The 144179-nt window shown below is 37.2% G+C and overlaps 8 protein-coding genes and 1 long non-coding RNA gene across 17 annotated transcripts in view; 2 read left to right on the top strand and 7 right to left on the bottom strand.

Annotated features, from left to right (window-relative positions):
- LOC137731304 (casein kinase 1-like protein 10) overlaps positions 1–4547 on the bottom strand; it is a 5932-nt gene extending 1385 nt beyond the window's left edge. Inside the window, exons 1-10 of one of the 3 annotated variants that reach the window (XM_068470401.1) lie at positions 4409–4546; positions 4221–4261; positions 3301–3370; positions 3048–3196; positions 2870–2965; positions 2027–2097; positions 1161–1222; positions 855–918; positions 671–755; positions 1–45 (exon numbers count right to left, since the gene is read on the bottom strand). The exon at positions 1–45 is cut by the window's left edge and continues 82 nt beyond it. In XM_068470401.1, the coding sequence (XP_068326502.1) occupies positions 1–45; positions 671–755; positions 855–918; positions 1161–1222; positions 2027–2097; positions 2870–2965; positions 3048–3196; positions 3301–3370; positions 4221–4261; positions 4409–4484 (759 nt within the window). In that variant the 5' untranslated portion in view covers positions 4485–4546. Of the gene's footprint in view, positions 46–670; positions 919–1160; positions 1223–2026; positions 2098–2869; positions 2966–3047; positions 3197–3300; positions 3371–4220; positions 4262–4408 lie in introns of all 3 variants that reach the window. The other 2 variants (XM_068470400.1, XM_068470399.1) reach the window with 2 other exon arrangements.
- An 11024-nt stretch (positions 4548–15571) lies between these two features.
- LOC137731250 (uncharacterized) lies at positions 15572–22208 on the bottom strand. Its single transcript, XM_068470350.1, has 14 exons — positions 21989–22208; positions 20038–20416; positions 19706–19880; positions 19071–19154; positions 18745–18986; positions 18406–18625; positions 17956–18035; positions 17788–17872; positions 17163–17294; positions 16953–17066; positions 16792–16839; positions 16590–16674; positions 16451–16504; positions 15572–15984 (listed from the first exon to the last, which is right to left on the bottom strand). The coding sequence occupies exons 2-14, from the start codon at positions 20256–20258 to the stop codon at positions 15887–15889; spliced, it is 1638 nt and encodes a 545-aa protein (XP_068326451.1). The 5' UTR covers positions 20259–20416; positions 21989–22208; the 3' UTR covers positions 15572–15886.
- A 27933-nt stretch (positions 22209–50141) lies between these two features.
- Positions 50142–52254, top strand: LOC137731459 (rust resistance kinase Lr10-like). Its single transcript, XM_068470567.1, has 2 exons — positions 50142–50651; positions 50749–52254. Exons 1-2 carry the CDS (start codon positions 50573–50575, stop codon positions 52020–52022), a joined length of 1353 nt encoding a protein of 450 aa, XP_068326668.1. The 5' UTR covers positions 50142–50572; the 3' UTR covers positions 52023–52254.
- Positions 52255–62151: 9897 nt separating this feature from the next.
- Positions 62152–63141, bottom strand: LOC137732572 (protein LIGHT-DEPENDENT SHORT HYPOCOTYLS 4-like). Its single transcript, XM_068471888.1, has one exon. The coding sequence runs from the start codon at positions 62764–62766 to the stop codon at positions 62152–62154; it is 615 nt and encodes a 204-aa protein (XP_068327989.1). The 5' UTR covers positions 62767–63141.
- A 12670-nt stretch (positions 63142–75811) lies between these two features.
- On the bottom strand, positions 75812–79497 carry LOC137732081 (uncharacterized). 5 transcript variants are annotated; one of them, XR_011068306.1, is made up of 8 exons: positions 79344–79497; positions 78853–78885; positions 78452–78543; positions 77648–77804; positions 77196–77273; positions 76891–77052; positions 76556–76802; positions 75812–76245 (listed from the first exon to the last, which is right to left on the bottom strand). It is a non-coding gene; the product is annotated as an uncharacterized lncRNA (long non-coding RNA). The 5 variants fall into 5 exon arrangements; XR_011068303.1 differs by having other exon boundaries at positions 76556–76628; positions 76710–76802; positions 76891–77804; XR_011068304.1 differs by having other exon boundaries at positions 77196–77804.
- Positions 79498–102440: 22943 nt separating this feature from the next.
- Positions 102441–104927, top strand: LOC137730509 (uncharacterized). Its single transcript, XM_068469499.1, has 5 exons — positions 102441–102715; positions 103436–103648; positions 103739–103957; positions 104089–104182; positions 104273–104927. Exons 2-4 carry the CDS (start codon positions 103568–103570, stop codon positions 104140–104142), a joined length of 354 nt encoding a protein of 117 aa, XP_068325600.1. The 5' UTR covers positions 102441–102715; positions 103436–103567; the 3' UTR covers positions 104143–104182; positions 104273–104927.
- Positions 104928–106839: 1912 nt separating this feature from the next.
- On the bottom strand, positions 106840–112540 carry LOC137731814 (putative E3 ubiquitin-protein ligase XBAT35). 2 transcript variants are annotated; one of them, XM_068471041.1, is made up of 10 exons: positions 112139–112539; positions 111852–111963; positions 111164–111244; positions 110937–111025; positions 110709–110800; positions 110346–110427; positions 108503–108605; positions 108258–108332; positions 107918–108003; positions 106840–107784 (listed from the first exon to the last, which is right to left on the bottom strand). In XM_068471041.1, exons 1-10 carry the CDS (start codon positions 112238–112240, stop codon positions 107083–107085), a joined length of 1524 nt encoding a protein of 507 aa, XP_068327142.1. In that variant the 5' UTR covers positions 112241–112539; the 3' UTR covers positions 106840–107082. The 2 variants fall into 2 exon arrangements, with proteins under 2 accessions (XP_068327142.1, XP_068327143.1); XM_068471042.1 differs by lacking the exon at positions 108258–108332 and having other exon boundaries at positions 112139–112540.
- Positions 112541–119740: 7200 nt separating this feature from the next.
- LOC137732372 (PH, RCC1 and FYVE domains-containing protein 1-like) lies at positions 119741–125876 on the bottom strand. Of its 2 annotated transcripts, none has more exons than XM_068471683.1 (10): positions 125867–125876; positions 125737–125789; positions 124934–125020; positions 124702–124791; positions 124482–124568; positions 124288–124396; positions 121662–123706; positions 121394–121540; positions 120749–121206; positions 119741–120137 (listed from the first exon to the last, which is right to left on the bottom strand). In XM_068471683.1, the coding sequence occupies exons 1-10, from the start codon at positions 125874–125876 to the stop codon at positions 119966–119968; spliced, it is 3258 nt and encodes a 1085-aa protein (XP_068327784.1). In that variant the 3' UTR covers positions 119741–119965. The 2 variants fall into 2 exon arrangements, with proteins under 2 accessions (XP_068327784.1, XP_068327783.1); XM_068471682.1 differs by having other exon boundaries at positions 121662–123713; positions 124292–124396.
- A 966-nt stretch (positions 125877–126842) lies between these two features.
- Positions 126843–130801, bottom strand: LOC137731676 (uncharacterized). Its single transcript, XM_068470858.1, has 7 exons — positions 130448–130801; positions 130259–130342; positions 129952–130112; positions 129006–129123; positions 128483–128618; positions 127761–127939; positions 126843–127160 (listed from the first exon to the last, which is right to left on the bottom strand). Exons 1-7 carry the CDS (start codon positions 130763–130765, stop codon positions 126924–126926), a joined length of 1233 nt encoding a protein of 410 aa, XP_068326959.1. The 5' UTR covers positions 130766–130801; the 3' UTR covers positions 126843–126923.
- Between the last annotated feature and the right edge of the window lie 13378 nt (positions 130802–144179).

Raw genomic sequence — 144179 nt, 5'->3', positions numbered from 1 at the left:
ATGGAAGTATGACGTGAATTCTGAAGGATATGATTTGCAGAGCACCTGTAGAGAAAAATATCAGTAATTCAAATACATTCGTTAAACAGTGTCAGAAACAGTAATTGGAAAAATAGAACAAGATCACAGAAAACCATGATTTCATAAACAGTGACTGCACTGTTACAACTAAACACCATAACACATAAACGAGTGGAGTGGAAAAGGAAGATAAAGATTGAAAATCTCATTTTAGGTGGATGGAAAGTCACGAGATCCCACCATCTTAATGGTTCCCCCAAATTCGAAGTGTCAAAGGATACAAAGGCATTGACTTCTACAAGATGTAGACTTGTAGTTTTACTGTTTTACCCTCGTTAAGCATATTTTGGTTTGACTGCTCATTAAGGTTTAGGTTTCGTAAAGAAATTATAAAAACAGACTTCATACAGTTGTGATCTTTCCATCCCTTCTACTTAGAATGCCAAGCAAGGGAAAGAGATGTCTGCCTTTCCTCTTTTGATGTATACCAAACATGATGGGGAACGCCTCTCAAGCCACTCCATTTACTATGCTTCCTACCTTATCTATTACTCCTAGTTTTCTTCGACCAAATATGGTACAAAATGCCATTAGAGAATATACTGTCTTGTTAGTTGTTAAACACTGCACATAAAGCAAGTGTTGATACCTCAATTGGAGTTAGCATCTTCTTCTCACTGATCTTGTCATATTTTTGCTTTTTTGTACCTGCTTTCAAGCCCTGCCAGGGAAGGCTGAAACAGTAATCATACAACCAAGTTAAATATGTGAAGTTCAAGAAACAAATAAACACAGGATACTGGTGATTTAAGCTTCTCGGACAAGAATGCAACCTCCCCCTCAGAAAATACATGAGCACATAACCAAGAGATTCTAGATCATCCCTTCTGCTTTGCTCTGCAAATAAAATTAATATTACAATTAAATATTTGTAAAATTAATATTAAAATTATTAGGGGTGTGCTATCCACACACCCCCTTTTACTTCTCACACATCCCTTTTTGATTTATGTCCCTTGATCTTCTTCAATTTATCCGATCCGACGGCCGAAAATTAGAAAGATGTGTGAGAAGTAAAAAAAGGTGTGTGAATATCACACCCCTAAAATTAATATTCCAATAACTTTAAGTTGACTAACCAACACCAAGGTGAGTGTTAACACTAGCATAGCGGGCAGTTCCTGTCAGATTCTTGTTTTCCCTGTCAGAAATGCCACAATGAGAACTTTTTCTAGAATAGAAAACGAAAAGTAAAGCAGAATAAAAAGGGATAATATTTATATTCTGATAATCATAGGAGGTTACTTAAAAATTCTATCCACAATGATTTGATCAAATCCAAGAAAACACACAAAAGATAAGTTAATACATAAGAACATTAAATTGCCCATTGTTGAAAAACCCAAGTAAGAATTTAAGGATTGTTATATAATCGTAAGCCATTTTTCTGTTCAGTAAAATTATAGATACGGTCCTTACAAGGACATAACAATTTGGATGTAAGAACATGATAAAAGAATTATCCGATTATGACTATTTTTGTCTCTAAATAATTCAAAAATTCCAGCAGACACCCCACATGATGCAACCAAAGACGAAGAATGTCCATGTCAGTTAAATATCAATAAAATTTCAGGAGCAAAAAAATAAAATCATAACATGCAAGTCTCAGTAAAAATTTAGCATCCATCAATTGTGGAACAATTAAACATGTGAATTGGAAACCGTGTGCAGCTGTCACAAATGGGATATGACCTTCAAACCCGTCTCTAAGCATCTCTGAGTCATATGTACGAGATGCCAGAAACTGATTTCCTTTGTTGGTCTTGGGGAAACCCAAACTGTGTTGTTCAGCATTTTAAACACTAGACACAAGTGTAGCTTTTTACAAAATACAATAAATGGGGAGGGGAAATTTGAACTTCCTCCTCTTTAGACAAGATGTAGTAGAAACTAGGGATGCACGACAAACTAAAATACTGCAAATATTTCTTATATCTGATACCTGTATGGTATGTGCTTGTGCGTTTGAAGATCTCTATACTTTTTTGCAAGGCCATAATCAATGATATATACCTGTGGCACAAAAAATCCCAGAAAACAATTGTTCAGTACCTGTTCTGAAGACAAAGTGAGTAGTTGATTTAGTGCTGCGCTCACTTTCATTTGAGCTAGGCAAGATGATTAATCTAGATGAAAGCAATAATAAGATTCGGGTGTTCCAGTTCTTAAGTTTGAGCCATCATGAAAAACACTACACTAAACATATAAATGTAAAAAGGGCAGATACTTTGTAAAGGATAGCCAATGGATAAATACATGATATTTGTGACTCTGTAAGTAAATAGTATCCCCCATAATAATCAAAAGTAGTGTTAAGGAAAAAAGAAAAGCCTCATCAAAGATACTCCCATGACAAAGGAAAACACAAAGGCCAATTCTCCACCACAGAACAATAGATGGGAGGTAATAGTCCTAATTAGATGTCTGGCAACAATTTTAAAAATCAAGTAAAGTTAGGGGTTCTATATCGCTTTTGTGGTATATATTCAAGGGTGAATAGTAGCATCAGAACTTGCAAATTTATGCATTCATGCAATAATCACCATGAGCAATACCCATGACTCTCTTACAAGGTCTACTTTTGCCTTATTAGGTATTCGGACTTTTTCCCCATGAAATTCAGTCTCAAGCATCCAAAATCTCAATGGAAGTGACAAAAAGAATCTTAAGTGGAAGGGAATGATTCACAATGCATTCATATTCATACGAAAAAAAATTCCAAAATATCCATTAAAACACTAAGGATGACCACTACAGACAGAAGCACCCTAAAGACTACAAGTACCTGATTAGCTTTGCGTCCCAGGCCCATTAAAAAGTTGTCAGGCTTTATATCACGGTGAAGAAATCCCCGTGAGTGCATGTACTCAACTCTGTTTATCTACAGAAGATAAAGTAGAAGCATAAACATGGCAGCCGTGTTAACAACATAAACCCTCATTCGAAATAATTTGATAACTTACTAATTGATCTGCAAGCATCAAAACTGTCTTCAAAGAGAACTTCCGATTGCAATAGTTGAAGAGGTCTTCAAGGCTGGGACCAAGCAGGTCGATAACCATGACATTGTATTCACCCTCAACACCGAACCATTTAAGATGGGGTACACCAGCTAAGTAGATATAAATACAAAAGTTAAGTTGGCTTTAAAAGTGAACATTCACATGAATGCACAACAAAAGAAAAGAAAAAAAGAAACAAAATAGAGTAACCCACTTCCTCCTTGAAGAAGCATGTACAACTTTGACTCATAATGAAGCTGGGGGTGTTTTGTCTTCACTGATTCCTGAGAGAACAAAAATAAAAAAAAAGTGTTTAGATGTAAGTACTCTTGTGCTACGTGAATTTTAACTACTATCAAGAACCATCAAAACACATCTGAATCATAATAAAGAATACACGATAACAATAGAGCACCCACTCCTTCAATTTTGCATTATGCTTCAAAATTTAATTACCATGGAACAATGTTTTCAAGCCAATCACTTAATGAAGCCCAATTGGATTCTTAACCTCAAGTAATACCACACATCTCAGTAAACTAAAAGAAATTCATAAAAGCACTACAACTAGCTCCGTCTATCTTTCCACTATCTCGAACATCTGTCAACTCTGTTCACCAGCATGAATATCCTTCAGTTTTAAAATACCCAATCCCATGCTAAACTACGATCACAAATTAGGACGTGCTATAACAAACCACTCAGAATAAGGTACTACAAGTAGATGTCAATGCAGAGATTGATAATGAAAAAATTCTAACAAGAACTAGGTACTACATTTCTAGAACTTAAAGTAGCACAAAACGAATACATTTGCTCTTACATGCATATTAACTCACACAAAATGGCGGTGAGCAAAATGCTAATCCAAGTATATGAGCATGCTTACTGTATTCAGATTCTTAAAAACCCAACCAACTCCATATGATCTAACAGTCCTATACCAACTTTCTTTTATGATCAATGACTTTTAGTATATTCACAACCCCATACCAAAGTCAAATTTAACCAATTACATTATCAAAAACTGATCATGTCATTTAATGTGTAAAAGCTCAATACCATTGACGAAAACAATCAAACTTCCCACAACTTTTCATTTAAAACTAAGAACAATGAACGTCCAAGACATACCAGCTTGACAGCTACCTCCTCTCCAGTTTGTACATTAATACCTGAAACAAAGCAAAACCAAACCAATATATTCTCAAACCCGAAAAACAAAGCCAACATTTCAAAAAAGTGAAACAATCAAGCAATGCCACTAAAACAACAATATTTATTCCCCGAACAATCGAAAATTGGTGACACAAATTGCATACCCAAATAAAGCTCTCCGAACGATCCACTACCGATCTTTCGTCCTAGCTTAAACTTCCCACCAATTACATGCTCCATGATCTGAACAATCCCAATCAAATACTATACAAGAAAAGGCCCAAACCACCACACCCCCACTTCACCCCCCCCCCCAATTTACAACCCAGTCCAACACTAAACTACGAACCAAATCTGCTCCGAAAGCCCATCGGCGATCGGACTCAAACTTCTCCTATTCCACTCAACACTCAATTCCTCGCATGCAATCGCAGATCCATCAAATTCCAGCTCCAACAGAACCCCCAAAAGTCCTTCTTCTATATCCAGAAATTCCGAAAAGAATGCTTGAACCTACAGTCCGAAATACACAAGATTGATATGAGACTTGAATATCCAAAAGAAACCCACTAATCAGTGGAGCCAAAAACTGGATTTTTGGGCATTTTTTCCCGGGAGAAGAATTGCAGCAAGAATGTGAAGAAAGGGTTTCTTCGGCGGATAATTATATTCAATTTCTCAGATGAAATGGGAAAACATTTCAGCGTGGAAAAAGAATGGAGCCTGTGAAGGAATCAATCGCCTGCGATTATTGACGGAGGGAAAAGGGAAAAATATGAATTTTTGGAAGAAAGGAGGGATCTTTGGATCTGGGTTGAGGATAAGGGGTTTTGGGTTTTCTGGGAAAGTTATGACTTTCTCGGGAAAATTTGGACGGTGTGAGAAAAGGGGGAATATTTCGAATTATAGAGAGGGGAAAGGGGAAGGAAGACAAAAGAATAGGAAGGAAAATGGATGAGAAAGTGGATGATTGTAAGAATACACATGATATTTTTTTTTTTTTTTTTTTTTTTTGTTTTTTTGTTTTTTTAAATACATATGATATTATTGAAACTTACATTTAACTTACAACTGCGGTTCCCTACTAAACAAAAAAATGTGAGAATTTCGAGTTCGATGTTTCAAATTTGTGAGTCTGCTTGACTGTGGTCATGAGCAAAGTGAAATTCCTCATACCTTTTTTAGACCCGAAAATAATGGATATTCATAACTTACCACCAATTGTCCTACATTTTGAAAAAAAAAGAAAAAAAAAAAAACTTATATTTAACTTTATTATTTACTCTATATAAATATTTTTTTTTTGTTGGATTGTTTTTAATAAGTGGGAAATAAACAAAATAGAAAATGTTAGTTTGGGGGTTGATTGTCTAACTAGATAGCTCTCCGAGTCCGAAGCATCAAATTTCACTTAAACAAGAAGTCCCAAGTGCGTCGGAACTTGTACGAAATCACTATTTTCTAATAGTAATAACACATGCATGTGTAACACGTGTTTATTTAATTTCTCCTTGATAACTTTTTTTTGGGTAAAATTCTCCTTGATAACTTGTTACCAGCAAATACACCTGTTGCAGATGAGTTTTTATCGGGAATGAGTTGTGATTTTATACACATTGTCATAGTGACATGAAATTCATTGCTTTCTTACATGTAAAATGAGCAAAAATGATAGGTGTAACGCCTGTGCACATTCTTTTTTCTCCTAATAATTAATGAGTAGCACTTTATGGCAAATTGTTAAAGCATATACTTGTTACAGGTAAGTTTTTCTCGCAATTAATTTATGATCGTACACGTTATTGCATGATATGACATATTTAATATTTTTTCTTTTGGAATTTTGAGAGTACCGTTGTTAATCCTAAAAACACTTCCAAATAATAGTTGACATTTCTTAATTCTTATAAAGCTTCGCTCACTCTTTGCTCCTAAATAATATCATAATATCGTTTGTTAAAAAAAATTAAAATCATTCAATCCTCCCTACACTTTGTACTTAATTAGAGAAGAGTAATTTGTAACCCTTACAATTACAGATTCAACCCTATTCACGCCTAAGCATTTTCTAACATTAGAAATAACGCTTTACTATTTCTGCAAATACATTACAAGAATTTGAATCATATTATTGTCTTCGTCAATAATTGAACCTAAGACCTCTCACTTACAAGTAAAGAAAAATATCACTAGATCATAGTATTAAGTGGATAGGAGGATTGATTGATTGATTCATCAAGAATTACATGCAATTTGAATTTAGTAATCAAAATTTCTTGATTTGGCATGATTAAGTATTTGCCGTAGATTTGGGAACCAATCATATCGGGACACTTACAAATCAATCACAACGGCAAGGGGTTGTCCCTTTGTCTCGCTTTACTTTGATTGCTTTTGCCTAACTTGTTGAAAAGTAGACAACTTTGTTAACAAACGTGCTAATTGCTTAAAAAATAAATCATTACATGTAATAAATTAGAAAGTGAAATCAATATTTACTTGAAAATTTCAGGTTAGCGACTAATGTGCATCTCACTCACTCACTCACATAATTGAATTCAAGGGTGGCTTCCAAATTCCAATCAATATTAGACCATTAGTGTCGGGATAATGTTATTCAAACGCCTATTTTTACTTCTTATTAATTTTTTGAAATTGATCTTTTTCAATTCATTATCCGGCGGCCGAAAACTAAAAAAATAAAAATAAAAAAAACGTGTGAGAAATAAAAATGGACATGTGAGTAGCGCCACCCTTGGCATAGAAACAGATAAATAGTTGGTGACATAAAAATAAAAAAACGTCTGAGAAATAAAAATGGACATGTGAGTAGCGCCACCTTTTGCATAGAAACAGATAAATAGTTGGTGACTGATTTGGCCTAAACAATTGTTTATTCAAGGGATTTGGGAACTCTGGAATTTTAGTTTTGTGGATCAATGGGAGATGGTAGGCATTACCTAAAAGCCACAACTACTCAGTGTGAATATTTCAAAGACAAGGACAGTACTCCAGTAATAAAAAATTAAAGAAAAAACAGAAATAAAAACTTTCACTACCAAGTCAGCCTCATCCATAGATTATTTGTTGAATTTTGGTTCGACCCAATTAGGGATGGGCAACGGTTATGGTGGATGGGTAACTATGGTCATTTACCCATAACTATTTAAGCATATACCCTCATAATTGTTTACCCGTTGGGTAATTGCATAAACGGTTATACCCATACTTATAACTATTTATAAACAATTAACCATACCCATTTAACCATAACCGCATACCCATTTATCCTTCTTGCTCATTTACCCTTTTTTACCCATCTACACGTTTTTTACCCCATTTAAAGGTATATTTAACATGCATTTCCGTATTTCAATCTTTTAAGTCCCCATACCAGTCTAATTGATAGCACTGTGAAAACTTAACATAGAAGTTATGGAGTATTAGAGAAAGAAATGTTTTAGAGAGAGAAGTCGAAGAAAGAGATCAATTGTATTACTTAACTGAATGAATTAGTTTCAAAGGGATAGCTCAACAGTTATATATAGTTTGTAGGAAACTTAATGATTAAACAACCTCCTAATTAAGTAGACTCACAAGATCATGACACTTGTACAATTGAGATCATGCCACCTGTCTATATGACTTAATACTCCCCTCCCCCCTTTCCCAAACTCAATTGGGAAACCCCAGTTTAGGATTGGAACAATGTTGTAAAAAGGAAGGACCATGAAGTTCCTTGGTCAATACATCATCAACATGATCATGTGTCGAGATGTAGGCAACCTGCAAGTCACCTATTTGTACTCTTTCACGGACAAAGTGAAAGTTTGTATCCAAATGCTCGATCCTGGTATAGAATACTGGATTGAAGCATAAAGCCAAAGTGGATATATTATCGCAATGGAGCACTATAGAAGAAGGAATTAGCACTTGTAAGTCTTTCAAGATAAACCGAATCCAAGCAACATCTGCTGCAGTATTAGCCAAAGCTTTGTACTCAGCTTCAGTAGAACTAAGAGAAACGCTACATTGCTTCTTAGAATGCCATGATACTAGATTAGATCCCAAGAAAACAACATAGCTAGTAGTGGACCTTCGAGTATTAATGTCTGATGCCACACTCAATTGTACCTTGGAGATATCTCATTATTCTCTTTACATGAGGAAAATGTGCATTAGTAGGACATGCCATGAACTGGCAAGCATAGTTGACAACAAACGCGATATCAGGCCTGGTGAATGTAAGGTACTACAATGCACCAACCAAGCTACAAAATTGTGTTGGATCAAATATAGGTTCTCCTTCATTTTTAAGAAGTTGAGTGCGAGGCTTACAAGGTGTTGGACAAGATTTGCATGATTCCATGGAAGCTTTATTGATAAGATCCTTCAAATACTTAGACTATGAAAAAACAAGTCCCCATTTGGTTTATAGGTAATTTGAAGTGCCAAGAAGTAAGCAAGCAATCTCATATCTTTCATATCAAAGACAGTGCCTAAATTATCAATAACCTGTTAAACCAAATCAGAATTTGAATCGGTGATGATTATAGTATCAACATAGAGTAACAGAAAACATCATGATCTTGTGTCTTCACAAATAAACTAGTATTTGATTCAGACATTACAAATCCCAAGTTAGGCAAATAAGTGGTAAACTTAAAGTTCCATGCTCGAGGAGCTTGTTTAAGTCCATAAAGTGACTTAACAGGCTTACAAACATAATAGGGATTACTGGAATCTTGAAAGCCCTGAGGTTGTTTCATAAACACTTCCTCTAGTAAATCACCATGTAGAAATACGTTTTTAACATCCAACTGCCTAAGTGACCACTTGTGTGCTGCAACAAAAGCAAGAACAACTCAAACTGTGCTACGTCTTACAAGACTGAAATTGTCATCATAGTCTAAACCGTGCTCTCGACTATAACCTTTAAGCAACCAAACGTGCCTTATATCGAGAAATCTTACCATTTTGATCCTTCATAATTTTGTAAACCATTTGCTACCTATAATGTTTCTATTAGTGGGTGAAGTTACCAACTCCCAAGTGCCTTGCTTTTGAAGGGTAGCAAATTCTTCACTCATAGCATCCTTCCAATGAGAATGTTGAATAGCTTGTTTAAAAATAAAAATAAAAATTGCTTAGAAGAATCAACAATAGTAAGCACATCAGTGTATCCCTTAAAAACAACATCATCATATAGTGGAGAATCACCAGCAATATGAGTAGATGCAGAAGCAACAAATGAACTATAATCTTTTCAAGAAATCACACCAGACTTAAGTTTAGTTTGCATGGGATGCACATAAGTAACAAGCTGTTAATGATGATCACCATAGATAGGAAAGGCATTAGAAGAGTCAAGGTTTAGAATTACCTCATGTTGGTTTGGATAGTGGACAAGCAACAAAGAATCTGAAGAAGTGGAGAGAAAAGGAGTTTGTTGCTGTGGGGTTTGTATTGAAGCACCAATTTCATAATCTGCACAACCTGAATGTCGTGAAGATAACTCATTAGAAGCAGGATTCTGTGATGACATTAACCCACTTGATAATTGTATGTCTGAAACTTATGTATTCAAATATGTACTATTCCCACTTATTGATGAAGTACTGGTATTAGTATGAGATAGAGCCCCAGAAGTAGATGAGTAAGGCAACACATAGGGGGCGTTTGTTGCACCGGACTATCTCGGACTAGATTAGCTTCAGGGACTAAGCTGGACTGGTTTAGACTAGACTAAGCTGGACTAACTTAGTGAAGCGTTTGGTGCAATGTTAGATTAATAAGTAGGATAATGAAAATAATACTGTAGTTTATTGTCGAAATTAATTTATTATTAATTTCTTCACATAATCTCTCTCTCAGCTTCCCTTCTCGATCTCGAGTCCACCAGCAAGCTGCTCCACTTCCCTCATTAACTTCACAATTTCACCATCTCTCTACTCATCACCCTCTCAATCTCAAACTTTATCTCACATTATTTGCTTCATCTGGGTCAGAACAAAAACACCACAAACACTCTTCTCCAACTCTAACCCAACATTTTCCTTGCTCTACTCACTCAACTCGCTCATAAGCAGCTCAATCTCCACGGCGGAATCGACTCAGCTCGGACTCCAAATATGCCTTGCCCTGCACCAGCGACTCCACCTGTTGCTGGCGGTCCTTGGTTTCCTTGAGCAGTAGAGAATTCAGCGACTTGAGGTTCTGGAGCTTCTCGGATAGATCGTCCATGGCAGTGGTGGCGGCAGGAAATATGAGATTGGGGATTTTTTGCGGGTGATGGTTGGTGGTGGGAAATATGAGATGGGGGATTTTTTGTGGTTGATGTTGGTGGTGGGAAATATAAGATTTGAGATTTTAGAGGATGATGACCATGGCGAAGCGAAGCAGCTTGCTAGGGATAGTCTGTAGATCTTAATTAAATCCCATCGAAATCCACAATTAAGAAGCTCAGAACTCACAGAGGGGCTCGCAGGGAAGAGGAAAAAGCCGGTATTAGCAAGTCCCATGGCTTGGGGAGGGCCTCGCAAAGAACCTTTAAGGAGGCCTCTAGTCCACACGAGTCCCCTTTAGTCCCACTTAACTTAGTCCCAGCACCTATCAAACATGGGACTGTAGTCTAGTCCAGTCTAGTCCTATTTAATGAGGCCAAACAAACGCACCCATAAGGTACAATCACTGGACGTCTCTCAGATGAATAAGATGACTCATGTGAAGATGATGTCTTGGAAATAATATGAAAAGGAAACATTGTTTCATCATGGATAACATGTCTACAAATGAATATCCTTTTCTTAAACTGATGATAACATATTACACTTTTATACCCCAAAAATACACACTGATCAGTTCTTGGTTCTAATTTATTTGAGGTATAAGGTCTAAGGTAATGATAGACAACAGTACCAAAGACTTTCATAGAGCTCTACTCTGGATGAACACCAAATTTTTTTAAAAATGGAGACTGCATGCCTAAGGTTTTGCAAGGCATCATATTTATTAGAAAAATAGCATGAAACCAAAAGTTATGAGGTAATTATGCTGCTGAAAGCAAGGTTATTATGGTTTCTATAATATGTCTGTGTTTCCTCTCAGCAATTGCTGATGGGTATATGGACAAGAAACCAAGTGAATAATCTCATTTAAGTCTAAAACTTCTTAAACATCAAAGTCTTGTATTCAACACCACCATCAGACTGAAAATATTTCACATTGGCTTGAAAATGGTTCTTAATAAAGGCATAAAATTGTTCAAACACAGAGAACACTTGAGACTTATAAGTCAATGGAAATATCCAAATAAACTTTGAGAAATCGTCAATGAAACTCACATAGTATATATCCTTCGACAAATACAACTGGTGATGGTCCCCAAACATCACTACTTATCCTTTCAAAGGGTTTTACTGATACATGTGTACTGGAAGTAAACAATTGCCTAGACATTTTCCCACTTAGACAATAGTTACGCACATGTTTATTCACATCTGATGTATATGAAACTTTGGAATGAGACAACATAATATGTAGAATTTCATTACTAAGGTGTCCTAGTCTTTGATGCCATAGAGAAGCTTTCATAACCTTCCCCATAAAAGCTTTAGGTGAATACTCAAGCAGCTTATTGTAGTTGAAAAACAGTGACTTTGGAATGTGATACAAACCCCCCCCCCCCCTTTTTTTTTACTCTTTCCTTTCATTAGAATGGTCTTTGTTGCCTTGTCCTGTACCTAGAAACCAAACTCATCAAGGATAGCAATTATTATCTCTACAAAGTGTATAGACAGATAATAAACTAGCAGCTAGATGTGGCACATGTAAAACAGTGAGAAGATGTAGATGTTTAGATGAAGTTTTAATAGAGGTTGAACTAGTATTTTTCACTAGAAGACACTTTCCATTTCCCACTATAATCTTTTGATCTCCCTCAAATGGTGTAATCATACTTAAGTCAGCCATATCTCAAGTCATGTGGTGGGTTGTCCCAACATCCATTATCCAAGCTTGGTTTGTATTGAAATTAGAAGAAAAGCTGGCAATCATAGCAATGAGAGATAAAGGTAGATTTGCACCTTGAAAAGCATAGTTGTATCTGTGGTAGCAATTCAATGCAGTGTGGCCTTTTTTACCATAGATTTGACACTCTGGAATATTAGAAGTAGTTGCAGATGGTTGCTCATTCCTGTAATAATAGTTTGGGGTTGTATAACCTATTTTACTACAAATCTGGCATTTTAGTATAATGGTAGATTTTTGCCCTTAATTCCCACTCTAATTAGTCCAAGATTAACCTCATTTGAAGTGAAAGTTTCTAGAAGAACCTAAAAAACCTTCGCTGTTTCTGTTTCCTCCATTAAACCTTGGTCTAGAATTGTACCTAGGACCATTGAAACTATCATTAAAACCTCCATAATTCTTGTTAGAATTGGACTGATTTCCATCATTGCCTTTATTAGTATTGTTCCCTCCATTGTAGCCATTGTTTTGATTGAAATTGTTGCCATTAGACCTCTGAAATTGACCTATAAATCCAGTACCACCATTGAACTGCACACCAGTTTGATTGGAAGACTCCTCATGATAAAACTGTCCATTTACTCCAGTAGTCGAAGTCTCTCCTTGGTAAAATTGTCTATTGCCCCTTGCATTGGAAGATTCTCCTTGACAATACATGCCAGACATTAGAAATAGAGTAGAACTCTGAGAGTCTTCAACAGTCTTCTCAGGACTGAGCAACTATGCATGAAATTCCTTTATAGTGATAGGAGATTCTCTTGCTACAATCACTGTGTGAATCATGTTATATTCAGTAGGTAGACCAGCTAGTTCAGTAACAATGAGATCATTATTGGAGACAGTTTCTCCTGCAGCAAGTAATTGATCCTTCAAATGTTTGAGCTTAAGAAGATACTTCTCAATAATGTCCGCCCCCTTCTTGATTGTATGCAATTCGATCTTCAGATGATTGATCCTAGCACGAGAGACAGTTGCATATCAATCACATAAATTTGTCCAAGCTTCACGAGCTGTCTTACTCCCAACAATATACTCAATAACTTCATTTCCCAAAGTAGCACTGAAGAGACTAATCAAAGCTTTATCAGTTTTGATCCACGCACGATAAGCAGCAGCAATTTCCTTTGTAATCCTATGCTCCAAAGATAACACATACTTAGGAGGGCACGCGTTCGTACCATCAAAGTAGTCAAATAAATCATATCCTTCTAACACATATCAGAATTGAAATGACCATTTGCCAAAATTATCATCTTGTAAACAAATAGTAAGCATGCCAAGTAAACCCTCAATCTTTAGTGGTGTAGGCGCCATATCAACCAACACAATCAACCAAGTTCACAAATATAAAGCTTCATGCTCACAAAAAAACCTTCAAACAGCTTTGTGCTAACAAATTCATTTAATTGTTAAACAGAAATTACAGAGCTTCGTGCCCTATAATTGTCAATTTTAGGATTTTCACATATTGTAATAAGCTTCGTGCTCAAACTTCATCAATTAACCATAAATCAACATGAGTAAAGCTTCGTGCTCAGAATTATAACACATCAACATGCTCAATCACACTTCAACAAGAACACAACTTTGTGCCAAAACAACTATCACAATTCTTGAATGGAAAGTTTCAACTTCGTGCCTCAATGTTTTAACAAAACTCATATTTATAACCAAATCAAACAGATTACGATCAGGATGTCGAACAAACCAGAACCTGATTCTTCTTGAAGTAAAAGAAAGCAGTAAATCGCCATGATGATAGAAAAATACCAAATCTAGCACCATGGCTCCAGGATTGAGAAAAACCTGAGTTCACGATACCATGATAACAACATTGTGAAAGCTTAACAGAGAAGCTATGAAGTTTTAGAGAGAGAAGTCAAAGAAAGATATCAATTGTATTACTTAACTGAATGAATTAGTTACAAAAGGATACCTCAACATCTATATATAGTTTGTAGGAAACTTAATGATTAAGTAACCTCCTAACTAACTAGACTCATAAGATTACGACACTTGTACAGTTGAGATCATGCCACCTGTCTGTATGACTTAATACTGATAATTGATTTGTTTACTAGATCAATGAACGATATTTTTAATAAATTTGCTAAGAATTGAGGAGAAATATCAACACAAGGGCATAAATGCTTCGTAATTTGCAGCAATCTTAAATACCACCATGTCTTTATGTCCTACAATTTGCTTAGGTTCGTCACTGCATTTTTAATACATTCCCCCGAGCTTTCATTTGTAATTTGTACTACTATATAAAGCCACCAACCCCATTTGGGGTCACAGGCTTCACCAAAAATAATGGGATAAAAATGCCCATCAAACGAAAAAGTTCAAAAGCAACCCAAAATAATACATGGATATTTTCGTCATGTAAACAATGTTTTTTATAATTAATTTTTTCGTGCAGTTTTTTTATTTTTTTTATTTTTATAATTAAACCTTACAATGAGCTAGCAATATAAAGCCACCAGCCCCATTTGGGATCACGGGCTTCACCAAAAATAATGGGACAAAAATGCTCCCCAAAGTAGCCCAAAATAATGCATCAAATAATGAAAGTATATTTTTGTCATATAAACAGTGTTTTTATAATTCTTTTTTTTTTTTGTGCATTTTTTTATTTTATTTTTATAATTAGGGCTCATAATTAGCTAGCAATAATGTGATTCAATCAGTTGTTTATTAAACATCATTTTATTTATTTTTAAACACGTTCAAAACATCGTAAAAGACATATCGCCGGTTATAAAAAACCGCGCATAATAATGTGATTCAATTAGTTGTCAAATGATTGTTTTTTTTTTTTTTTTTTTTTTGAACAAATGATATTATCTACATTAAGGGGGAGAGGATGAGCTTAGCCTCACAATGAGCTAGCAATAATGTGATTAAAAAAATGTGCAGTCATGTGTAGCACGCCGTGATTCAAAAAATGTCTTTTGCACGCGCATAATACCCATGACCATTCATTTAAAATTCACGGGTAAACAGATAGACCGTAAAATGATGAATTCTCTCTTTCGAATCATTAAATCCCATAAAGCCCATAACCATTTATTTTTTAAAACGGTTACCTATAACCATAACTATAAGTTTTAAATGGATAAGTAACTGGTTACCTATACCCGTGAGTATTTTGCCCATCCCTACTTCCCACAACACCGCTGTCACCTACGCAATCAAACATAAACCAGATCGTCGAATCAAATGAAAAACAAAAAGAAATCGGAACGAAATTGAACGGAGACGGAACAAAACCGAAACGAAAGCTCAGGCTTGTCAACCATCAATGGCGCTTCCAAATTACTCATTCTTTATATCACATTGGTATGATAATCACTACCCATGAACAAATATGTCACAAATTGTACACGGATTTTTGAATCTTAACAAAAGGGAGTAAGAGTAAAGAATACACAACCATTTCAAAGAATATATACTTTGCAGAAAATATTTAAAAAAAAAACGATTTGTTTCTGAGGCCTTTGCCCCCGATCAACAGATCTACGGATAAATTAATCACCGAAAAACACTATTTGGTTGGATCTCTACAGCCACTGAAAGTTATGCGACAAACTAGCATACTTCACCGCGAGTCACTCTGTTTGTTTCTCGGGGACTTCTAGTTGGGGAGGGAGGAGTTTCATAAAGCTTCCTTGAACAGGTTGATTGGCCGCCGTCGCAGACTCATTGTCTGTCAAGAAACCAAATCAATGTTCATTATGTTTGGGAGATTATAAAAGAGAAAATCAATGGAGAAGCTGATGTTTCAGACAATAAGAAACAGAAATCATATATAACAAGTGAAATAACAAAAAAAGAAAGAATCCAGAAAAGGGGGTCGTCTCATTATTTTCATCAATTACAAAGTAAGGCTTGGGGGCTTGCAAATTATTAAATATCTAAAATGCTAAGACTTTTGAACAACTCTTTCATGTGTATTATGCGTGCAAAAACACCTTGGCAGTATTTTGGATAATGGACTTGAAACCGAGAATGTGAATAAACTCGCATGTGAATTTGACTCTGGTTTATTTCAAACTTCCTGTCGGATTAACTTGAAGCACCAGACACGACAAGGCTCACTGGCTACTAACCACTGCCAAATGACGGATGTTATTTCATTTGAACAAGAAAATGAACTTATTAGAAGATCTTACCAAAAAGAGACTTGATGGAAGGCCGCTTAGGTTTTGTGCTCTTCTTCAATTCAGCTGAAAATATTAACGCATACAATTAAGAAAAGTTGTTTTAAGGAGTGCATATATAATAAGCTATATAAAGGATGAAAGACAATACCAATCCCAGGCAATTGGTTATCGTTTACAATTTCAAAGTTCTTGTATGTGTAACCCACGAAGTTGACATCTTTAGAAGACAGCATCTACATCAAAAGTCAAAATTCTCAAGCAGCTGAAGTTTAATGTGAGCCATCGACATAAATCTTACAAGAGTGGAGCTCTAGCTTCAAAATGCACACAACTGAAACTATAGTACCAACCTTTCTCCATGGACCAGCTCTCGTTGAACTTTCAATCTGGTTGTCTCCCTACCATCGGAAAATAAGGATAAAGGGATAAAAAGGATAAGGAAAAATATGCCCAAGAATGGCTAATAACGCTATGGATACATACACAAACATACACGAAACTAAATATCTACCTCCTCAAACTTCTCAAAATTTTGGGTATCCAACTCATCATTGACCTCGGGAATAAATGCAGCCTTCATTTGGATCAATTTGTCCCATTCAACGCCTTTAAACCAAGAGTGAGCCTGAAAATAACAGTTCCAACTAGTTCATTCTAGCAATTTCCAGTCCAATTGTAGCAGTAGATTAGAGAATCTAGAATAGAACACACCACACGACACCTTTATTTCATCAGCCCCTTTAGTTCCAAGCCTCTGATCAACATTACATAACAGTTTACTAATGAGATTTTTCGCCTCCAGAGACAGTTTAGCTTCTTCAGGAAATTTCAGATGCGTTCTCCAGTTAACTATCTGGATAAATCAGAAAAGAGGTACTTTACAACCATAGATGCCAATACGAACAAAAATAAGCAGAATAAGTAGCAGCAAGACAGCAATTATGAGATAAATTGAAGGCCAGAAAAGAGCAGACATTTAAAATAGATAAAAGCAATTGCCATTAATAAAAACGGGGAAACATAGGGATGAAGAGATTCTACAAGGATCAGAAGACAACCAACGAAGACAGTTTCAAGTAGGACTGTAATGCGCCAATTGACCATAACTACCAATCTCTCTAAAATGGAGGACATCATAACCAACATGGGAGAAACCTTTCATCCTTGCTACCCTAGTTATATTATACATTGAAGGTACCCTATCATTGTGTGACGTAATTTTTGAAACAATTCTGTGTGAATAACTTTCATTGTGTGTCGTGTCTACTGCACATAACCCCTAAAGGCATGGCACAGTAGTGCTGATGTATCCAATGAAAAATAAAAACAAGTACTCTTGAAATTACCTTTCTACAAGTTGACATGGGTTCATCTGAATAAAAGGGTGGATATCCCACAAGCATTTCATACATGATAGCCCCAAGAGACCACCTAGAACAGTATTAACAATATCTCAGCTGAATTACAAAAAGAGATACAAATTCGAAAAATATAGTCAATTCTTATACACTGACCAATCACATTCCATTCCATATCCTTTCTTCAGCAAAACTTCTGGGGCAATGTAGTCTGGGGTTCCAACAGTAGAATAAGCCTGCAACATGAAAAATGGTTTGAAAATTCCAAAACACAGTGACATCGCAAAGAATGAAATTGAGATGTCTCTAGGTATATTAAAATTATATAGATACTTCTGTGTACTGATGAGAAAACGAAGGAATGCCATTTAAGATAGACCAGGTCAGGTATAACTAAGATCTATAATCCATTACGATGAAGTATTGACATGATCAAAAGTTGTCAACTAGAAATGATAAGCTCTAGAGTTTAAACATTTACAATAATGGCACATAGGATACCAATCCTCCACAGTAAAGACTTAACAAGAGCACGCTGAATTTGTATTAACGATGCCAATACTATAATCACGATAGGCATATTAAGAACATGACATTAGAACTTACAAGCATCCTCCGGTTTCTCTGCCAATGCTGCAGTTGCTCCTGTTGTGTACGCTTTGGTGGTGCAGGTCGTCCATCACTTTGAAGAGCCCCGCTAAGATTTTTTCCCACAGAAAAATCCTTTTCTTGAAGTATGCTACAGTCTAATGGTTTACATAATCCAAAATCTGATAATTTCATGTGACCATTTCTATCCAGCAGCAAATTGTCAGGCTTAATATCTCTGTAACACATTAAAAAAAAAGAATTATTCATCATGGTAAGATGTAAGAATTAGATAACAAGGTATCTATATATACAGCATATATGTACAATCAGATCATCACATTAACATCAATTTACCTATGAATGTAATTATGCTTATGAATGGACTCAATAGCTAGGATGGTTTCCCCAATATAAAATCTAGCCTCATCTTCTGTCAGTGTATCCTTGCGCATCAATAAGGTCATCATATCCCCACCAGGAAGATATTCCATAATTAGATACAAGTACTCTTCATCCTGGAACGAACAATAGAGCTTGACGATACAATTACTCTCAACCTCCGCAAGTAGATTCCTCTCAGCTTTCACATGTTCAACCTAAACAGAAAGATATCTATTGTACTAAGCCCAGCGAAGAAAAACTAAACTAGATTAAAAAACAAGGTTTGAGAGAATGTATACCTGGCCTCTCCGAAGCATCTCTGATTTCTTAAGCTTCTTCATTGCATATACATGGCCAGTTGCTTTCTCCCTACAGATTCTAACCTGTATCAGAGAAAGGAACAGGTCAGACGTTGTAAGGCATAATGGCCACTTTTACTTCTGAAGATGAGTTATATATGCCAAAAACAGTCGGATGAACCACCAAGTTGCAACTCCATGCAATCTAAGCATGTACATGCAACAGCCCATCATTTCATACACATTCATAGGTGGCTGCTAACTAGAGTTAATATGACACATGAGAACCAACTCCAGGTACAGTAATGGGTTTGCCGCTAACCCAAAGTTGCTTTGACACATGAGACCTAACCCACACACAAAGCCACAATTGCCAAACCAACGCCATAATGCAACTAAAGCTTATAAACTTATTCTCCTGAGTCCTGACTATTTCTCCAGTAATACCCTTAAAAAAAGATAGAAGAGGAAGATGGTGTATAATACACACAACTTAATTTTCAGCTATGGCCTTTATTAACTGCAAACACCCCTCAAATGGTCAAATATAATATGCACACAGAAAAGACGTGGTATGTGGATACAACAGGAAAAAAATGACAGAGTACTGCATTTTAAAAAAAGAAAAGATATACCTCTCCAAATGCACCCTTTCCTATCATTGTCAGTGGCTCGAAATCATCAGCGCCCATTTTATGCCTCTGAATACGCATATATTCTGTTTCTTTCTTCTCCAAGTACTTTAGCAAGTTGCTTTGCTCTTCCTCAGAGACATCAGCATCAGCCAACTTCTTTTCTAGTATATTACGTCTGTATTAAAAGCATGATCTACCATTACTCCAAGTCATAAAAATGGAGAAAACTAAACAATCAGGTACCACTCAAGCATTAACTAGTTTAGTAAGTAGTGTCAGACAGTGTACCCTGTCTAACACCACCATTACAAAGAGAAATATTAAACTCATACCGCTCCTTCCTCTCCTGCAAACTTTTCATCTGCTTCTTGTAATGATCCTCTATATACTGCTTTGCAGCTGCAACCCTCTGCTTGGTTACATTTGAAGGCACTTCTTCAGTTGTTGGGGTTTTTGAACCCTCTTTCCCATGTCCCGTAGTATCCTTGTTCTTTGACGACTTCACTTGCTCCTTGGACTTGAATCTTTTAAACCATGACCTTACAAACTCCATTTGTATCACTTAACTAATGTCAAACCAGTTAACCGGTCTTTATATGTGCATTCTATCTCCCAATTACAAAAGCGAACAAAATTCTGCAAACAAGAGTCTCATAAAAAATTCTCCATTCCCATGCATGATTGATTACCAGATAGCGAAATGCAGGCTTCCTGCATTGACAAAAAACCAAAACCAGTCAATTAACCAAGTATAACTGAAAACATATCCTCAATAAGTATCTGTTTAAACCAATTATAAAGCATAAATGCAAGCATTTAATTTCCAATGCCAAGTTCTCATTCAGATGTTGGCAGAAAATCACAAACGTGTATGGTCGAGAACATGAGTAATACTAGGACACCTAGGTCCTGGTCAAATGTTTTCTTTTTTGAGAAAGAAACATCATTTTCTTGCTTATGACAATCAAATTACACAGGTGGACAGGATGCCCAAAAAGAAACTGAAAAACAAACAGCAAAGAAAAATGAAATCCCCCTAAAAAGAAGCATCTATGAAAACTCATAAAGCTAATTGATAGCAGCTTTCCAATCAAGCCAAACAACTAGATGGACACGTCTTAAATTCTGTAGAAACTGAAGCTCATAATGAAACCAAAATCAAACTTTCTCCCATAACTCCCCTCTGCTTATACCTACAAAATCCTCAAAATTATCCTATTCCTTTCCATCCAGATTACCCATAAACACAGCCAAAACTATACATCCCCATAAAGTCTTCGCTTTCTTTCCATTTCCTGATAATTTATGCTTCTCTAGCATAAAAGTGATGTAATCTTTATACGACCCATCTAACTCCGAACTCTCCAAAGTTGCAGCCAAAGATGAACCTGACAATGTCACCAGAAGTTTACCATTTGCGTTCATAGATTAAGGCCTGGTTATGTACCCATGATCCCTGCGTATGCCGCCAACGTTGTACTTAAAAATTACTCAATACAAGCACGTGTAATGTATCACATGATCAAATGCATAAACTTGCGCCCTTTATTTTGAGAAAAAAATAACTATATTAGGAAAACAAATAAAGATTTCCTACAAGTGGCTTCGGTACAATGTTCTTGAAATAAAACCAGTCAACAGCAAAGTATCACGTAAACAATTCATAAACTAGCACCCTTTTGTTTTCAGAAGGATCACTGGATTAGGAAAACAAATAAAGAGTTCCTACAAAGTGGCTTCAGCTCAATGTTCTTACAAACACGTGCGAATAAAGAGACCCTACAAGTGATTTTGACACAATGTTTTGGGAAAAAAGAAACATCTTTAGAATCTGCATACCAAGCAAGAAATCTGCAGCATTTTCCAGTTGTAACGGTAACCACAATTAAACAGGAAATTTTTCATCTCAAATTTACTATTTTCTCACATTGGTATTCCAATCAATTAGACAAGCAAACCCTAACACACCAATTCCGAAAACTCCAAACTGAGGAAAAAGAATCCTACTTTACGATCCAATAAATTCAACACCAAATTCTACACAATGACAAAAAGTAAACCACTTTCCACTCCACAATTTCTCGTCCACCGAACGCATAAATCCATCAATCAACAAACTAAATTTAAACAAAAATTAAAAGGGAAAACCAAACCAAATTAGACAATGAGAGGCAGTGAAAGAATCATAAAAAAAAAAAAAAAAAAATCCCAGATTAGATAACGCAAAGCAAATCAGATATGGATTCAGGAGAGGGAGAGGGAGGGAGGGAGAGGGAAACATACCCGCAGGAGAAGTGCGGTGGAGGCAATGGTGGTAGTAACACGCGAGAGTGAAAACCCTAGAGAGAGAAAGAGTTAGAGAGATATGGATGGTCTGTTGGGTATTGAAGAAAGTGGGGAAGTGGAGGAGAGAGAGGAGCACTTGGTGTGTTCATTGTCATGAGTAATATGATTCTGATGCCTCCCCCATTTCATTCGGTCTTTCTCTCTTTACTTTCTCTCTCTTGTTTTTTCCTTTTTCAAAAGGTTGCAACTTCCTTTGACTCTGCTCCATCACTCTCTATTAATCACTCTCAATTAACTATATAATTTTTTTACTTTCTAGTTTAGTTTCTTAATATTTTTTTACTTCAGTGATTGTCTGACTGTCTGTCTGTGTTTTTCTTTCTTTCCTGTCTCTATGTATTTATATATATATTTTTTATCTTAAAACATTCAAAGTATTTCTACATAAGAGATCTTCTCCGGATCTTTTCCTTTAATGTTACCAATCAAGTGATCTGGATATTTGAAATTTCATCCAACGGTCACCTATTCTGACCCTTTAAAAGCTATAATAATTTTTTATTATTTGATGAAATTTCAAAGATCCGGATCACTTGATATAGTAGCGTTGGTAGAAAAGATCTGCTCGTATTTCCATTCAAAGAAAAATAATTAATATATAATTAAGGCTTTTGGTGGGGCTTGATAGGGAAATAGATGCAGCAAGTTTTGCCAAGACCTGAAAAATATAGGTAAATACTTGTCCCATCAAAAGCTTAAACTGAATCAAAGAATTTTAGCTCCTTCGTTCTATCATTTTTTCAATATCTCTTATATTCCTTAAACTTCGATGCATCACCACTTTAAAGGATTTTGTTGCAATGTGCTGATCTGTTGTTTGCTTACCAAATCAAATCAAGATATTTGTAGTGGTGGATTGTCCTAATGAATAGAGTTCAAACCATTATATTATGGGTTCAAACAATTACATCTGAATTCAAATCATTATACCTCCTCGTAGTTTAGATGAATCTCGTGCAGATTATCTTATCGTCTGTAAATAAAAAGTCAATCAAGGTTAATGTTCGCTTTTATGTAGAGTTGAATCGTTGGAGTCGATAAACCCGTCAATTGTTTTACCTGTTCTTTCTGCAAGATGGGATGAGTTCTATAACGGTCTGGCTTCGATTTTATAGTCGCAGTCAAGGTTTAGGGTTATTGATTACATTAGAATTTTGGTTATTATGGACCATATGACTTTTGCATGCATATTTTTGTTTGTTGGTATTAGCATGCAGCTTGTTTAGGTAAAAGTTCTTTTAGCATGTATACATGGACATAACCATGTTGATTAAAATAGAAATTCTCTCGTCTATACATCTAAGTTCGAATCCATCTTCTTGCAATTAAGATTAAATCCATCTTCTTGCAATTAAAGATTATTTGAAAGTAATATATCATTGTAAAAATAAAAAAATAAAAAAAAAATCTAACATAAATAATGATGAGAAGGGAAGAAAAAAAGTGATAAATGTAAAGGAACAAACTACCTTATCTTTTCTGTTGGAATCAAATTTGCACCCCGTGAGTGATGGAGATATTCAAACTTGTTAACTTGTAAAAGAACACAAACCGTGGGCAAGCCAAAGATTGCAGGAAGAGGGTGCCAGTCAAGGGCTATCTAACGATCATGTTAGTAAAGCAATATTATGACTCAAGCATAAAAGAATAAGTATGCAGAGATTACATTACCAGGGATGAACCCAAGAAGGGTGTATTTAACTAGTCGAGGAGAGGACCTTTTAGGATAGTAGAATCCTTACTAAATAGGGGGAATAACAAATGATATCTAGGAAATAGATATTGCATTATCTTTAAAGTGTTATTACTTTCGATGCACGTCAATCCTTAGATTATAAGGACTTCAATATTATAGGAAGTGTTGATTCCTTACTAGATTAGGTTCTCAAATCTTGTGAAACAAACATGGTTTATCTTAACAAAGTCGACAGATTTCGGCCACTGATTCCGGAACAAGATGATTGTGACATAACTATGACATAACTAAGATAAATCGGGAGAATTTAAGAGGATATCTAGGAAGGAGATATTGCATCCCGTTGAAGATGGATAGCTACCTAAAGACCATGTCTTTCGAAGTAAGTCAGAATACAAACCGTTCTCTTCTCTTCCTTAAAACGTGTGGCGTCTTAACTTTGTTCATTGCAAACCTTTGGACATCGAGCCATTCCGTATACAAGCACACTACTTTGTGAATCGTGCCTTCAATATCACAATGATGAAGAGTGCAGCAGTTACATGTGCCCAAAAAACAAAGTTCTATCCATTGCTTTCTCTAACCAAATCCAGCCGTCGAATTTGCTGATGACAATCCGTATTCAACGGATAGGTGATTTCAAATACTTCTTTTAAATATCCTCGGATCTATTTTTTTGGCCTTCACAAAAATTCCCAAACTCTTTAGAAAAGGTCTTCAACTTTCCCTTTATAAATCAAGTATGAAATTTCCACCATTCCACATCTATATGCTTGATTTCTTCGAATGCTTTCATCTGAATCAATGGCTGCACCCCCAAACGAACTTCCTGCTCATGCCGATAACTATGATTCTCAATTTAAGCCTCCAATGGTGAGGGCATGAAGTGAGGGAGAAGTAAAATTTTTTGTTAGTCTCCGTTAGCATCTTCTAAACGGTTGAATTGTTAAATAGGAAGGCGATCATCATGTTGAAAATCCTTTCCCTTAACATTCTGATCCCGAGCGTCCATGCACCAAAAACCCCTCGTACATAGACCTGGGTTTGAAATTTTCCCTCTCTTCTTGAAACAAGTGTTGAGCTACTTCGATGTTGCTCTCTACAACTTAACTCCCGTATCATTTTGCATCCTCACCTGTTTCAAGCTTTTGAATAACTTCTATGGGGAGGAGCTGGGTATCCAAGAATTTTGCATGTTTTATACCATGCACAAAATCTCCGATCCACATTACTTATTTCAATGGAGACCCAAAGTTAGATGACTAGCCTACATAATCGACTTGCCGCGCCACGACAAAGACTAGTATAAAGATGTCTTGATTGTTATCGACCAGTATAAAGATGTCTTGATTATTTCAAGGAGATATTTTCAGACCCAAAATTTGAAATATTTCATCCACTGGCCTCAGCTGCAACGATGGTATAATCATCGGCCAATGCCACCTTCAGTTAATTGATAAGGCCTTCAAAATTATCCCCCTTGAACACTGGAATTGAAAATGGCTCACAACCCCAAAGAGAACAAGAGAGCATGGGAGGGACACCATCACTGCTCTATGCACCAACCATTCTATCCAAAATTTGTCTTGGGTTAACACAATGAATACTAAAGACGAGAAGGATCTAAAGAAGGTCATAGAAACCTCAAGGTTGGAGAAGAAGAAAATGAAACGTTTTGAAAGTGCCACAAAGAAATTTTTTAGTGGCAAACCTTATAAAACGAAAAAAAAATGGATCAGAGAACCCCAATGCTCCTCTCAATGATAAAGTACTAGTGATCCAAGATGTTACTCCCTTCGAGTTGGCAGACACTTCAATAGTTTATTTCACGATGTAGATGCCTAAACTCGTTAACTTGTAAACGAACACACAAAGAGCAAGCCAAAGACCAGAAGGGTGTGCCAGTCAAAGGCTCTTCGACTATTAAGTTAGTAAGCAATATTAAGACTCAAGCAGTGCGTAAGAGAATAAGTATGCAAAGATTGTTATACCAGAGATGCTCTAGAAAAGTGTATTTATACCAGTCGAAGAGATGACATTTTAGGATGGTAGAATCCTTATTAAACCGAGAGAATCCTAAAGGATATCTAGGAAGAAGATATTGCATCCTTTTAGGAGTGTGATTAATTGCGCCGCACGCCAATCTTTAGATTGTAAGAACTCCAAGATCATAGGAAACCTGTTGATTCCTTGTTGGATCATGTTCCTGAATCTTACAAAACAACCATGGTTTATCCTAGCAAAGTTGACGGGCTTCACTCACTTATTCTGATATAGGATGATAGTGGCATCACTGACCCGTTTAGTCAACTTTGCAATTGAGGCTATTGAGCCTATAACCAGACTTCTGAGGTAGGCGTATTTCGATCCACCTTACTCCAGACTTAAAAAAAATCATGGTCCTATAAGCATTATGTGTGATTAAAAAAATCCACCATCTTTAGTCATGACGAAATTATGCCTACAAAACAATAAAAACATTTGGTCAAGGACAAAGCCTCACAAACCTTACGAGGTGAGGGGAGGGGATTTGGCTGATATATCTCTGATACCTAAGTTAGTAACTTTGAAAAAGAGTGAGTGTTAAGGGCTTAAGTGCATAGCAAAAAATTACTAGCATGTGGTGTTGATGAAGATTTATAAAGAGATGGTTGACCATGGTAGGGTTCTATTATACACGCGGTGGCTTCCGATTGGCCAAGTAAGCATTCGTCGGATGAGAAAAGAATTATCCCGAAGATATTAATTATGAGATAATATCTTGCGATTATCAGGTAAGTATCTTTGATTGATTGTGATGAGGATTCCTTACTTGTTTGAGTTGATCTTCAATCAGGAATATGTTAAAGATAGGATTTTGTGATTAATCCTATCTTTAATGCCTTTGACTTTTTCATGCCACGAACATTAAAGCTTGGTATAGTCGTGGTCAGCTACTCGGGCCTCCAGGGATGTTAAGTTGTACGTGGGAATATTTGTGTGCCCTGCCCATTTTATGATGGCAATTCTGTATTTTTCGGGGAAAAAGTTCACGTGTTGCCTTTTAAAATTTTTGGTTTATTTTTTGCTCCACAGATACTCCCACACCTACTGGCTACACACAAAATAGGTGTAGAAGTCTCAAGCTAAGTAGATGAGCATAGTGTTGTTTCCTGATTTGATGTAGATTCTCCACTTTGACCTGGAGTTTAAGTTTTCTAGGAAAAGGAAACCAAATACCTCTAGAACTTATTTAAGCTTACCTTAAGCAGGAAGTTAAATAAATTCAGAGAGCAATTTTTATCCCAACAAGAAAGAGACAAAAGGCTAGAGGAAGTTGTACCCCCTTCTGTTTTCTTCTTTGTTTGCCTTTGCGAAGATGTAATCATCAACGTTGTCTTTTTCTTTGCGAAGATGTAATCGTCAACATTGTCTTTGTCTTTTTTTTTTTTTTTTTTTTTTTTTTTTTCCCGATGTGTATTGCCTTAGGGTAGCCTCTATGGACGACAACAGGGTTGTTGGTAGTGGTAGTGCGATGTGATAGATAGCTAGGCCAGAAGTTGCATGCCAATGGCCACAACTTGGGCTGGTGCGGGCCAGGAGTTGTGGGGCAAGAGCCATGACTTGGCGTGAAGGCACTGAGTTGAAAGAGTCGCGGGGCATGGCCCTTCTAAGCATTAGGCATGACGCAGTCCAGAAGCCATAACTTTGGTGCCGGGCACAACCCCTTTAACATTTTGTCTAGCGCGGGCCAGGCGTGATGAAGGCAGGCTCAGGCCTACTAGTTATTATGTTGTGTAGAAAAAGATGAGGCGTGGGCCTGGGCCTGTCTTGCTGGCATGAGAGAGAATGAAGAAGGTAGTGGGCCTCTAGGCTACTGAATGCTAAGAGAGACAGTAGTTGGGTCGTGGGGCCTGGCATGCAGGTGTTGGGCTCTACAATCTTGGGCCTACAATGAAGAGCGAGGTTGGAGTCTCTATTATCTTGGGCAAGAAGATAGTGGGGTGTTGAGCTGCGACCTGACATCCCATATATATATATATATATATGTATATGTATTTTTTCATTCGAGCCCCCTTCTAAATATTTTTCTTGTACCTTCCATGCAAGAAATTTTTCGAGTATGTCTCCCTCTAGTTGTAAAGGTGATGAATATCATCCGCCTTTGTATCCTCAAGGTGAGTCTTCCAATAAAGCGGGCTACTTCAAGTCTGTTCACGTCAAGATTAATTCTGACGAGATATTTCAGGATTTCCTTGAGACGTATAGCCACGCGATCTCGTGTGGAGTTTGCATGAAACAGATGAAGGAAGGGAGCATCTATGAACCATGCAGCGAGGTTGCCAAAGCTGGGAAGAGAGCCATGAAATTCCATCCGTATTACTTCGTGCTGGGTTTCACCTTTCTCATGTTCCATGTATGTCTTTCTTGCAAATTGGTGTGAAGTTGTAGCTACAGCCGTTAGCAAAAGCAAATAATGGGTTGTTTAAGAAGAAAATATCGGGTAGTGTTTCAAAATATAATTCAAGACGCTCATTGAATCCAGTGGCTACAAGTACAACTCTGCATAAATCCACAATAGAGACAGACAGGGGGTTTAATTAGAGTTATTGAAAATGGAATTGAGATTGTTTTAGCATGCAAGACGGAAGCAAAATGTTGTGTAAAATATAAAATGTCAAAACTACCTTTTAATTTAGCGTTTATTTGATATAATAGATGAAAATGGGGTGAACTAAGACTACATGAGACAAAAATTACAATTTTACAGAACAAAATGAGACAAAATCAATTTCAGAGGGTAAAATGAGACTAAATCATAATTTCAGAGTGCAACTCAATTAATAAGCCTAAAAATAATTTTATCATCTAACAGTATCCGAATATTTTTTAAAATGTTCATAAGAATAATAAATGGTTAAACGATTTCTAGTTTTAAAGATTTCATGCTAGAATGTTTCTTTAGTGTGTTTTTAAATTTAGAATGACATTTCAACAATGCGATCTCACTCAAGGGATCTCGCTCGATAATAGTGCTTCTTAGTAAAGCACTTTTTTTAGGTGAACTTAGTAAAGCAGTTTAGAAGTGAGTCTAGATACATCATTTATCATCATAATTCATTGTTTACAATTATTAAAAGAATATATTTGCGTTTGATGCATGCCACGTAAACAATGAGAGAGATAGAGAGGTGACATGAAATATGTATATAAAAATTTCTCTTAACCGTTTAAAAGAATATATTTGCGTTTGCTGCATGCCACGTAAACAATGAGAGAGATAGAGGGGTGAAATGAAACATGTATATAAAAATTTCTCTTTAATTGTTGTTGTATGGCATGAAATGCATATAAGATCTATAGAATTTTCAGTCATGTTATAAGAAAGACAGATTAGATACATAATCTGCAATGATTCCAATTATATGTCTATGCTTTGCACCAAACTTCTATTCTTAAGTCTGTCAAGAACCTTAAAAACTCTACACATCATAATTAGTGGTGGATCACCTTGAGGCAAGGTGGGTCAGCTGACCCCCCAAGTTCAGAAATCCTCCATGAAAGAGCTGAGTGATGACTTTTGAAAATCTGAGATGCCTTTGAAAGTCGCCCTCCAATTGCTCAATAAATTCCTCTAAGGGCACTAGGCAAGGTAACTGCTAGCCTTATGCCCTTGTATGCGTTGCTATGTGCATATGTTGATAGGCTCACACCTCATATGCAAGCGTATGTCGGCATGGTCATTAAAAAACTATTGACATCAATAAACATATTCGCTCGAAAGTTGTTGGCATCTGTAGACAAACTTGACAATTGACCTTAGGCCTATAAGGCTCGATGAAATGCCAATTTGCATGCTATTCCATCCATAAAAATTTCCACACTGTACACGCTATTCTTACTAACCCCTAAATAATATTTTTTCTAAATCCATCATGGATCATAATACAATCAGTTTGATCCAAACAATGTTCATACGCCAAAGTACCGAAGTACAACTAAAACATTTCCAATATACAACAATATCAACAAGACTGTGCATAATATAGTGTGCTTGGCTGGACTACTTAGAATAATGGCATATCCATTGACAAAACTGTCCAGAATAATTGCCCAAACATTGACTTTTTATTAAGCTGCTTCACCTAAACTAATCTAAAACTATGATTTTCTCACAAACACATTCAAACCCTTGACTTCCGCCTGAAATGCTGCAAACCCTTTGCCATGGGGAAGCGAACATCCTCAAAACATTTCTTTGCTCACTTCTTTTTGCTACAACGATATTGAGAGAATGCGAATTTCAATTAAGCTGTTCAACGAGTCTTTATACTTAAGTTTTGGTCTTCTCATTTGTGAGAGCCGAATTTTAGATTTATCACTAACAAATAAAATAAAATATTATTAAATCATAATACAATCGACAGTTTGTTTGTTCTGGTGGTTACAAAAGGGATTTGCATGACAAGGCAGCCGAAAACAATATCACTTTCTAAATCACATGATCTATACTATGCTTTTATTATTTGTGATATGGAACCTGTCACTTTACTGTTGGAAACCCTCCACTCCATGTCATATATAATAATAGATGGATCTTAGTTTTTAATTCATTTGTAATTTATAAGGTTTTTGGTTAATATCATGTACCCCTTGACATGCCTTTTGATCAATTTATGACTTATATTATGCCCTCATGGACTGTTGTCATCATTTAGGATGGCGAAGACGACCAAAACTGAAAGAAATTATAGTCTCGACCCTTGCCTTTTTTTGGATAAAATGATGGATTTTTATCACAAATGATCCCTTATGTTATATCAAGTTATTAATTTGGTCATTCATGTTTCAAATTCATCAATTTGGTCCTCTGTCTATACAATTACTCATCAATTTCTCCATGCCATTAAATTAAGTAAAAAATTCCATTAGTGTGCCAACATGGCACATGTGGATTAAATAAAAAGATTTTTTTTTTTTTTTTTTTGAAACATAGTTTTAAATTAAAAAAAAAAAAAACATACAAAACTAAGAACAAAGGAAGAAGGGGATGGGGGAGAAAGACAGGTCCTCTTCCAACACTACTGCTTAATGATATATATAATTGATAATTCAGATTATATAATGATATAATTGTTGGTCAATATCTCTTGTTTTATCATATAAGAATTGTACTTGTATTGTAATATCACTTTTAAGTTTACACAAACATATTCAAGAATGCTGCATGCTTTGAAAGGGACTGTATTTGTGATTGCAAATTTGAAGGATTTCAAGTATAGCGGGGTGTCATAGAGAGGGCGGGTACTGTGATTTATTAGAATTAAAATAGGTCAAGACTTCAATTGCTTCAATTGTAAAAGAAAAGAAACCTGGTTGAGATTGATAATATCATTGGGTAAATTACCCTAATTTGTACTAGTGACTTTGAAAGAATTAAACTACTTGGAGAGGTCTACTATTTTTCTTAAAAAGAAATAATTTATACGAAGCAAACATATAGTATCAACTAATCACAATCAATTGAATTCAGATTACTGTTATTCTTCATCAAAATAATTGATTTCTGTTTACCAAAAAAAAAGAAAAAAAAATTCATTTTATAAGTCGCATGCAATACATATATCTCATGCAACGGATCCCAATAAAAAAGTGCATTGAAAAGTAGATTTTAGTTAATCAAAATTTCCAACACATATCTTACTTGATGAAGTGGGGATTAATTCAACAAAGCTCATATATAATTAGTGGAATGTGATTCAAAGTAACAGCTGTAAGCAGAAATTACGGTTTGACTTTAGGGACGATCCTTCTCTTTAGATGGACGCGACATTTTCTTTTTATTCTAATTTCTTTTTATTTTCTGGATGAGCTTCTAATTAATTATAAAATTGGGAGTGAGATTATGATTATTGACTGTTATTAGCATAAACTACTCAATCATGCTTTACAGACATGCAATGAGGCAAAGATAGCCCCACAACATGCTTTGTCCCACAGACATTGGCTAACTTGATTGGTTGAGTAGGAGCGGTTTCCTTAGAACCAGGGTATCACTATCTGGAGACTCTTTTCAGTAAATCAATGCATTCATACATATTATAAAAAAAATGCACACGTACGTATCGGAAATTTTGAATAGAAATTTCATTGGCCCACATTGGCCATTCTCAAAAGATTTTCTCACGTTATAAGGCTATGTCCCTTATAGATATTATTATAATTAATTATCAAAAAATGGGGCTTGGGGCTCTTGGGCTCTGAAAATTAAATTCTTTAATTAATTATTTTTTTCCCAACAAACTCATCTTTTCAGATGAAGTTTGAAGTGTGGTGAAAGAACGCAGAGAGCAAACACCCCTCTGAAAAGATGTCCTCCAATAGTCACATCCCATTCTCATACTTATTGCGAACATGCATAATCATACTATATATACATCCATCTGCATGCATTTAGAACACAAAAAATATCATACTATATATACATCCATCTGCATGGCATTTAGAACATAGAAAATATCAAATTCTTCTTCTACATTCCTAAACCTTCTTACTAAGAGAACCACAAAGAAATTCGTCAGAAATCAGTTTTCCGATGCTGGAATTCTAACTTAGATCATTGAATCCTGGTGAGGTAGACGTCCATAGAACTACAAGCACTGAGTAGGGACAAAATATCTGTTTCAAGGACATTGCGGTATGCAAGCCTTTATCTTTAATTTGTCTGTTCAATATTATTTCGCATTATTCATACTCTGTTAATATATTTATTCGTATTTATTATTTATTAGCATATATAAGTTTATCACATATTGTTGATATTTATCCAACAATCCACACATATATAGCCTTGAATTGATTTTTTGCAAAAATTATCTATGAAGTGCAGTATAAAAAATAGACAATCCAGATCGTTGAAGTTCAAAGTAAAGTTAACCCCAACTAGTCCAATTTTTACAAAATAACGGGGAACCCTTTGGATAAAAAGTCTGCGCGCACGCACACATATATACATTTTATGATTATATGTATGTTAAGATCGTTTAGGAGAATCATCATTGTAATGACAAAACATTAAAAATATATATAAATATATGCATCAAGGATAATTTGAATGCAGCTTGCCCATTCAAGTGGGAGGCGAGTGGTAATCATTTTCACTTATGACTGAGAAGTCTAAGATTTGATTTTCGTGGTAATACAAAAACAAGTTCATTGTGTGGTTTAATCTAAATTACCCACTCCTTAATTTAAGTATACAATATATTAAAAACAAACGTTAATACGTTGTGAAGGCTATAGAAATTAATTTATCACGTTTTATTTTAACAAATAATAGGACACTAAGACAAATATTAAATATATAGCCATACGGAGTATTTTTGGAGGGAAGAAGCATCGGGCCAATGGTCTTTGCTGACAATTCAATTTGTCACATTATCCCGCCAAATTACTCAAGTTATGGATAGGATTGTACTTGTTTCAAAATTACTTTTCTAGTATTTCAACTAGGAGCATCATACCTGAAGGCTGAAGTCATATGTTTATGGATCACTTTGTTTGTGATTAATGTAGAGGAAGGAAGGAGATCTGTACTTTTTTTATTAATTGAGGAAAGGTATTGAATTTAGAGTCTCTTTAAATATTGAGAAAAGAAATATCACTAGACCAAGAGCTAGTTGGTAATAAGATTTAAACTTGGGCATTTCTCATCCTCTTGAGCTCGCATGGAGCTGAGACTTTGCTACAAAGTATCTAGTAACCTTAAAAGCATGCTCTTAAAATTTTATCCAATTCTAAGCACATTAAGGCATCGGCGTATCAAATTAAGTAGAAAGATGTTATGAGTCTCCTACTAATGCATGTATGGTATGTGAGTCAAATTCACCATGCTATTCTTAAGATTATGACTTAGTTACCTTAGAAACAACAAACGTTGGTTGGACTTTATGCTTTGCCTTTCATCTTCAATGTGAAAGCTTGAGTAAAATTAGTCATAACATCTACGGCTCAAATTGGTTACATCGATCTTTCATTACACAAACATTTGAGCTAAAAAAAATGCCAATTCAATCAATGTTTTAATATGTCTTCCTCTGTCAACCAACTTCCATCTAAAAAGAGGAGATTTGAAGGTGGATTATTGAGCACAATATATGAATTTTACTTGCATATACACACACGCACACATATATATATGAGAAGTTAAACCAAATAAAATGTTTCTAAAATATTTTTTACTCGAATCGGCCCAACTCAAATCATATTCATCTTTTGTGCCTGGCCAAACGGCAAGACAAATCCAAGGGTTGTAAAGGTTTCCTTGCCACATGTTTTTACATGGCAGCTGACAACAACAATCACAATTCACATTGAATTCCAACGACATAAGAGAACAAAAAGGAAGGACAAAGAGAAGTGAGAATTTATGTAGCCCTATATAGAAAGTTTCATGAACCCAGATAAGGGGTTCTTTGTGTCCTACAGAATGGGGAAATTCGAGTCAAAAACATGTTATTATGTCACAAGTCTCACATTGGAAACCTAATAGGATATAACTTAACTGTGTGTTGAGATTTTTTGTGATAAAATCCTAATCGGGTAACAATTCCTCTCATTTTTTATCCGTTGTTTTCCATAATTTTGTGAACTTGCTTTCATTTGTAACTCAATTACTGAATAATAATAAATACAGGAGTGTAGATAAATGAAAATGAAAGTGTAAGAATCGTCTCCTATTAAGTATATATATTTAGGACTTGTTTGATAATCATCTTTTTTTTTTTTATTTTAATTTTAGTATTTACGTTTTGTGTTTGAGATATTTGGAAATTACATGGGAGAAGTGATGGACGAAGGTGGGAGAGAGAAAGAGGTGAAGAAATAAAGAAGGGTGAGTGAAAATACAATTTGGAAGTAAAAACAACTTAAGATTTTTTTTAGTTTTTAATTTTCATCATGTTCATTTACATTTCTTCTACATCTAACATTTTATAACTTTTCTGCACTCTACTTTATATCCTCAACCCCTCCATCATATCTCAAGCATAAATAATGAAAACAAAATAATTATCAACCGAGCTTTTTAAATTCCTCACTTTTCAACCTCGTATGTGGTTGCTGTGAATTCATAAGCACGATATCATCACAGAATGAACTGGCTACTTTGTTGATTCTTCTGATCCAAAACAAGAACAATCTGTAATTTCCAAAAGAAACAAGAACAATCTGTCATGGCCATCAAGAATTAAGGTTGAATGAGTTGGCCAATTACATACACCCATGACATGGGATGTGACCTCAAGTTGATAATTCAAGAGAATCAGATTATCAAAATTATTTAAATACGAAATATAGATCAAATACTAAAGAGTAACTTAGGTTATGTGATTTCGCACTTGAGCTCAACTCATTCCTTTAGTCACAAATATTTTCGTAGATTTTAAAATCATATGTATCGAATTCTAATAAAGAAGTACGAAAAGAGGAAAATTTCTAAACCAGACACAAGATTGATTATAAGTATCTAAGCAAAACCATATGCTGCCATACTTGCCTCACGATACTGCCTATAGATGCCGTTAGTCCTTGCTTCATCAATTAAATCAATATAACAAAAAAAAAAAAGATCCCCAAAAAAATAAATATCAAAATCAATAAAAAAAAAAAAAGGGGAAATGATGTAAACATGCATCACTGTAATGCTAAAAAATTTACTGTTTACTAAAACTCTGCTTGGGACCCTGCTTTTAATCCCTTGAGTCAGCAAAAAAATAATGGGGAAACCGAAATGGGGACCGAAGAGCATTTTCGTATTCCGAATCCCTGAAGCTTTCGCGTGTCAGCCATATTTTCTTTTGGATAATAAACACAACGTCGTCTCCATCCTGGTCTGCCAATGAACTGGTGTCGGATACGGCCACTGCTTCCCAGTGCAATGCCGTTAGATACTTATTAACGAAATCTACTACTGATTGTTTGTCGTGGATGATTATGAAGCCAGTGGGCCTTAGTATGCGATCCATCTCAAGCAATAAATCCTCAGCACTACATTATTTTTTTTCTGTCTGAGAATACAGTTCAAGCATGGAGTAAATCATAAGTCCGGGGGTATGTTAAAAAGACTTCACACCTATCAAAGTAGAGAATCAAGTTACTCACAACACAATATCGAATGCATCCATAAGGGCACTCATCTCTCTCCATATTTTAAGATCGTCCTCATCCTGTGCATATGCTACAAGAGATGAGTATGCAAAGTAGCCTCCTGGTCTGAGCAACATATCCCACTCAAGAAGAAGGATTCCATCTCGTTGAAGCCAATCAACTCTACAACAATGAGCAAGTTCAAACGATTTGCTTGGGTAAGGAAGCCTTTTGGTTCCTAGAACACCAAGATACACTGGAATTCCTATTTCTAAAGCAAATTGGATCTGGTTTTGATGCACATCATTGAGTGGCAAGGGCATTGCTATAATATGAGATGAAAGCAAATGGGCTCCGAACTTGCAACTCCACAACCAACGTAAAAAAACTGTTCGTAACCTTCCTTCATCCTTCAAATTGTTTTTGGAAAAGTTGAGCATCTGCCAATTCAAAACACCATAAAAGCAAGCACTCAATCCATATGCAACGGTAAATAAAATATCACAGAATCCTATAAAGGGTTGCCAAGTTCCATTGGAAGTTCACAAAAATCTTTAAAGAGAGAATTCCATCCGCTGATACATTTTTTTTTTTTTGGCAAATACATTAAGGGGAAGAAATATTACCTTCGCAATTGATGCAATAAACTTATCGGCTCCATAGTGAAAATGTGTGCCTTCCCCAGGAAACTCTATCTTTTCACCTTTTCAACCATCCAGTTCTAATCGGAATTCTCATGTGAAAGGAGCTTGATAAAATACTTCCAATGGAATGTGGAACATGGAAAAATAGAAGAAAAGTGGAACTTAGAGCCCAAGACGAATGCTTAGAAAAGGCCAAAAATCCCACCAACATCAAAGGGAGGAAAGTAGGAAATTATTTTGTGATATGTCCCAATCATCTTGAATAAAAATCCCCCCGCCCTTATTGATGGCAAGCAAAGATGGTGATTAAGGTTTCTTAACATGCTCGAGATTACTTATTAGTGGAGAATTGAAGTACTCAAAATTTTCCCTTCCAACAAGTGGCACTGTCAGTGGGAAACTTACAAAAAGTCGTCTTAAGAACCCATGGAACCGTCCAAGAATAGAGAAAAACTCTTATACTCCTACCTTTCAGTTTCACGAATTAAATGAGAATCATTACAGTGGTATCTTATGATTGCAATTGTTCTTGCCATAATTCTAAAGAACTGTCACAAGCCTTCGTCTCATTGGAATTTTATTTGGAAAAATGCTTTCACAATTTCAAGTTCTACGAGGTGTATCATCGTATGTGTGGCAAACTAATTAGATTGGTGTGGGGGGCACGTGCTAAGACCCATGCAGAGACCGAAGAGTTTTTTTTTTTTATTTTTTTTTTTAATCTCTTCTCTTTTATGGTGGATGAGTACAATGGGTGCCTCTTCTGATCGTAGCCCACACAAGATGAATATGGGATTGAAACACAACCTTTCTCAACTTTAAAGTTTTTATAAAATATAACTCTCATGAACATTCTTCAATGCTGTCAGGTTAAACTCATTGAATAGAGGGCAAGTGGCTATGATATGGGGCCAAGGATCTTCAACAAAGCCACGGCTACCACGTCGTCGTATAACACTAGAAAGAGCCCTAAGTCAGATGCCTCAATATTGACATGCTTACTGTGGCTGCCAAGACCAAACCACGATGATCAATGCACTCATAATTACAGAGGGATGTACTGACTTTTTCGATACTGCTTGACAAATATTTACACAAATAAGTGACGAGTAAAAAGCTCCAATTATAGAGATGGGGTATAGAAGCACCGCCTATCAGATACAGGAAACTCTTCAGCCTTAATGCATTTATCATCAAAACATTTTACTCTCTTTTTGTCTAGCTGAACAGGCCATTTGGTACCATAGTATATTGCTAATACACACAGATGGGCACCTAAAAGGAATTGCTACAGGACTTATATAAGGTGGACTTTAGTATAAGTGCATCCAGATGAATCTTTCTTCAAAAATTGCTTGTATGGTCGTATTGTTCAAGGGCCCCCCTAAGTTCCACAAGAATCTAGGGTAGACATGACATATAACAGGAACTCTTAACAGATACGAGTGTTTGAATTTTTCCCACCAAGGAAGTTAACACCAATGCAGGTGTGCGCTCCAGGCTACTAGACACTAAACTTATGCTGGGTCATCTATGTTTATATGGAAGTGTGTCTGAAGTACTTCCTAATTAATACAATGAGACGAAAACCAGAAAAGCCATGTGCGATGGCTATATTGTACTTGAACATCACTTGGCTGCCGATCAAGATAAGAAGTATATAGTCAATACTTAAATTGCTTATTTCTCTCACAATTCTTGCTTATCAATACAATTTCTTATTGTTGGATGCATTTGGAATTGCGTGCTCCAAAAATTCTGACTTCAGGTGATGTTTTATATAGTCATGGCATTCATTGTCTAGAGAAGTGAATTTATCAGAGCTTAAAGCCGAATAGATTAAGATTTTTTGCATCACAATGATGGCAGTTTTTGTGGCAACAGGCCCTTTATGCAAAGGGATCCCCATTTTTTGAAAAAAATAGGGATTAGGTGTGGGGCCCACTCCACATCGAATTTTAATGATTCAAACTATCTATTTTGTTAGTCTCGATTCATAGATCATTCTTATAAAAATTCAATTCAATCCAAAACCATTTGCCTATTTAATTATCAAGATCAAATTTCATTGTTTTTTATATAACAGAGTATTCGTTAATTTCTTTGAACCCAATTAGATGTCTTAAACATTTCCAATTTGGCTAATATTTTGCAAGGATGATCTATGAGGTGCAACCTGAAAGATTGATGATTCGGATCGTTAAGGTTCGATGTGGTGTCGACCCCACAAAGGATCCCCATTTTTATAAAAAAATTAGGGATCCCTTCTCTTAAAGATTTCCTTTGTGGCAATACAGGGTTTCCAAACGAGGAGCATACTCATACTTTGGTTTCTATCGGAAGCAAAAGCCGCCTAATTTCATTGATGAGGAAAAAGGGGGCATACTTGTAAGCAAAGGAAATGCACTTATTTTGCTTCGCCAGCAACATAGTTGCCCAACAGATAAAAGTTTCTATCGTACACATGCTCGTTAGTAATATTTAAGCTATATAAATTTCAATTACTCTGGGGGTATGCTATTAGTACATAAATTGGTGATTGAAGATCATGAGACTGTGGGTTGAAGACCTAGACCGAATAAGAGCCGAAGGCTTAAGATTGAAAGTCGAAAACCCAAAACTCATGGTCGAAGACCAATATGACCGTGGCCGAAGGTCAAAATTATGGTTAAAGACCGTATGACCTTGGCCGATGGCTAAACTCATGATGATGTCTCAGTCGAATGAATTTATGCAAAGAAACATTTTTTCTCTGTAATCCTAAATGATATGTGTTTGCAGAGAAAAAATAGGGCAATGTGGGAGCCAAAAATTACTCCTCCACTAACACAAGCGACTAGCATGCTAAACATGGGGAGTGAGGCTAAAGTAAAGGAGCATGATCAAATACTTCCAATGAATGTGGAACATGGAAAAATAGAAGAAAAGTGGAACTTGGAGCCTAAGACTTGAATACATATAAAAGGCCAACAATCCCATTAGCATGAAAGGGAGGGAAGTGTGAAATTATTTTATGATATGTTGCAATCATCTTGAATAAAATTGACTTTGAGCGTCATAGTGTTTTCTTGCAGGTCCCCCTACCCTTGTTAACGGCAAGCAAAGATGATGTTTAAGGTTTCTCAACGTGTTCAAGATTACTTGTTAGTGAAGAATTGAAGCACCCGAAATAATCCGTTCCAACAGGTACTAATCACCATTTGGGAGGGGGGGGGGGGAGAGCTTGGATGATAGGCATCTCCATAAATGGTGGAAGTGCAGTGAGCTGTAAATTCAAAACTTGGGGCTAGGATAGAGCAAACCTGCAAAAAAAAAAAAAAGGTGTAAATACCTTAATTTCACAGTAAGTTGACCAGTTAGGCCTGAGCTGGTTCGGTGATGTGGAGCTGGGTCAGCTGAATCGGACTTGGACCAGTTTAGATAGCAGAGTGAGTCGCGGTGTGGGTACATGCCAACCTACATGGTTGGCTGTTATGCGATGCGCTGCTCATTCTCTTAGCTTGGATTACATTTGTAGCAAGGTGGGCTTGCGACTCGTGAGCCACAGCAGCAGCTGTTGCTTATCTATGTTGATAGGCTTGGGCCTCTTGCACTTGGGTTACAACATCATAGATCTGGGGCCCCTGCCTAGGGTTTGCTGGATTGGCACGCAGCAAGGGTTGTGGGGTACACACCTTGAGTTGTGGCTTGATGTTCCTACAATAGTTGTTGGGTTGCAGACGTGGTGGTGGTTGTACTTCACGGTAGTGGGGCTCCTCTTGCCGTCTCGTTGAGCCTAGAGGATTGTTAGCGCAAGGCCGCATCTTGGTCTCCTTCCCCAAGTCCGTTTGCTTCGATGTAAAGTGTTCCGTTCATAGAATTTCCTACCATTTTATCATTTCCCCATGACTGATCAAGGAACTTTTCTAGGAAAAATTCAATGACTAGGAGTCTATGGGAAATTCAATGTAATAGAAAATTCCAAATATGAGAGCTTTCTTTGAGTATTTGAATCAAGCTCTCAATGAAAACACCAATTTGTGGAAGCAAGAATCTTCTATCTTCAATCTTGACAAAAGTGTACCTACAAAACAATTAACACCATCAATCAAGGAAAACCTTACATGCCCACGAGGTTGGGAAGGGGGGTTTGGCCAATAGATTTTATGCCTAAGTCAGTAACTCTGAAAAGAGTTGAAAGTTTAGGACTTGTATGCGTAGTGTCGAGCTTACCAGTAAATGGTGGAGATGAGGTATTATAGGAGGTGGTCGACCATGGGGTTAGGGTTTGCCCTACACATGGCAGCTTTCGATTAACCAAGGTGAGTTATTCGAATGGTTGAGGAAGGGTAATTCTAAGATACTAATTAGGAGATAGTATCTTAGAATTATTAGGTAAATATCCTTGATTGATGGTGATGAGGATTGCTTACTTGTTTGAGTTTTTCAACAGAAGATGAACCCTTACTTGATATTATATTAGTAACGTGATAGCGCCCCTCGTTTGATTAGGGGCTGGGTGGGCAACTTCAGAAAGGCATGAGAGTTTTGAGCGTACTATCTTTCACTCTCCTGAACTTTCTAACATTATTAAGGCTCCCTCTCTCCCACTCTGTGGTCTTGTGTAAATCCCTTCCACTCATTCAATTCAACTAATAGAGAAAGCAACCCTAGCCCTTAGTGCAAGCACTAAGCTCAATCAGGAATGTGTTAAAGATAGGATTTGGTGATTAATTTGATCTTTAATGCCTTTGACTTTTCCATGCCACGAGTAGATGAACTTGATGGTGTCGTAGGTAACTATTCGAGCCTCCATGGATGTTGAACTGCGTGTGGGAACCTTTGTGTGTCATGCCCATTTATTGAGGCGTTCTCATCTTCTAGATTTTTGGAATAATTTTTGCTTCACATCGGGAAATCTTTTCTTGAACAAAAAGTTTTTGTTTTGTACTAAAAGACCTGTTCTTCCTCATTTAAATGGTTTTGATTCCTAATTTTATGGCCGGATTTTGGTGAGCACTTTTTCCTCAACTTCTCCAACGTTAAAACTCAGCTATATACATATTAGGGTTTTACAACAGTGAATACTGACTTAAAAACCTGAAACAAAAACCTTGAGAATACTTAGTAATTGAGTGGGTGAAAAATCTTTGGATCTTCCTTAGCGGAAAGAAGGATCTATCTAGGCAGAGTTTATCCTAGGCTGTTTTATCCTGGGAATGGTGTGGCATTTGTGACTGCTTTCACAACTTGGGCAGAGCCACAAAACGTCTTAAAGAAAGCGACATTGTTCGTGACTCAACCCAAGATAATTTTGCATTCATTTGTTCTTCATTCACTAGTAAAGTAGTTCCTTGTATTGTATGTGCAGCAACAGTTATAAAAGTTAAGCTGAAATAAATAGGTAGAACTTTCCTATAAGATATGGCTGGATCATGCAAAATGCAACACTTTTCTTGGCTATGTGCATTGTTCGTTTAATGGGCACCAAGCATCGACCGTTTTCTTGTGAACAGCCAAATAGTCAAGTCATGACCTCCAACAAATGTTCTTTCTTTGATGGAAATCAAATTAAATTGTTGAGAAAATGATGCATGACAAACTTCTATCTAAGCAACAATTGGTACTTAACCAATTGGGGACTCGTGTGGTATTCTTGTAGTGAAAGAAGCATGTGTGTATGAGTCGTGTGGCAACTTGATAAAGCTACACCACATGTACCTACTATCTAGTGTGGAGTAAAAAAAATCTCTACTAAAAATTAAAGTGGGCTAAAACCCATTGAGAAATAGAGTCCAATCCATTCACATGGTGGGATTAAATGCAATCATGTTCTGAAGAGGTGGTTTTCTTCCAAAACAAACCCACACTCCCACGTCTTCAACATAGTGGTTCGTCTAACACCTCTGCTATATGAGAATGGCAAAGTAACTGTTCCATGCTTTCACTCTATAAAATGTGATAAAAAAACAGAAACAGAAAAAGACAAGATAGAAATCTTGAGGAAAAGACAGACGGTAAAAAGCTGAGAGAGCAACGGTGGAAAGAAGAACGAAATACTACAGAAATAGAAAGAGAGAGTCTTAAGAGAAGGAGAAGAAAGGGGCAAAGAGCTGCAATTACACAGAACGTTCACCAGGAAGAAGAATCAAAGGTAACAATTTTATTCTTCTTTATTAATTCTTTCTTTGTTATATCTTCAAAGTGATGAAAAGCTAAAGGTATTTATTTTTTGAAACACCACGTGAAGTCCTATATGGACTTGGAAAGTTCAAAGTTCACAAAGAGAAGAAAGTAAGCTTGCTGACAAACTTCCCAAATTAATTGGGAATGATACTCCCGTGAAGCCACAGTTCTTATCTGAATTCATATGAGCTCTGTAAATTTGGACCCCATGAATTAAAACCTAGGTCGAGTAACAAATGGCAAGGAATGCAATGGCGTGACAAAGGCACATCGGTTTCAAACGGTTTAAAAGAAAAAGTATGGACACAACTTCAAACCACATTAAATTAGTGGATGCGAACCACTTTAAAATCATGGTTGTAAATTATTTCAAATGGCACAAAACCGCTCCAAATTTCAAATGGCACAAAGCCGCTTCAAATTCCAAATGGCACAAAGCCGCTTCAAATACAATCTTTCTTTTTCAGTGAGTATTCACTCATTGAAAATAACGAACTACATTAGGTTTGATCCCACCAAGGGTATGTAGGAAATCTAGAGATTCAACTAGATGCAACCGTACAAACACAAAACCCCAAAAATGAATCCCTGGTAAATCAAATTCCAGGTTCATTCAACCAAATTCAATCAAACAAATTCAAAGCGTCTAAATAAATCGAAGGCCAAATCTTTCTCTCTCAGAGGGTCATTCACTCATTGAAAATCCCCAACTTCGAGTGGCTTGATCTCTCCAAAAAGGGTACGTAGGTAATCCATGGCTCGACCCAAGTGCAACCGCAAAATCAAACAAGCACCCCAATTCCCAATTACAATATATTCATATTGGAATCAAAGTTTTTTCTTTTTAACGAAGAATTGTAATTTTTAGACGTATAGTATAAATGGGTCAAACTCAAATTATTTAAACCTTCCTCGAAAAATGAATAAAGGTGAGATTGTGCAGAGTGAATTATTCGTTACATTTCTTGTACAATTTTTGCTCAATAGACGAAGATTTGGAGAGGCACCTCAAGCATTACCAAAATACAATGATCCTCCACAGGAACAATGACACCTTCATGTGCAAGATGTTTGCCCCTACTTTGCAAAACGAGGCACAAAACTAGTTCCACACCCTACCACCGCGGTCCATCTAGAGCTTCGACAGACTTTCCTTGGTCTACACTAAGGAATATTCATCCTACTGCTCAATTAAAAAGAAGTCCAACCATCTTTTCAACATGAGGAATGATCTGAAGGAGACGCTTTGTACACACATAAAGAGGTTCAAGTCGGAGAAGGCTATGATAGTCAGATGTGATGACACCATACCTAGCATAACATTCAAAAAGAAACTCCCAATAGGTCCCCTTTTCAAAGAACTGATCATGGAAGAGTACTTGACCCTAGCGAATTCTTATGCTTTAGCAGATAACTAGGATTAGTAGACCTAGGATATACTAATCCTTCAATTTAGTTAGTGTATAACACAGCAGTGGGCTATAAAATCATGGAGCCAAATCATCGTTTGTTTCTCTGAACAAAACTTAAAATGTTATAATATATATATATATATATATGTGTGTGTGTGGTTCTGTTGACCTGTTTGCTGAAAAATCCACATCAATGCTGAGAAAAGTAGAATTGGATGATCTTGGGAATTCTCAAATCGTGTCCGTTCATCGTAAATCATAAGGCCAAAAATCATTTTAAATATTTTTATTTAAAATTAAATTGAATAGTACTTGAAAAAAAACTAACCGCACAATGTATGATGTGTTGAAATGTCCCACATCAACCGTATCAATGACAAAAGAATAGTTTAAATACCATAATCCCACTCTAATTAATACCGAGGCCTTTTGTGATAAAACCCCACACCTGACGGATTGTGCAGGTGGTAATTACCAAGTTGGGGACAATATCAGTGTTGTTGGAAGTGGGTCGTATGACCCGTATCTCTGAGAATTCTACATGGTATCAGAGTAGAGATCCTAGGATATCTGCTTTGCCCGGTTCCTTCAAGCAAACTTAGCCCTTCTATGGAGAACCTACCACCACTTCACGATGGAAACAATTTCATCCTAACCGATCCTACCCCTATACTAAACACTACAACCCTAAACACTACTACCATAACTGACCCTACCATGAATCCTCATGTTTTGAGTTCTTCCGACATGCCTCCGGAGTCCTCAGGTAGTTATGGTTATGCTTTTAATATGAATAATTGTGATTCTCAGTCCGATTGGATCATTGACTCCGGTGCCACAGACCATATGACCTATGACTCCACTGATTTAGTTTGTGATATTGTTCCACTTCGACGAAATATTACTAATGCTAATGGTGTCACCACATCGGTAACTAGCGCTGGCACTGTACACCTCATGCCTACCCTCTCTTTGCCGCATACACTACTTGTACCTTCACTAAAGCATAAATTGATGTCTCTAGGCCAAGCTGCTGAGCAATTGAACTGTTGTGTACTATTGTATCCAAAATTTTGTCTTATTAAGGATATTCTCACGGAAGAGATAATTGGTCGTGGTACGAAGATAGGGGATCTCTATTTTGTGGACGATGTCAGTACATGACGGGTTAATCTCGCCCAAGGAGCCGTTGATCACAAACAGCGTCAGATATGGTTATGGCATCGCCGTTTGGGTCATCCGTCTTTTAGTTATTTACAGTATATGTTTCCAGATTTATTTGTTGATTGTTCGGTTTCAGACCTTAAATGTGACACTTGCGTACTTGCCAAGAGTCACCGTGTTTCTTGTTCGTTGAATTCTAATAAAAGTGATATTCCTTTTGGTCTTGTTCATTCGGATGTTTGGGAACCATCTCCGATTACTACTTCATTTGGTATTAGGTGGTTTGTAACGTTCATAGATGATTGCACACGGATGACATGGTTATACCTTCTTAAGCATAAAGGTGATGTGTTTCTAGCGTTTAAGACATTCCACACCATGGTTTAGACACAGTTTTCTACTAAAATCCGGATTTTGCGTTCTGATAATGGTGGTGAATATGTTAATAATGATTTTACACATTATTTAACTAATCACAGAATACTTCACGAGACTACTTGTCTTTAGACTCCTTAAAGAATGGGGTGGTTGAGCGCAAAATCGCCATTTATTAGAAACGGCTCGATCGTTTTTGATTGGGACGGATGTTCTCCACTCCTCTTGGGATGTTGCTCTTTAGACTGCCACTTACCTTATCAACCGCATGCCATCCAAAGTATTGAATTTTCTTACACCTTTGCAAGTTCTTGCTACATTCTTGTCTCTACCGTCCGTTTTGGTGCTCCCACTGCAAGTTTTTGGATGTGTTGCCTTTGTTCATCTACATAAAAATCAACAGACAAAACTTGACCCAAGTGTTCTCCGTTGTGTTTTCATGGGGTATGGACTACATCAGAAAGGGTACCGTTGCTACCACCCTCATTCATGTTGGATGTATACTACCATGGATGTTACTTTTTCTGAGTTTGAGATGTATTACTCTTTGGCTTCTTCCAACCCTTATCTTTAGGGGGAGACATTGCATGACGAGTAGGTTTAGACCATGGCTGCTACCAGTGATCTTCCACTACCACTATTAGCCGAGCCCGCAGTGGCTACAGTGCCAGCCCAGCTAACAGAAGTAGCATCACTGCCTACAGAACCAGTGGTAGGCACGACAGTGCCGTCCTCACCCACGGCAACAATGCTGCCACTTGTCAATCTTGAGACTTCTACTGATACTACTCCCCCTGGTCTCAAAATACAGTACCATCAGATGACCATACTCCAGAGAATATTCCTGAGGTAAGATCTACAATCCCTATTGATGTATCCGATGTTCCGAATTATCAGTTACCTTTTAGGCATAACCGGGGAAAGCCACCCAATCGATATTCACCGGAAACAACAAAAGGCTTTAAATATCCTATTGCCAACTATGTGTCATCACATAAATTATCAAAACTCGGCAAAGCTTTTGTACAACAAATATCCAATGATAGCACACCAAGTTCATTGAAGGAGGCACTATCTGATGATTGATGGACTAAGGCAATGGAGAAAGAAATGGATGCACTTCAAAAAAATCAAACATGGGATTTAGTTCTGCTACCCTGAGGAAAGAAGAAAGTGGGATGTTGATGGGTGTACACCATCAAGTACAAAGCTGATGGGTCGATTGAATGATACAAAGCACGATTGGTGGCCAAAGGATACACTCAGACATATAGTGTTGATTATACAGAAACATTTGCTCTGATAACAAAGATTAATACGATAAGAGTGTTACTTTCGTTGGCGGCTAACTTGGATTGGCCATTACAACAATTTGATGCGAAAAATGCTTTCTTACATGGTAATCTTAAAGAAGTGTATATGGATATTCCACCTAGTTATGCATCGGTTTCACAACAAGGAATGGTGTGTAAGTTGAATAAGGCATTGTATGGATTGAAACAATCACCTCAGACATGGTTTGGTAGGTTCCGGACGGCTATGAGGAAGTATGGGTTCAGGCAGAGCAATTCCGATCATACACTTTTCTTGAAACATCAAATGGGTAAATTAACGCACTTATTATTTATGTGGATGATATGATTGTTATGGGTGATGATAAAGAGGAAATCTCAAGCTTGAAAGATTACTTAGCAACTGAGTTAGAGATGAAAGATCTTGGTGGATTGAAATATTTCTTGGGTATAGAAGTAGCTCGATCTAAACAGGGTATATTTCTATCTCAAAGAAAATATGTTCTTGATTTGTTAGCCGAAACCGGAATGCTTGATTGTAAACCGGTTAACACCTCTATAGTCCAAAATCACCATCTTGCCATGCACCTTGATCAAGTTCCTACTAAACGAGATCGTTACCAAAGGTTAGTTGGGAGGTTAATTTATTTATCTCATACCAGGCCTGATATTGCATATGCAGTAAGTGTCGTTAGTCAATTTATGCGTTCCCCTAGTGATACGCATATGGGTGCGGTTGAACGCATTCTACGATACCTAAAGTCCGCCCCGGGTAGAGGCATCATGTTTTCTAAGAATGGTCATTGCCGGATATAAGGTTGTACCAATGCAGATTGGGCAGGGAATATTACTGATCGACGATCCACATTGGGTTACTTTACATTTGTGGGGGGAATTTAGTGACTTGGCGAAGTAAGAAACAGAAAGTGGTTGCTTTATCAAGTGCAGAGGCGGAATACAGAGGTATGGCAAAAGGAGTATGTGAATTCTTATGGCTTCAAAGGTTACTTGAAGAACTTGGGTGTCCTTCAATGTCGGCTTTGAATTTGTTTTGTGATAATAAAGCAGCGATTGATATCTCACACAACCCAATCCAGCATGATCGCACGAAACATGTAGAAGTTGATTGACACTTCATTAAGGAGAAGTTGGATGGGAATATTATTCAATTCCCATTCGTAAAGTCAGAGGATCAATTAGCGGACATCTTAGCTAAAGCTGTTGCCAGTCAAGCATTTTACAACTCTCTTGTCAAATTGGGCATGAACGACATTTATGCACCAACTTGAGGGGGAGTGTTGGAGAGTTGACCTTTGTAATTAGCTTAGTTACTTGTTTGGGTTCTTGTAATCAGGATGTAATTAGGATAGATATTATTTGGTGTTTCTTTCCTTGTAAATCAATCTTGTACAATATATATTTCCCTCCTTGGTGAGAAGAATAATATCAGAAAATTAAAACCCCAAAATAAGCCCTAATTAGCATGGTATCAGAGTCAGGGAGCAAGACCGTACCGTATTGCTATGTGATGGGTGGGTCCCCTTGGCCCCACGCAATGATGGTGGGTCCCTTGGCCCCACGTGTAGGGTGAGTCCCCTTGGCTCCACGTGGTTGTCAATGTGTGGATCTCCCACGTATGACCCACTAATTGGGTCCCACGTGAGGGGGCGTGTTGAAATGTCCCACATCGCCCGTATCAATGACAAAAGAATAGTTTAAATACCCTAATCCCACTCCAACTAATACTGAGACCTTTTGTGATAAAATCTCACACCTGACGGATTGTGTAGGTGGGAATTACCAAGTTGGGGACAATATCGATGTTGTTGGAAGTGGACTGCATGGCCCGTCTCTCTGATAATTTTATACGATGAATAGACACGATTTAAGGATCCCAAGAATCCTCACAAAGAAAATCCAGAAAGGATCCACGTTCAACCAATAATAAAAATAAAGAAGAAACAGAAGAATTGTATAGGTATGATGTGGCTTCCACAGGAAATGCCATTGGGGATGGGTTTGTGGAGAGTAGTAAACTAAAACTTTGAGAGTTAGAGCTACCAAAAAGTTGGCAAATCATAAAAATCAGAGAGGAAAGTATCACCCTGAAAAATATGGTAGTTAAATATGACCTAGTAATTTATGTTGACAATAAAAATATGGTACTAACCACCTTACTAACAACTTTTCAAGCACGTCATTACACAAAATAAATTGTCGTTTAAGGGATCCCCTTGGAGGACCCCTTCTCGAGCAGGAGAGGAAAAACCTAAAGCTCTTCAATCCAGATAACGAAAGCATGAGAAAAGCCAAAAGCTTTTCTAAGGCCTAACTTTATGACCACATTACCCACACTCATTTCTTATCAAGAGTTTTTTATGCATTCAGAAATAAGAATAGTTGCATAAAAAATGAAACAACCATGTTCCTGAGGTGAGACACTTCTAGATGCAGTTAGCCCCCGTCTGTTAATGAGAATGTAAAATTGGCCAACTCAATAGCGCAGAGCTGCGAAACTGAGTCTGCTCTTGGAACTTTTGGAATAAGAACCACCAAAAACTGAAACGAAGAGGAATTCTTCCATCAACGAAAAAGATTTAGCATAGTTAGAACCACATTAGAGCCAACAATACTCCAGCATGCAACAAAAAAAACACATCTGACCCTGGAGAACTAGAATAATCCATACTTTTTACTTCGTAATACACCTCCTCGTGAGTGGGCTCACTAAGCAAAGAAATATTCTCCTCTGCCATGACCAAGGAGGGAATCACTATTTCAACAAGGGGTTTACGGATTGAGAAATGCTAAGATGTCTCTTTTAAAGTGGGACTCTTCATGGATTCTTTGCTCCCCTCATGTTTTTGGCACAGTGATTATAATGTTGACATAAAAATTGTGCCCAAAACATGAGGTGGCAGAGAATCCATGAAGAGTCCCACTTTTGAAAGAGTTTCCTTAGCATTTCTCGGATGGATATTAATAGGTTAGCCAACAATGTACAATGTACTTAATAGGTTAACCACATTATTATTAATGGCTAACAATTTACAGTGTACCAACATTTTTGGCTAACAGTTTACAGTGTACCGACATTTTGGCTACCAATTTAATGGGTTCAGCTGATTATGAAGAAGGCCAGACACGTCTGGTTGAAAGTCCTCTCACGCTAGTGAAGCGGTGCAAGAGCACAGTGTGCTGATAACGTTGTCGCCTTGTTATGTCAGCATCTTCATGGAAACCCCACACGGTTTTACTAAAATTAAAACAGTATTAATTAGTGTGTTCATAGAATTGAAGAATGGAGACTCAAGAAATTATTAATTCCTTACTTGGAACTTTCTCTCAATATATGTGTGTTTGTGTGGTCCTAATGCGAAATGAAGGGCTGGAATTGCATCAATGCTGTTGACTTAAGGTCAGCTTTAAGGGAATCTGAATGAGAGTAGATGAGTTCCATGAAGAACTAAGAACTGCTCTCTGTCTCTCACTTCTCCTTCGATTGTGTGATTATTCCAAAACTCCTTCCTTTTCTAAATGTGCATGCTTATATGAAACTCCTAACAGTGTAATCTAAATTCTGCTACATTTGAGAGTTTGTTGAATGCATTTTATAACTCTATTGTAGTCGATCTATCTTTTGATTAATGTCGACTTACTCGACTCCAGAGTTACCAGACTCATCATCAAATGATGGAGCGGGAGTAGCTATTGTTGTAGTCTTGGGTAAAGATCTATGTCTCTACCCGTTGCCTTTTTCCTTTCTGCATCCACTACTTTTGTTTATAATTCTTTTGTCACTAATGAGTTCTGAATTTTGCAGTAGTGGTCTTAGTGAAGATTGTTATCGCGGTTGTAGTGTGCAAGAAATGTCAGAAACTCGCAAGAGAGAGAAGTCAGAAAGTGCGCTTAGTGCAGATCGTTTCCCCGGACTATCGGACGCTCACAACGGAGAAGATCGTTACTCCAGACTTTCGGGCACTCACAATGGACAACTTTATAAATGATATGGAAAGAGAAAAGCCCGTTAGGTTCACTTCTCAACAACTTCGGATTGCGACTGATAACTTCACCAATTTGTTAGGCCAAGGAGGTTTTGGTGCAGTTTGTAAAGGAATATTTAGCAATGGAACCCCAGTGGCAGTGAAGGTTCTACATGGAAGTTCGGATAAGAGAATCAAGGAACAATTTATGGCGGAAGTTGGTACAATCGGAAGAATACATCACATCAATCTGGTCCGTCTTTATGGTTTCTGCTTTGAGGAACACCTCAGAGCACTTGTTTACGAGTACATGGGAAATGGATCGCTTGACAAGTACTTATTTGGTAGCAACACAGTGGTCTTAGGATTTGAACAACTTCATGAGATTGCTGTGGGGACAGCAAGAGGGATCGCTTACTTGCATGAAGAATGCCAACAACGGATTGTCCATTACGACATAAAGCCTGAAAATATTCTTTTGGATGCAAAGTTCTTTCCAAAAGTAGCTGATTTCGGTTTGGCCAAGCTGTGTAACAGGGACAACACTCATATAACCATGACAGGAGGGAGGGGGACTCCGGGTTATGCTGCCCCAGAAGTTTGGCAGCAGTTCCCAATAACACACAAATGTGATGTGTACAGCTTTGGAATGCTATTGTTTGAGATTATAGGCAGGAGAAGGAATCTTGATATCAAAGTCGAAGATAGCCGAGACTGGTTCCCGAGGTGGGTATGGAAGAAGTTTGAACCCGGAGAATTAGGAGAGCTGATGGTAGTTTGTGGAATAGAGGAGAAAGATAAAGAGAAGGCAGAGAGAATGGTAAATGTAGCTATGTGGTGTGTCCAGTATAAGCAAGAGGATAGGCCTTCAATGAGTGTTGTGGTGAAAATGTTGGAAGGAGCAATGGAGATTCCTAGACCTTCAACTAACCCTTTTCAGCACTTGATGTCGGACACTCCATACCCTGCTGCACCCGTCTATGATACGTCAAATCCAACAACTAGTACCAGCAGCGATTTTTGTTCAGTTCCTTCTCAAACTGTAAATGGATATAGAGCCGTAGATGATACTCCTATCATGAAGAAATATGAGATTGAAATAGCGTCCAACTAGGCAGACTGTCTTCTGTTTCTCTCTCTCTCTCTCTCTCTCTCTCTCAAAATGTAATATATTTTTAATTATGAACACAGATATAAGGGTGACGATGGTATTCATCCTGTTCCGTAGATTCCTGATAATAAATATATAGTAGTGCATGCACAGCATCTCCTTTTTCACATCAAACTGCTCCTTCACGACTAGTTCCATATGTAGCATCAAGTTAAAAGTTAAAGTTAAACCTATGATTTGCGTCTAACATATACATAGGATCGCAAATTTCTATTTCTTGGCTTGTCATATCATAGAGCCACTTCACTATTTGGCAAGTCTGTTAGATTAAACTATCATAATCATAAACATTCAAGTTCTGAACTTTTGGATCAAAATAACTACTAATTTTGCTTCAAATAGGTAATCAACATCGCTATCATACTGGTCGTGGCACATGATGAAAGATGAATGAAAGATTTTATCTTTGAAGTCATGATACGGTGCATAATGATGTTATCCAAGCTACATTTTGAAGAAAAAGATTGGCTAAGTTTTGACGAGTAGCGTCACAGAATGCAGATACAGATACCTCTCCTTCTTTATCAGCATCTTCCTGATTGATATATGAATACTTCTAAGAAAACATTAGATTGTTTACCAAAAATAATCACTGTCAAAATATTCAAGGAATTATTGTCCATGTATTTTCAGGTAATCTACGAACTCCTTAAAATGAATGAAGTCTTGTCTCTTTAAGTCAACTCATCACACTGATTTGAACATTTGGATGACATGAGCTTGTTATTAGCTTTAGGCCTTGGAATTGAATAGCATAGCTTGATGGATTTCAAAACCGATTAAAACTTAGCGATATACTTTCAATTTTTTTGAGTTCGTCAACCTAACACTTATTTTTCTTGATACATCATCATTTCAGCGGTATCCTAATTATGCCTTTTCTTATTTTCAACTTCTGTCCTTAGTTGTTAAACTTTATTCTTAAAGGCCAAATCAACTGCTAGATATTGCTACCAAAAGCAGCTGGATATTTTTCCTTAATTTGTCCCCATTTCTCGTTGTTCATTGTATCCATCAGCAAAAGGAAACCAAACTGTGACCAACCAAGTAGAAAAAAACCATACACACAGGATCCTGTTAGAAATCAAAAACCTAATACACGAAGAATGGAGTCCATTGTTTTGAAAACCAGTACCTCCACGATAACTATAAATTGACCCAAAAGTGAGGCTGTATTAGTATCTGACATTGTGTTTCAAGGGTTAGCTTCCATTAGAGATATGTTACGTATGTGGCAAATAGCTGTAGGGTCACAGAATGAAGATGAAGACGATGCTCATGCAGACCTGATCAAGGTTCTCAAAAATCAATATCGAATTTGATGATTTACCAGAGGTATGTATGCCAAAAAAAAAACCATTACACCCTCTAACAAGAGTACTAGTTATCCTTATTTTTCTTTTACTATTAACACCAGCAATTGAAGGTGGTTGCCAGAACTTCGGTAGGTTATGTTCAGCATAAGAGCCTGAATGAGAGTTCAATCTTAATCCTAGTTTGCGTTTTTGTTTTTGGACACAGGGAAGGCAAAGGGTTATGAAAGCCTAGTTTGTTTAGTTAAGAACCAACAAAAATGAAAGCCGTGATCCCACAAGAGGCTACTGCAGCTGCTGCTCGAGCAATTTCAGAGGCAGAAGTGGCCATAGCCGAAGCTGAAGAAGCAGCTGTAGCTGATGCAGAAGAGCACAAGCTTTTGATAAAAGAAAATAAGGGTTACATGCAACAGATGGAGAATGGTGCCCGGCCCCTAAAATATATTGGACAGTGTACAGAGTCTTCTGCCCACTTAACGGCAGGATGATGTAAATTCCTAAAACCGTAGACTTAAGTCTTGTGCAAATTTATCATGATAACATATCTAATTTTGTAACCACACAAGGATATAATTTGTAACGTAGTCTGTGATTGCTAAAATGCTGAAACTCAGAAGAATCCTCTTTATATCCTTTTGCTAGTGAATCGAAGTCTTTCAACGAAAGTTCCTCATTTGACTCTAAATGCTTCATCATATTTGCCTAGTTTTCTTCTACTCGTCCCAGTAGGAGAATGGTGCCCGGCCCCTAAAATATATTTCTTTCTTTTGAAGAGAAAAACATTATCTACTTTTTTTTTGTTGGAAAACAATATAGCTTAATTGCTATATTAATGACATAGATAGTTCATAAATAATTATGTAATGCATTGGTATTATTTAATTTGAATGTTAAACTGTAATGCAATAACATCCAACTATAATATACTACCTTATAGTGTAATATTCTAATATTTACACCATGAAAGGCAACTTAGGTAAAGTAATACCAACGTCATTTAGTTTAATTGTGTAAATTTGGACAACTATGGTGAAGCCTTACCTTAGTTCTTGTATGTTGACATCATGTTGTAACATTGTGCAAGGTCATAGCGTTCCCTACTAAAAAAATCCTTACGTCATTGCTACATATTATAATAAACTTTAATTTCATAATTCAATCATGTTGAAGTACCAAAACCTACATTGAAATGTAATAGAACGTCTACAATGTAACTACCAACCATGTCATAGTAATAATCATGTTTTTTTTTTTTTTTTTGTTATTAACTTGAATTTTATCATAACAATATAATTTTGAAGTGTAATTTAAACCATCGTAGTGTATCTTAAATGGTATTGATACTTTATTTTTTTAATAATGATGCAGAGCATGGGGAACTAATATATTTAATGCTTTAGTGACTTTTCATCTCACAAAAACTTTGTCACCTTCTCTTTTAGTTGAGTTGCCTAGTAACTATCCTACTATTAAATATTTACTCTACTAATGCTTTGTAATCTCCCTATTTAAAGTCTCCAAATGTATCTTTAAGAAAGAGAGTTAGTGAATTAAAGTTAATCTAAGAAGAGAGTGATTTTCTCCTTCAGTGTTAGGCTTGGTTGTGTCGAGTGAATCCACAATTAGCAACGTGAGTGCTTCCGTTACCCCTGGTTGAGTGATTCTCAGTTCTATCTCCGTAAAGACATGAGGGAATCCGTCCCTCCCTGGTTGAGCAATTCCCAGGTTATCATCCCTCGTCTCCTGAGACTCCTTGGTTCTTTTTTTCATGCGTCAAATAAGGTACCGTAGAAACCCCCTTCAATACTATAAGTCCCTATATTTTATGCTAGTTTAAAAGCAATCCTGCCACTTAGTACTAGGCCTAGTGGTGTTCATTTTCATTTGTAAGTAAGAGGTTTTAGGTTTGATTTTCACCAAAGACGAATTTGAACCACATTATTATGGCTAGGCAACCCAGTATAAGGCTTAACTCACTCTCTTAGTTCAACAAAAAAATATTCCTTTTTAAGAGCTATAAAGAACGTAAAGCTTAAAAAAAAAAAAAAAATACAAAATTGGCATTCGATTGTCCAAAAGATTCTCAAAGGCATATCCTTGACAAAAATTATATAATTAATATTGTTGTTTGTTTTAAGCGTAGAAACTTAAATTCTATTTTTAGGGAAAACAAAAATTATTGATAAACTTTATGAGTGCTACTATTCCCACCTTCCTTTCTTATCTCCCCATCCCACTTATTTTGCCACCCGCCATTAAAAGTAAAAACAATGAAATACTATTTTCACAACCCCCCCACCATTATTCCTTAAGTAACCTTAATCTTTTGAATTTCTTTTTTGCACATTTTCTGGAGTTATTTATCAAATGTAGCAAAAAATTAACCCTTACTTTCAAAAATGTCACTTTTTTATAAAAACTTTCTAATATATCCAAAATTTCACTTAAATAAACACAAATACCTTTAAATTTAAAAATTAAATAAATTAAAGGCTTTTTAGCTACCATCACCTCAAGCTCCAATCCAACTCTCCTTTGCTTCTACACTTCACCACCACAACCTTATCCCCCTTTGACCCCCTCATCACCGACATTGAGTGTTGCCACGATTACAACGAGTGGGAGTAGCAAAATTTTGATCATGCCTTCAACACCTTTTTCATACTAATATCATTTTTAGTTTTAAATATAAAAATAGTTTTTAAAGTTAATCCACATGTCGGTATATGATTGTATTTGTGAAACCTAAGTGGTGTCACATCATCACACTAACAGAGTAATTGACAAATTTTTCACGAAAAAACTAAAATGATCACCATGGACAAATTCAAATAAAGACTAAAATGATTTACAATAAACAAATTCAAGAACACTAATATTGATTATCATTAATTATTAAGGACCATATTAAGAAATTATGTCAATGTCACGAATCATTTGGGCTAAAAAGTTTTTAATTTATTTGGTTGTTAAATTTGATGGTATTTGTATCTATTTGGGTGAAATTTTAGATATATTTGAAAGATTTTATAAAAAGTGACATTTTTGAAATTAAGGGTTAATTTTTTGCTATATTTGATAAATACTCAATTTTCTGCCACCCACCTAAATAACTTGAAAGTAAAAACAATGTCTAACCAGCAGCACAACTAAAGAAAGTTGGAGTTCTACAATAAAATCAATTGTCAATATGAAGAATAACTTAACCTCTTATAAGTCCATGCAAGATCCCTTCTCCCATCAATGTAAAACTCATTCTCAACAACAACCATCCCCCCTAAAGAAATCACAGCCGCCCATCCCCCCAAAAAAATTAAAAATCCACCTGCACGACCACCGCGCAACAGTATAAGTGTGCCCACCAACACCCAGAACCCACTCCAATCCGAAATTTTACAGAACCACAACTCCCAAAATGTCTACCTCTATCCTTCTTGTCTTACTCTGTACATATTTTTAGTCACCAAATTCGAGTCTATATGGCACGTATTGCGGAAGAGAGAGAAAAAGGGGGTTGGGCATGATGGGTTGGCAGTCAAAGTTGGTTTGTGGTAGTGACCATGTTAAGGTTTTTATTTTTAGCATTTTAATTTTAATCTTACTTAGAAGTCTTTGTCTAGGTCCTTCAAAGTCATTTTGGGCAAATATATCAATAAAATATTTAATTTGATGTAGGTAGGAAAATAAGATAAAGGGATGAGCTTAGTAGTACTCAACTTTATAGGTTCATTCATATCTACCATCAAAATCACCGATATTGTCCCAACTTAACGGCCTATTACTACGGGCTGATTTGGTATTGCTATGCTTTGAAAAAAAACTGCTTCTGCTGTGTTGTGAGAATAAGCTCATTTTTGCTGCTTCACGTTTTCATCTTTTTTTTTCACCCAAAATTGTGAAAATAAGCTTTTTTTTTAAGTGTTTACCAAACACATTTTTTAGCTCAACTTTTTTTTATACCCACTTTTTATAAAATTACCTCAGTACCAAACCAGTACTACTTGTTGAGTTTTATCACAAAAGGTCTTAGTAATATTAAGGGTGGAAACTCATATATATATATATATATATATATATATTACTACTTGTTGAGTTTTATCACAAAAGGTCTTAGTAATATTAAGGGCGGAAACTCCTTCATATTAATTGTATATTATTTTCTCATATGACTGATGTGGGATTCTATTCTCCAATATGCCCCCTCTCGAGTGACTATATACAAGGTCACAAAGGAAACCAATTCCCACATTAAGAATTGACCAAGTCATTGTATTAGAGCTAATGTAACTTTTCAAGAAGTCAATCATCATTCAAGGACTAAGGCCAACACAACTTTGCGAGGGTCCAATAATTCAATATTCCTAAATTGGAGTTAACACAACTTTTCGAAAGCCCAACTTAATAAGGCAAATTCGAGCCCAGTAAATCGGGCCCAGGACGTATGTGTCGAAAGAATAGCCTGCTTCGCTACCATATTAAACTTTATAGGCCCATGCAGGTCCACTACTAGGGTCGAAGCCAGAGATCTATATGAATGGGGGCATTCTCAAGGAACGTCACAAATTACAAAGCTCAACAATTTACTAAACAAAACACGTATATATTAATCCATAAGGTTTTTCATATAACATATTACAATATCCGTCAACACATTTTTCATATTTCGAAAGCATCGCATGACAACTTCATTACCAATACCATCAAATATCTCTCTATACCAATAACCAAATTATCGTTCATTCATTGATCTCCCATCTGATTTCTTAATCGATTCTTCAAAAAGTTCATAATTGAAAATGCTCTATCATGTGGAATTGCTATATGCATTATATATATTTTTTTTTTCCAGCAAAAATACTAAGTAGGGGCATGCGCCCCCTGAGCCTAAGGTGGCTCTGTCGATGTCCACTACCAATATCATTGATATTGTCCCAACTTAATTATGTATTAATAGGTGTTGGGTTCTATCACAAAAGACCTTAATTAGTTAATTATGGGTGGAAACAACCGTATATTAATTGGATATTATCTTGTCATATGACCATGTAGAATCCTATTCTTCAACACTAGCATGATATGAATGGACTGTCACTATCCGGGACATCATATGTAACAATATGTCACTATATCCTTTGGGTAATGTTAAGGAGAGTAAATTTGTAGACAAAATTTTGTAAACTAAATGACATGGAAGTTGATGATTAAATTAATACTTAAGCATTGGTAAACATGCTCATTTCTATTGGTGACATATCATTTAGTTTGCAAATTTTATCTACAAATTTAGTATCCCTAGCATTACCCATATCCTTTACATGGTTTTTCCATTGTAAATTTGTAAAATCCAGGTAGCTAGAAGTATATTATTGATCACTCTTAAGCTATCTAACAGCCTAGCGAGCTAACACATTTCATGCACACAAAATTTGCACATGTTTAATGATTCCTGAGTCCTATACTACGAACTACAAACTAACCAAATACTATCAAATACAAGATAATATCAAAATAGCTCATTTGGTGTTTAGAATTAAATTGGAATGAATACCTTATAAATTAAAGGTATTCTGATGATGCAGGAGAATGATTTTATTTGAGGGAATTAAAAATGGATTAGATATGAAGGAAATTTCTCCCTCTTGATCCTAAAGGATTAGAATGGATAATTTTTCTTTTTGAGTAGTCCATCTCCTACCTCCACAGTTAACCACAATTTTTTTATTTCTTCTTTCAAAATACCTTGAAAATAGTTGTTTTTTCATTCCAATCAAATCCTCTATACCAAACGAGACTCATGAAAATAAAACTTCCAGCCAAACTATAATTGAATGCTTGTAGTTGACAGTTGTAACCGTACAAGGTTAGAGATCACTTTTAATATATATAAGGTCCACCAATGGAAATGTAAGGAGGAGAAGCGATACAGAGTTTTTGAATTTGTCATTGAGAAATTCTGTTTTTTGCCAAACCGTGTTACCAAAAAAGAAGATAAAAATGTAAAAGAAAAAAGAAGATCAAGTCTTGTAGCTAGCTTAGCTTGTAATTCATCTAATCCCTAGTTCCCTGATGATAGTTATTGAATAATATAAGTTAGCAACAAGGTAGCTTTCTTGGGGATCTAGTTTCACCAACACTAACTGTTATATAGATATAGTAAGCATAGATAGACAGTACGATTGACATGCTTGCAATCTCTGATCTTTATTCAAACAAAAGAGGAAAATTAAGACTCAAACTTCCGTTGAAACTAAAAATAAACAAAACCCTAATGTATGGATCTCATTTAACAACGTCTTAATCCTAAAAGTCGCCATTTGCATGCGTTTACATGCATATTTAAGAAAGAACCATAGCTCATAACTAAGTTGAAATTTTCCAAACAAAATTATATGATTGAAGAACCTGAGAGTTGATCATACAAGCTCTTGAAAATAACCTTCCTAGCTACTCTCTTATGTGCACTCACACACATCTGCATAAGGAGTAAAATTAACCTTCATAAGACATTCTATACCCTAAATTAAATATAGAACCTTGTTGCAAAAATAGAGTAAAACTAGGAAAATAATCATGAAAACTTGCTGCCACAATAACGCTCATCAATTGTGCAAATAAAAATAGACTATTAGAATATCAGCTTCCAACTTAAAACTAATTGACAATAAGAGAGTGAGTTCAACCCAATTATCATCTCCCTAATGTGGTGGACTAAAACCTTAATTTGGCATTCTTGATCACTACCTTAATTATCATCTCCCACATAGCAAATATCTATATCATACGTAAGTCTCTTCCTTATGGTCTGCCTTCAATTATATGCTAAACCCTAAATTTGGTACCACTTGACATCCTTATATAAAAATTCTGCCATTATTTTGTATCCATTATGTTTCCTTCAATTTACTATACTCTAAATAATCTCCCAGATATAAAAAAAAACATATCATAATGCACAACTCAGATTAAAAGTCTGGCGCGGCAGAGAACACTTCAATATTGCAGAACTTAGATTAAATCAAACCAGTATACACAAGTGCAAGTTTATAAATGCTTCTGTTACTATGTGCAAGCTAGTGAACTTAAATAAGGTTTGATACATAGTGTTTATCAGATGCTTGAATAAGTCCATCTCATCCTCCACATGATTATCACCAAGCTCCACTATCACCTAGATATGCTTGAATGAAATCCATCTCATATATAATGCTTAACATAGGGCTTGAAATACTTTGGTATTATTATACTCTCATGCAATTCAAGTCATTATTATATTCTTAGATGTTTAAATTTAAATTGACATAAGGTTTGATAATATAATACTTAGTATTAGTTTATTTATTGTACTTCTCTCATGCAACTTTTTTTCTTTCTTTTTTCTCTTTAGTTTAGTTTTATTTATACAGACAATATTGAGAGAGGAGAGAATCAAACCTCAAGGTAAATTTTCTCAATCTAAAGTTACAAGCCCTAATTAACACCTTCGATTGACTTGAATGCATGGGATATTTAATATTTTAAATGAGCTAGCTAGCTTGAGATTGATTATGAAAGAATTATAATACTTCACTTCTTTAATGTATTTCTCCTCTTTTGGTAACGAACATCAAGGAGTGATATGACGCATTCGACTAATGGGTTGTGGATATTTGCATAATAAATGAAGCACAGCTCATATTGGCAAAGACCCATCGTCCCACATGCATATATATTGTGAATGAGTATAATACATTCATAAACTATACTTCCAGACACTTCATCATGCACCGATTGCATATTTGCATTTGTAATTGAAAGGGTTTGTTCTCTCTCCACTCTACTGCTTCAACTTCCACAGTGATGATCGAAAAGCTAACAATCCAATCTAATGGAGGAAACAAATTAAAGAAGAAATATTGACCTCTATATGTAAAGTAGAGACTGAATATACATTGTGCTAGACAAATCCGACACAGGATCGACCTCCCGAAAAGTCATACCCACCATACTATGATTGCCAACACGCATTAAAAATATGAAAATTTTCAAAAGGAGACATAGAACATGATCTGCAAATCTATTACTTCTAACCAATTGACCTTTTATAGTACATATCTATCACATATTTTGGCTAAGTCACAGAAAACCCTCACCTACGTGCAACTAGAACTAGTACATATATATAATATTCATTACTCGCAGCATAACTGCAAATTTGCTTATACTACAACAGTGCAACTCCTGTTTGCTTATCAATTCAATTTTTCAATATCTGAAACTCTAATTAAGCATGTTTCTGAAGAACAAAAAACCGTAAGTGTAGATATATAGACTTAAAAATGCAAAAGATGACAACATAAACTCATCTGTGATATCACATGACAAGAGAGGCAGAGCGAAAGAGCATACACCCAGTTGTTGATACTTGTAGATAAGTTGTTCCGCCTGGTAAGAAACACAATAACAATTAATCTTTCTATGCAGTGCGAATAATGTGCTTCCCTAATAATACTCATTAATATAGTAATTGGTTATATGAAGAATTAAGTTAAGCGAGCATACCACTTTTGATAAGCGTGTAGCAAATCACAGCTATTACTCTTAATTTGAATTAATGTGTCCTTTATCAAGTTTATTATTACCCAAAACAATTAATAATGCTCATTAATATAGCTAGGGCAAAGACAATTATTTGGATGTATGATAGAGAGAATTAATTCATTAATTAATCAATGAAGATTTTGATAGTAAACCAAAAAACCAAACAGCTTTTTACTGACTTATTAGTTTGCACTGGGAGGAGCAGGGGGCAGTATTGCTTGAACTGGAAGAACAGTACTAGTAGTACTACTAGTAATACTGGTGCTACTCTCTGGTGGGCGCTTCCGCTTCTTCTTTTCGTAGCTAATTCCTCTGGCTTTGGCCTGAGAATCTCGAACCTCACGCAGATAAAGCCTCACAGCCCGAGCCCCAAAAGGGTTTGCCTCAGGCTTCCCGCCGTGCTCTTCAAAGGCGGCTCTGAGGCGGCCGATGAGGGCGTCGAGGCTTCCCCAAGCTTGCCGCAAAGGGCAGGGGCACGGTGCAGGAGGGTTAGGGTTCCCGAAGAAGGGACACAGCTGGATGTGCACCTTGGTCTTCCCAAACTGGTCCAGGTACCTGAGGAACTCAAGCACGTGGGCCCCACTGCACAGCGAGAGGGACAGTGGCGGCCTGTGGTTGCGGAGGTACTGCCCAAAGGTGTTCCAGTCTCGCCGCTTTTGGTTCTCATAGCGGCTGAGGGTGGAGTATGGTGACGATGAGGATGAGGATGAGTTGGTAGCGATGGTGGTGTTGATGTTGATGTTAATGCTTGAAGTATTTGATGGGTTGGAAGGGTCAAATTCTTGAAGTGAATCCATGGATGGGTAACTAGAAGAAATCAGAGAACATGTAGATCACTTAGCTAGCTAGATGCTCAATTGAGCTGGGATTTCAATCATATGGTTGAGGAATGAGGATGAGGATTTTATGTAGATAGATCAGGTGAGAAAAGAGGAGCAGGGTTAGCTAGCTAGCTATAGCTATGTATTATATATAACCTGTTGCTTTTTTCTTTCTGCTATATATACCACTCTTCCGAGGTTTTTTTTTGAATAGTTGTTTGATCAATACTAGAAACCCTTTGAAAGAGATTATGATGTGGGGTGGCTTTGGTTCATTACTTTGTTTTATGGGAACATTTTGAGAGATTGCTAGAAAATTTTTTCCGGAGAAAGGGGGAGCAGTTCAGTTCCTTCCAGGCCTACAAACTCAGAGAGAGAGAGAGAGAGATTGAGTGGTTAAATGGGTAATAAGTGGGACTGGAGTCTCTCCTCAACTTGTAGGGTTTCTGTAGACATGAAAAGAGGTTGACAGTGAGAGAGAGAGAGAGAGAGAGAGAGAGATGGGATGGAGACATGATAAACGTGATGGGGTTAAAAAATATGAGGGAATAACATGATTTTGTTTCTTTACCCTTTTATATATTGATTGATATCACTTTTTTTTTTAATTACCATTTTGCCCTCTATTCATTTTTCATTCATATTTTGTTTTGCTAGGATCAACGTCGTTTGTTATTCTATTTCTCTGGTTTATAATCAAGCGGGAGTTTTTAAATTTAATTCTAATGAATGTAGTTCTAAACAAAATTATTGTTGGACATTGTGTGATTTTAGTCCAACCCAAACCTAATATCATGTAAATGGTTTTTCACAGTTAAGCATTGCACTGGTGTCCAAGACCAAGACCTTCAATGGCTATCCCGCACCAAAAATGATTAACTTGATTAATAGTTCAAATTTACAATCTAACAACGGTGTACATTAAAATTAAGGGTAAACGACTGTTTACTACTTTTATGTTTCGTGGTTTTCAACATTTAGTACATCAAATTTTTTTCGTCCCAGTATCATAACTAAAGTGTAAATTTTGGAACAGTCTCATAGATCCGTTAGTCAAACTGTTAAGTCTCCCGTTACTCATGTGAATGATAACTGAGCACCACGTGTCATCCACGTGAAAATTAAAAATAAATTATTTATAAAATAAATAAATAAATAAAAACAAAAATTTTAGGGGAAAAAAAAAAAAAAAAAAAAAAAAAAAAAAAAAAACCCTTCGTCTTCCACAGATCCCACCCGTGCCCACCCTCCCATCACCCACCTCTTCGTCTTCCCCAAATCCCTTTTCTCTTCTGCAACTCGCACCCCTTCCCTCCCTTCTCTCTTCTACAGGCTGCACCACCTTCCCTTCCGTCCTCCTTCCTCCCTTATCCCTCAATTCTCTCCTCTGCACCAACGCGCCAAACCCTCATCTCCTCTCCTCTCGGCGGCGATTTTCCAATGGAGTCCACATTATCCGTAGCGACGCCGACAACGGCAGCTTTCCTCACCGTCTCCAAATCCCTCAACCGCCGACTGGAAAGGAGGACCTTTCTCAGTCGATGCCTCCCGAGTCGTCTTCTTGCTCGCAGGCACCTCACTTCGGTTCACACCAACTAGCTATTGGAGGTTGAAATTTCGGAGCTGAAGAAAACGGCGTCGGATCGTGTGATTAGTTTTGAAAACGACGAGCTTTCGTCATCGCAGAGATTTCAGGGACCGATGGAGGTCACCGGACGGTCGAATCTGATCAGAAATCTGAAGAGGGGAGTGAAATGCGTCGACATTCCGACAAATCCGGAGAATCAAAAGCTCGACGGCTCCGAGTCGAAGAGGGAAGAGCCGGAATCGGAGAGGCCGAGGCTGTCGAGGTGTAACTCGGAGGAGTTAGCTGAGTCGGCTCTGGCTACCATCAGATCTCGCATCCCGGGGGTTCCTAAACCGCCTCCGAGACCGTCCACATCCGGTAGCTTGTATTTTTATCTAAATTACGACTTTGCCACTGCCTTTTTGCAGTGTCGGTGATAGGTGGCCCTCCTATTTGCCCTTTTCTTTGGATTTTGTTGTTTGCTTGATAGATAAGACAATTCGCAAATTCAAATTGGTTTTGTTTAAATGCAAAAACGGTGTAATTTTTGTTTATGCAGATGAGGGTTACGTCACAGTTAACAGTTTGACTAACAGATGTATGAGATTGTCCCAAAATTTATACTTTAGGGATGACTCTGAGATGAAAAAAAACTTAATGTACTAAATGTTGACAATCACAAAACTTCATAGTAGTAAGCAGAGTTTAACCCTAAAATTAAAATTCTCCAAAAGTGCTTTTTTAGAAATCTCAAGTAATGTATGATATGTTTAGTCTATAAGTATATAATTAATTTGCTAATTACTACATGAAGGTCTAAATAGGGAATTGGATCCCATTCGGATCTACTTTGTGGGGATCATAAGGATCTCCACATCTTAACTATTCATCGTGTATCGTGCGATCAAAAATTATTTGACTTTTTTTCTTTAAAATTAAACATAAATAATATTTGACGAAAATTAGTTGCACGATGTACTATGAACGATTAGGATATGCAAAGTGGAGATCATTTTCCTCTAAATAGAGCCAATTTTTAGTTGGGAAATTAATTGAACAATTCGTAGTACAATTTCAATAGGAGATTTATATACTCCAGTTAATGAGTTGGTTGAGGGGATTACGAAGTGATTTGGATTATTTCAAGATTTAATCAATATCTATGTGTAGTTTGGGTATGGGTGTGTCCGTTATTCATGGAGTTATATAATCGACTTGGAATTTATGCATGAGAGACAATCTCCCTACTATTTAACGTGTGTTGGTTAGTTGTTAAATTCGAAACCTAATCTATCAACTTATATAGAGCCAAAGCCAATGATAAATTAATTCTGACTTGTAATATCAAATTGATAACATTAACACCAAACTCCTAAAGTTATATACAAACGTTGCAGGCATGCCTGCAAACTTAATTAGGAATGGGACCCACATGTTATTTTTACTATCTATTTGTACTATTATTTATATTATTTCTCTAACAGAGATGAAACTCACATGTGTTGATATGTCGTACTTCTATTAAATACATAACACAAATAGATAGCAAATGTAATACTATCATATCTAATAGAGATGAAATTCACATGCGATGATAGGTCGTACTTCTGTTAAAGACGTAACACAAATAGATAGCAAATGTAATACTGCTCTAATATTCAGCATTCATCAGTTACTTATAATTCTATCATATATGGACCGGCTTTCTGAGGATCGTCAAGTGTGCACTCTCAAGATCAAAGAATGAACGTTGGAATTCTTTAAGATCATAGCCATGTTTATGCGGTTAACTTTCCTATTAGTTTGTGATGATTTGTCAGGTCATCTTTCACATCAAGATCCCTTAGTTTGAATGAGAAAATAGCAATTAATGTAGGAACCAAATGAACAGAGAACGTACAAGTCATTATCAAATGAAAAAGAGCTACCACTTACAGTGATTGGATTGAGGATGAAGGTAATAGTTTTCGTTACAATAATTAGACGTTTCTAAATTTGAGTCTAATTGGAGTATTTGGTATCTGAATTAAAATGATTGGTTTTTGAATATATTATAATATTTTTTGGAGCAATGGTTCTTTGGAATAATTTCATTAGAACTTTCGGCTTTCTTTTTGCTCCTTTTAATGCTTTATTTTAGATGGAATTTCGATCAGTAAAAAAGACTACTACTCTGCATTTTAGAAATCACTACTCATTGATTTTTAGTTTAAAGGGCTAAAATCCAAGAAATCCGGATCCTTTTTGTGAGGATCCTGAAGATTTGTGAATCGTGTCCGTTTATCGTATATCGTGCGGTCAGTTTTCGTCATATATTGTTTGTGTACAATTTTAAATAATAAAATTTAGGATTCTTTAGATATACGTCTATGCAACACTTATTTCCTTGACCAAAACCCATCTCATTTTAAACATCCAAATAAAACTCAAATTTGAAATAAGCTTCCATGTAAACAAATAAATACCTATTATTTTCAAAATATTTACAATTGTGCCACAACACCCTAATTATGTTGATGAATTTAATTATTCACCTTAATTATAGCAAATAAGTGCTTTATTATTACAAAGTATCTACTTTTTACTTGTTTTATCATCATCTGCTCCATTTCTTATATTTGTTTGACAATCATTGTAGGTAAATTATTTTGCATGTATACATTAGGCACATTTTGTTATTATTATATCTGTGTGAAATAAATTACCTATATTTTAAAGTAGAATATAGGTAATAAATTAACTTTGAATCAATTGGCTAAAAACATCCTTTTATTTTGTAGGTAAATTATTTTGCAGGTATTATTACATATACTAGGCACATTTGTTATTATTATGTGTTGCTTGCAATCAATCAACATTCATTTATTTTATAGGTAAATTATTTTGCATGTATTATTACATATGTTAGGCACGTTTTGATATTATTATTATTATTATTATTATATATGTGTGTGTGTGTGTGTATGCAAATAACTTAATTAACTTTTCAATCAAACAATATTTATTTATTTATTTTGTAGGTAAATTATTTTGCATGTATTATTTTACCTGGAACTTATATTGTTATTTTACTTGGAGCTTATATTGTTATTTTATATATGTAAAATATTGGTAATTTTGAATAAAATAACATTTGTACATTTGTAGTATCCCACATCGCCCGTGAGGGCGTGGTCTTTGGGCCTTATATATCCATTGCCAACCTTCACTTTCAACTAGGCCTTTTGTGGACTCCCTGAGGGGAGAGCAGGCGCTGGCTACGGCTGAGTACCGGTCCACAGAAACAAAACCGTGCGGTAGCTCTGTCTTCGGGCAGGGAATGCCAAAGCGGACAATATAGTTGGAGCTGAGGTTTGGGATGTGACAATTTGGTATCAGAGCCAGACTCACGGTCGTGGTGTGCCGACGAGGACGTCGGGCTCCCTAAGGGGGGTGGATTGTAGTATCCCACATCGCCCGTGAGGGCGTGGTCTTTGGGCCTTATATATCCATTGCCAACCTTCACTTTCAACGAGGCCTTTTGGGAGCTCACTGGCTTCGGGTTCCGTAGGAACTCCGAAGTTAAGCGAGAAGGGGGCTAGAGCAATCCCATGATGGGTGACCCACTGGGAAGTTGCTCGTGAGTTCCCAAAAACAAAACCGTGAGGGAATGGTAAGCCCAAAGCGGACAATATCGTGCTACGGTGGTGGAGCGGGCCCGGGAAGTGATCCGCCCCGGGCCGGGATGTGACAACATTTGTGAAAAATACTAATTTACCTGTTACAATTATTTGAAAAGGAAAAATAATGCTCATTTTTACATAAATGTGAAAACAACTATATAAGGAATCAAAACTCTAATATCATATAATTTTTGTTATTAATATGCATTGAAATCATGACACTAAAATTTTTCTTTTCCAAATCTGCATAAACATTTCAAAATGTTTAATTGAATGAAATAATATAAAATAAATGTAGATAAGAAGTAATAGACCCAAAGTACTTGATATTAGGGGTAATTTAGACATCCAAAAATACCAATTTTGCCAAGTCATACTTAATTATGGATATTGCTTAGTTGGAGCCTAGTCATTGGGTTTTTATTAGAAAATTTTACAATTATGGGTTTTAGTTAAAGAAAATTGAATTCCAAGGGGTATACTCATATTTTCTGTAAAATTTAAAATGATTTCCGACTGCACGATGTATGATAAACAGACACGATACACAGATCTCAAGAATTCTCACAAAGAGGATCCAGAGAGGATCCTTATTCAAATATAAGGACCATTGCTCTAATTTTTTATTTTTTATTTTTAATTGTTGTGTCATTTCTAATCCAAGGTTATATTCTTAAACCTACATTGTCATGCATTTGAGTCTAAAAAGGAGGATGAACTTTAGTTTTAAAGTTTTTTTTTTTTTTTTTTTTTCTCAAACACAGACTCAAATCTTAAAATCATTTTGAGTTTTAGAATTTGAATCTTTATTATGGAAAAGAAACATAAGAGTGAAAACTCAAATTTGAATTTAACAATTTGTACACGTGTAATAATTAAAGATGGTTTAAGTCCAAACTCAATCTTATTTTCTTGATTGGATAAATTTTTTCTTATTAACGTGGAATGCACTCAAATTTTATATTGAAACTCGACTTTCAGTGCCACTTTGACTAAAAACCTATATCTATGAATTTAAAATCTATATGGCGCATTAACATTTTATTTACCTTTGTGGGCATATAGAGCGACTTAACCTACCTATATAAATTTGAAAATACAGCACCCTCCCATCACACTGCTTGCAAGCTGCGACCACATATTACAGTCGGCAACTTTATTCAACGATGCACTCATACTATTGAATAAATCTTGTGAATTTTGACAACATTGACTTCCCAAATTGGGGACAACCTACAAATAACTTCCCACTACCATCTCTCCTTCAGTTAACTCGGAGTCCACAAGGTTTCCTTAGTTCCAAATCCTTGGAACTATTATTTTTGGAGATATGTTGACGCTCAAGTTCACTTCACTAAGTATTGACAATACCACCGACACCAGTTACACATAATAAGGTGAATAAAAGCCTCCGTCCCGTCTTTACTTATTTCTAGTTATGCAACTAATGTTAGTGATTATTCTTAGTTTTATTTTATTTTATACTATGAAAGTAATGTACCATTGTAACCAATATAATGTCACGCACTCTTCAAAATGTCATTTCTCCCTTGTCTACATATAACTGTACAGTAACTTTTTTGAAGCATCAATAGTATTTCCCTTCGTAATGTGAAGTACTATCTAAATCCTCAATTACTTTTCTTTTGTATTATATACACACACTACAGGGATTAATAGCATAAATTCTTGGTTAGACTCAACCACAACTAGGAGCTCTACTTTTTCTCATTTGTTTAATGTAAGTTTGGGTGAGGAACTTCGAAATTTCAAGGAATTAAGGCATAATGAGGAATAAATAGATCTAAAAAAACTAAATAAGAGGAATAAGAAACATGAACATTATAAAAGGCTTTGTAAATGACACATTTCAAGTACTCATTCATAAATTTCTATCACATGCTTTTGTGATGCTCATGTAGATGCATTTCTAATTCTTTCTATCTAACTTTTTGTTATTCGTCTCTTCATTACTTTGTCTAAGTTTCTTGGAATTTAAAAATTCCTCATCCCAAACATACATAAAATGCTTAATATCATAAAAGTGAAGCGAACTAAAAGATTGGAGGCATCGACAACATTAGTATTGTCTCTTCTTTCTCATTCCCTCTATCATTCACATTGTAATAGTAACAGGTGAGAGTATAGAATTACTTTGATTACACGACAACTAATTAAACATGTAATCGTGATTATATTCGAGTTAGTACAAACATGATTGAATATGTTTCTTCTTTAATGAAAGTGGTTTAAAACTTCAATTTTACTGCAAAGAGAGATCACAATCTCAAGATCCGGGCAGGGGCAGCGGGCAGAGAGCATCATATATATGTTAGTTTATCCTCATTTTCCCTGTTTCCTTTTCTTTTTTAATAAAAAAGAAAGGTCAAAGTAGCCACAGCAGAGAGATATCATGTACAATCTTTTCAAATGCCTTTGAGTCAAATGATTCTTTAACATTGATATAACTTTTTAATATAGTTTTTTATGATCAAAATCAACAGAATTGGTTCTTGAATTTGTTTCTAATAAATCATTTTGATTCTTCTATGAAATATATATCAATATTCTTGTAAAATTGGAATGTGACTGACAATGTGATTCTCTTTTTAAGGGTTTTTTTTTGTCTAACAAACTCATCTACTTAACGAGGATGTTGACAAATTTTTCATGAAAGAACCTAAATGATTTATGTTAGACAAATTCAGGACATTTCGATCGATTTTCATTGTGAAGAATCAAAGTGAAGATTTATGTGAACCTCAACTAAAAAGCCTTCAAATATTCATGTGAAGAAAAAAGGTTTACCATTCCATTAAACTAAACCATGTTTAAATTGCAAACAAAGTAAATTTGGTGGTAGGTGTAATTTTATAGTAGTTAACCATAAGTACTTTATTTCAAAGAACCCAGATCCTCTCTGGATCATTTGAAACTGAGCCTAAAGATCAAATGATCTGGGGCATTGAAATTTGATCCAACAGCTACAAACAGGAGGTCCCTCTAAAATTATAATAATTGTAGCTGTTGAATCAAATTACAACGGTCCAGATCATTTGATCCTTAGGTTTAGTTTCAAATGATCCGGAAAGGATCTGGGTTCTATTTCAAAGGCACTCAAAACTGAGTGAGAAATTCCAATTACTTTCTAAATGTGAGTCCTCATATTAACTTTTTTTTTTATGCAAATTTAAACGTATGCACGTAACAAAATACCAACTTGCATTGTAATGAAAAATACTTATATGGACCCGATATCAGGCTCACACAAGACACTACTGAAAATTCTTGTATGCTAAGAGTGTTTTTGAGAATTGTAAGCCTGGACATAGGTCGTTAGCTAGAGATTAGAGCAGTGTGCTTTTTTATTGTCTTTCTTCCCATAGTTTGAGATAAATTCAGCATAATTATTACTTGAATAAAAGGGTAATGCTATTTTGGACTTTTTTCTTAGTAATGACAATTTTGTGTTGGGTCACATCAAGAAAAAAATGGACTTTGTATGTGCTTATAAATAGTTGAGCTGCTCCATATATTAACAATTTATTTAAGGGAGTTTTAACGAAAAGCCCATGATACTGTTTACTTTAACGAAAAACCATATTTTTACACTAAAATGTCAATCCTGGTACTATTCACTTTACCCTTTATTTTGTTATTATCATTAAAACTCAAAGTTTTCAAGCCCTTTTCATTAGTTTTCCTTTTGTTTAATGGTAAAACCTCAACTTTCATTATTGTATCAACGCAGGTTGTCTCATGTGTGAAATCTAACAATGACACGTGTTCCACATTACCTAATTTGTGCAGTTCACGTATTATAGCTTGAAAATTAGCCACACATGAGGGGACATGGTAAGAGTATGAATCTCATATAGGAAAAAAAAAAAAAAAAAAAAAAAAAAACTTATGCTAATAAGTAGTTAGGCTACTCTCCGTATTAATAATTGGTTTCATGATAGAACCTTAACATTCTTTAGGTTGTCTTGCTCTGTATCGTTTTCCTTGCTAGTTCATCGAATGGTTCTTGGAAGGAAAATAAAAATGAAAAATAAAATTCCAATTGAACCACTACACTCAAGGCCTAGCTTGTGTCTATATATATTTATATATATATATATATTAAATGAAAATTAGTTGTGGGGTCTACACCACATCGAATTTCAACGATCTGAACTGTCTATTTTTCAAGTTAGATATATGTATATATATATATATATATATGTATGTGTGTATGTATTTATGTATGTATGTATGTATGTATGGCAAAGGTATGCAGTTGGCTTAATTTCGTGTGGATTGTGATTTCCTTTGGGATTGGGCATGCACTTGGCTTCCACAGAAAGAAAGGAATTTCATAACTTTATCCTTGGCAGGTATCTTGCAAATTCGAATTAAGCGAGTGCTCAATTTCATTAGTTGTGTTGTGGAGGATTAAAAATGGAGGTAAGGTTTGGGTGGTCTGCTGAGTTGCTGACTCTGCTCTCTTGATATTTGGGTGGATCTTCCATCTACTTAATTAGTTTGTTTTGACATGTGATTAGGTTATTGTGTGTTTTTGTTTTTCATGTTTGTAATGTAAACTAGGTCTGGGTTGGGGGTTTGATGCTTCTATTTGGTTTAACTATGATGGACAATGCACACCGTGAACTGTTCTTTCAAATTTTTATCTGACCTTCATGCACTTAACTAAACTATTGTCTGTGCAGTCAGGTTTGTTGTGGGATTTGGGAATGAAAACTTAGAATTAGATTAGGTTTGGTTTGAGGAAGCAATGTCAATTATTGGCATTTTTTATCTCTAGAATCCTCACAAAGAGGATTCGGAGAGAATCCTATCTCATTATAAGAAACATTGAACACAATTTTAAATTAATATCCTTACTGCTTAGCGACAAAATTCACTTTAGGAAGAATATCCCTAGACTATAGTTTAGGAGTATTCTTCCTACAAGTTGGAGGTTAGCAAATATGTTTATATGTCAGTATCACAATAGTTTAGGGATATTCTCTACTAGCAATGCGGTTAGCAAATATGTTTATACGTCAGTATCACTATAGTTTAGGGATATTCTTTCTACAAGTTGGAGGTTTTAACCGTTTAAGGTTCGACTCACTTTATTAAGAAGTTTAATATCTAATTATTCAGCTGGCACATTGTGTACCCTAGCCTAAAGGTTGATGCTTGGCTCTTTACATGTAAAGAGCCATATTCATATTTACATGTAATGAGGCATTCCTTCTTACATGATTTTAAGCATGGTGAAACAATGTGAATTATTGTAGGGTAGTGCTATCCACACCCGCATCTTTACTTCTCACATATTTCTCTTAATTTTTTGCCATCGGATTCAATGAATTAAAGAAAATCAATGGTAAAAAATTAACAAGAGTATATGTAGGTAAAAATGAATGTGAATAGCACTATCCTTATTATAAGCCATCTTAAGTTCATTGCGTAGTAAAGCCTTTTAAGTTCCTCTTGTTTACTAAGCTGCAATGTTGTGTGACGTTAGGCATCATATGAAAAATAAAAACATAACCGAACTCCAAACCAAACTGAAAAAAAAAAAAAAAAAAAGAAAAACACCCAGCTGAAACCAAACCAAAGCGAACAAAACTCGAGAAAAAATCAAACTAACCGAACAATACTTTTGTTTCGGTTTTCAATTTCAGCAAAACACCAAACCGGTTGAAATCGATCCCAACCCTAGTGGAGATCGTTTTGGCTTTAATAGGATTCTGAGGTTTTTTTCGTTCTTGAAAGAACTACGGACAGTGTTCTTGAATGGTGTAATTTGGATTTTTCTTATTTTACAAGTAAGTTAATCCATAACCAGCCCAAGTTGCTTGTCTCACTAGTAGGAAAAACTATTGGTGCGACAAAGAAAAATCCATTGCGCGAGGGTGTTTTGTGCAACCATAAGAGAGCTCCGTCGCACAAGGTTGGTGAAATTTGCACGACAAAGACCTTGGTCATGCAAGAGAGTTTGCACGACGAAAAAAAGGTGTTCGTCGCTCAAACTTAGTAAGAAAACCATGGGGGATTTTTTTTTTTTTTTTTTGGTGCGATGAATATTTTCCCAGGAAAACTTTGCATGACAAAGACTTCGTCACTCAAAGATCCTTCAGTTTTTGGGGCAGAGTGTTCAATGCATGGGAATCAGATGAACACTTGCGCGACGAAGTTGTCAGTTTTGAATTAGACAATTCAGTGCGTGTGAATCAGAGAAATCTAGACTGGATTTAGTACGGGCCTTTGTGCGACGAAGTCTTTGCACGACAAAGCCTTCGTCGCACAAAGGCCCTAACTTTCCTATAAATATTTGCTTCTGCTCTCCTTATTCTTCACAATTCTATTCATGCTGGGATGGAGGATAAAAACAAGGATAAGAGCTTGCACGCCACTAACCTGAATGATCCACGGCAGCTTTTTCAGTTCGCACATGCGATTGCTATAGCCATGGGGAATAATTGTCCTACTGCTGAGTACCGTTCTTGGAAAAATGTGCCCGAGAATGTGAAGAAGGCGATGATGGATGAATTATTAGTAAGTATGTTGTTCATGGATCAATAATTAATTTTGTGAAATGTTTTGTTATATGTTAGAATTAATTATTTGCATATATGTATAAGAATGTAAGTATACTCTTGATGATGATACGAACGAACATCTGATGAAGTTGATGGAGGATGCGTTGGAGGGAGGTTACAATCGATGGTGTTATGAAGTCTTACGGAATGGACCAAGACCATCGAAATAATAGTTTTAAATTTATGTTTTGCATGACAATATTTAAATTTAAGGGTTTTTTTTTATAAGTTATGTATTTGGACTTAATTAGGTTTTAATTCCTGTTTGGTTATTTAAATAATTGAACGGAATATACTATTAATTTATTTACGGTATTAATTGAATGAAATATAATATCAATTTATTTAAGGTATTAATTGAATGGAATATAATATCAATTTATTTAAGGTAGTAAATATTTTTAGAATACATATTATAACTGAAAATTTATTTGTAATTATGAAGTTTACGTAAACATAGACTTCAAAATTACAATGGATTAGTTTCGTCACTACAACGTTTGCGCGACAAAGGACGTCCCTGTGCAAAACCTTGCGCGACAAACCCTTCGTCACGCGAAAGGTGTTCAGTTTTAGGCACTACAACAAAATAGTTGTTTAGCGAGAAATTTTTTCCTCGCTAACAGTTGTCATTTAGCCACTATAGGTTTTTAGCGAGGAAATTATTTCCTCACTCATTCCTCATAGTAGGCCCATCGGGGAATGTGCATAGCGAGGAAGTTTTTCCTCACCAAAATGATACAGCGATAGTGGAACTTATTCTCGCGGTGGAGTTAAAGCGGGGATAATTTCTCGCTAAAAGGTTAGGAATGTGGTCGCCAAAACCTTTTGACAACCTAATTATTGATATTCAATAACTTGCGCGAGGACAAAATTCCTCGCAAAAATAATCAAATTTCTCACTATAAAATTTTTGGCGAGGAATTTGTAAGTTTTACAGCAATGAACATATTATCTCTCACTATAGATCATATATTGTGAGACTGAATTTCATTGTTGAAAAGTGTCAACAAGACATTTGTTTTCTCGCTATAGCAAAGCCTTTAGTGAGAATTTTGATGAAGGTAAAATTCCACGCTGTAAGTTGAGATAATCATTCTCATAAGTGGTACTATGAGAATTTGGTTTCTCCCTATAACTGGAATTTAGTACCAAGAATGAATGATGAGAAGTACTAGAACTTAATTATAGTAGTCCAAAACACAATAGCTTACAATGATAATTCATAGTCTACAAAATTGGTGAAGATTAATGGGTAGCAACTATGAAAGTTCACATATTCCAGCACAACCAAAGGACTACCTGAGGTGGTTGCTGGCCTTCCATTATTTTGTGTACGAGTTCCTCAAATTTCTTTTGATTATCCTTCAATTCTTGGATTTCTTGTTTTGCTTCATCAAGCTCTTCTTTTGTTTCAACAAGCTCTTGTTTTGTTGTCACAAGCTCTTCTTGTTGAATCTCAACTCTTTCTTCTAAATGTTTGCTCAACACAGAGTCTTCAAAAGAAAGAAACTTTGAAGGACCCTTGAAGTAACCAGACTTATGACCAAGGACCTCTAAAACAATTTCATCATTTGTCAATGTCACATTACCACCTGAAAGAGTTGTCATTTTTCATACCTATCATCTTTTCCTACAAATGAAAATACAGCACGTTAACTAAGTGAATACACAATCTGCATGTATCTCCTAGAATTACAGGGAGCCAATGAATTTGGACTACAAATATTGTGTTTCATTCAACAAAATATACTAAGTAAATTTGGATGATATGTGTGTGCTCTTGATATATATCATAGACAAAAAAAAAAATCTGTTTTTGGGCATAATATATTCATTATAAGTAAAAAATATGATCACATTTAAGTAAAAAAAATTACGCTTGAATATTTCTTCACGTAACATATCTTGTCAAGGATTCAGAAAATAAATAACCAACTTACCCACTTCGGTTTAGCTCCTTCATCCCAACTCAAAGCAATCAATTGCACTTGGTTACTCTCCATTTTTGGCTTCCTAATACATGGATCACAAACTAAAGTTAATCTCCTTTATCCACCTAGAATCTAGATTAAAATTAAGAAAAACACATCTTACAATCTCATATTCATGGGCCCTAAAGGATTTTGACCCCGCTTTATGATTGTAAGTCAAATGAGACCTATTGATAGCATTCTTATCTGAACGTTCCTACATAGCAAAATTAAACGACGTGACATCAAGAAAGTAAACAACACACATGACAACAACAATTCAGTTCATTAATATACATGTGTACCTTGAATTGAACACTCGCGTAACGATCACAAATAAACTTCCATTCCTCCTAACTATTTACATCCTCATGTTTGTTTTGTTGTGCCTCCTCTAGAGTTGGATAGGAATCAAAATGCTTCTTCAGCTTGTGTCGAAAATTAACAAACCGCCTTTGTAATACCTTCTTAATATATGTACCAACATCAGGGAGTGACATATCAATATCATACTTGCTCTATATGGAATCAAGTCATTGGTAAATCTAATTTAAGAAGATTTTTACACACTCAATGTAAAAGTAATGTGTAAAAAAACAATATTACTCACCGTTGTTCTTTCAATCATCTTATCGACTTCCTTCTTTTCTACATTCCTCCGTTGCTTCACATTTAGTGGTGCATAGGTCTGAACCACAAAACCAATATCATTCACAAGAAATAAGGAATTCAGACCTGTGGGCTTCCCTTTTAGTTTTGTCAGAGTAATTGGTATTTTCTTACCACCAAGCTGCTCTTGCAATTTATCAGAATTCTTTCCACAGGTCTTTGATTGTTTTTTTTTGTTTTGTTCAACTAAAATATCATCAATGCAAATTTTATTTTACATAAGATACAAGAACCTTTTACATGTACAAAGAAAGTACAAAACAAGAGGAACAAGAAGGACGAGGACTAAGGTAAAAAGAACCAATTGAAAACACCAATAACAGCCTAAAAGAAAAGGGCAACATTTTCATGCTATATAACATAACACCTTTTGAGATTTATAAAAAGGCATACCATTAGCACTCCCCTAGGTACTGCTTGATGTTATAACAGCATCAACCCTACTGTTTGAAGTTGTAACAGCATCAACCTTAATTTGTAGATCGTCTATTGATGCCTCACTTGAAAAGTCAAAATGGATTCGCTTCCTCTTTCTTGCCATAATGATATTCTTCGAGAAGAAAAATGAACAAAGTTAAACTATGCATCACATTAGTAGCTTCTCCAATTGCCATAACTATATGAAAATGCAAAAATCAAAACATTCAAGTACATCACATTAGTTTCCATATCTATTGCCCTTTGAAAACTATGTAAAATTTCAAACGTCTTGTGATCATCATGATTCTCACTATCACTATCATTCTCTATTAGGTCATTTGATTCACTTTCTTAAATGGGAACGAATAACATGCAAAGAATGAAGATTCCCATTTAGGCAGTCTCTACATGGATAACATGTCTTGTATGAAGATTCTCATTCAAATGTTTGTTTACAACCAATATAAAAGAGTTTAAACTAGCAGTGAATGCATCACAAAATCTATGTCTAAGGAATATCCAACTTCGATCCATTGCTAAAAACTGTTATCTATATCTTATAAATCAAAATCCACATATAATTCCCAACATGGACAACATGAGAGGTTAAAACAATAAAATTAGAAGTCAAACAACTTACCTAAGAGGAGATAAAGCAGATGGTATACTCAATGATTTCCAACTAGAATTACATTCTCTTACTGCTAATTGAAAAAATATAAGTTAACAACACAACCCTTAGTTGATCAAAATCAGCTGTTTTGAATTGAAACTTACTAGAGGTCATGGTAGAAATGGTTGGGAGACTGAGAGAAAGAGAGACAATGAGCAGAGAGTGACATGTGGTCATGTATTTGAATGACTAATCACTGTAATAAAAAACAAACATAAGGTTAAAAAACCATAAAAAGAATGAGCAGAGAGAGTGACCTCTGGTCGTGAACACCATAAAAAGACTTTAAACCCTCCAATTGTACTACATATCAAATATGGAGTTTTCATTAGGAAAATTAAAACTATTGATCATAAGATTTAGAGTGTTTGGAGTGAAGAGGAATTTTAGTGGGATAAATGGCATACCTAGTAAACAAATGCAAACCCTGATCACCCAAACATGAATTAAATAGATAGACAAATGAAATTTTCCATTCATTAAAACAAAGTTGTAAAGAACTTACCAAAACCTTTTTCCAAGAATGCACGATTATACCCTAAATAACAAATGAAAAAATTAGTTAGAATCGTATCAATTAAAACATTAGCAAAGACAAAAGTTACAACATAAAGATGAAATCCCATAGAAAAAGCTTAATTAAATAAATGGGCAATTCGTGTTGTAGGTGAAATCGAAAGAGACAACAATTTGTTATTTTAAACAAATGGGCAATTCGTGTTGTAGGTTAAAATCCCAAGAAAATTTCACCTACAACCATTCGTGCATAAAATCTCAAAAATTAAATTAAATTCAGTTTTAATCGGGTCTATTTATGAACAAAATTACCACATAAAGGGAAATAGAAATAGAGAAACAAAGTGAACCCAATAAGAAAACATGAATTGGAGTGCAAAGCTACAAAAGAGAGAAAGGAGAAAAGGCGATCAACGTTAGGGTTCAGAAACAAGAACGAAGAAAAGGGGGATTGGAGAAGAGAAGAGGGACAGAGCTTACCAGTTACCACTATCGTCGTCGACCAGCAAGATTGGGTTTGGAGAGTGATTCAAAACACTCAAGAGTGCAACGCCCTCAATTCTTTCTCGTTCTGCAGAGAGTGTCTGAATCAGATAGACTAAATGATGTTATCTGAGATTTCATGTTTTCTCCTTTATTTTTTTATTTTTTTTTTTTTTTTTTTTTTTTTTTTTTTTTCTAACACTTGGAAATGGTTTTGGGTTGTCAGCGGTAAAAGGTGAATAAAAGGGCGCCTTACTTGAAAATTCTGGAAAATTATAGCGGGAGTGCTATAGTAGGAATTCAATTTTCCTCGCTAAAAAATTTATTTAGTGAGAACCGCGCAAATATTTTGGTGAGAAGGAAAAATAATTTCCGCTAAACTTACAACAAGATAATAAATTTTTCTCACTAGCAATATGTACAACAACAAAAATATTTCCTCGCAGAAAGATTTTTTTTCCTTGTTGTTTCTTTGACATGTGTGGTGATCAAACTAAACTCAATTCTTGCAAGAACTCAAAATTTTCCTCGCTGAAACGTACTCTACAATGAGGACAATTTGTTTCTCGCTGAAACATTTCTCACTAAAGTAGCAATTTGTTGTACTGAGGTTAGCGTATTTGGTTCTTTTGAATCAGACAAATAAATACCGTATTTACTGTAGATGTTTGCACGACAAACTCTTCGTCGCACAAAGTCCCTAACCTTCCTATAAATATGCATTTCTACTCTCCTTATTTTTCACACTTTGTTTTGGAAATGCTTTACAATTCTGACAATTATAATCAGTTTGTTCTTTGAGTGTTGGTACGATGGCTGACAGTGGTGCGCGTTTGTCAAAGACAATGAATGGCAAAGGTTCTGGAAAAGATTTGCGTTGAAAATTTTGCATTTTGTATAAATTTTTTATTTAGCTTCAGTATTATGAAAATATATTTTGTTGATAGACAAGAAGAAAAGAGCTGCGGTACGGGCCCGACACACTTATGGTGGGAGCCGTTACCGAATCACTGCTAACGAAATAATAAGGGTTGTGAAGTCAAATAAGCGCACCGACTTTTGGTTTGATGTAAGAGCGCGTACCAAATGTGCTGCAGATTGGGAGTATTGGAGAGCCATCCTTGATGAGCTGAAGATGCACATGATTGATGAGTTAGCTGTATGTGTTAATTTCATTAGTTAAATAATAATTATGTTTGTTAAATATAATATAATAGTGAGATTTTAATTTATTAATTTTTGCATGACAGCCCAATTAAGACATTGACAACCAAATCTATTGAAGGCTACCGACAATGCATTCAAGTCGAGATTCCGGGAATGGAAGTTTGATAATGAATGCACTGCAGCACTACAGCAAGAACCAGAAGTACCAGCGGATGTGTAGAATAGGTTTTCTTATTTTAATTTTATTGCTTATTGAATAATTAGATATGAATTTTAAGTTTTTTAGTATGAAATTTTTTGATTAAATATGTAGTTAATGTTTATTATGAATAAAATTAATGAATTTTAATAAATATGTATATCAATAAAATATGCACAAATTGTATAATGAAATAAGTTCTTAGTTATGAAATATGTATTTGGTTTGAAAACATTTGAAGATTGAACGGGAAAAAAAAAAATGAATGGCACCCAAAAATTTGTGAAAAACGAATGTAAAAAAAGTGAATGGGGCCCAAACAAAATAAATGGCGCCAACAAAAAAAAAATTGTATGTGGTTTCGAAAAACAAATGTTTAAAAAAAAAAAAATGCACAACGAACTGTGTTTCGTCGCACAATGGATTTAAAAAATGCGGGAAAGCGTAGTTGGATGGAGCCTAAAAAGTTGAAGCCCAAGGTTTTGCGCACTGATGGTTTCGTCGCGCAAAGTTTTCCCCTTTTCTAAACTTAATCAGATTGCAGGAAGGTAGAACCTGCAAAACAATTGATGCAGCTGCCTTCCCCTGATGGAATTTTGTTTGAGGTATAATTTTTCTTAATTAACTTATTTAATTTCCATTCATTTAAAGTGTGGTGTATGTAGTTTATAGGTGTTGTGAGTTTATGTATTTGTATGCAATCATTTTTGTATGGATGTACAAAAAATGGTTTGCAATGTTCATATGAGCTTAGTTTCTCATTTGAGAATTTGTTGCATTTCGCGAATAGATGCGAAAGCATGACTGTAGTCCGATTAATTCTTGAATTGTCCCAAAATTTTGGACAGTTTGAGATTGCACATTTACCTGTTGCATTTTGCGGTTCACTCATTAGAATTTGAATGTGGGAAATGTGGTAGCATCTCTTTGCGTTCTTCAAGTGCATCATAGTTTTTTGTATCTACGTTGTGCACATGAAGAACTGCAGAGAGATAATGTCGAAATTTTCCCACACTCAAACTTTGTTGTGTTGGAATCTTAAATTACAGCATGTAACTGTGCATTCTCGAAAGAGATAGGACCCATACCGGAGGCATAAGGTGGCATGTCATAATTGAAGTTGTTGTAACCCTTGTATTTTTTTTTTGTTTTCAGGTGAAATGGACAAACAGTGAATACATAATCCTAATAGATGTGTTGATGATTATTTGGATGGAATAAATCAGTTCATTGATTTTGCAATTGTAAACAACCGTGGTTCAACTCAAATTCGATGTCCTTGTAGAAAGTGTAACAACTTAATGACTGAATATTTTGAAACTGTTCGATACCATTTAGTGAGAAATGGGATGATGGAAACCTATGTTACGTGGAATCATCATGGAGAACAAATACAATATGCTTCATCCTCCCACGTTACTTGGGCAGTGGATATAGTTGAATCTATTGTGGAGCCAAATAACCAAATTATGGACATTATCAATGATGCTTTTCCAATCGCTAGTTCGAATACAAATGTGGATGTAGAAGATGATGTCCCTCCCACCATGGACAATGAAGCCTTTGAAAAATACGAAAAACTATTAAAAAGTGCCAAGCAAGAATTATACCCCAATTGCGAAGGATTTTCGGTGCTCACGGCCATTGTTGAGTTGATGCAAGGAAAAACAAAGTTTCATATGTCGAATTAGTGTTTGGATTACTTTTTGGGGGTTTTCAAGAAGATGCTTCCAAAGGACAATTGTCTTCCTAAAGATCATAAAAGTGCAAAGAAGGTGCTGGGTGGTCTTGGATTGGGATATGAAAAAATTCACGCGTGTAAAAATAATTGCAATTTGTTCTACAAAGAGAATCAAGAGTTGGATAAATGCCTTGTATGTAATGAGTTGCGGTATAAAATGACATCTCATAATAAAAGAACGAAGATTTCACAAAAATTTATGCGTTATCTCCCATTAAAGCCCAGGTTGCATCGATTGTATATGTCGAAGCACATTGCAAGCGACATGAGGTGGCATAAGGACAGACGAGTGGATGACGATGTTATGAGAAATCCTGCAGATGGAGAGGCCTAAAAAGAGTTTGATCGGTTGTACCCCGAATTTGCAATTGATCTTTGGAACGTTAAATTAGGACTTGCGACAGATGAGTTTAATTTGTTCAGAGTTCTAAACCAAAACCATAACACTTGGTCAATCTTCGCAATTTCGTATAATTTGCTGCCTTGGAAATGCATGAAAAAAGAATAGATGATGATGACGTTGTTGATAACCGAAGATCTGGGCATGTGTATTAATGTGTATTTACAATCGTTGGTTGATGAACTAAAATAATTATGGGAAAGCGGTGTTCCCACATATGATAAATCTACTGGGAATATGTTCACTTTGAGAGCAGCCGTGATGTGGACTATAAAGAATTTTCTTGCGTATGCTATGATGTTTGTGTGGAGTACTAAGGGCTATTACGCATACCTAGTTTGCAAAGAAGACACGACATTTAGTTGGCACGTGGGAAAAGTTTGTTACTTAGGGCATCGAAGATGGTTGCCATGGGACCACGAGTGGTGTCAGAACGAGACAGCCTTTTTCAATGGCACAGAGCTTCGATTCAGACCCAGAGAATGGTCCGGCGATAAAATTTTGGCTCAAGTGAATCAGTTGGATTTTTCTCATTTGGGCAAATCCGTAAATAGGACAAGGTCAGACATATATCTAAACTGGGTCCCCAAGACAAGGTTGTTCGAGCTTCTGTGCTCAGATCGATCTGGAAAAAATGGGCATTAGGCTAGGTTTATGGATGACGAGGGACGGAGACATAGCCAGAAAGAAGCTCGCATCGTTTTCGGTGAAACCAGAAAAGAGGAAAGAGTTTTTGCAATTTCTATCTTCTGTAAAGTTTCCATATAAGTATACTTCAAACATCGGGTGTTGCGCAAATGTGGATGGAGGCAAATTTTCCGATCTTAAGAGTCATGATTGTCATGTCATACTTCAACGCCTTCTTCCAGTGGGAATTCAACACCTTTTTCCCGAAGACATGGTGAAGTCGATTATGTTGTTGACGAGATATTTTTCTTAATTAACTGGAAGTTCTTTGCGCTAGTCCAATGTGAAACAGTTGTGCGACGATATTATTAAAGTGCTATGCAAGTTTGAACAAATATCTCCTCCAGCTTTATTGAAGTGCTATGCAAGGTACATAATTGCCATAAATACTTTAGTTTGTGATGTATGTGTAGATTTCGAAATTTCAGTGAAATAAATGTTAACCAATGTATTAAAATTACAACATTTATTCATTTCACTTACATCACACATTCATTTCACCTACAAACTCCATTCATTTCACCAACCTCACACACTTATTTCACCTACATCACACACTCATTTCACCTACAACTTCCATTTACTTCACCAACCTCACACACTTACTTCACCTACCAACTCCATTTACTTCACCTACAACTTCCACTTATTTCACCTACATCACACACTCATTTCACCTACAACTTCCATTTACTTCACCAACCTCACACACTTATTTCACCTACAACACCTACTCACTTCACCAAAAAAATGGATGGTGGTGATTCACTCTCAAAGCCTATAAATAGGCTTCTCCATCAAGAGAAAAGGAAGAGAAATTTACATACACACCAAAACCTTGAAGCCTTGAAGCTCTAAAGCTCTCAAGAAAATCCCGAAGGATCAAGAAAACACTATTCGTTCTTCATCAAATCCTCCTTCAAGATCAAGCCCCAACGGCCCTTGAAGAACTCCCACCAACTCAAGATCAAGCCCCGACGACCCCTTGAAGAAAGTGTTCATCATTCATCATCCGTTCATCCTAAGATCAAACCCCAACGGCCCTTTGGATCAACAACCTCAACAAACCCATACACTCATTCTTCAAGATCAAGCCCAACGCCCCTTGAAGATCCATTCATCAACTGTTCATCCTTAGATCAAGCCCCGACGGCCCTTTGGATCAACAACTCATCCACAAACCTACACCCTATGAAGATAGAATCAGAGGATCAAATTACAAAGAGATTGTAACCCCAAAATCATTAATACAAAAATATATTTTGTACACGTATTCTTGTTTCTTGTTTCAGAAATTTTTTGTGTTTACAAATTTGGCACGCCCAATGAGACATCTCTACCTCTCATCTCTATCCTCAAACCATCAAAAAACGCAAATGGCATCAAGAAAGGATCAAGCTGTTCCTGCAATCAAAGTAAAGAACAAGAACATCATTGCCGCAAATGGTGATATTTCGGGCATCACAACCCGAAGTAAGGCAAGAGCTCTTTTTGCCGCGGCTTCCGCCCTTGCATTAACTCTGTCAAAGGAACAAGAGCACCTGAGGCACGAGCCTGTGATCACCCAAGCCTCGTTAAGGGCGTCAAGAGGAGAGAGCCCGAGGAAATACTCAGAGTCCCTACTCTCCGACGCTGATTCGAGCGGCAGTACAACCATGCAAGTCATGACCACTGGAGCAACTTCAATCGAGGAGCAGCTAGCTCAGATGAATGAAGCAATCGCAAAGCTCACACGGACTGTGGAAGAGAAAGACTTGCAGATTGCTGCACTTGTCAACCAACTAGATGCGCTGCCCGACGTGAAAGTCGACCCAAATGTTGGCCTATTAAAGAAAGAAGTCGACGAAAAAGAGGAGCCACCAGCGGAGAAAGTTGAAGAGAAGCCAAAGCTAGACCAAGCAACAGCGTTCATGAGATCTTTCTCTATCCAGTAACTACAGGAGATGATTGCAAGCATTATCAAGACACAGTACGAAGGAAGCTCACATGAGTCTATACTGTACTCAAAGCCTTACTCCAAGAAGATTGATGCTTTGAAGATGCCAAGAGGTTATCAGCCCCCAAAATTCATGCAGTTCGATGGAAAAGGCAACCCGAAGCAACATGTCGCCCATTTCATTGAAACTTGCAACAATGCTGGGACAGAGGGGGACTACCTCGTCAAATAGTTCATGCGTTCGCTGAAAAGTAACGCTTTTGACTGGTACACTGACCTCGAACCCGAGTCTATCAACAGTTGGGACCAGCTAGAAAGGGAATTCCTCAACCGTTTCTACAGCACTCGCCGTACTGTAAGCATGCTAGAGCTGACTAGTACGAAACAGTGGAAAGATGAACCTGTCATCAACTACATAAATAGATGGCACTCCTTAAGTCTGGATTGCAAAGATCGACTTTCTGAAACCTCTGCCATTGAGATGTGCGTTCAAGGCATGCACTGGGGGTTAGATTACATCCTCTAAGGCATAAAACCAAGAACATTCGAAGAGCTGGCAACTCGTTCCCACGACATGGAGCTGGGTATCGCTAATCACGGGAAAAATGAGCCGATTACTAACTTCAAGAAGGATAAAGTATTCGCCCCAAATGTAGACAAGACTGGGAAGAAGCCCGCTAAGGAAGCTTTCACCGTCAACACTACCCCCCATCAAGACCTCCTCAGCGCCCATCAAGATCTCCTCCAAGAAGAAAGCGAAGGAGATAAAGAAAGGTGAGCCTCTTCACACCCAAGACAGATACAAGAGCACCTTGAGAGAGTTGGAACAGAAAACGTACCCTTTTCCTGACTCTGACATGGCTGCCATGTTAGATGACTTGCTGGAAAAAAAGGTGATTGAGCTACCCGAATGCAAGCGTCCTGAAGAAATGAATCGCATAGACGATCCTAGGTACTGCAAGTACCATCGTATTGTGAGCCATCCTGTTGGCAAGTGCTTCGTTCTTAAAGAACTCATCATGAAGCTAGCACAACAAGGGCAAATTGAGCTCGACCTTGAGGACACGGCTGCGACGCATACCACTACAATTGCGTTTGGATCGTTCGATCCCGTGCCTTTCCAAGCGACACCCGACCATTCCCGTGAATGCTTAAGCGGCACGGTACCTCCTACACAACCATCACTGGGGGGAAGCGACCAAGATGCACATACCGATGATGAAGAATGATGGATATTGGTAACCTACAAAAAGATAAGGAAGCCAAGACCACGAGTTATACAGTCAAAGGTGGAACAAAGAAGAAATCACCACAGCCGCAACAATGGGAAGCCTAAAAGAAACATAAAGGATGATAAGACAACATATGCTGGGGAACCTATGGAGCAGGAGCCACGCATTGCCGTTTCCTTGCATGAGTACTTCCCGAATGACTTTTTCCATTAGTGCATTACCGTCGCTTGTCACATGGTTGAAGTAGAAATAGAAGAGCCCTAAAAAAGCAAAGCTATCGCCACTGAGGTAAAAAAAAAAAAAAAAAGCCTCACACCTAAAGAAGGTCTACCAACACACTTTAGCATCGAGGAAGCGCTACAATTGCCAAAAAAGATGCGAAGAGCACTAGCAGTAGTCTTGGCGAGTCCCGGTGACCACGAAGTACAAGAAAGTAACGACGAAAGCTCGAAGCTTCAGCCACATGAATGTGCCACATGTTGTGCCACCCATGACACAATTAACTTCACTGACGAAGACCTACTGCTGGGATCAAAGCCTCACAACCGTCATCTCTTCGTCTTGGAGTACCTAAGGGAACACAAAATCAACCGCATGCTTGTGGATGGTGGGTCGGCCATAAACATCATGCCAAAATCAACTATGACCATAATCGGCATCAAGGTGAATGAACTATCCCTGAGCCGTCTGCTGATCCAGGGTTTTAACCAAGGAGGACAAAGGGCGATGGGCATGATCCGGGTAGAAATGACCATTGGTGAGCTCAAATCAAGCACGATATTCCACGTGATTGATGCAAGAACTTCCTACAGCTTGCTTCTAGGAAGACCTTGGATCCACGCAAATGGGGTAGTACCGTCCACCCTTCACCAATGCCTAAAATTTTACCGAGAAGGAGTGAAGGTGATCCAAGGTGACACCAAGCCGTTCACTGAAGCCGAATCACACTTTGCAGACGCCAAGTTCTACATGGACGAAGACATAGTACCCGAAGCTCTTCCGGAAGAGATCAAATCCACGAGCAAAGCAACACTTAAAAAGCAGGAGTGGCAAGCCATGCCTAAAAAGCAAAAATAGCAAGCCGTGCCATCTTTAAGCAAAGACAATGACGAGTTTGCTAAACCTGCAACAACCAAAGGGAGTAGGATGCCTTCAAAAGGACCGAACACGCCCATATTCCGGTATATCCCGATGTCAAGAAGAAAGAATGGTCAAGCTCCATTCGAAACTGGAACAAGAAAAGCCGACACACAGTGGCACATGGATAATATGAAGTTGCTCAAGACGAATGTAGTTTTGCCTCTGACACAGCTAGGGGGTGCTAAGGTCGCAAGACTACCACAAGGCTTCATAAAAGCTCTACCAAAGAAGGTGGAATCAAGCTTTCTTCCAATCAAGAGGACCGAGGAAGGCTTCAACCCAAACGCCTACAAACTCATGTCGAAAGCCGGGTATGACTTCGCTTCTTCTGCTACGGCTGGAAAGAAGGTTTCAAACACTGTCAATGACGAAGAACGTAATCTCACAAAAACTCAAAAGAAGTTGAAGGAGCATGGTTACGGAGTTGACAACAACAAAGCCGGACTGGGCTTCACACCAAATGCACATGTGATGATTTCAAACAAAGCGAAAAACACTAGCACTCAATACGTTAGTGTGGGCATCGAACAAGACCAAGAAGAGCCTAAACCTGCCCCTCGGACGTCAGTCTTCGGTAGGATGAGCCATTCAAGCTCCAGAATTTCAGTGTTTAATCGCATTGGTGGTCAAGACCGAACCTCTGTCTTCAAGAGGCTTAACGCGCCAACATCCCAAAGCTCTGTTTTTGAAAGGTTGTTAAAGCCTAAGAAACAAAGCAACACAGCTATCTCTCATCTGCGACGATCAGCTTCGGAAAGATTTGAAGATAATGAGAAGCCTTTTAGAAAGAAGAAGACAACGCCAAAGGAAGAAAAGCTCGATGGGTTAGCAGAAAAAGGCGACGTTCGAAGCTTGATTCCTTCAAGGATGAAGCGCCAAGCAATCCTAGAGGTCGACACAAATGGACCACTGAAAGTAAGAAGACGTACTATCATCCACATTGGACAATCCTTATGCCAACAAGCTCGAGAAGACAGCACTGAAGAGGAGGTCCAAGATGTTTTCCACATCACGGTTCAAGAAGGTAAAGAAGACGAAATCCCCGAGGAAGATGTCACTGCTGCACTACCTCAGCTCGAAGATGGAGGGCAAGCCACGGTTGACGATCTCAAGGAACTCAACTTGGGTACAAGCAATGAACCAAAACTTATCTTCGTAAGTGCATTATTAAGTACGGATGAGATAGAGGAGTATTATCAGCTGTTGTTAGAGTACAAAGACGTATTTGCTTGGACCTACAAAGAAATGCCCAGCCTGGACCCTATCATCACTGTTCATCATCTTGTGGTCAGGCCTGGAACACGACCGATAAAGCAAACTCAAAGACGCTATCGATCTGAGCTTATCCCACAAATCGTGGTCGAGATCGACAAGCTAATCGAAGCAGGCTTTATTCGAGAAGTGCAATACCCCAAGTGGATCTCCAACATTGTCATTGTCCTTAAGAAATCAGGACAAATACGTGTTTGCGTAGACTTTCGGGACCTCAACGATGCTTACCCAAAGGATGACTTCCCCTTGCCAATCATTGAAATTATGGTGGATGCAACCACTGGCCATGAGGCATTATCATTCATGGATGGCTATTCTGGTTACAATCAAATTCGCATGACCCTCGAAGATGAGGAACTAACAGCCTTTCGTACTCCAAAAGGTATCTACTGCTACAAGGTGATGCCCTTTGGTCTAAAGAATGCCGGAGCTACGTATCAACGCGCAATGCAAAAAATCTTCAATGACATGCTACACAAAAACGTAGAATGTTACGTAGATGATGTGGTGGTTAAGACAAAGAAAAGATCAGACCACTTGAAGGATCTGCGAATAGTGTTCGAAAGGCTGCGAAAATACAACCTCAAGATGAACCCGTTAAAGTGTGCGTTTGGCGTCACCTCTGGAAAATTCCTCGGCTTCATCGTCAAGCATCGTGGTATTGAAGTGGACCAATCAAAGATCAAGGCCATTCAAAGCATGCCCGAGCCAAGAAACCTGCACGAGCTGAAAAGTCTACAAGGACGGCTAGCCTTTATCAGACGTTTCATCTCCAACCTCGCGGGGCGTTGTCAACCGTTTAGTCACCTTATAAAGAAAGATGCTCCATTCGTATGGGACGAAGCATGCCATAATGCTTTTGAAAGCATAAAGAAATATTTGTCAAGTCCACCTGTCCTGGGGGCACCTTTGCTCGGGAAACCGCTCATATTGTACATTGCTGCTCAGGAAAGTTCAATCGGAGCACTCTTGGCACAAAAGAATGAATCCCAGAAAGAATGAGCACTTTACTACCTCAGTCGAACTCTCAGCAGTGCTGAGTTGAACTATTCCCCAATAGAAAAGATGTGCCTCGCTTTGGTGTTTGCCATTCAGAAGCTCAGACATTACATGCATACTTACACCATCCACCTGGTTGCTAAAGCCGACCCTGTCAAATACGTCATGTCCAAGCCAGTCTTGACAGGGCGACTCGCTAAATGGGCTTTGCTTCTTAATCAATATGAGATCATCTACGTCCCAGCTAAAGCTGTCAAGGGACAAGCGCTAGCAGACTTCTTTGTCGATCATCCAATCCCGGCTGATTGGAAAATTTCAGACGACTTGCCTGACGAGAAGGTGTTCTACATCGACATCTTCCCGACATGGACGATGTTCTTCGACGGATCTGCACGAGCAGACGGAGCAGGGGCAGGAGTAATATTCATGTCGCCACAAAGGCAAATACTACCTTACTCCTTCCAACTGAATGAGCTATGCTCTAGCAATGTTGTTGAGTACCAAACATTGATCATCGGGCTCCAAATGGCGATCAACATGGAAATCACAGCTCTCAAGGTATACGGCGATTCTAAGCTCATAATCAATCAGCTCTTAACTGAATATGAGGTGAGGGAAGATGATCTTGTCCCATACTTCCGGCTGGCGACTCAACTGCTACAAAAGTTCGAGGCTGTGACACTAGAACATGTGCCAAAAAAAGAAAATCAAATGGCAGACGCTCTCGCCAATCTAGCCTCGAGTATGACACTAGGAAAAGATGAAGCTGCAGACGTGCCAGTTTGCCAAAGATGGGTGATTCCGTTCGTTAATGAAATGTCACCGGATGATACAAATGTCATCTCAGTACTTCCAGTCGATGCTGAAGAGTGGAGACAGCCGCTGATCGACTATTTAGAGCACGGAAAGCTTCCAGATGATCTTAGACATCGTTCCGAAATACGTCGACGAGCACTCCGCTTCCTTTACTACAAAGGAACACTGTACCGACGCTCTTTTGAAGGAGTGCTCCTGAGATGCCTAGGTGAGGAAGAAGCCAATCAAGCCATGGAAGAAGCCCATTCAGGTGTGTGTGGGGCGCATCAGTCTGGACCAAAGCTACATTTCCAACTCAAAAGAATGGGTTACTACTGGCCGAGCATGGTGAAAGACTGCCTGGAACACGCCAAAAGGTGCCAAGCCTGCCAATTCCACGCCAACTTCATACATCAACCGCCTGAACCATTACACCCTACAGTTGCTTCATGGCCATTCGACGCATGGGGATTGGATGTTGTAGGACCAATTATGCCAAAGTCATCTGCAGGAGAAGCTTACATTCTAGCTGCAACAGATTACTTCTCCAAGTGGGCTGAAGCCATACCTTTAAGGGAAGTCAAAAAAGAAACTATCGTTCGTTTCATCAAGGAGCATATCATCCACCGATATGGTGTGCCTCGCTACATTATCACTGACAACGGAAAACAGTTCTCCAACCGACTCGTGGACGAGCTTTGCGACAAATACAAGTTCAAGCAGCACAAGTCTTCTATGTATCATGCTCCGGCCAACGACCTCGCGGAAGCATTCAACAAGACGTTGTGCAACCTCCTGAAAAAGGTAATCGGCCGAACAAAGAAAGACTGGCATGAAAGAATAAGTGAAGCACTTTGGGCATATAGGACTACACACAGGACTCCCACCCAAGCTACTCCTTATTCTCTTGTATATGGCGTGGAAGCTGTGCTACCGCTCAAAAGTCAAATCCCCTCACTAAGGATGGCTATACAAGAAGGCTTGACTGATGAAGAAAATGCAAAGTTGCGCCTTTAAGAGTTGGAAGCGCTGGATGAAAGAAGGCTCGAAGCTCAACAACACTTGGAATGCCACCAAGCACGATTATCCAAGGCATTCAACAAGAAAGTCCGCCCAAGGTCTTTCCAAGCCGGAGATCTCGTGCTGGCATTGCGTAGGCCTATCATTACAACTCACAAGACAAAAAGCAAGTTCACATCAAAGTGGGAGGGACCCTACGTAGTACAAGAGGTCTACACCAATGGCGCCTACTTAATCATGGCAGAAGACGGCTTGAAGATCGGCCCCATCAACGGCAGATTTTTGAAGCGCTACTACCCCTAAAGCAAACGTACCACACTCCTGGCCCGCAAGAGCATAAACTGTGTACGGCAAAATCATCACCAAAATCACCATTAAAATCCAAAAAACAAACTAAAATACCATCCCTCATTTGAACTACGTCATGACTTGATCCCTCCTCAACCAAGGGTACGTAGGCAACTTGAAACTTCAAAACTTCAAGTACAGTCACATCATTAACAAAAACACAAACACTTTGAATAAAGAGCAAATTCAAGAATGCAAACACTTTGTTTCTTTGAAGGAAAAGTTTGATTACAAAATAGAAGGCAGAAGACACTACTCGAAAACTATGTCCCTAAAACTACGGAGGTGATCTTCAAGCAAGCCTTCCGAAGTCTTCAAAGTCTCTACCTTGGTGGGAGACAAGATGGGCAATTCCATAGTCATACCTTTCTCTTGTTCTAGGCGTGAAATCTCCTCTTGGCATTGAGAAAGTGTAGCTCCCCGCTCCCCGAGAACACTTTCAAGTCATGATGCTTCGATGCCTAGTTGTTCTTGCTCTCATATCAACGTATCTAGACGCATCTAAATGGAAGCTAAAAAGTCTTTGTGGCTTGATAATCTCCCGAATCAGCTTGCTGAGAAGACCGGACTTGGGTTAGTGACAAGTCTGTTGCTGCAAGCTGGTGAGCTCTAACATTTGGACTCAACTTCTTCGAGAAAATAGCATTAAAAAGACACCAGCTGCCAGGTGGCTTTGACTTCAATAAAGGGCTGCCTGATTTAAGTGATGCTTTCTCTCATTCCTCCACCACAAGACAACAAATATTGCAGCGATTGTGCAATGGTTGCGCAGTGATGATGCGATCCCAGAGAAGCAGATGGAGTACGGCGACTGTGCAAATAATGTTGCACTGACTGTGCAAATAGCAATCCGCATAAGTGCAGCTAGGGACCCAACGGTGCCAAACTGTCATACTCATCATCAGAACAATGTACACGCACACAAAAAGAAATTGCAAGCTACTGTTAGCAAGTCAAAAAGGAAGAGGAAAAAGAGGTGGGGGCGACAGAATTATTGCAAAAGTATGACTTAAAAAAAAAAAAAAAGAAAAAAAAAAAAGGAAAAAAACACATCTTGGTGATATATATGTTTTATCTGTATTTAGCACAATACACTGAATAAAATAAAGTATGTCCATTGATCTCCGAGAAATTACAAATGCGTACAAAAAAAAAAAAAAAAAAAAAAAAGATGGAGCTTTCACAAAGGTTGCTCATGTGAAACCCCACTACTTGGCAAAACTCCAGGAACGGGAGACATCGAAGATAGATCATTCGAGGCCTCAATACTTGGTTGAACGCTAGATGACGAAGGAAAAAGGTGCCTCTGGAAGAAAACCGCAAGCCTTTGACGGTCACTTTGAATTCGACCTTCAGATTCTTGCAGCTGATCAAGCTTCCTCTTCATGCTCGTCGAATAATTATTTGCAAGCACGTGCAAACCTCTATTCTCTCGCTTAAGCTGTTTGATCTCTTATTTAAGATTTTCCACCTCCGCCGTCAATGATTCAACTTGACGGGATCGAGCAAGTAGGCATTGGCCCATGTTGGACACAGAGCTCGCACATTGAACACTGAGAGCTAGGGACTCTTGAACGATCAACTCATCGGACCGTCTTTGAAAGCAGCCTATTATCTCTAGGAGTGAGGAGGTTCCTAGCTACTACTGTAGCCATTGTTGCATCCTTCATCACGGAGTCTTTACCTGTAAGAGGGCCATTAGAAGATAAGAAAGACGGACACCATATATTACCCTGACGCGGCGCACCTGTATCACCACTGAGACTCAAATCTAAGCAAATGTTAGATGGGTTAGCCATTTTCAAAGATGTTAAAAGAAAAGGGTGGGACGAAGTAAAATCTAAAAAAAAATACACCGGAGATGATTTTCACAAGCAGGTAATCTTCAAAGTGTGCACGTTGGATGTGATCGATACCTCTATAAAAGGAGAGGCAACACAACCACCAATTAAAAAAAAAAAAAAAGAGACGCCACTTTTCAAATCTTAAAAGCCGGATTTTCCTGCGTAAAGTTCGTCAACGCTCTTCAGACGCAATCTCAGCTTTTCAGATAATGCGTGCAACTTTGTCAAAGATCTCTGACAAAGTTGAAAACGCGTGAAGGTCATTATCCCAACCACCACACTTTTACCGACAAGCGTGGGTGACAAAGCCGCACCCGCACTACTACTTGCCATTAAAATCCCTATATATGTCAATATTCATGGCAAGGCATACATCCAAAAAACGCATGACTCTTCTTCTCGGCCGAGAATGTAGCTGCAACCAAACCTCTCAATATGCTCAGTTTTCTTCTTCCCTTGAGATAACCTATTCAACCAAGTCTTCGAGAGCAAGCATATCCCATATCATTAAGGTTGAAAGCAAGAGTATCATATAGCATGCCTTTCCCCCTATCCTTTCCTTTGTTCTTGTTCTTCCCTGAAATACAAAGAGAGAGAGAGAGAGAGAGAGATCACTCGGCACTTGGAATCAAGCTTCCCGTTTGGAGCCGACTGCCTGGAATCCCTTCCCTGATTGTTTATCCAGCCCTGCTCTCAAATACTCATCTTCAACTATTGATGTAGCCCCAAAGAAAATACCAGATGCCTGGAGTACAGATGAGGCAGGAGGAAACGGTAGATCGAAGCATATGGAGACAAGCGCAACAAATATATGTGCTGATTCATTCGCTGCTTCTTCAAAAGCAAAAGTATCTCATATCATCAAGGGCAAAAGCAAAGGTATCTCATATCATGCTTTTTCCCTGTCTTTTCCTTTGCCCTTGCTCTTACCTCCAAGACAAGGAGAAAGAAAGCAATCAGTCCGAACCCGAAATCAAACTTTCGATCTGGAACTGATTGCCAAGAACCTTTGCATGGTTGCTTACCTAGCGTTGCTCTCGAGTACTCATCTTTAATTATTGGTGAGTCCCGAATTCCCTCGGCGCATACTCCAGGACAGGTGACGGAGTGTCGGCTCTTTACACCGAAGCTGCCAAGCATAGATGAATTACTGAGAAATGATGCCCTGAAAGACCATTTAAAGGCAAAGGGTTGTGCACCACCTCGGCTATGTAAAAGAAACAAGCAGAGAAGAATGCGGTACAAGGAGCTGGAACAAATTGCTGAAGCGCGACACCTTCCCCTGCAGAACCATCCAGACAGAGGAGTTTAAGTCAAATCCAAGCTCGACATCATTGTTCTAATCAAAGAGCTCGAGAAGCCTCAACAACCCTCCGCTGGCACCGTCGCCAAAGAGCAAAGCCTCGCCGCGCGACGCCGTTAAATCGTCAACACTTCTTCAAAAAGCAAAAGTATCTCATATCATGCTTTCTCCATGTCCTTTCCTTTGTCCTTGTTCTTACCCGCAGGCAAAGAGAAAGAGAGCAATCAGCCGGCACTTGGAGTCAGTCTTCCGATCTGGAACCGACTGCCTGGAATCTATTCCCTGGTTGCTTACCTAGCGTTGCTCTCGAGTAGTCATCTTCAACGGTTGGTACACTTCCAGAGAAGGGACCACATCTGCCTGGAGAACAGCTAAGACAAGTGACAATGAAGCATCAATCTTATGGATCGTTAGCAAACGCAACAACTACATATGTTGAGTCATCCTCTAACCCTCTTCAATATGAATTGGAAAGATTGAACAAAGAAATAGGTCATTACCTCCACCTCGTGTTTGCCTGCCATGTGTCTGAATCCTGAAACCGCTCATGGTCCTATTTTCACTCAAGATCAAGCCTCGATGGCCCTTGAAGAAATCACAAGTCCGATTCAAAATCAAGTGTTCACCACCCTTGAATCAAATTCAACTCCAGATAAAAGGAGTAAGTTCAGACCTTCGAAGAAGACCAAAAGAATCCTCCAGCCCAGTTCAAGATTAAGCATGTGGAAAATCAACGATTGGAGGAAACCAGAAAATCGTCCAGTCGAATTCAAGTTCAAGCCCCGACAGCCCTTGAAGAAATTTCCAGCCCAATTCAAGATCAAGCCTCGACGGCCCTTGGGTTGACATCTACATTAAGGGACTTCAAAATGCATCTTCTACACGTGACAAGAACATGTATACGACGCGCCTTGAAGTGGGGGCATTTGTAGACATCGAAATTTCAGTGAAATAAATGTTAACCAATGTATTAAAATTGCAACATTTATTCATTTCACTTACATCACACATTCATTTCACCTACAAACTCCATTCATTTCACCAACCTCACACACTTATTTCACCTACATCACACACTCATTTCACCTACAACTTCCATTTACTTCACCAACCTCACACACTTACTTCACCTACCAACTCCATTTACTTCACCTACAACTTCCACTTATTTCACCTACATCACACACTCATTTCACCTACAACTTCCATTTACTTCACCAACCTCACACACTTATTTCAACTACAACACCTACTCACTTCACCAAAAAAATGGATGGTGGTGATTCACTCTCAAAGCCTATAAATAGGCTTCTCCATCAAGAGAAAAGGAAGAGAAATTTACATACACACCAAAACCTTGAAGTCTTGAAGCTCTAAAGCTCTCAAGAAAATCCCAAAGGATCAAGAAAGCACTCTTCGTTCTTCGTCAAATTCTCCTTCAAGATTAAGCCCCAACGGCCCTTGAAGAACTCCCACCAACTCAAGATCAAGCCCCGACGGCCCCTTGAAGAAAGTGTTCATCATTCATCATCCGTTCATCCTAAGATCAAGCCCCAACGGCCATTTGGATTAACAACCTCAACAAACCCATACACCCATTCTTCAAGATCAAGCCCAACGCCCCTTGAAGATCCATTCATCAACTGTTCATCCTTAGATCAAGCCCCGACGGCCCTTTGGATCAACAACTTATCCACAAACCTACACCCTACGAAGATAGAATCAGAGGATCAAATTACAAAGAGATTGTAACCCCAAAATCATTAATACAAAAATATATTTTGTACACGTATTCTTGTTTCTTGTTTTAGGAATTTTTCGTGTTTACAGTATGTACAATTTGACTAATTTTATACAATAATTTTTTTATTGATGCATACTACTGGGTGAATTAAAAAAGAGTACATGGAACAGGGCAAAGCCCGAAGGATCAATTGTGGAGGCATGGGTCGGATTTGAGTCGCTTACATTTTGTGCAATGTACTTACAAGACGTTGAGACTACATTCAACTGATAGCAATGCAATAATGACGGTGGTGTGAGAAGTGAAAAACTTTCTGTTTTTGCCCAAATTGCACGACCATTTGGCGAACCAATCAGAAGGGAGTGATTTGACAAAATGGACATGGATGTAGCACATTGGTTTGTACTTAACAATTGTGACGAGACAATTACCTACCTAGATGAGCATAAAGAGTTGATGAAGAGGGAACATCCTTCACATTTATATTCTAAAAAGCATCGTGAATTGTTTCCTCGATGGTTTCGTGAAAATGTAAGTTGTTCATGTTTTGGGTTATTTGCATAATTGTAAATGTTAAGCTAACATGACAATTTTTTTCTCATTTATTTAGGTGAAGAACTTGAAGGAAATGAATTTGCCCGCTTACACTAAGAATTGTACAACTTGGTGATTGGGCCCCTAAGCGCAAAATTGTACTCCGGTTGTCATGTAAATGGTATCAAGTTTTTGGCAGCTGATCACAATGACAAGCTTTGTATGCAAAATAGTGAGGTACATGTCCCGAGTTCTGGTGACATTGCAGACATTGATTTCTATGAAAAACTAACAAGTGTTGTGCAATTTCTTTACAAAGACCGGTGTCAAGTTATCCTGTTAAGTGTCACAAGTTTGATACAAACCCACGTCGGGTTGGAGATGTTAAGCGAAATGATGGTTTGCTATCGGTCAACACTAATAGATATTGGTATAATGACGACCCCTATATTTTGGCCACGATGGCTAAACAAATTTTCTATATAGATGACCCCAAGGACGGGAGGGGATGAAAAGTAGTTTAGAAGATTGAGCACATAGGGTTGTACGATATTCTAGACCGAGATCCTGCTGGCGATGACGATTATGGTGACGTTGTTGACCAACAATTGGAGACTTCAACAACACTTGGTGCAAATACACTACGAGATATGACTATTGTACAAGAATCGTATCAGGTAGCCGAAGGTCTTGAAATTGAAATATCGATCGACTCCATTATGATTGACCTCAGGGATCTACCGTGATACAATGCACCCGAGCATGCGAACAACAATGTTGATGTGCCTACAGACGAGGGGGAATGGGAGTCTGAATATGACGATAGTGATGATCTTTATTCTAGTTCAGACAAGGATTAATGAAAAATTGTGATGTAAATGTAATGATGTGTATTGAATGGTATTTATTTTGTATACAAACAGAAGTTTCATTTAAAATTTGTAACAAAATTAATTAAAAAAGTATTTATTTAATTATTTAAACCAAAAAGTAAATTAAATTTACATATTTGCGTGACGATATTTTATAAATCTTTGTCGTGCAAATATTTTAAAATTCATTTAAAAAAAAAAAAAAAAAAAAAACTGGTGGCGCGACGAAAGTTTAAACACCCTTGTTGCGCAAACATGTAAAAATTTGATTTTTTTTGCCAAGGTTCGGCGCGTTTTTAATTATGCGCCTTAACTCTCTCTCTCTCTCCCACTCAGACTCACTCGATTTCTATCCGATTCTCTCAAGCTCCTCTCTCCTTCTCTCTCCCTGTCTCTCCCTCCCTCGCTCGATTCTCTCAAGCTCATCTCTCTATCTCTCTCATTCTCTCGTGCTCTTTCTATCTCAGACTCACTACCTCAAGCTCCTCTCTCCCTCTCTCGCACTCTCTCTGTTTCTTTTTCTCTTTCACAATCTCCCTATCCGCCGCACTCCGTCGCCACACCCTCTCCTCGCCGCCTCAACATTACTAGGTAAGCACCCAGTAATTACAACATTTAGGGATTTAGGGTTAAATTTTATGTTGAATTGTTCTAATTACAACATTTAGGGATTTAGGGTTAAAATTGGGTTGTAATTAAGGGATTTAGGGATTTAGGGTTGGAATTGAGTTTGAATTGGGCATCATGGGTTAAATCTCTATGCATGTAGCTATACATTCATCCCAGGTTGTAAACCGGCCTATAAAATTATAATTCAAACATTGATTGAAATGCTTTTTTTTCTTGCAATTCCTTTGTCAATTTTATTTTAGGATTCGTAGAGTTTGGATTTGAACCATGTTGTTTCGGGTTTATGTGATTGAACTGTATGCTGTGGCTTCTTGTTTGTCAAAATCATTGATAGTTTATAAAATCTTAGCAGATGTTTGTTGTTTGTTAATATCATTGTTAGTTACTAAAATCTTCGTTGATGGGTGTCTTGAATTTTGTGTTGTGCTTATGGTAAAATTAGCGTTCAAGTTAGATAGGACTACAAACTTCGGACTTTATTGAGTGGACATTGTTTTATCATTTCAGCATGATGTGTTGAATTGAGTCGTGAATTGGTGGTTGGTGATTGAATGATTTTGGATCATTTGTCAAAATACAGACGTGAATGAAGTTGATGTTTGTTTTCAGTTGTAACTTATAATCATGTGGTTCTGCTTGTTTTATGTTTATCATGAAAGGATTCGATGCTAAACCGATGTAGCATTGTATGGATTAATTTGGTGGTGTGCAATTTTTGTTGCAAAAAGTTCCATGCCAACTCTTTCGTAGATGATTTTCAATTTTTCATGTGTTGTATGTTTGAAAAGAAGTTTGACATTTATAGCACTGCCTAGTTTCCTTTTGATTTGGTCAATCTAATATTAGTTGTCAATTGTTTTTGGTTGGATTATGAACATCATCCATTTTAGTTCTTCATTTAGTCTCCTTTCATATATTTGAGTGGTGCTTTCCTGGATTTTATTAACTTTGTAGATCATTGAAACTAAGAATTCATTTCTTCTCTTACCATTATTTACTATTGCATTCTTACGCTCTTGCTGCATTCTAATGCTTCATTCATCATGACAGGCATTGGAGACCACTTCTCTAATAAAGGAGTTAGACAGTTTACCAAGCAACTGAGCAACTTTTATGGTACTGAAGGATATTGCATGTATGCTTACTTTTTCCCATTGCTATATGTTATCCTTCTAGAGCTGATTGCTCATAATTTATTCATCACATTGTTTTTAACTTTTATATATGTTCATGCCAAGTTCTAATCTTGAGATTTATTTAACATATGATGTTGCCTCATTTAGTTTATAGAACAGGATATTGATGACCTTGTGAAATTGTGCTTTTTTGGCTTTTCTTTTTGGTGGTTTGGTGGAGTATAAATAGGGAAACTTTAAGAATAAAGAAGACACTGTATATGTCCAAGTAGTGCTCTCAGGATACACAACATGGGAAGAAGCATTCAAATGAGTTTTCAAGTTCCTAGCACACTCCTGCACTGAAAAGAAACCTCATCACATAGACTTTTTGTTAGTTTCTTCTCATAGTTATCTTTCAAAAACTAGTTTCTTCTCATAGTTATCTTTCAAAATCCATAGTTTGTACATGTAGATAACCATTAATATATTTAGTGCTCCAATACATATTTACCTAACTTGGGATCTTGTTAGCATAACATGTATATACGTAAAGAAGTTAATAAGATATGCCTTGTGATCAGCTACCTAAAATCCATATCAGATGTTCTTAGGGATCAATCATGACTATGATAATGGCATTTTGTTGGTTATTCAGAGTCTCTGGTACCTTTAAATTTCATATTGGCTATATATGCATGAGGGATATAATCCAACTTTTTAATCGTACGATTGTCAATTGCAGCGATTTAAATTTAGAATCTCTAATGGTTATTATTTGATGGGCTAAATTGTTAGATCCCGGCCCAAGCCCCCCATCACATCCCAAGCTCGACTTCACTGTAGCACGATATTGTCCACTTTGGGTCCCGACCACACCCTTACAGTTTTGTTTCTAGGAACTCACACGAGAACTTCCCAGTGGGTCACCCATCATGGGATTGCTCTCGTGCGAACTCGCTTAACTTCGAAGTTCCTACGGAACTCGAAGCCAGTGAGCTCCAGAAAGGCCTCGTGCTAGGTAGAGATGAGAATATACATATAAGGCTTACAGGATCCACTCCCCTAGGTGATGTGGCATGTAACAATCCACCGCCCTTAGAGGCCCGACGTCTTCGTCGGCACACATCCGGCCAGGATTGGCTCTAATACTAAATTGTCACATCCTGGCCTGAGCCCCCACCAATCTCGGGCTCAACTCCACCGTAGCACAATATTGTCAGCTTTGGGCCCTAACCACGCGCTTACGGTTTTGTTTCTAGGAACTCACACGAGAACTTTCAGTGGGTCACCCATCATGGGATTGCTCTCGTACGAACTCGCTTAACTTCGGAGTTCCTACGGAACACGAAGCCAGTGAGCTCCCAAAAGGTCTCATGCTAAGTAGAGATGAGAATATAAATATAAGGCTTACAAGATCCACTCCCCTAGGTGATGTGGGATGTAACATAAATAGCATCTTCCTCCTCACAAATGTAATTTGCTCCTGGTTGAGGGTTCAATACTTAATTTCATAATTTCATTCGTTGCCTCTTAATCAAATAAATGATATATAAGTTCATGTCCTCATACTCTTTCCATTTTTTTTATTCAAATTCGCACCAAGGTATTGAGTGATATGGATGGCTTGAGATGATGACATGGGTCATTGGTCAATGTATTACATGTGTCATAATCTAGTGAGTTGGGTAGTTATAAGGATTGCTTAGTCATTAAGCTTTGTATCTAGTATAAATAGTGGTGAGAATATTCTTTGTAACCAACTCTGAGATTTTTTAGAAAGATTGCAAGATTCTTCCATTTTTTTCTTTCTCTGAGTTCTTCATCGCATCTATATATAACTGATCTTCTTCAGTGCATAAAAATGTTGTATGCCCAAAAGTGTTTGAAGATTATTGATTTGATAATATGTTGGTTTTAACTTTGTAATGGCATGCATTTCAAGATTATTGTAGATCGGTCAATTTGTTTGTTTGTTTTTATGAAAAAACATGTTCCTTGCAATACTCAATTTTATTCCTATCTCATTTTTTGTTCGCCTTATATATGTGAAATGAAATGCATATAATAAGATGACCAACTAAACAGATTCTTGATTGTTTTTGTAGATGTCGAACTTAATATCAAACTGGGGGACAGCTAGTAGAGGCAGTCAGACACGTTCTTAAGGAGGTAATGTTGTTGCCACCTCCACACCTGATATGGGCATGACGGGTGTCCCTTCAGTCACACCTTTGGGGCCAATAGTGTCTACTGTTCTTGCATCATTAACTTCTTAGGTGACGCATCCTATCCTAAGCGCCTGACGAACTCATCGACGGCCCCGGAGTTCTGAGGAGGCTCAGCCATCTGGTGAGGCCTCCTCTGTCCATGGAGAGGGGTCCTATACAGGTAAGCTTGCTCTGTTAATTGATAAGCTTGCTTATGGTTCCATCTTTATTCATAGCCATAATGATATGTTCCTTACAAATATACGAGTGGCATATGTGGTTTGTAATATTTTCTCAAGTTTTGGCTTGCAAATTGACCACAAATAATAATTCATAATAGTCTCCATTAATGGATACAAATGTTTTCCAGTCTTAAGCTATCTTGCAACTAGAGTATTTGTATTTTCAACTGTTAGTCTCATGCGCACGCACACACACACACATATAACCATTTTTCCAACTAATTTTACAGAGCAAAATTGGTGTGGATTTTATTGGTTTGAACAATTTGATATGTGCTGCAAAAGATTGTTATATTCTTCTGAATATGCTAAGCTAAATAGCAATCAACCTTCTTTATGTCTTTCTTTGTCAACAATGAGATGGTCCCTTTTTTGCAGAGAATAACATGCATGCTAGCTAGTTAATTTGAATTGTGCTTTTGACCGATATTAATTATTATTAATTAGCACTAAGTAAATTGAAGTCATATAAACAGGATGTAAATTTTGTTTTAACGTCCCCAAATGGTATAAACTGTTTGAATTGTTGGGTGGATGTGTTGTTTTTTGTTGTTATATTGTCTACAGGTTTTAGGAAATGTTATAGTTTTAGGGGAGGTTCTGCCAAATTTTCGATACAAACTAGAATTCGTCTAATGTTTACTTTGTTTATTTGGTAGGTCAAAAAGGCCCTTGCAAACTTCTTAAGACGATACAGACTACTCGCACCATGACCAAGAAGATCGCCATTACGTGGGATCACCGACATCGTGCGGCTGCAACAAAGGAGCAACACAGTGCGTTGCCCACCGATGTTGGGTAGGTTATCAGCAACCATTGCCCCTTCACATGTCCCACAAGAATTCAAGGACACCATTTTTCATGAATTATCGGTAAGTAATTTCAACCTTAAATACTAAATTTTTATTAAAGTATACAAAGATTATAAATTTTAACTACTATTTATTTGTTGAGTTTTGCAGCGTCACTATGAGCTCTCCAACTTCAATGCCAATCAACTACAATACATCAACGACCTTTGCTCCAGTAGGTTCACTCAATGGAAGAGCGACCTCCACAAGCATTATGAGCTATATGACGGTCCGGAGGTTGCTCTAGAAGTTGGGTGCCCTATAGAGTTGGTGGACCGTCGAGATGAATGGGAATGGCTCTACGACCATTTTCAAGATGAGAAATACCTGGTACGTATAATATATATTTCAATAATATATTAATAAAAAAATTTACAATTTTAAATAAAATTTTCATTTTTTTCATTCATTTGTTATAAATATCTAAACTAATACGTTTTTTTTTTTTTTTAATTCAACAGAAAAAAGTGAAGGCAAACTCGATCAATCGGTTGAAGAAGAAGCTTCTTCACTGATCCGGCTCAAGACGCTTCTCTTATAGGTTAAAGGAGCAACGTAAGATAACCATATATTTATTTTAAGTTTTCAATATTTTTACTCTTTATTACACATTTGGTAATCTATGTTAACACTTTATTTTTTCAGGGGGGTCAAAGTTTCCTGAAATTGACATGTTCAAAGAGGTGTACATTCGGCCCGGGGATGAGCTGACGGAGCAGCTTCATGCAAGTTATTTCAATTTTTTAATATTCAATTATTATTAATATTAATTACGTGTATATTCAAATTAATTTATTTTTTTCATTTTTCTAGTCCACCATGGTGGAGAAGGGCTAGACCATTCTAGAGGAGGTGGCTTCCGGGCTTTCCCTAGAGACCCTAATCGAGGAGGTGTTTGCCCCTGAGGATGCTGGGTTTCAAATCATGACAGACACACTTGATTAGTCCCCGATTGAGGAGGTGTTTCCCCCTGAGATTGCATGGGAATGTTCACCGGGGACTTGGGAAAGCCCTCCTTTAGGACTCATCTGCCTCATCCTCCAGGTAGCGAACTGAAGAGGTCCAAACGCTGACATCTGAAGTGGCGGGCTTGAAGGAGCAGATTGCTGCCCAGCAGTCTCAGATTGCGGCCCAAAACAATTTGATGAACCAAATACATCGCCCACTTTAAATCTCTGGCATTCACTTCCCCAACGTTGAACCACCTCCAGAAACGACCTCCTAGCCCCCCGCCACAGCAGCTACGACCTCCCAACCCCCCGACACAGCAACAACACCACTAGCCGACGATTGTGACGTCGATGACTACATTTTTTAGTTTTGTTTTAAATTGTTTTCAAATTTAAAAATACTTTTTTTCATTGTATGTACATTTACAATAATTATTTAATTCAATATCCTTCTTTACATTTTCTATTTTTAATTTCATTAAATTCATTTAAAAAACTAATTTAAAAATAAACGAAAAAAAATTAAATAATAAATTATTTAAAAACCTAATTTAAAAATAAATAATAAATTATTTAAAAAACTAATTTTAAGATCTTACTGGGACGACCTTTATATTCGTCGCACAAGAGTTTGTGGGTCGAACATGTATGTCCATCACACAAGAGTTTGTGGGTCGAACTCGAATGTTCGTCGTGCAAGAGTTTGGGGGTCGAACCCCTGTTTCGTCGTTCGGTACACGCAACTACCACCAATTCCGTCGCGCAATCTTCATTTTGCGCAATGAACAATATCCCTGTCGCTCAATGCTTGACGTCAAGAGCTTTGTGCAATAGAATTTGCGCAACGCTCTCCTCACCGCCCAATGTTTCCGGCGACGGTTTTTTTCTTTGCACGACACTTTCCCCTTCGTCACCCAAGAAGTTATTCCTAGTAGTGTCTACACCAAACGCTTGACAATAGTCTCATCCTAACCACTCCAACCCATTCCTAACCTATCCTAAATATCAAGTCCAATCTCATCTGACCCACCAAACGAGCCTTAAGATGCTTTTATGCATGTGTGCCTCATAACTAGGATAAAGACTTCTATAGCAAGGGTATACCATTACCATGGTGTCCCACATTAATTATAAATTTTTCTCTCAAATATTGTATCATGAGTACGAAACGTCATAGTGATGGTATATATTCGTGCTATGAAAGTTACTCTCCATAATGGTACAAGGTTTTGAAAATACTTGTCTACAGCGTCAAGTAGGAATAATCGGTGAAATCTGCCTTCCTTACCTTACGGACTCAATCCTATATCCAACGGAGACCACTCAACCAATCTCATCCACTTGGAAATTCGCGTAAAGTGTCTATATCACACTAATCTTTTGGCCATTCTTAAAATATTGGAACCCTAAACAAAGAGTGGCAATCAAGGAAACATTGCTATCAGCATTCCAACAATACACTGTGGCTGACAATCCAAATATTCAATATAAATTAACAGTGGAGACAACATGGTACCCTAAAATTTAAGGAAAACTAATGAAAAGGGTTTGAAAATTTTAAGTTTTAATGATAAGAACAAAATAAAGGGTAAAGTAAATAGTACCATGATTGACTTTTTAGTGTAAAAATATGGTTTTTCGTTAAAATGAACAGTACCGTGAGCTTTTCGTTAAAACTTCCTAAATTTTATTTAGTGCTTGGAGTCATGGCAAGTTGGCTCAGCACATTTCTTCGTTTCAAACCGGTTCCCCATTTCTTTGTTTTCGAATTTCATATCATCAAACTTTTGCTTCTCTCTGTATTTCTGTCTTTCTTCTTTCCGAATATTAATACCGGAACATCCAATCCGGTGACCCAAATTGTAAAGAATGGGTTAGTGGTAGGTTGACCTTCCAACCCGCCCAAATTGCAACCCCTAATAGAAAGCTTGAGAAGTAAATTGAGTTCCTTCTCCCAAATTACAAAGTACGTTAAAATGGTTTGCAAACTGTAACTTTAAGAGTTAAATCCCACAATACCCAAGTAGAGACGAAAATAGCAAGTGACATATGGTTTGCAAATTGTAACTTTAAGAGTAAAATCCCACAATATCCAAATAGAGACGAAAATAGCAAGTGACATTTTACCACAGTGGTGGAAAAGAGTTGAGCCCTTGCTTGACGGCATGAATTTGAACCCTGTCGGTGGCTAATCTAACAAAATCTATCGTTTGACCAAGAAAAAGTAGAGACGAAAATAAAACTTGACCAGCCAGCCCCAAGTTAATTGGGAAATTAGTTTTATTCACATATACAACTTACAAAAAATCTTGGAAAATCAAAATTAACAGAGGTTGCCGTCTCGCTGATATTTAAGAAACATAGTGAAACGTAAATACTATGTGGTAACATGTAGAAACCTTAAGTCACACACAACTTCATCTAGTACATACTATGATACAAAAACATATCTTTCAAGGTGTTTGCAGTAACAATGCTGAACTTATATATATTATGGATCACTGATCAGACAGCATACAGCCTTATAACCTGGTCTATCTTGGCTCGACAGACGGGGCATCCCCATTTCTTGCCTTTAATCTCCTTCAAACAGGACATGCATCCAGCCATATGTCCACAAGGGATGCAAGCTCCTTCAACTGGAGCATCCAAACAAATCACACATGAACCGCTTTCACCTTTCTTCTCTTCAACTTTAGCAGGTTTGCTTTCAAGGCTTGGGGATGGGATATCGATAGGACTGAAATCAATTGAAGGATAGTGAATACGAGCTGCATCTAGACTATCATCTGCAACTGGTGGGGCTGATGGGATTATATCTGAGGTAGGAGCTGTTTGGACAGAAGAGGTATCCTGGATTTCCACCTGCTGAGATGACTCTCCAACTTTGCTACTCTCAGTCCCTGACCACTTGCTGCTACTTACTTTTGGAGCAGCAGCGGCAGTTGGTACACCCCAACCATTGTAACTGTCATTACTCGGAGACGCTCCGGCCCAACCATTATAACTACTGGATGCACTTCCTTCATAGGTTGGGTGAGGATCAGGAAAGGATGCTCTCTCCTGCATAGCAGACTGAATGGAAGCACTAATAGCCATGGCCAACTCTAAATCTTCTGCCGCTGGTGGTGCCGTTGCTGGAGCAGCTGGTGGCGCCGTTGCTGGAGCAACTGGGGGTTGGTTGTTACCCAAAAACGCAGGACACGCCTGAAAAATTCCACAAATGTAAGATATGATAGCCACCCAAGCATCTTGCCAAAGATTAATTGCTTGCTTACAGAGAGAGGCTGGGAGTTAAAAACGGCATGTATACGGCAGAGAAGGATAAGATGAAATTTACCTGTGGAATTCCTTTGCATGCATTGCAAAACAACTGAAGTTGTTGCTTGTCATTTTCATCTGCAGCTGCAAGTTTGACACGTGTTTCTGCAAAGAAGGAATGCAGAGTTTGAATGGGATATTAACAACAGAAACCTAACTCACGCACACACACAACAATTAAACTTCATTTTCTTCCTAGCTAGACGACAAGCCTAATATAGATTGGAGGCCGGAGGATGGCATCAGTACATTACTGCAGCACTCGATGTGGAAGATATCCAAAATCTTCTGCTAAAGTTCTTCTCATTCACTTCTATGATTTATATTGATTGGAAGTAATTAACGAATATCATACTTACGCCTAAGTTTTTGATGCCTACTACTAGCCTCTTGGGCGATGTACATGCTTCTTCTCCGCCTCCTGCCTCTTGGGACTATGCATGGACATAGAATTCAATTAAAAAGGGGATACAAAGTCAATGTGACATAGAATTCAATTAAAAAGGGGATACGAAGTCAATGTGACATCAACCCCAGATTTATAGCCTAAAGAAATATAGTTTGAAATTACTCGGACATAATTGTTTTGGAATAAAGGTATTACTTGCGGTGTTATCGTGAATCACAACTGAAGGATCAGACAGGTGTAACTTTGGTTCTTCCAGATTGACTTTCCACAATGCAATAACTGTCCGTGGCTTGGCATCCTGCTTATCAGAAAGAGTTTAATGTATGGACACTAGCAATATTAGCCAAACCCAAAATATGCATAACATAAAACAAATGTGCATCCTAGATATATCAATCCGGAGTAGATAAAGGTAGACATACATGATGTTGGACAACTAATTCTATCAAAGTGTTTGGAAAATAGGAAATGAGCAAACAATGTAAACCAATCTAGCATGTACTTAGACAAGCAGACTAACAATAATATAAAAAATTTAAAAATTAAGCTACAAATCACCACATAACAAGATTCAACTCTTTTGTATTCTGCACAGTACAAATTAAATATAAAGGTACTACTGCTATGCTACGTTGCAAACACAAGGCTTTCAATGACAACTTCTAGACCCATAGTATTTGAATAGGGACATGAACGCATTGGCTACATGTAAAATGAACACCGGACATTAAGCCCTCCCTGACAAATGCTCAGGAAAGAACCAAAGATGGTAGCACTAGATAGCCCAGGGTTGTGAGCACATGACACACCAAAGGAAAGCAACAGTAGTATCAGGACCCTCGGTAAATCACATGGGAAATCCCAAAAGAGGTTGAACTTGACAGAGAACAAAGAGTCTTGGTGTCTCCAGGGGGAACTCCCCTGAATTTCTACTTTGAGAGGGTACAAGAAGTTCTCTACCATACGAGCGCTTGAAAGCTTCTCAAAACCAAGAATCACAGTAGAGAACTGAGCGTAAGAGTTGAAAAGGACTGTACTTCACTGGAACTTGAGTTACCTAGTATACTAGGGGGTACTCAGGTGGACACAGTTTTTGAGTTAGGGATTAACTAATGAGAAGAAACCACCTGTACTAGTTTGTTTTCTCTGAAAGTGTAGTTCAGTACCTGGGTGTACTTAACATATTGACCTTATTATTTTATTTAGTATTTCAGTCACTATTTTTCCTGACTAGGAGTGCTATACCCAACTGGTAGACTAGGGTTCAAATTTAATATTGTGTTCAAGTTTATGCAAATAAAGAAACATTGGCTCACAATTTCCAATTGAGCTATTTGATGGAAGGAAGAATTCTACAATAGGCAAAGAAGGGTAAAGGAGATCCTAATCAAGAAGGTTTGTTAAGGCTACCCACCCACCAACTCCCATGGGAAATAACATTGTTATTTGTTGAGTTTTGACACAAAAAAAATTAATGGAGGTTATTTATTTATTTCAGTTTGTAATTTGGTCAGAGTGTTCCAAATGCATAAAATATTAAACGAGTAAGAAGACAATAAAGAGGTGGTAGCACTATAAATCTAATATATCTCCATTCCTAAAAAAGGCCTGAGCTTGGAAATTAAATTGATGCTTTTTATCATCCACAACAACAACAAACAACAACAAAGCCGTATCCAACTAAGTGGGGATGCTTTTTATCATTTACATGACAAAAAAGAATGGGCAGTTCAAGAATGTGCACTATAAAAGAAAAGGAAACATTATTGATGGCAAGTTAGCAAACTATATAATGCAAAGCTATAGGAATCATATTTAACTCACGCAGGCATTGTATTTTGTTTATTGAATTATTAGAGTGCTATTTTTTTTTGGGAAAGAATTCACGCGAATGTAATCTGCAAGCAAACACTCAATGTAGCCTAAATTAAAAGCGACTTGAATGCAATGTATGAGTAGAAGAACTAAATCTAGAATGATTTAAAATCATATATTAAGCCTAATCAACCTAAGAATAGAAGGCTGTATTTAGCAATACCTGCATGGTAGGATACATGGCAAGCTCCAACTTGAAAGGCTTGGTGGGTTTGCGAGAACTACATGGCAAAACAACAACCCAACTGCAAAGTATGCAATAGTAGGCAAACATGTCAAGTGAAATTTCAGACAATTACTCGATCAAAGTTACAAGAACAACAACGACGACAAAGCCTTATCCCACTAATTAAAGTTATACATAAATAATTAAAACAAGTGAGATATAAACTTCTTCAAAACAGGTCAAACCAATCAATCTATATTATTGCTTTGACAACTTGGTGCATAGATCATGATTGACGACAAAAGCAAAACAACTACACGGAAATACTTCCAGATGACATCACTTTTACATAACACTCACACTTTTCTTGAAACCAACTGAGGAGCAAGTACTTCGAGAAATCCAGGACCATAAAACTCCCGCAACCAACCAGAGAATAAGCAAATATGCCTCTACAAACATTGGGAAATGGGTTAAGAAGACAAACTAAAAGAGAAAAATGAAGAACTATCAGAGAAGACGATTTAAACAAGTTGCAACACCGGATGGTAAAAAAATATGCACAGAACGACATTGCATACTAATAACCTCAATTGCGCGGACAACATTGGTGTGCCCTTTCGCCCTAGCAACGTCAAGAGGACTTTGACAGTCATCATTCATGATTAAAGCATTTGCTGAAAAATTTTGAACAAATTATATATTAGCTATAAAGAATGCATAAAAAGAACTGTGTTTGTTATTGTAAAATCATAAGTTTTATACTCCATTCTTTAATACTTTCAAACAGATGAATGGATAATAGAGTTGCACACCTCCATGCGAAAGAAGTAATTTAACAACATCTTCTAGGCCTTTTTTAGCTGCATGATGTAGAGGAGTCCCAGCATGACGACCTAAAGCGCATTGAGAAAAGAACAAAAAGGAAATTGTTAATGCAAGCCAAAGATCAAGGTGCGTGCATTTATAATAGCATGTTTTAACAAGACTGCATTACAAGACGAGTTTAATAAATAAATATGGTAAAACACAACAAAATTCTGGGGAGGACAGAGGGGATCAGAAAGAAATAACACTTGAAGCATATCTAATCGTAGTGTTCCATTTTCTGCAAAGGAAAAAAATCAGTACGAAAGTGGTACTTAGATCAATGGTGATATTTTTCCATTACGATTGCAGCATAAATTTGGATCCAACGCGAGCCCCACATAAAAGGGCAATACTTGTAGAGAGAAGTTGGACCAAAAACCTAAATTTTAGACAACAAGTGTGGCTACCAAGTATAGCCAGGCCACTCTTTTAATACTTTCCTGGTCCTTGGTGACAACTCTACCCTGCCAATTGGTACATTTCTTAGATATCTATGAACCCAAAAATACCAATTTTCATTTTTTATCTTCATTATTCCTTCTTTCTTCTCACTGTCCAAGTACATAAACTTCAACATGAGATCAACCCAACTGACAAGTTATCAAATCGTGATGATTAAGATAGGAAACGTACCGGGGCGATAGGCGTTGACGTTTGCACCGAGTTCAATCAAGGTTTTTGCAAGGTTATGCCCAGGATTTATACAGGCCGCAATCAAAGGGGTTTTCCCCTCTCTATCAATCCACTGACAACCAAAATCACCACAATTAACCAATAATTCAGCAAATCTAACCCCCAAAAATCCAAAATATTCTACAATTATCACTACCAATTGACAAAACAAAACAAATTATCACTACCAACAATCACATTATGCTTACAATTTAAACAAAAATCCTAAATTAATCTCCCTTAATTACCTCCAGGCCTGCACCGTCTCTGCAGAGTGCTTTAATCCCTTCGATGTTTCCACAGCTGACTTGCTGATGGAGCAACTCATCTTTCGATTGCTGCAGTCCCATTGAAATCCCCGGGGAGAACTGCAATTACCCTTTGTGGGTTTTGAAGGAAAACTTGAGGACCTAGGGTGTTAAATGCAGGAGGAAAAATATAAGAAACTAAAAAAAATTTCCGGAAAAATCACAACTTCCCTGGAATATGGATGGGGAGTGCTGTGCTTTCAAAGAAACTTGGTCAAAACGGAACGCAAGTGGATGATGAAATTAATTGAATTCCTTAGCAACGAAGATATTTTTTATTTTATTAAATTTTTTTCTGGAGAAAATTTTGGCTAACAATATTTTCAACATCCTTTAAACGAAATCGAATAAACACGGGATGAAGCGATTATTTAAGGTGATCCTCGTATCGTTGATTTGTAAATTTTTGCCATTTTTTTTCCTTTTTTACCCTCACTACTATTAACAAAAAGAAGGTAAAATAGTAATTTTGTACATTTTAATAAAATAACAATTATATTCCTATTTTTTTTATTTTACTCTCTTTTTATACTTATTTTTTCAATTTTACTCTTACTTTTGATACACAATATTTACATAAAAAGGATAAAATAGTTTGCTATTGCTAATAAACAGAAGAAATGGACAGATATTGGATTTAAATCTTCTGAAATAGAACACGCAATCTAATAAATTAATAATAAACAAAATAAGTCACGTTTTAGAATATAGTTTCATTTCATTTGTGTTTAATTTCACTTCATTTAATAGTTTCATTTCATTTGTGTTTAATTTCACTTCATTTAATAATTTTGTACAAAATAAAAATAATAATTTTGTGGACATCAGACAACAAGTGGCATAAATTTCCAAATACTGACTTTTAACCTAAGATAAAAATAATAAATTATTTAGAGGATATAGTTTCTAAAATTAATTATTAAAAAATGCCTAAACAAAAATTGATAAGTCCCAACGCAAGACTCAACCACCTATACCAAAACTCATAACTCTCTCAACCTGCCCACACACACCAAGTCATGACTCTCAATCCTTTAATCTCAACCATCCACACCAAACTTCCCTCTCTTCTTTTTCTTTTTTTTTTTTTTTTTTTTTTTTTTTTTGGGGCTAGAATCCACACCAAACTCATAATTTCTAAAAACCAATTTAAACTGGTTTTTGCAAACAAATGTGAATTAAGAAGTTCAACACTGAACTACCAACAATATTGTTTGTTAGCACAATACAATATCAAGATGAACCTGCTAGCTATCCACAGGCACAAGTTCAAGAAAAAAAAAAAACTATCTACAGGCAATAAATGATCATTCTAGTTTTTTGAATGTATTGGTAATGCTCGTTTGTCAAACAAATGCTTATACTATCAGATTAAAAGTTTGACTCACGTCTTAAAATAAAAACAGTTAAATTCACAATATGACAACATCCGGACAATCTAACCAGAGATTAATATTTGATACAACTTTATGTAGGTATAATTTTTTTCCGTCCCAAATTAATTGTAGCACAAATTAATTTGTATAAATAATATATAAGTAAATTAATTTTTACAAACAATATATAGGTAAATTAATTTATACAAAAATAAATATCTAGCTATATTAATTTATCTTGTTTAATTTTCAAGGGATAGGTAAATTATTTTTATTGCAATATATATAGCTAATGAACCAAATAAAAAATAATAGGGGAATTGGCACAAATACCGCTTGGACTTTTGTTGGTGTGCGGATCTACCACCTGAACTTTTAATTTTTATTATTTACCACCTGAACTTTGTATTATGTTGCAATGTACCACCTACCTTTTAGAAATTTTTAATTAACATGTACAACATAGGGCTCAATTTTTTTGCTAATGTCAATGCCATTTGGTAAATAAATATGTATTAGTTAAAAGTATTATAAATTAATATAAAAATAAAAAAAAAAACTCATGATACCTTTCTATCATCAACCAGCCCACCTCCCCCATTAGAGTGTTGCAACCGCCGTCCTGCGACGCCCAGGGGGAAAGTTGGTGGGAGAGATTAAAGGGGGGCAAGCGCAGGAGCTATTGCCATTATTGCACACCTGGGGTCCACGTCAGCCAAAATGTAGGGTTTATTTGTCCACATCATCAAGTAATAGAAATTTAAATAGTAAGTGATACATTGCAACTTAATGCAAAATCTAGGTGATAAATAAAAAAAATAAAAGTTTAGGGGTAAGTACGCACACCAACAAAAGTCTAGGTGGCATTTGTGCAAATTTCTCAAAAAATAAAATAAAATTTTCTTTATGTATATAGCTATAATGAGGAGGTAAATTTATTTTTACAATATATTTATTCTAAATAGATACACTAACATATAGATAAGTACATTAAGGGCTAGTTTGGTGTTTGGTGTTGCTATGATTTAAAAAAAAATAAAATAAAATGATTCTGCTGTGGTATGAGAATAAACAGTTGTAAAATAAAGTTGTTAAGTGTTTGATAGAATTTTCTTTTAAGTGCTTTTAATAAAAAAAAAAATAGTGTCTTAGTGACACATCCCGGCCCGGGCGGGACCACTTCCCGGGCCCGACTTTACTATAGCACAATATTGTCCGCTTTGGGCCCCCAGCGCACCCTCACGATTTTGTCTCTGGGAACTCACACGAAAACTTCCCAGTGGGTCACCCATCATGGGAGTGCTCTCGCGCACTACTCGCTTAACTTTGGAGTTCCGATGGAACCCGAAGCCAGTGAGCTCCCAAAATGCCTCGTGCTAGGTAGAGATGAGAATATACATATAAGGATCACTCCCCTGGCCGATGTGGGATGTCACAATCCACCGCCCTTAAGGGCCCGACGTCCTCGTCGACACACACGCGACCAGGGTTAGGCTTTGATACCAAATTGTCACATCCCGGCCCGGGCGGGACCACTTCCCGGGCCCGACTCCACCGTAGCACAATATTGTCCGCTTTAGGCCCCCAGCACACCCTCACAGTTTTGTTTCTGGGAACTCACACGAGAACTTCCCAGTGGGTTACCTATCAGGGGAGTGCTCTCGTGTGTTACTCGCTTAACTTCGGAGTTCCTATGGAACCCGAAGCCAGTGAGCTCCCAAAAGGTCTCGTGCTAGGTAGAGATGGGAATATACATATAAGGATCACTCCCCTGGGCGATGTGGGATGTCACAATAGCACAATATTGTCCGCTTTGGGCCCCCAACACACCCTCACGGTTTTGTTTCTAGGAACTCACATGAGAACTTCCCAGTGGGTCACCCATCATGGGAGTGCTCTCGCGCGCTACTCGCTTAACTTCGGAGATCCCATGGAACCCGAAGCCAGTGAGCTCCCAAAAGGCCTCGTGCTAGGTAGAGATGAGAATATACATATAAGGATCACTCATTTGGGCGATTTGGGATATCACAATCCATCCCCCTTAGGGGCCTGACGTCCTCGTCGGCACACACGCGCCTAGGGTTAGACTCTGATACCAAATTGTCACATCCCGGCCTGGGGGGGACCACTTCCCCGGCCCGTTCCACCACCGTAGCACGATATTCTCCGCTTTGGGCCCCCAACACACCCTCATGGTTTTGTTTCTGAGAACTCACACGAGAACTTCCCAGTGGGTCACCCATCATGGGAGTGCTCTCGCGCGCTACTCGCTTAACTTCGGAGTTCTCATGGAACCCGAAGCCAGTGAGCTCCCAAAATGCCTCATGCTAAGTAGAGATGAGAATATACATATAAGGATCACTCCCCTGGGTGATGTGGGATGTCACAATCCACCCCCTTTAGGGGCCCGACGTCCTCGTCGGCACATACGCGACCAGGGTTAGGCTCTGATACCAAATTGTCATATCCCGACCCGGGGGGGACCACTTCCCGGGCCCATTCCACCACCGTAGCACGATATTGTCCGCTTTGGGCCCCCAACACACCTTCATGGTTTTGTTTATAGGAACTCACACGAGAACTTCCCAGTGGGTCACCCATCATGGGAGTGTTCTCACGCGCTACTCGCTTAACTTCGGAGTTCTCATGAAACCCGAAGTCAGTGAGCTCCCAAAAGGCCTCATGCTAGGTAGAGATGTGAATATACATATAATGATCACTCCCCTGGGTGATGTGGGATGTCACACTTAGTGTTTGGTAAACTTTTATATAAATTGCTTTGAATATGTTAAATGACTAAAAAGAATGTAGTATTTATTATGATATAATAATTGTCAAAGATAATAATGTAGGGAAAGATTTTAATTTTGTAAAACATGTGGGGTATACTTGCCGTTTGAAAAGTTCATTAAATGAGCATTGATTATAATGCTTTGAAAAAAAAAAAACACTTTTTTTAGAAGCATGACCTGCTTTTGCTTTTGTATACTTTTCTACTTTCATTGACAGTAATTTTATAAAAAAATAAATTTTTTTTTTCTGTTTTACCAAACACATTTTGTAACATCCCACATTGTCCAGGGTGTAGATCCTGTAAGCCTTATATGTATATTATCATCTCTACCTAGCACGAGGCCTTTTGGGGGCTCACTGGCTTGGTAGAGATGAGAATATACATATAAGGCTTACAGGATCCACACCCTGGGCAATGTGGGATGTTACAATCCACCCCTTTTAGGGCCCCGACGTCCTCGCGGCACACTTCCAGCCAGGGATTGGCTCTGATACCAAATTGTCACATCCCGGCTCGAGCCCCCACCACAACTTGAGCCCTTCCAGCCAGGGATTGGCTCTGATACCAAATTGTCACATCCCGGCCCGAGCCCCCACCACAACCTGAGCCCGACTCCACTGTAGTACGATATTGTTTGCTTTGGGCCCCTACCATACCCTCATGGTTTTGTTTCTGGGACCTCACATGAGAACTTCCCAATGGGTCACCCATCCTGGGATTGCTCTCGCGTGCTACTCGCTTAACTTCAGAGTTTCGATGAACTCCGAAGCCAGTGAGCTCCCAGAAGGCCTCCTGCTAGGTAGAGATGAGAATATACATATAAGGCTTACAAGATCCACTTCCTTGGGCGATGTGGGATGTTACACATTTAATGTTCCAAATTTTTTAATAAACTGTTTTTTTTTTTTTTTAAATCCCAAACTAACCCTAATTACTTTTACAATCCATTTTGAACCCTAAAACAAAGTTATGGTGGTCATTGATAAAAAGAAAAACATTTTTGAGGAAAAAAAAACTAATCAAATAATAAATTATAGGGTAAATTACATTTTACTACCTCAAGTTTGAGGTTTGAGGTTTATTGCAACCTTATACAATATCTTCAAAACATTTCACTTTCATACCTCAAGTACTATTTTATTTCAATATAATACATCTGTTACATTTTCCATCCATTGATCCTTTAAGAGCTAACTTGGCTACCACATTTGTGCCACGTGGCTTAAAAAAAAATTTATACATTAAAATATTATAATAATTTACCCTATTAAAAAAAACATCGAAAACCCAAAATCCCATTCCCTTGACCACCTCCCTCTCCTCCACTCTCTTCACCTCCCCTCCCATCCAAAAACCCACCCCATCCTACCCCACCCTCACCTCCCCCGCAACTCCTCACCCCACCCCCACTCTCTTCACCTTCCTCTCTTCCACTCTCTTTACTGGCTTTAAGCAAGTTCGTACCGAGATTCAGGCGATTACCCACTTCTTGCCTTCGAATTCCATGCCCCCGTCCACCACATGGGACTTCTTCGAAAAACCCATGTCTCAATTTCTGAAGAAATCATTGTTTTCTTCGCCAAAATTCAGCCAAAACAGAGCAAGAACAGAGCAAAAAATAGGTAGGATTTTGATGTGAGAATCAGAATAAATTGAGGAAAAAAAAAGATGGGTTTTGATATGGGAATCGGAACAAACCAAGAGAACAAGCTCAAAGAATCGAAGTGGGAAATAAATGAGCTAAAGGGTTTCTGGGAAATGGGTCTCTAGGGGTGGGGGGTTGCGACTTGCGGGGGAAGTAGGGATTTTAGGTTTTCAATATATTTTTTTTACTAGGGTAAAGTATTATAATATTTTGAATGTATAAAAAATTATTTTTTTGCCACACGGCACAAAGTTGGCAGCCATGTGGCACAAATGTGGCAGCCACGTCAGCTCTTAACGGATTAATGGATGGAAAATGTAACGGATGTATTATATTGAAATAAAATAGTACTTGAGATATGAAAGTGAAATGTTTTGAAGATATTGTATGAAGTTGCAATAGACTTCAAACATGAGGTGGTAAAATGTAATTTACCCTAAATTATAACATAAATCCCTTTCTTTTTCAATCTGCATATAATTAATTGTATATGTCAAAAATGTAATTAAGGGTATTTTAGATACCCAAAAATTGCAAAATGTGTGAAGTAAATTTTTAATTAATGATTTTGCTTATTCGGAGCCTAGTCAATGAGTTTTACTCATGTAAGAAAAAAAAAAAAGGAGTTTTATGTAAAGAATTTGAATTTCAGAGACTAAACACATATTTTTAGTAAAATTAACTACTATCAGTGGCAGATCTAGGATTCTAACATCGGTTGGTCCTAATCAAGAGACGTTAGGCGGTACTCCGGCAGCGAGCTGGGGCGCCTATGTGCCTAGATGGGGTCTAACCAAAGGCATAGACGGATTAAGCGGATTTAAGTAAACTTATTATGTACCATACAAGTAAGTACCTTATACTTACAAAAAAAACTATATTTGTATTGAGAATTTGGAGTTTATTATTTTAATTAGGTTTATTATTCAATTATAATATACGAAAATATTAGAATTTTTGCTTTAGCATTTTAGTAAATTTGATGGTATGAGATGAAAATGCAAGTAACTACAAGTTCATAGTACTTTACAAAACACTTTAAGATGTCGTATGAATTTATAGTGTATTTTTAGTGTATTGGCACTTCAAAAATCTCATTCTACATTCCTCACTAGTGTATTTTTTCTTTCTTAATATAGAAAGTTTGGAGTGTAGAATGAGATTTTTGGAATGTTAATAACAATTCCCTAAAAATATTAGTTGAGTAATACACCATTCCTTTGGTTATTAAATTGTTAGGGTAACAGAACCTGATTGGAAAGCAATTAAAAGAAAAAAGAATAGGGAAATGGGAAATGGTCATGTGGGAAATGGAGAGAGAAAGTCTTTATTCTTCTTTGTAATCAAGGTCCAAGAACAATATAGCCATCTTCTCTGTGTTCCACTTTGTCTGAAATTAGATCTTTCTTCTTGGTTCTTGGTTCAAAGCTTCTGTTGTAGAACACCTACACAACTATGGTGGTATTCTCTCTTCCACCACATGTCCAGACCGTTGGGTGGTCTGCAAAAATCCTCAAAGGCGCTTCTTCAAACGTCTGGGTGGTCTCGGAACCACCCGAGTCCAAGAGTGGATCCTCCTGACTACTTACTATACATATACGTGGGCCAGACTAGTTGATCGGATTATGTGCATGTGCCCGCCCCCTCCCACTAAAGTTGGCATCCCCTTCCCCGAAAAGATTAGATAACCGTAAAAAACAGAAAAACAAATTAAAATGGATGAAATAATTATATTGAAGCTCTTCTTTTCAAGGGAGGAGAAATTCTCTCAATATTTCCTTTCTCCTCCCAATATTTCCGCTAGAAAAAAAGAAGATGTTGCTCTATTTTGTTCTGTTCTGAACAAAGATAAGTTTACACCCAACTGATTCATACACTGCCATTCTAAAGCAGATCCTTTGATCCTACTTACCAAATTTCTATACCATACTGTAAGAGACTAAGTTATGAAACTAAGTCGGGGAAGCTGCGGCTGCCTCGCTGTTTTCCTCCGGCGGTACAGGACTGCTGGGTTGTGGTACACTCGGAGCAGGACTTGCACTCGGCTGACTATATCTCCTAAGCAGCCTATCTTTGTTATTTTTCCACCATGCTTCTGCCTGTTCCGAACTAAACTTTCGTTTGCTGCAGAAAATATTTGAGACCGGTGTGAGAAAATTAGAAGGGAACTGCATTGAAATGATCCAAGACTTTGTTGTGTGTTACGCTTATCATAAACAAAGTTAGCATATGGAAAATAAATGAAACACAAAACAAAACGGCTTTCTGATAATAATTTATAACAAGTTTTGTTTCAATTAGTATGCGTACATGTGTAGATCGTAAGCTTGATATACATTGTTGATCAGTTTACAAACAGCTTAAACTTTTGAGATCCATTAGTTGTAATATGGCATCGTAGCTTGTTAGACAGACACTGAACCCCATAAGTTTAAGCTGCTAGATAATGAGTCAACATTATATACCTAGCTAACACGTTCACTCACGTGCAGCCACATTCTGCACGTGGAGAGGCAAAGAATGAAGACAGAAACACATTGGTGCAATCCCAGTGTGCAGCTTGAAAATGAAGAAAGCAGTGGGGAATGAGGATCGGAAGTTTTGAACTCAGGACCTCGTGCAACAAGAGCTCTGATACAGTGTTAGACAACCACTGAACCCCCAAAAGCTTGAGGGTCCAGTGGCCGTCTAACACAAACATATAATTACTGAATGTTATAAGATCAAATATTTACCTGAATTTAACACGCCTAAAATTCCTAGTACCATTTTGTTGTTGAAGGAGAGTTACATAAACGCCCGGTTCAAATTGTTCAATGACTTCCTTTTGTTCTCTATGCGACGTTGATGATTCAGGTGACCTCAAGCGGTTTTCTGAGCTGTTTTGAGGTTCAGCCTCTGCAAAGTCTTCTGCTCTGTTGTTTTCTGTCCTCAGTGTTGATGATTCAGGTGACCTCAAGCGGTTTTCTGACCTGTTTTGAGGTTCAGCCTCTGCAGAGTCGTCTACTCTATTGTCTTCCATTCTAGAAGACTCAACAACCAAGGAAGTTCTATCAGCTGCATAGTGTTGGCCTAGCTCTGAGCTTGAGCTTCCAATATTCATGTTCATAAAATCTTTAGCTTGCGTACGCAATGCTTTGAAAGTGTCGCTGTCAAAAATCTCAGGAGGTATCTTGTCTTCCCACCCCCTCATCTGCAAGATAAAGAAAGGACAGAAAGCACACAGAACATCAGCATATTTCACCGATAACTGAATGGCAGGGCCATAAAAAGAGTAGATTTTCTTTTCCAGGTCATTGTTATGCTGTCAACGGAAATGTTCATGCCACAAAGAACAATTAGAAAGAGTGACATTGTTATATTGAGTAAGTTTTATAAACCTGTTCAGCGATGGACTTGACAAGTTCTTTGGCAGCTCTGCACTTAGAGTATTGTTCATTGGCTAATGAGCCAGCTTCTTTGGCATGCTTATTTAGTTTTCGTATCTCTACATCTTGAGCATCACACTTCTGCTTCAGACTTTTAACCTGAAGTAAAGAGAGGAAAGTTTACCTAAAGAAAGGTGTCTTGGTTTTGACATTTCTATACCACAAGCCAATATAATGACGCAACCAAAAATGTTAATTTTTGAAAGGTGTAGAATAGTACCTGGTTTTGCAACTTCACTACTTCTTGAGTCAGAGTGTCATTTGTCCTCTTAAGACTGTCAATAACACTCCTAGAGAATATAGGAGTTGTAGACCGGGGAGGACTAGGTCTCCTCGAATATGGTGAAGTAGATCTTGAATTGGGCTGAGGCAGCATTGTCATGACAGGCTTCAAAGCGTTTTGAAGTGCACTCAATGAACTTGGAAACGGAATATCTTTTAGTGGTAAAAGGGATGGAACTTGGGAAGCCCTGACTATAGAAGGGGACTCGGATCTGACACCCCCAGGCTTCATGGACTTGATCTCAAGGTATTTAACGGGTTCTGTAGTGGGAGAGAGAAGAATCCTTGAGGATTTCACCTCTCCCCTATTTAGAAAATCCCTGCTATCCATTGAACGTGTGATCGTAGATCTCCTACTAACATTGGAAGCATTACCAGCCTCGGCAGCTTTAAGTTTTGCATAACAAGCATCGCATACACGGTGTGGTTTTCCAGGGGTCGGGGCCAATGCTGCCCTCAGTGCTTTTTTGGAACTACAAGCATGGCAATGGACTAGTCCACAGTTATAACAGTTATGCCTCTTTCTAGTAAAACCAAATGTCTGTCGACAGCCTGAACAAATTGATTGATCAGCTCCAGAGACCCACTTATGGATGCATATACTGGATGTGAAGTTTGAGCCACACGATATGCTTTTCACATGCTTATCTTTCAGGGCTTCAACCAAAGTTGGAGTTTTCCGGTCTTCTGTGTCCCCGTGTCCCAGCCTTCCATTAGCCCCTCTTCCCCAAGTGAACACTTCACTTCTTGATGTCAAGACAGCAACATGATATGACCCACAAGATATTTCTTCGACAAGCTCACCAATCAATCGATCCTGTACTAAGCAAGGTACTTTCCCGTCAGAAGTTGGACTGCCTAGCTGACCATAAGCAGTTCCGCCCATGGTAAACACATGACCTGATGTGGTGAGGGCAATAGTCATAGTGTGTCCACATGCTAGCTGGTGGAAATTATAGTCAATAAGTGAAGAGACACAGGTGGGAAGCAGATAAGTTTCCTTGCTTCCGTGACCCAAACGATGTTTGTCACCATCACCCCAGGTGAACAACTTATGAGATGAAGCATTTGCACCAGACTGGCCCATAACCTCTACAATTGCTGCAGTATGCCAAACTCCGCATGCTACTTTTATCGTCTTTAGCCCATTCAACAACTGTACATCCCTTGGATACGGAACACTCTCTCGATCTCCATGGCCCAAAACACCAAACGCTCCATCTCCAAACGTGAACAGCTTTCCATTTGAAGTTGCCAAAGCTGAATGCCACGTGCCACATGCAACAGATAGAACCTGAAGTCCTTCTAAAGGACCGGTAACCCTTTTAGGTATCCAGTGGCTAACATCTGTTCCAAGACCAAGAAGTCCAGCATTATGTGTACCATCACCCCACGTAAACAAATCACCTGACGTAGATACAGCACATGTATGGTACTCACCACATGCAACAAATTCAATGTTATTAATTGCGAGGAACTCAACAAGGCGAGGACGACTAAAGTCTCTATCAATCCCATGACCAAGTCTTCCCCCAGATTCCTCTCCCCAGGTAAAAACCTCCCCTTGCCTTGTTACAAGAGCAACATGTCGCACACCACAAGCTATCTGCTGAACATCAAGAACAACATTCGACTCCAAGGGCTTTGGAATCAGCACATCGGTTTTTGTAGGGATTGAATTTGTGAACCCATCAGGTCCATTTCCATCAGACCAGATCTCTCCCCAAACATAAACATCTCCTAGTGATTCAATGTCATCAGGTCCTGACCCTCCACTTGAACAGCTAGGAGTGCTTGAAACACTAATTCGAAAACCATCTCCTGCACTTGTTCTTAGTTGCATATTTGCACGTTCTGAACCCACATCTGAGCCTGAAAAATTCACTGATTCACGAGAATCAACGGATCCCCTACCACGGGCAATGCTCGAAGTGAACTCTAAGGCCGCACCAAAAGGACGACCATTAACAGATTCAGCACAGTCTTGCAACTGAAAGTAAAGCAAGCAACTACATTGAATCTTCTGAAAACATATTAATGCAGAACAATTCTGAGTGGATCCAGACAATTGCGCTGCGTTTACTTTGTCAATATAAGTGCTAGTCAAATCTTATCCCAAGAAAAATTAATGTTCCTGAATATGGTGAGGGCTAAGTTTCATCTGCAATTGCTAGACATCCCATACTACTCTACTTCCTGGATAGTTTTCCGTATTTTTTTTAAAGGCTTGTGAGGCACAAACCTGTATCCTCTAATACATATTGCGTAAAAGTTTCCTTTTTTATTTCATGCGGATAAATGTTCATAATTTAGTAAACAGCAGACTAAATGACAAACAATTAAATATATAATGCTTGTCATGCAATTTTGTGGCAGATATTTTCTCACCATCTGCAGGTAATTTCACAAGAAATATTCAGCCCTTTTTGAGGGCAAAAACTCATTTCAACTAATTTATTATACTCATTACAAAATTAACGTTTCGAACGATAAGAAAGAACTAGGAACCATAAAAACAAGTACAAATATAAGCAGTTATAAATGCGTTTGGTTAAAATAGAAACTTACATCATAAATATCACTCTTAGTACGTCTACTACGTTGTTGTCCTGAAGTAATTAGTGCCTTAAGGCCAGCAAACCATACCTCTGCCTCAGCTTTGTCCTTGCAGATCTATAAAGATGATTGCTGAGTTTAAACTTTCCGTCTAAACTGACCGTAACAGAAAAACTTGAAACTAATACTTGATTTTACTTACCAGATCAAGTGTTCGTTCACCGTTGTTATATAGAAGAGAAAATGACAAGTAATCCTTTTCTGGGCGCAAATACCTTCTAAATACAGCCTATAAAGAAGCAGTAAAAGTATTTATTCTGTCAACTAGGACACAACAGCATTTCAAAATTATACAGATGCATAATCAAAAAATTTGAAACACCACAATATCAATTATTTCTTGGGAGTTTTGTTTAACTCACCGTTCTCTGTCCAGGGATAATTCGAGAGACAGAAGCTAATTTCAGAGTTCGTTCTTCTCCATGTGAATACCAGATTAGTGTAGTTTCATCCTGTTAATAATATGAAAATTGAAGCCATTCAAGCAGTTAAGATATGTAGTAATGACTGTGGAGATGCGCAGCAGGAAGAAGGTGTAACATAAAAAACGCATTCAAGTGGTTAAGAATTAAGATAAGTAAAGGAATTACTCACAGTAGAAATTCTGAATGAACAAAGTTTTGGCTTCCCTTTCCGGCTATACTTGATTAACTGGGAACCTTTTTTTAATGCAGTGAGTGCCTTCATGAGAAACAGAGAGGAATATTAGGCGAAAAGTACTGCCAAAGCACACACAGATCAAAATCTTGAATATATATATATATATAACCATATCAAAATGATAGTGTGAAAGGGTGTAGTCTGAAGAAAAGGCAACATTTTCACTGCTAGAAATTAAATTTTGTACAAAATATTGGGTTTTCATCAATTCCCTTCTTGAATCGAAAAGCAAATTGTTCGAGTGATGCAGGTAGCTTCAAAGGAGTAAGATGGTCAGTGTATGAGAAAAGGGCTTTTTAATCGAAATATTCATACATATAGATGCTAGTTTCATCCTCCTCCTCTCCTTTTCGTGTGTGCAGTCCATTAAATTCTTAGTTTGACGTCACAATTCGAGTCTCTTTTTCCTCTATGTCATCCTTCATTAGTTGAAAACTTAGCAAAATACTAGCATTTACATTATTCTTTGTCTGATTAGAATTGGTTTTGTAGCAATTTCAATATACATACGCACTGATCTACCTAATACAGTATAACCGTATCGTCAAAAAATAACAGTCTGACCAAGATTTCATTCAATTACCGTGTTTTCGGAAAGAAAACGTAAGAGGGTGAGTAAAACAGAAAAATGTATGCAAACCGGAAAATGTACGAGGTCTCTTTGTTTTCTAGGTAAACAAAACCAAACACCAAATAATCTGAAGGAAAAGAAAAGAGGGCAGTGATGGGAAACTGACTTGTTCAATATCACGCTCATGATTCCCATAGCTAGCAGGATCTGCCATTCCATCTGAAACTTGCGTAAGGAATTAAACGCCGAAGAAGAAGCAAGCTCAACGGACAACTGCATCGGCGACTTCCCTTCACCAGTCTTCATAGATGCATATGCTTTCTCCCACTTTGGCCTCTCATCAAAATTCCTAGTATCCTTCTAAACAAGAACCATATACATTCCCAAAACAAAAAACTTGGGAGCCTCAATCAGTCACCAACTTGTCGGAAATCAATAGCTTCTCCAATTACAAAGCGGCCCTCCTGACGAAATCTCACGGAAATCAATTAACCACCTCATATATTCACCGGAAAATTCTGCAAAAGATGTGAATATCGAGTTTCTGAGCGCTTTGGCGAATTGGGTCTTGCAGATTGACCCTGAAGACAATGCAGATCAATAAGAGAGAGAGAGAGAGAGAGAGAGAGAGAGAGAGAGAGAGAGAGAGGAGTGGGAAATGAGAGGGCAGTAAGCGATCTCACCTGTTTAGGATAGTTTGCAGGTCAAAAGAAAAGAAGGCGAGATATTGGCGCGCCTCTTTCTCTTCCTCCACGTCCCACCAACGAGTTAAACTACTTTTCAAAAATATAGTTGTAAGAAAATGCTACACTCAACCCGAGTCTGCCACGTGGCTTGATACGGAAAGTGAAGAATAAACAGGGGCTGATGGAGGAAGGCATAATTCACTGCAACATGGATTTGGCGACGATGCTTTGGAAGAATAATGTGAAAGACTCTTGAAGGTGCACGACTATCATCGGTCGGAATCCTTTGCCAACAACTCGAAGGACGCTCTTCTTGGACGGATTAGAAGTCGAGGACTCTTGTTCCAGAAATCACGAAATTCGTGCCAGACAACAGAAAACAGGGAGCAAAACATTGGAGTTAAGGATATGAATTTTAAACATGATGCAACTACACGAATCTGAAATTCGCACATCAAAATTGACAATCTCCTAACTTTCAATCTATAACTCAGACATATGCGATCCAGGCTCTCATTTGGAGGAAAATATACAAGGTTCAATCAAAGGACAGAAACATTGGAGGAAAATACACAAGAAAAACTACAGGGATATCATCGACGCTCGATCATTATCTTAAGCTGATGTTGCAAGAAAAGTAATAATTACACTTCCAAAGGCCACTTTTTCAAATGGTAGGGTCTTTGTATCTCTTGAAAATCTCTTCAATATCAGCCATCACTTCTTGCGGTAAAGGCCTCTCAGTCAACAGAAAAGCATCAATATCTTCCTTCAGTTGGGTGACAGAAGTTGCACCAACGATTGAACTTGTCACAAATGGACGGTCCCGTACAAATCCAAGTGCAAGCTGAACTGGAGTTAGCCCGTACTTCTTGCCTAGCTCGATGTACTTTATTGTTGCTTCCTAAAAACAGAAACAAGTAATAATTAGGCAGACAACCAACCAGCAGTAATGAAATTATCCTCAGCAATTCATATTCAAAACATAAAGTAACTCATCAAGAACGGAAAACAGCCTTTGTCCAAAAGATCGAGGAGTCCAAAGTTAATTTCATACTCGGAAATACTCCGAAGATCAGCCAAGGCTTTAATCACGTGCGAAACAATCTGCGCGGTTGTGGGTGGTAACCAAACACTTTTCAACCTTGCTTTAAAACTTGGTTAAAAGATGGTGCTAAGCCTGCTAGTTAGCACTCTTAAGTCCTAACTTCTAGGCCCTTAATTGCAGAAAATGCAAAATTTTATCAATATTTGGCGAACGTATAGCAGTTCGAAAATGTTTCTCAAACAATAAACAAGTTGCTTCCCAAGTGACGAAAAGTCCCTGTAAACAATCTGCTGTTCCCCAACAAAATTACAATGTAACACCGTGATGATAAATCCCCACATCAAAGGAGTTCATCTGTTTCTAAGATTATAAAATAACTATATAATATGCATGTTATTTGGATTTAGCCATGTTTTACATGATCTACACTCTACGACATGCAAGATATTAACATACCCTAGAAGAAGACTTGTTATATCTTTCCATGTAGCTGGGGAAGAGGTTTAGCCTCCCTTTTTTAGAAGCTTCGGAAGTGCTATCTATGTACTTCCCACTCAGTGATCCACCAGCCAGTGGAGAATAAGCCAGCAAGCCAATGTTGTAATTTTGTGGGTGGCAGACTTCAACAAGGTCAACTGCAAAGAATCAACAAAAGAACGACAAACTCATTGGATTAAGAGAGTAACATGGGAAACTAGAAGGGAGAACGTAAACACTAAAAATTCTCAACACACACTACAAAGGTGCCGACAATTAAAGAAACAGGTTGGAATCTGGATAGACAGCCCAACCAGGTCGACATCAATCAAATGAGCAACTATCGGTCAAGCAAATATCATTAACACTCAAACAAGTCAAGTCGTGTAATGTGAACAAGTTATCAAAGATTAGTTAAAGAAATGAAAACAAGCTGACAGCAGGCATTCATCTAACTTAATCATATTGCTCAAGTGTGGCTCATGGATCAGCTTGTAACTAGTAATCAAAGAAAATGGAGACATTTCCCCTACCACTTTAGATAAAACTTATCTCAGAACATAATCTGATATATCAACTAGCATATTCACATGATAGATAACCTATCAAACAGTTGGTACAAGAATAACCATCTAAAGAGAAATATCAACAGAAACTTTAGTTGTCAAGTAATATTTCACTCCTCACGGTATGTGACTTACTTTCAAAATGAGTTCTAACTAGAAGACTGTAACTGTTTTGGATACTGACTATCTTTGGTAGCCCTTCAACTTTAGCTGCATGTACAAATTCCATCACTCCATATGAAGTCTCATTAGAAACACCAATGTAGCGTACCTATAAAGTTCAAAAGGATTATATATCATGTAAATTTAAAATCTTAGAATTTCAAGCTATACAGAACAGGTGACACTCCATTTATTTAACAACACTCATTAATCATCTAAGAACTTATATATTCAAGAATCAAAGATTCACTCTTCCTCCAGTTACAAGTATACCAATTCATATGACAACAATATGTTTCATCTAAATCGATGCAGTTGTGGCTAGTGATTCACTTACAAACAAACTCACGAACACTATGATACTATTTTTCCAATCCACATTATCACAGGTCTTGAAAAATTTAATAATTTGTATCTAACTTCCACTTCTCATGCCAAGTGCTTTAATATTGAGCCTGAAAGTCAAAACCTTCATTGGTTTGAATTGTTATGTTACCTTTCCTTCGTCAATAAGTTCTTGAAAAGCCTTCAGTTGCTCCACGAATGGTACACTTGGCCTCCATTTTGAAAAATCATATGAATACTCACCAAATAATGGCACATAGCGATCTGGCCTGCATAAAATAAATTATTTTATTTTACAAGAGCCACCACATTAAACTACTTAAGATCCAGATTCTCTTCTGAAAAGGGAAGGAAAACATGTTAATGTGGCATTCCAACACATTAAATATGTGTTCTTGGTTTAGCTTGATTCGTCTTTACCCTGCATTTAAGTGGTTCTAATTTCTACAAATAGTAATTATTTCAGCTAATATTTGATTTCTAAAATGTGAATACTCTTGGACGGATTTCAGACAAAATGAACGGAGAAAATAGATTTTTCATGTTATTCTCTTTTTATTACCATCACTTCTTGCACTCCCAAACTAGGTTAATTAATGGGTTTCCAATGTAATCATTCAACTTATTTATTTACTACAAGTTACTTGTGAATTTAACACACAAAATGGACAAGCATATCCAATGATGAGCGAAGTGCTAATACGCATCACCACCTTCCAATTATCATCAAAAAGGTTCTCAAGCAGAATGGTTGGCTTCATTGCTGAATTAGGAGAAGGTGAAACGAAAAGTAAATAAAAAATGCGAAAAGGTTCTTACTTCTTACAGAAAAAAGTGATCTTCAGTTCATCCATACAAAACGGTAAGAGTTACGAGAAGCTGAAATGTCTAATACAAGACAGACTAAACAGTTCTCCCAGTCCTAAACTAAGTTGACGAGTCGTTCTGTGATACAACAAATGGGTCAAGAAAAGAACAATTTTGCAATTAGAGCGTGAAGGTCCATCTCCTGTAATACTAATTACAATCACAAAATCATTTGAGAATGTAGCATGTTAAAGCTTGTATAACGTGTGGAATTTGGTCGATAAACTTACCAATGAATTTGTATTAAATCAATGTAATCTGTCCCAAGGCGCTTTAGGCTTTTCTCTACACTTTCTCTAATGTTTGCTGCATCCACCCGCAAAACCGTGGCATTGTCACGCAAATGACTTGACCTCTCTGAATAGCCAGCTATTTTTGTTGCCAAAACAACCTATTTGGAAAATATTATTGAGTTAGAAACACAAAATCTATCTCTTGCAATATATTTAGCATGTTATGTTATTAGATTGCGATAATAATTGCACCTCATCCACAACATTCTTACTGCAAATCTCGCAACATAACATGTCCGAATACCTTATCGCGGGGTTGAGACTTGAGCCAACTGCCAATGTAGCGATCAGTACTCCCCTGTGTCTCCTTCTTCATGGGAATTGGGTACTGCAACAGCAAAGATTTAAACCTTAATCAAAACCGAGATAAAACGAAATGAAACGAAACAAAGCACAATTGAAGCCATTAATCAAGCATTTCACAAGCACTCACAGCCTCGGAAGTGTCCAATGCGTTAATCCCATTTTCAAATGCGTAGCTGAGAATCTCATGAGCTTCTTTCTCTGTGTTTTGCTCGCCGAATGTCATGGTTCCGAGAGTGATTTCGCTAATTACAAGGTCCGAGTCCCCGAGCTTCCTGTACTGCAATGGGGTCTTCAGGTTTTGCTTGGCATCGGTGGTGACGGCTGCTTTGATAATGGAGCTCCTCCGCCCCCGGAAGCTTCTGGGTCTAGTTCTGGGATGTGACCACGGTGCCGCTGCTGCTGCGTGGTTGCAGCGAAAGGTTGTGGAGCACGAGGCCAATGCCATGGCGACGAATAAGGCTTTCTTGCTCCGGTGATGAGGTGTGTGTGGCTGGTGGTGATCTTAACTGAGAGGAAGTAGTTGGTTGGGTATGTGGGCCGGACCTCCGTAATTGGATTAGCTCGTCTTCACTGACAACCTCTAGGCCCAATAATTCGAAATGTAACCCAAAAAAAAAAAAAAAAAAAGTAAATTACAATTTATCTCCTCAAATTTGGCGTCACTTATAACTTTATACAACATCTTTAAAACATGATACATTTACTTTTATTTCATTTCAATTTCATACCTCTGCTAAAAAATTTGTTAAATTAACCGTTAAGTGATGATGTGGTAATTGTAAAATATGAGTAGGAAAAAAATAAATAAATTTGAGACATTAAACTTGAGAGAAGAGATGGAAAGAAGTGGACGAGGGCGATGACAATATGCAGGGACGGGGAAGAGGCGGAAGTTAAACAATGGTGTGATGAACTAAGGAGATGATTATAATAAAATAGGGTTTAGAGAAGGTGCGTGGGGCCCACTTTGTTTTAATTCAATTTTTTTCTTGAACTGTATTTTTTTTTTAATATTTACTTATTTTTATTTGCTACGTCATCAAAATAAATGGGTATGATATTTTTACGTTATCATTTAACGGTTAAATGGATAATTTGATTAATGGATGTATAAAATTGCATTGAAATGATAATAAATGTATGAAATTGAAATGCTTTAAAAATGTAATGTGAGGTTGTAATTGCATCCAAATACGAGGAAGTAAAATGTAATTTCCCCAAAAGAAAAAGCACAATCGTATTGCCCACCCACAATAATTTTTAATTTAACGAAGCCTTGTGATTGCAAAGTGGGGATCTTACTTTATTATGGTAGAGATATATAAAACAAATTTAATTTAACTCGCATCAAGGTGCATAAGCATAATTGGTTTTCGTTACTACGGTAAACCGTCATCTGCGTACATAATTTGTACTTACAAAAGAGAGAGGGTAAAAGTTACCGCGCCTATTGGATAGAGAGGGTGAGAAAAAGGGGGAGGAGATGGAGATGGAGATGGACAAATATAGGAGATGGGTATGGAGATGGAGATGAACAAGTTTGAATTGAGAGAGAGAGAGAGAGAGAGAGAGAGAGAGAGAGAGAGAGAGAGAGAGGAACAAAGATAGAGATAAAGGCATTCGGAATTTGTAAAAAGAAAATTCTGAAATTTAGGGGTGGGCACAGGCCAAGCCCAAACCTGTTTTAAAATACAATAGAATGGGCCAAATTGAGTAAAAGGATTCTGAACTTTGGAAACCTAACCCAGTTCATTTGAAACAGACCGGTTTCACGGGTCCAATTACACTTTTATTGTCAGACCATATTATTTGAATGAGAAATTTTATTTGAACTCATCTAACCTCTTTTTACACCTAACTTACTCTCTTCACCCATATTGTTTTTTATTAAATAATTAATATCTCTTTAAACCCAAATATATTACCTAAACTACCCTCTCAAATCCAATTTAAAATGTAAAATTATTTTTACACACATTCTCTTTATAAAATAACATCCCTAATTGAATGTTTTTTTCCTTTTTTTCAAAGAGGCGTCCTTTACCCCCTATAATTACATCTGTCGTATAGGACTAGCATTTCCATGGTTGTTTTTTTTTTTCCTGCTACCACAACCCATCCATAGACTTGGGATCCAAGAGATCATTCCATAGACTTGAATTTGCCAAGAGAATGTTATGCAAGCTCCAGTTCAGTCCTTTTTAAATTGAGCATTTTCATGTACTTTTTAAGAAACTTTGAAGTGATATAAGGCTGGGTGTTTTGCTGCTATGTTAATAAACATATAAACAAATTGGAGCTATTTCGAATAAAAAAGGTGCAAGACATGCCACCCGCTAGTTCGTGGTTAAGGTTAAGCAATCTTTATTTGCACCAATAATCAAGTTTTATATCTTTGCATTACTAATCAAAAGTCTTTGCACTGGTGTTTTGGGGCGCATACAGACGACAAAGAGAAACAAATACAATATAATATAAAAAGTATGAAATTTAATCCAAAGAAGAAGCAAACAAACAAAATATTCATAAATCGAGTCATACCTTAGTTGGAGGATTAAAAACTTCAAAATCACCATCCATAAATAGAAAAGCTTGTTTTTCTCTATCAGAGCTATTAGGATTTTAGTCGGAATGAACGCAAGATAAACAAAGAGTGATGTTAGGGTTTAGTTATAGTATGTGAGTCTATTGATAAATTTGATTTTTATTATTAATTTCATTTTGTACTTAATAGTAATTATGCAATAGGGTAAAATAGACAATTAATATTTAAAATTTAAGTTGGGTGTAGAAAGAAGTTAGATGGGTTTAAATAAAATTTTCCTATTTGAATAGGTATATCTGTATCGTCTCCTTTGTAATTGTAAATATTGCCGACATGCATCTTCAACACGCATTTCCAACATGCATCTTCTTTCGATACAGAAACAGAACCCTAAAAATTCTACCAACAAAAATAATAAGATTCTATGGGAAAAGCTACCAAACAAAAAAAAAAAAAAAAACAGAGCAATTTGAATTTGTAGATATCAAAACACCCCAAAAATAGAACCTCAATTTCCAAATCCAAAAGGAACCCAACTCTCAAAACTTCAATCACAAACCAAACATGCAATTCTATTGTATACCCAAAATGGAATTTTTTAACCAAAAACTTCAAATTTCACCTTTACAAAATAAAAACTATGTTCAAGACAACAAGATCCCTTGCACGGTGACTCAGTGTTGTAGTCCTTGTTCATCAAGTCTACAATAGACAATACAAAAAATCTCAATTCAAACAAAAACCCTAATTTGAAGCAGCCCCAAAATTGAATAAAAACCCTAATTCAAAAACCATAAATTGAAGCAGCCCAAATTTGAGCAAAAACCCTAAATTTCTAAATCAAAAACCACGCAATTCAAATACACCTAGGGATTTGTAGGATGATGGTGAATTTCTCGATGGCAGGGATGGGGTGGTGGTGGTCATAACTTGCAATTGGGAGGACCGGGCGAGAGTCAGAAGATGATGGCTAGCTGCTGTAATGTTGACACAATCGAGGTTGAAGAGACTCAATCACTCTCACGGAGGGAGTCTAGTCATGTAGGGGTGGTAACTGGGAGTAAACTTGGCAATTTCTTACACGACCAGTTAACATGACACGAAAATAATGGGTTTTGGATCAGCACGATAATTAATCGGGTCGTTATCAAGTCACCTGTTAAGAACCTATTAATAACGGGTTCTTAATGAGTTTACACGTGGGCAACCTGTTTCGATCCGTAAATAATTATTTTGATGATTTTAATGTTAAACTACTTAAAAACTTATTATAAAATACAATAGTCATAGTGTACATATTGTATATTAAATATGTATTATTGTTTTATTATTCTATATAACTTAAATTGTAAGTTTTATTTATTTATTTATTTTTATTATGAGAGTTTCTTATTATTATTACTGGGATAAATTTTACTTGACATTAAATCCAAATCAACTAGTATAGTATTAATAGAGGTAGAAATTCAAATTTTCAATTTTACAGTTAATGACCTAACAAAGTTTTTACTCTCATACAATCATAATCATAAATGTTTTATCCTCTTAAAAGTGAGATTAAAATATTGGAAAACACATTAAAAATAAAAATATCAAAGTAATTAAAAATTACCAAACGCATTAAAACATTGTAATAACTAATATATAGGTGCAAAAAAAGTGAAAAAAAAAAAAAATGCAAATACACGTGCTTACATTCTCCACACTTTGTGGATGGGTACATCGTGTTTGAATTTTTAAAACCCGACAAACCCTCGTGAGTAGTATTTTTAGGGGAGGAGGTTATGCATCTTTTATATAATACAATATTATCGTTTTATTTATTTTCATAATTATTTTTGTTATTCATAATTTGAATGGTTTACAATGTTTGGTTTTTCTATGCTTAGTTTATGTGGAAGAGAGTGCTAATGTGGAAAGTCTTACTGAAAACATCATCAATATAACTCTTGCAGACAATATATCAAGTCAGAATTCTAATACCATTTTTTTTTAGTGATTAATGAAAATTGAAGGGTTTTATTATCGAAAAACGTGCAAGGTTCCATAACCTTTAAACTAACTCCCTTTACCTTACATATCCTTCAACGTTTGATATTTTGTAACGTACTAATTTTTTTTTCATTGGCCTCTTATTTTGGGGTATGTAATAATTGAAATACAAATGCGTTATTATGTTTTGAAGTAATATTTATGTGACAATGTGGTACATATATACTAATTTAGTATTTTGTTTTTCATTTGATTATTTATTGGATTAAAATGTATTTTCTTTAACGGGTGACGGGTCAGGTCATATTACCGTTAATATTAATGGGCCGAGTTCGGTTCGGATCATATTATCTGTTCATTTTAATAGGTATTACATGACACAACCTGTTAAGATCTCCGTTATGGTGTGAAAGCGACACGAACATAGAAAACACGACTTGAATGTCAGGTCTAGCCAAGAGAAAGAAATGATAAAGTGGGGAGTGGGCAGATTGAACAAGTGAAAAGTAAAATCCAATCCAATGCTGGAGATTTACTGATATTGAATTAGATTCATTAATTATATGTAATAAACGGGATGGTATGAAAATCCCGTGATACTAAAATTTTGGATCGGCCACGCGTCGTAAATACCTTGGCCCACCCAGCCCCGATTCTTCTCTACTAAATATGGATCAGCCCCGAACTTGTCTCGACCCGCGGGTATAACCCTCATTTACCCACCCCTATTGAAATTTGCCTATTGTGGCTAGTGAAGAGAATTTTGAGGTATTTTGATGGATTTATAAATTCATGAATTTTGATAGAGTTTAATTGATTTTTAAATATTATATGTAAAATTTTAAGTAAATTCCTTTAACTTCTTAGGTGAAGAGGTAAGATTTGAGAATGTTTAAAATATGCTATAAAACTTTGATAGAGACAGCTTTTAGGGGCTAAACGGTAATTGACAGATGATGACTCAACTTGCTTCAGAAGCAAGGGTGTGGCCAAGTACTCATGGTAACATGTGCTAGCTAGCTTCAACAAGCAGAGCCAACGCACAATCCACCAAACTGAAATAAACACAAACAAGAGCAGTAGAAGCAAGATACATGATAATTAAGTGCATGTACATAATCAAAGATTCAAGTGAAGTTACTTATCAGTTAACCTTCAGAGTTAGCTCTGAGGATGTTCAAGTGATGCCACCCCACAAGGCTCCAATTCGTTAGAGCCCCCGATTTATGATTCTATTATATATATATATATATTTAAATCTGTAACAATTTTCTAAATTGTTTTCTGAGTGCAATTGTTTTGAGCGTCTTATTCGTGATGCACCAAGTGTGGGTACCGAGTCCTCCCAATGACGTTTTTAGTGTTTTATTAAGCATGGTTTTGTGTTTTATTTAATTTTCATTTTTGCCATATAAAAGCATGGTGTTTCGAACCCAAAAACATAAGGATGCAAATAGGAGATTTTTTTTTAATTTTTTTATTTTAATTATCTCGATTTATACATAATCATAAAAATTAAAATGTAAAAGAAAACATAGCAACCAAAGTTAGACTTTCTAAAGGCTTTTATTTATTTATTTTTGAGTACTTAGAAATAAGGAGTTTCGAACTTAAAAAAATATCCACAAAAAAGTACCTAACCACCGCACCAATTTTTTTTCTTTATCTCAATTTATACATAATCATAAAAATTAAAATGTAAAAGAAAACGTAGCAACCAAAATCCTATATTTTGTAAGGAAAACTAATGAAAAGGGGTTGAAAACTTTGAGTTTTAATAATAAGGAAGGGTAAAGTGAATAGTACCAGGATTGACATTTTAGTGTAAAAATGTGATTTTTCGTTAAAGTGAAGAGTACCGTGGGCTTTTCGTTAAAACTCCCTATTTTCTAAGGGTTTCTTGGAGTCTCGCACATGCCCCCAAAACCTCAGGCCTGTTAACCTTATTCTATTTCTCAGTCTGCCAACTGCCACGCGTTCTATACCTTTGGGGTTGAGATCCTACTTCAGTGGCCAAATAGTTTTGACGCAAAAACTGTTTTTCCTTGCACTGTTGTTTCTTGTTGGAGAACAATTCAGAAATAAACAAAAAATAACAGAAATAAACAGAACTTGAAATTATAATATTTTATTAACCAAAAATACTTGATGTGCAGAATGAAATTATACAATAAATACAAAAACTAATATAAGAATATCAATGATACTAACTTGATCACTGAAGGTAGAGGCTAGCGTAAAAGCTATGTCCTTCGAACAGTATTTTCGTCCCACTCTTGTGTTTGTGGTTCTACAACGTCTGCTCGACCAGAATTCAACTACCTAATTCTACAACCCGCACTGGATTCTAGAATTCTAGCGAATTTGCTTTGTGTGCTTACTCTTTGGAAATTTTGTACGGAAGAAAAAGAGGAAGAAAAGATGATATCACTTGGATATTGTGATTGCAAATATATAGGCTGTTTCATACCCTTTCAAATACCTGTTCAGTGTATTTGAAAGTACACAACTCTTTCTAATAGTTGTGTCTTTTAATCAAAACGTTTTTTTAATTAATAAATTAATTAAAAAACTTAATCCAAAAATTAAAATTAATGAATCTGATTAATTTTAAATTCCAAGGCCTTCCAAGGCCTTTGTCTTGATTAATTAATATTAATTGTATTTAGGCTATATTATATTCAAGCCTAATCCACACAACCATAAGGCCCAAGCTTTCAATCCATTTCCAAATAGTCCAAGTTCTAATTACTAAGAAGAAGGAATAAGCTTATATAAAGGCTAGTGAAAAAGTGAAAAAATACTGTTGACCAATATGGGACAAGAGGATCTCAAACTCCTACAGTTTCTCTGCCCAACTTCCCTGCAATACCGTGCCATATTAGTAGACTTCTGTGACTTTCCTATGTCGAAGAGATTTCCCTGGTCTACATCTACTTAGATCAAATTACCATATTTCCGAAAAGGAGTCAAGCTTGTGGTATAATTGAATATATCGAGTGGTATTGCAATTCCCATTCAAAGTTCCAACTTGTACAATTCTAATGTTTCCACTGTTGAGATCGAAAAAGAAGACTGTACTTTCATATTTGGGGTAGTATCCTTTGAAATACCTACGACTGATCACGCAGAGTACCCACGAAACAAAGAGGAGTGTGAATTTTTTTATCCTGTTAGGACTTACCATGATGTGGATGTTGTAGTCTTTCTCCCACGAGTTTCTTCCTATCATAATAATTCTTCAACAACCATATATCAAATTGGTTATCCTTTGTTACTGAAGACATGTTGGATGGTTAACGATCATTTTCCAGTTAATCGTGTAGGGTGCGATCTTTGTAGTTTGGCAAGTTGGGACGAGTAGTCGATTCGAACTCTTCCTTTCCAAAGTCGAAAGAAAGAATGAAGTTCTTGTATACATTTCCATGGTCAGAAAAGAAAGCAATCATGGTATGCCAATGCATTTTCTGTATGCAGATACATAACTCTTATACAACAAGGATGAACTGAGGCTAGTAGTAGCAATTAATTTGTACATGCACAGTTGCAAAAGTTGGGCACTTGACTAGAATACGCGACGTCTTAGATGCAGTCAACATGCGAAATGGTGATTTTGTGGGAGTTTGGTGGGGAGGTCTATCAACTGCTTCGTGTTCTTCCTGCTATTGACCATTCTTACGCTCTCCACCATAAACTTTTGTTGTAAAAAAAAGCTTCAATTTTCATCCGTACTTATTTCAAAATTCTCTACCTTTTTTCTGAGTTTTTACCCATGGTGTCTTCAAGTGAGAAATCCCAATTAGTCAAGGTTTCTCCATTCGATCTCCTTCTGTCGAGAGTTCGTAATCAAGAGGAGTGTGTCTAAATGCACCATGACATCCTAAATGATTGCAACGTCTGGTAGGAACCCGGCCATGACATTTACACTGATATGCTGCTGTCGTCTAATCCCAATTTTCCCAGTACTAAAGTCTTTCCCTGGTTTTTGGACTTGGGCCTGCATTTTCCCTTTTTTGCCTTTATGAAAGGCATTTTGTTGTGTTATGACATAGCCATTTGCAATCTTTCTCCTGCTGCCTTCAAATTTCTTACCAGCTTCGAGTTGCTGAATCAGTGGTTCAGGGCTAAGTTGGACATCCCCGAGTTTAGGATGCTGCACAACATCTGGTCAGGTTCGGATGATCATTATTACTTTAGGGCCAGAGCTAGTTTGCTAAGGAGACATACATCCAGGACATCCTCTGTCATGACAAAGAATGGTTTGGGGACATACTGGTTGTTGATGGAGCATGGGAAGAGGATATTAGCGGAATTTGGATCAGATTAAGCCCTTCAATTGTTCCCAATTTCAAAGATGAGTTGCCTGATTTAGAGTGTGTCGTCTGGACCTAATTCGTCGACAATGCAAATTTTGGCCATCTATCGTAACTGGAAATGACTATTTTCCATTGAGCACTTCAATGACTGGGGAAAACATATTGACATTTTTCACCGTTCAGATTCCCTCTAAAGAACCCAGAGTGGGTTGATGCTCGCAATGCCCATAAAAGGACTTGTTCTTTTAGACTAGCAGTGGCCTTGTCACCTCTCTCAAAGAAGCGAAACTATCCTGGGAGTTCTTATTCTCGTCCACTGATTGTGACTCTTCAGCCTCAACTGTTGATCAAGGACATGCCCTCCAAAGATCTTGGAGAAGAAGAAGAAACCCTTCTTTGAATAAAAAACATGCCACTGTTTTAGAGCCACCAACTTCTAATGCCTCTACCCTTGTATCCATGGTAGACAAACCGCCTTTTTCGCTACCTCTGCTTTCTTAAAATGTTGCTCCATTTTCTGGAGTCAGAGTCCCACTTTCCTCATTTGATTCTTCAGCCAACCGTTCCATATGTGCTGATGAAGCCACCGTTCCTTCAATCGCCTCAACATCAACTTCTGTTCCTCTACTACAAGTGTTTGTTAATGAACCTTCTCGTCATGATGGTTTTTCATCAATGACCCTGTTAAGGTCAGAGGGAACAACTTATCCTCCTATTGTGATCCATCATTTGGTTGATCGAGTTGCCCTTTCTTCAGATGCCAACGGTCTTCGGAATACGGATTATGCTTAGGCGTTGCTCGAAGTCGCGATTGCCTTTACTGACTTCAAAAAAGCTTGTACTTCTCTAAATGATGTCATGATGCGATGTTACAGAAGCGGCTATGAGGTATTCATCTTGATTCCCCCCATTTTACTTCATTGATATTCACGAATCTTCTTTTAATATAGCCCTTGTGATAGGCCAACGTGTGGACGAAGTTCACCTTATTCCAACAAGCAAGGTGAATTCAAGAGTTGGAGGGAATTGCAGGCTTTGATATGGCTGCGAGGATTAAGGGAGAATGGCAGTCATTAACCCAATTTGAAGAACTTAAGAGTGCACATGCCAAGCAGTAAGCCTCAGACTCTACCCATGAGGTAGAGATAGTTTGGTATATCGACCTTGCTACTTTTGAAGAGGTGAGGTCAAGGATTATGGAGAAATATTTGAGGTAATTAGAGAGGAATTGTGGAAACAAACCAAGCTCTTACTGTCTTAAAAGAAAAGTTAGAGCGTGTGCTAACTTCGGAGCAAAACGCTTGGGCTAAGGAGCAAGAAACTCTTTTAAAGAAGGTTGATGATCTTCGTTATGAGGTTGGCCGTAAAGACGACAAGCACATCGAGGACCTTCAACAGCTCACTGATAGATACTATTATGAGGAGTATGCACTTTGAGAAGACCATAAGAAATTGCTTGAAGAGGAGTTTGATGTCGGATTCTTTAGTAGATACGTCCAGCGAGATCACCCTAAGTGTGTAATACCCTGAAAATTTAAATATACGAATGTGTGGAGAAAAATCGAAAATAAATCGATTTATGGGTATGAAAAATTGAATTGAGAACTTTTAAAGTTTTTTTTTTCCGGAAATTATTATAAATTACGTTGTGAAATTTATCGTTAGGTTGAAAAGATAGAAATGCTCCTAGTTGGCTTAATGTAATTATACGAGGACATATTTTATTCTTATATATTTTATCATATTTCTTGACATATTTGGATAAAGGATGATCCTATGAGCGAGTAAGCGAAAACCGTTCGTGAAACGGAGTTATAACGAAATAGTTATTAGCATTTAAAGTCAGAGACATTTTTGTAAATTTAATCCTTTTTAGAAGGCTCCAGATTTTCTGGAGCACTGAGATTATGCCACGTGGGTGGCTGAGATGAGAAAAAAAAAAAGAGAAAGGAAAGAGATGGATGGCTGTGATGGAAAATGAAGGAAAGAAAGGGAAAGAGAGGGACTAATCAGAGGGGAGGAAAATGAGGGAAAAGGAGAAAAAGAGAAAAGGGGGCGAAAATAGTGTCTTTGGACCTGTGCGACTCGACTGGCGGAGGCCATGAACTCTGGCCGTTTCTCGGTCAATTTCTGGTGAATTGAAGCCCTTCACCACCTGAAAAACATTCCATGACCTTCCCTCTACCTATTCCGCCATAAATTAGATGAAAATTTGCCTTGAAATTGTGCAAATCGCACCGGTGGGTGCATAAGTTCATAGATGACGATCTACTGAATCTGAAACAAATTCCTTCGATCATTACCTAAATTCTAGGGTTCCGACGGGTTCACGATGATTTGAGGTTTTTCCCGACCGAATTGGATTTCGGCCCAGGTATAAAAGTTGTTCCCCTTAACTTGCTCTACATTTTTGTAAAATTTGGAAATTTTTGGAAATTGTGAAATTTTCCGATGAGTCAGAGCGGTCGACCACCACCCACGGTGGCTCGTGCGGCAGTGCATGGTCAATGAGTTGACATTGCCTTTTTATGTGAATTTCGTTATTCCAATTATGTTTTTGGTATTTATTTGACGTGTTTTGGTTATTAACACAAATGTTGGATATTTTGATTAATTGAATATTTTTCGGAATGGGTTTGGTTATTGAATTGTGAACTACGAAAGGCTTGATCTCATTCAAGGGTATGTAGGCAGTCTAACAGAGTTAGATGTAGCCTTAAATACTCGAAAATTAATCTTTTGTTGAGAAGTAGTTTTACTAGAAGAAATTGAGGATAAAATTCATAATTGAATCATATGTTTTAGAAGTTTTAAAATATGGTTATAGAAATGTGAGAAATTAAGGAATTTAGATAAAGAATCGTGATTAATGGTAGTTAAAGCAATAAGAGTTTAATTTGGCCTATCACCGAAATTATTTCCCAAAAAAAAAGTAAATTTTCAGGGCAGGGCTTTACACTAGGGGTTGGAGCATTTTTAGAATTTACGAGGAGATTAAGCACATGGACTTTCCTTCTCCTCAGCACTTGTTGGATGAGAGGTCAGACTTAAAGGCAGAGTTAGAGGCAGAGCAAGGGAAGTGCGACCTTGAGAATTACCTGGCACCTGATGCCCCTGGCTAGTCTTCTGCTACCCTTAAAGAGAAAGATGCTTCAAAAAGAGACTGATTTGAACTTACTTATGGTCAGAAAGAGGGCATGTCCATTTCCCAATTTTTTTGTCGTAATACAAGTCTCTTTCTTTCGCTTCTTAATTTGTTTGGGAGAAATCTCGACCCGATGAATTTCTCTAAAGTAAACGAACTTCGTGTGAGAAATAAGTGGTAGAGCCGCATATGAATAAGTTTGTGGGCCCAGGATAGAGCTCATCAGCTTCCCTTGGCAATGTTGATTCGGGGGGAATGTTGCCTCCCAAACTTAGTATTCATAGAGTATTCTCATCGCGATACCCGAAACACCACATTGTTCCCATACCAAGAATTATATATTAAACCCTCGAGAACACCTTGCTCCCGCACTTATTGTAATGCGTCCATCGGATGTAAGAGTTTCAAAGTCTACCTAATAATGTTGTACAAATGGGGATTTGTTTCTTCAAGCCTTGCCTGACTCTTGGGGCAAAGACTTCAATTCTCGCAATGTGGTGCCAATAGGGTTTCCCCTAGTTTGGATTACATGTTCGTTCCCTGTGAATCTTAAGCGAAAGTTTTTTTGGAAACTTGGACATCAACATGTGGGTCGAAAACACTTTTGAATCCTTTTGTCGGACCCTATGATTTGGACCTGAGCGTTTCCGATCGGATTACTTTGGTTGGCTTAACCAAAGCATTTATGTGTATTGGAGCTATGTTGGAATAAATTCTTCTTGGGCATTGCCTAGTCTGGATGCCCCATTCAGACATGCTAACACTTGGTGTTGCGGAGCTCACTTGACTTAGTAAGTTGGTCCGAGATAGAAGTAATTGTACTTGGGGTCTAATTTTAGACATTCGAATGAGTTCTGGGTTGCCCTTTCGACTATTCCCTCGAATGGTATAGAGTATGGGTTTGAATGTTATAACCTACAACCTTGCTGGTTGCATAAACTTTACAGAGGCCAGATGATGTATTGGACTTCTGAGTCAAGGCGCCATGTGCTCGTGGCCGTAACCCGCTAATCGTTACCGCGCTTATTATGGTTTGAGTCTTCCAAGTTGCTAACCATTCTAGACGGATTGGGCTAAAGGAGGCTTATTTGGCAGTGTAACTTTGAACATTTGTAGACTTGCATTACTGGGAAGTTTACAAAGTTTGTGCCCTATTTTGAACGAGTAGGGTACTCCTTGCATCATCGAAAAAATAAAGAAAGAACACATATTTAAGACAAACATATGTTATTTATTCATGATCCAAGTAAAGTTGGTTTATGAGGGGGCGTGTGATTGAATCTGAAAATGATTGCCTTCAGATTCAGGATGGAGAATCCAACCACTAGTGTAGTTATAAGGAAAATATGATATGGCATAAAAATTACATTAGGGATCACTTTTGAAGATAAGCATATGGTAGGGCGTTAGGAGATGAGTTCTCTGTGGACTTGTCTTCGCACAGATGGCGGGGTTGTGATTGAGTCCGGAAATGATTGCCTACAAATCATGAGAAGGGAATCAAATCATGTGTAGTTCATGCTGTGATTGGCTTTGTTTCAGGCCACCTGGAGCAGTCTATAATGGCTTTGATTGTCTATAGTGGAGACTCCATCTTTTAGCAGAGGCAATTTCTTCGTTGTTGAATCTTTCATTGCTTGATAACATTGTGGGATAGCGAGCGAAATTCTATCTTTAAAGGGAACTTTTCCCATGACATGTAACCATTCTCAACCAAGGACAACATTTTATGGAGACGGGTTATCCATCACATGGAAAGTTATCATATACTCAGATGGTTTTGCTCGAAACATGAGACGTATTGTGCCCAGAGTGTTGAGTAGAGTCCCTCTAAGGGTCTAGATAGTAGATCTTCTTGAGT

Source organism: Pyrus communis, chromosome 4, assembly GCF_963583255.1.
Source record: "Pyrus communis chromosome 4, drPyrComm1.1, whole genome shotgun sequence".
Classification (NCBI taxonomy): domain Eukaryota; kingdom Viridiplantae; phylum Streptophyta; class Magnoliopsida; order Rosales; family Rosaceae; genus Pyrus; species Pyrus communis.
This window is presented reverse-complemented; position numbering and strand designations above follow the sequence as displayed.

Coding starts and splice junctions, on each gene's coding strand:
- LOC137732572 (XM_068471888.1), bottom strand. CDS start 62,766: ATGGATTCACTTCAAGAATTTGACCCTTCCAACCCATCAAATACTTCA.
- LOC137731676 (XM_068470858.1), bottom strand. CDS start 130,765: ATGGCATTGGCCTCGTGCTCCACAACCTTTCGCTGCAACCACGCAGCA. Junction 129,124..129,951: donor GATTTAATACAAATTCATTG/GTAAGTTTATCG, acceptor TATTTTATGCAG/GCCAGATCGCTATGTGCCAT. Junction 127,161..127,760: donor ATAACAAGTCTTCTTCTAGG/GTATGTTAATAT, acceptor TTCTGTTTTTAG/GAAGCAACAATAAAGTACAT.
- LOC137730509 (XM_068469499.1), top strand. CDS start 103,568: ATGTTGGGTAGGTTATCAGCAACCATTGCCCCTTCACATGTCCCACAA. Junction 103,649..103,738: donor CCATTTTTCATGAATTATCG/GTAAGTAATTTC, acceptor TGAGTTTTGCAG/CGTCACTATGAGCTCTCCAA. Junction 103,958..104,088: donor TTCAAGATGAGAAATACCTG/GTACGTATAATA, acceptor TTAATTCAACAG/AAAAAAGTGAAGGCAAACTC.
- LOC137732372 (XM_068471682.1), bottom strand. Junction 124,792..124,933: donor GTTCATTCAGAATTTCTACT/GTGAGTAATTCC, acceptor TATTATTAACAG/GATGAAACTACACTAATCTG. Junction 121,541..121,661: donor TAGTGAAGTTGCAAAACCAG/GTACTATTCTAC, acceptor TCTTTACTTCAG/GTTAAAAGTCTGAAGCAGAA.
- LOC137731250 (XM_068470350.1), bottom strand. CDS start 20,258: ATGGAGTTTGTAAGGTCATGGTTTAAAAGATTCAAGTCCAAGGAGCAA. Junction 19,155..19,705: donor GAAAGGGTGCATTTGGAGAG/GTATATCTTTTC, acceptor TCTCTGATACAG/GTTAGAATCTGTAGGGAGAA. Junction 18,626..18,744: donor AAGCATAATTACATTCATAG/GTAAATTGATGT, acceptor AATGTGTTACAG/AGATATTAAGCCTGACAATT.
- LOC137731459 (XM_068470567.1), top strand. CDS start 50,573: ATGTCGACTTACTCGACTCCAGAGTTACCAGACTCATCATCAAATGAT. Junction 50,652..50,748: donor AGCTATTGTTGTAGTCTTGG/GTAAAGATCTAT, acceptor TGAATTTTGCAG/TAGTGGTCTTAGTGAAGATT.
- LOC137731814 (XM_068471041.1), bottom strand. CDS start 112,240: ATGGGACTGCAGCAATCGAAAGATGAGTTGCTCCATCAGCAAGTCAGC. Junction 108,606..110,345: donor CCATGTATCCTACCATGCAG/GTATTGCTAAAT, acceptor TCTGATAAGCAG/GATGCCAAGCCACGGACAGT. Junction 108,004..108,257: donor TAGGCATCAAAAACTTAGGC/GTAAGTATGATA, acceptor CCTTCTTTGCAG/AAACACGTGTCAAACTTGCA.